The sequence below is a fragment of the Dunckerocampus dactyliophorus genome, chromosome 1 (assembly GCF_027744805.1).
Source record: "Dunckerocampus dactyliophorus isolate RoL2022-P2 chromosome 1, RoL_Ddac_1.1, whole genome shotgun sequence".
NCBI classification, from domain to species: domain Eukaryota; kingdom Metazoa; phylum Chordata; class Actinopteri; order Syngnathiformes; family Syngnathidae; genus Dunckerocampus; species Dunckerocampus dactyliophorus.
The window spans coordinates 41,206,679-41,309,990 of NC_072819.1; the positions used below are offsets into that span (position 1 = coordinate 41,206,679).

The 103,312-nt window shown below is 40.7% G+C and overlaps 5 protein-coding genes across 11 annotated transcripts; 2 read left to right on the forward strand and 3 right to left on the reverse strand.

The window, feature by feature from the left end:
- Window positions 1-5,397: 5,397 nt before the first annotated feature.
- Window positions 5,398-10,977, forward strand: hmga1a (high mobility group AT-hook 1a). 2 transcript variants are annotated; one of them, XM_054769577.1, is made up of 5 exons: window positions 5,398-5,546; window positions 6,344-6,442; window positions 7,246-7,326; window positions 8,139-8,192; window positions 8,942-10,977. In XM_054769577.1, exons 2-5 carry the CDS (start codon window positions 6,359-6,361, stop codon window positions 9,020-9,022), a joined length of 300 nt encoding a protein of 99 aa, XP_054625552.1. In that variant the 5' UTR covers window positions 5,398-5,546; window positions 6,344-6,358; the 3' UTR covers window positions 9,023-10,977. The 2 variants fall into 2 exon arrangements, with proteins under 2 accessions (XP_054625552.1, XP_054625559.1); XM_054769584.1 differs by lacking the exon at window positions 5,398-5,546 and adding an exon at window positions 5,614-5,777.
- Window positions 10,924-15,322, reverse strand: smim29 (small integral membrane protein 29). Of its 5 annotated transcripts, none has more exons than XM_054769599.1 (5): window positions 15,247-15,322; window positions 14,402-14,680; window positions 14,299-14,324; window positions 14,102-14,207; window positions 10,924-12,120 (listed from the first exon to the last, which is right to left on the reverse strand). In XM_054769599.1, the coding sequence occupies exons 2-5, from the start codon at window positions 14,504-14,506 to the stop codon at window positions 12,058-12,060; spliced, it is 300 nt and encodes a 99-aa protein (XP_054625574.1). In that variant the 5' UTR covers window positions 14,507-14,680; window positions 15,247-15,322; the 3' UTR covers window positions 10,924-12,057. The 5 variants fall into 5 exon arrangements, with proteins under 5 accessions (XP_054625574.1, XP_054625590.1, XP_054625608.1 ...); XM_054769615.1 differs by having other exon boundaries at window positions 15,155-15,276; XM_054769633.1 differs by lacking the exon at window positions 15,247-15,322 and adding an exon at window positions 14,941-15,240.
- An 8,127-nt stretch (window positions 15,323-23,449) lies between these two features.
- On the forward strand, window positions 23,450-67,276 carry LOC129177936 (protein kinase C and casein kinase substrate in neurons protein 1-like). Of its 2 annotated transcripts, none has more exons than XM_054769575.1 (10): window positions 23,450-23,840; window positions 51,092-51,221; window positions 55,583-55,739; window positions 55,821-56,056; window positions 57,670-57,825; window positions 59,027-59,202; window positions 62,385-62,505; window positions 62,605-62,711; window positions 62,863-63,059; window positions 64,708-67,276. In XM_054769575.1, the coding sequence occupies exons 2-10, from the start codon at window positions 51,162-51,164 to the stop codon at window positions 64,815-64,817; spliced, it is 1,320 nt and encodes a 439-aa protein (XP_054625550.1). In that variant the 5' UTR covers window positions 23,450-23,840; window positions 51,092-51,161; the 3' UTR covers window positions 64,818-67,276. The 2 variants fall into 2 exon arrangements, with proteins under 2 accessions (XP_054625550.1, XP_054625549.1); XM_054769574.1 differs by lacking the exon at window positions 23,450-23,840 and adding an exon at window positions 46,073-46,270.
- Window positions 67,277-68,794: 1,518 nt separating this feature from the next.
- On the reverse strand, window positions 68,795-83,281 carry LOC129177962 (SAM pointed domain-containing Ets transcription factor-like). Its single transcript, XM_054769576.1, has 6 exons — window positions 83,220-83,281; window positions 79,498-79,918; window positions 74,853-75,050; window positions 74,700-74,747; window positions 74,493-74,615; window positions 68,795-69,466 (listed from the first exon to the last, which is right to left on the reverse strand). The coding sequence occupies exons 2-6, from the start codon at window positions 79,898-79,900 to the stop codon at window positions 69,288-69,290; spliced, it is 951 nt and encodes a 316-aa protein (XP_054625551.1). The 5' UTR covers window positions 79,901-79,918; window positions 83,220-83,281; the 3' UTR covers window positions 68,795-69,287.
- Window positions 83,282-87,021: 3,740 nt separating this feature from the next.
- On the reverse strand, window positions 87,022-100,003 carry LOC129191472 (protein ILRUN-like). Its single transcript, XM_054794853.1, has 5 exons — window positions 99,736-100,003; window positions 97,648-97,802; window positions 95,316-95,513; window positions 92,288-92,610; window positions 87,022-88,898 (listed from the first exon to the last, which is right to left on the reverse strand). The coding sequence occupies exons 1-5, from the start codon at window positions 99,891-99,893 to the stop codon at window positions 88,863-88,865; spliced, it is 870 nt and encodes a 289-aa protein (XP_054650828.1). The 5' UTR covers window positions 99,894-100,003; the 3' UTR covers window positions 87,022-88,862.
- Window positions 100,004-103,312: the final 3,309 nt, after the last annotated feature.

Below are 103,312 nucleotides of genomic sequence, written 5' to 3' on the forward strand. Positions count from 1 at the left end.
ACTTAATCAATAAGAATATTTTTCAATTCATCATAAAATAATAGCAACAATAACAAGTAAGTGTAGAAAAAAACTGAATAGATTGTGACTTTGTTAAATTGGCACTTTATTTGGCACTAAACAGTGTTTATGACTGGTAAGGACTCTAAAATTCAAGCTTATGACTTCGCAATTGACTTGTCTTGACTTGGACTTGCACATCTTTACTTGAGAATTGACTCAAAACTTGAAATTAAAGACTTCAGACTTACAAAACACTGATTTGCTCGCACCTCTCGTATGTTCTACCACTAACGAATGATGATGGCTAATGAATCAGAGTCATGGTGTAGCATTTAGCCCGGCCATCAGACTAGAGCTATAACCCCGATTTTTGTTGTTGCGGGGCCGCCGCCTCCAAGCGGCCTCTCAAGTGGCTAAAAACCAGAATCCACCCTGCTTGCCTGTGAAATTGCAGCAACAACTTACCATCATTTATGAGTGTCTATAACTTACTTCACTGCTTTACAAGTTTTAAGGAGGAGGAGGAAGAAGAAGGAGTATGAACATTGACTGTAGAAGCAGGGCCGCTGGAATCGAAATCCAGCTATTCGTAGTCCATTTTAAAACTGTTTTGAGCATTATGTAAAAGATTCAGGCACATAAGAAGCACACTGGAATTCGCACATTTTTGAAAATCATGCTTAAAATATGCGAAAGGCCAGTCATGTTGGCAGGCTGAGACTGTCGCTACCAAATGAATATCAAATATAACTCTCTTCTCACCCTTAAAAATGTCAGACGCTTGAGTCACAGGGTGAGTGATGCTCCCATAAGTCCAAAACTCTCAGGATGTGGGGATGTATAGTTGACTCATAGACATACAGAAATAAAATGAGGTGCTTTTTACTCCAATTATTGTCTGCATACAGGACCTTTGCATAAATACAGCACTGTGTTCACTAAACAAGCTGCACGTGCTACATCCTGTGTTTGTGTGACTCAGATACTACTCATGAACGGCCCCATCCCCCGCCCACGAACCTCCATCCGCCCCCTCTCACAAGGAGAAAAGACGCCCACACACACACATTTGTGTCTCCTCCCACCTTGCCTTTCAACTACTCCCACACTTTCCTCCCTCCCCCCTCCCAATGGATGTGCACTCTCATTCCCTCCTTTGTGTTTTCTTCCTCCTCTCTTTTGGAGGATGAGAAGGAGGATGTGAGTGGTGTGCAAACACGTGTGTTAGTCATGTTCGGCCTCATCCAGGACCAGGGACGACCCAATCTGGGGAGGGGAAACCCAAGCAGGAATAGATGGTTGTGTCCTCATCTGTTAGCTGGTTTGGTGGTTGCAGCCATTGCAGTTTACACACTGAGCCTTAAAATGGATTGCTAGAGTGTGCGTGCTGGAGGGCAAGATGGATGAGCATATGGGAAGAGGGAAAAGGGCAAGAGGACATAGGTGGGGGATGGGTGAGCACGCAGAAGTGGGCTAAGACCCCCCCCCCCCATCCCAACCTTCCCTCCCACCAGGATGCTTAATAGGATTCTGTCTGCCTTGAGCTGCTGAACTGCTCAAGATCCGGAGGATGACTCTGATGAGCGACTCCTTTGCCTCTTATGAGATTTGATTAGCGTTTCAATTGCTGGTGGTGCAAATTTGATCTCCAACATCGTTGCACAGAATAATGGTAATGTTCAACCACGCAAAATGAAAGAAAAAATGGGCCTCCTTGATTACAATACATGGGAAGCGCAATTTCACCTTTACCTGCAGAATGATTCTAAATTCATTTTATACCGTTTATTCAGTTCGGGGTCACAAGTGAGCTTACCCAACATGCACGTTTGTGGACTGTACGATAAAACCAGCATATGCAGAGTAAAATCACATAAGCACAGGGAGGAGAAGATGTAAACTCCACACACAGAGAGCGATTTGAACCCGAAACCATATGGATCAGCATTCTCCACCGTGCTGTGACAATAACAATAAAATCATCAAAATGGTGACAGGATCTATGGGAATGTTAATGCAAACTGTTGTCTTCCATACATGTAACATTTGTTCGGCTTATTGCACATCAGCCTCCAGTCCCCTTGTTGGTCTCCAGGTGGTGCCAGTGGCTGACAAGGACGACCTTTCCCCACAGCAACACACACACACACACACACACACACACACACACGCACCAGGACCTATTTCCTCCTCTCCATCCACATTCTGAGAGGCTGGTATGGCAGAGATGTGTGAGGATGTGGGGGATGGGGTTGAAGTAGTTGGGGAAGATAGCGAGGAAGGAAGTGAATAGAGTAAGAAACGGGGAATGAAGGGGGTGGCATGCAAGGCTCGCACATGCTGAGCAGAACATTGGCCTCATTGAGAAAAACACCCTCCCAATTCATGCCTCATCCCACCCACTCCTCCATAATCAACCTCGTCACGCATGTACAGTACATGAAATATTTCATATCGGACTATAGCAAGTATCCCATGTCCACAGCATACAGTACAGCTTTCAACGACAAATGTTTTCAACGGTTTTGAACTTGCATGCAGGGGAGATGCAGATGGGCACGTCGTTTACATTAGAAGAAACCCTGGCGTGAAAGTAGCAGCAGGGGCTTTGATTGGAACACTGTCTGCCCTGCATCTACCACACCCATGCAACACTCCTAAGATGTTTATCTTCTTAAATGCAAAACACTACCACCAACAACACTCTTTAAAAGTGACAACACATACAGTATACTGATTTTTAGTTTGTTAGATGAGGTGCTGCAATATGAATTTATGATGAATGAAAAGTTAGTTTGCATTGGTAATTGTCCTTCCAGGTCAGTATGATGGAAATACAAGTGAGATTTAAATTTATATACAGATAGGCCTACTGCAGTCCGCACCAGAGCCTGGGTCATGCTTTCCAATATCAAATACATGGAAATGTGCAATATCTGTTTTGTACACAGCACATGGGAATATTTCAATAACAACACTAAAAGCATGCACAGTTTTTATTTTTGATAATAAGTGGTCTAGCTTTAAAATAAACCAAATATGTACAGCTCTAGCAAAATAGTACAGTTTGAGGTGAACACTAGGTGTATGTAGGTCTAATGTACATATGTCATATTTAGAATACAATCCCGATACGATAAGCACTACATTTGACACTGAGTACAAGTACAATATTTCACATACTACTGGTATTTACTATACTTCATTAAAATAATGATATCAATATACTGTACTGTATATTAGGGTTGCAACTAATGATTATTTTCTTAGTCGATTAATCTGAAGCTTGTTGTTTTGATTACTTGAGTAATCGATAAGGAACTACACCAGAGAACGGCAACCTTCACCTTTACTCTTGTACTAAAGAAATATAGTCTGGAACCACGAACAGAAAACAAGTTTTAAGCCCTGTCCACACTGGAACGTTGAAAAACACACACTGTGCCGCATTAGTAAGTAGTTGCATCCAGACGGGAACGGATCACTTGGTGAAAACCATGCAATACACAAAGAACACCTATGTGTAGCTCTGTAAACAAACACGCAGGCGGAACCACGTGACAGACAATACTACAGAAGAAGAAGTCCGTTGTCTTCCAGTTTCCAAGGCTAATCTACAAAGTGGAATTACTTCTGTGATTCATTTTGGAGAAGAAGACAACAAAATATCAGGAGAATGTCGACAGGGGTGAGTCATGTCCGTCGAAATATTCAGATTATGTGTTGGCTTGTCGTCAAAGCTCACTTCTGGTTACGTGACGGCGACGGGTCTGTGACGTCATTGTTTCTGTAAAACCATGGTTTTATCGTTTCAGCCTGAAACGGCATTTTTTAAAAACGGCTTCCAGTGTGGGAATATCTGAAAACGCCGGCTCGTCCTTTCCGTATAGATGAGCAATCTGCTGCTTTTTGAAAATGATGACATCACCAACTCATCACCGTAAGGTGACCTTAAGTGAGCTTTGGCAACATAATATCTGAATATTTAATGTATATTTAATATATTCCAGCACAGTGTGGACGCAAATTTTTGTCAAACCGCCAAAACAAAAAATCAGGAGCGTTCCCGTGTGGACAGGGACTTAGAATTTTTTACCCGTTATTACAACAGAACACAACAAACAGAAATGCCGTTTGCGAGGCCTTTTTGAGTGCTTTCTGTATTAATTTGTGTAAAATTTCAATAAAACCAAGCCCCCTTTAACACAGAAACCATATAGTTTCAGCTTGGCAGTTTTAAAAAAGTAAATTTAGGAACATTTCTTGACAAGTCTTTTTCAGTTTAGTGCAGTAAGATGTGATTTATCTCGTCACACAGGACTGTAGGATCTCATTTGTGACCAATATAAATTTTTTTGTTTGTTTTTGAGGTATTCATGAAGCAAAACTTACCATTCAAAAAACCCTTTTCTTTGTCCATTTCTGCTCAATATTTGTTCTCACTTGTGGCTCAACATCAATTGAAACGCTGCTGCAATAAAACTACAGTATGGGCCGAGGGTCATACTGGACGTGCACACGTTAATCGTCTCTAAAAAAATAGTGTCGTCAAAGGGAATTTCTGTTAACTAGTTATTATCGCGTTAACTTTGACAGCCCTAGTTTAAAATGAAGAATGCAATTCCATAACAAGAGTGGGTGTTTGGAGCTCGCTCAAAAATACATTTTTAGAAGTATAAACCAAAAAATATAGGAAGACCACCACCAGCTACAATGTTACCATTAGTGGTTTAAAAGAACAGGTTGCACAAAAATATGCGTATATTTTTCACAATTAAATAGTCTAAAAATTGTTGTCCAAGCCAAATAAGATGACTGGCGCTGATGGCTGTCACTCATGGCGGTCTGGTTATGTGTGCACGCACATACACAAAATCAGATTCAGAGAAGTGACCATCAATTTACAGTCATACTGCTGTTATGATACATATATATTCAATAATAGCTAACGTTAGTAGCCATTATTAGCTGACAACTATCATATTTAATGCATGTGTGTGTGTTGTAGCTCACATGCTTGGAGCAGGAAGAGGAAAGAGTATGATGCATGTTTAAAAGTTGGCGCCCTCTAGGGAGCCGCTTAACAGTTGCAAAACCGTCCCTATAACATCAAACCTCCGGTGGCAAATGGTGAACGTCTGTAAAACCTATATCTACTGTTAAATTTGTAATATGCAAAAATGAAATATTCCCTTCAATCACTGTATATATATTGATTAGCAAATGAAATGTGCACATTTGGGAGTGTTTTAAGACGTTTCTCTGTTGTATTCAAATACTTTCTCCACAGTAGTTAGTATTGTGGCGTGCACCTACATTTTATTGTGTAGCCGAGCCAGAAGGGGAGAGGGGGTTGAGCCCATGCAGGACTGTTGGTGGCCTATTTATCATATCTCCGCCCCCCCAGTCCTCCTGCTCCCATGAGGGCGGCTCTTTATATTGCCCCAAAACTCCTCCTGACTGGCGCCTTTTTCCTTTATCTGCAGGAGAAGACTCACATGCTATTAATAGGACCACGTTGGAATAAACCGCTTAACCTGCTGGTAAGAAAGACGCTACCTATCTGAAAAAAACCAGCCTCTTCCTCAATGCGGAGTTGTGTTTAGCGCTGCGTGAGCTTGGATTTAAAGGGGGTGGGCTGTGTGATTGTGTGTCGACTAAAAGCGGCGCTTTGTAGGTCGGTGCAGGGCTCTTTAACCGGGCATAAGCAGCAGGGCTTAAAGGGGCGATTTCGCTGTATAATTCAGCCTGGAGGTTAAACTTGAGCGGCAGAGGTGAGTAGCAAATTTCGCTTCAAGCTCAAACCTTTTTTTGCGGAATTTTCATAGCGCTAGCTCCGGGGAGAGGAGGCTGCATGCTTTCAATGAGAAGCCGCCTATTGTTGCTTTTGGCCCACCGCAAAGCACGACGCGCTCCACGTTGGCTCGGTCGCACACTCTGTGTTTATAATTTTATTTTTTTATTACATCTGTGCACACGCATAAGGGGTATGTTCTATTGAAACACATCGAATTGTGTATGTGGTCCTTTGGCGGCGAGGTGCAAGCATGCATGGGCCTCTGGATGCGGTCGGCACATGAACGCAACGCGGCTTGGTGAGGCCTAAGGCTCATGGCTGCACTGTGCACCCTGCAAACCAGTTTGACTAAGATTCTAGTGGCGGTGTGGGGAGCACGTATGAGACCGAAATAGAGCCGCAAGGAAGCGCTGATTTTAGAACAGGATGCGTCACAGATTTACGCCAATTTTGCACCCACCCCCTACCAAAAGCCTCCCCCCATATAGTGAGCTCAGCGTTGTGTTACAAACAAGTCTGACAAGGTGTGGTTTTGTTTCCCAGGTGTGAGAAATAAACATGAGCGACAAGGGGACAGTGTCATCCAAGGAGAAGGAGGAGACGGAGAAGAGGGGGCGTGGAAGACCCCGTAAGCAGCCCCAGGTAAAAAAAAAAAAACAGTATCTCTCAGGTGCACACTTTATGGAACATCTATGAAGTCTGACTCATCTGTTCAGGGAATGCGACATTATTTTAGACTTCCACAACCGACATAGGTTGCCAATGCAGTTGTGCCCTTGCGCAAGGCACTACATTATTCCTTAGCTCTACTTCCAACTTTACCACTGTCACAATATACTGCAAATGAAACTTTTTCAAGTAATTAATTTCAATAAAAGTCTAATAACTCTTTAGATAAGTGCCCCAATAGCATGCAGGCCTCTTTACTGCCATTTGCTTAGCCATGATTGATGGCGGCGTAGACACCCCCCCATTAACAAACTTCCTGTGTTTGTCAGGAACTTGTAATCCAACACCCTTAAACTAGTTTTAACCCTCTCAGACCCACCTCAGGTCTTATGTAATGGCTGACATGGCAAGGTTGAGTCTGGCTCATATGGTCGCCGCGTTGCACCGCGTATTGAATTGCTTTGGTTGCTATGAGCCGCGGTAGTAAACAAGCTAGAAATTCAGTCAGCGATGAGTCTGTGACCTTGTTCACTACTACAGGTTGTCATAAGAACACTCAAGCAGCGTCAAAGTTCTTTATGATCCTTTTCAGATTATATCTATTGTTCAATACCTTTCACTGGCATGTTTTAGACTCCTTTGCAGTGTAGGAATGTTAAGGTGCGTCTGCATTTCACTGGCATTTGCTGAGCGCCTGGCAGTTGCATTGAGCAGGAAATGCGATCATTCATATGCTGTAATTTCTGTTTTGCTAACATCTGTATCTTAATTGTCAGGAGCCCAGCGGGTCCCCGACTCCAAAGAGGCCCAGAGGACGGCCCAAGGGCAGCAAAAACAAGACAACCAGCAAGGGCAAAGTAAGTCCATGATGTCTGCCTGACTTGATCATGTCAAAACCAGAACACGAAAGGCCCGCCAACCACAAGTTTCTGAATATTTCACGGCATATAACCTCTCGGTCAAGGAGGTCCCGAAGTTCCTTGTGGACTGATCTGTTGCTGCGGCTGTGCCGATTTCCCCTTTCTGTCAAAAAAAAAAGTTACGCAAGGCTTTCCTATTGTAAATGCAGTTTTCTTGACGGGAAGTAGCAAATGATGCTCGCTGTGTACTTCCTGTCCTGTCCAGCATCCTGCAGCTTGTCATGCACAGGGAGATGCAGAGGCTACAAGAGTGTTTCCACGCTGACACTAAACACCCCGCTGCCCCCACCCTGCACACAGTCCTAGTTCTTCTCGGCCTGTTGTCTCCATAGCAACAGCTGATTTTCTTCCTCGCCCCAAACCCACCAACTCCCCAGTGCACACTGTCCTCACTGCTACTGTATTTGTGCGGGAAGGAAAATGTTTGTGCACGTTTGATATAGGTTTAGCGGCGAAGGCCAAGTGGCCGAGGGTTTATGTCTATGCTCACTTCCACCAGCTGTCTCTGAGCCACGGACCAGGTGGCCAGCGAACTGGAGTGCCCTGTGTGCAGTTCCTGTTGGCCTTCCAGATAATAGCCAATGAACCCAATGCCCCCCTTCCTATCTGTTTGCAGAGGATCTGCTGCCACCTACAGGCAGCCAGAAGCAGCAATTGAGAGAAATGTCCTGTCATACACACCCTTTTTTTTTTTTTTTTTTTTTTTTTAACATTGTCACTGATGTATTCATTCACTTTTCTTTTCAAAGGCAAAAGCAGAACCTGCTCCTGGTGCAAAACGCAGAGGAAGACCCAAGAAGGAGGTAAGAATCAATCAGACTGAACTGAATTACATTTGATATATGGTGGTTGCAAGACCAGAATTTTTCCACACATGCCTGCCAAAGTCCTTCAAGATGAGTCAGTTTTTGCTCATCGCAAGTATTTTGATACTTGTGTTCATTATTGCTGCGACTTGGCCTCTTTTTAATTTACTTTTTATTGATCAAAAATGGTTGTTTTGTTAGTTTACACTCTTGGTGATGTTTCAGTTTTCCTCACTTTGTATGAAATGTACTTTTGTACAAATGCAATCTAGTCAACACCTCAATTACACCAGGTACATGTGCTCATTCCGAATAAGTTGATTTTATTCATAAGAGTAGCGTTGCTGTTCGCAGCATCTATGTCAAAGTTGACTACTGTTCTTTCATGCAGGAAGAACTTGTGGTTTTGTAGTAAGTCTGCTATGCACGGGAGTAATTCAGGGCGTTCTCAGACGGACGCCTGGATCACATTAGTCACATGAAGCAACAGTCCATAGTTACCCCGCCACTTATTTTTATGAATGAACACAGCCAGTTGGAAGTGTGTGAAGGAAGCCGGATGCCTGATTCTGACTCATCACTCCAGCATGAGTCACCCACCGCTCCCCTGGCTGCCTTCATGCCACAGTGGTTCATCAAGATTTAGGATAACATTGATCCTCTCATGTCAAAGACAGACACGCTGAGGCTTGAATCAGCACTTCTGTTGAATCCCCACTGAGTTTTTTGGGGGGGTTTTTTTGCAGGAAAAGGAAGAGAAGGCATCACAGGAATCATCTGAGCAGGAGGAGGAAGAAGAGGAGGAGGAGGAGGAGGAAGACCAGTAATCCACAACGCATGCTACCTCACTCAACATACTGACTTACTGTTAACCAGACCTGGGCTGTATCTAAAAACACCAGTGCCACTTTCATGACCACTGTTCCTGACAGGGCCCTCGGCCCACACGAGGGCCAACACAGTACATTTCTCATGCAACAGCACTGGATAGAACGCTGGACCTTGCTCAAGCATAGATCTAAGTATCACCTGACAGACAGCCCTTTTCTCTGTCATGATATCACAAGTCTTTTATACTGGACAAAAGTGGGCTCTTAGGGGCTGTGTGTGCGTGCGTGCGTGCGTGTGTGTGTGTGCGCGCGTGTGTGTGTATGTGTTTTATTTTTCACCTGAAGATCGTTTGTAGGTTGTTTTTTTTTTTTTCTTTATTTTTACTCTGTGTTACTTATTGGTTGTACCTGCATCTGAGATGGTAGGCAGTGTAGAATTTTTCCATGTTTTGTACTGGACAAAGGTGACTTTTACCAATACTTGCTGTGTTTGTTGTGGTTTAACCTATCCTTTGCATCGTATGCTAGATGGTGTTGAGCTTCAGTGTTTAGTATGAGAATAGGTCACTGGTGAAAATGTTTTTTTTTTCTTCTTTTTTTGTGGGGGGGGGGGGGTCTTCCCAGTGTCACCCCACTCAAGTAGTCCTATAGGACGTTTTTAGATTTTAGCTTCTCAATCATCATCCTCTGTCCTGTGCGTGTTGGGGGGGAGGCAAGTTGTCTCTTACTATTTTGTTTTTGTTACTTTCCGGTTTCATACCATTTTAAAATCCTGATTCTGCTGCTTCTTTTTCAAGTGTGGTTTTCATTTGAAAGTATCGGGTTCCAGGTTGAGAGCATCAGTGTCGTTACTACAGGGAGCTTTTACAGACTGTTTTTGCCTGCACTCACCCAGTCAACAGAAAGGCAAGCTGTACTTAGTCATATCGGGGGTCTAATAATAAAATCAGAAGTTGTTGGTACTTTTTTCTTCTTTGTGCCACCGAGCTCCACTTTCACCTGTGTACCTCCTTGTCCTAATAAGGCTCTTTTAAAAATGTTTTCTGTCCGCTACAAGAAAAGAAAGTTTGTGTCAGGGAACCATCGGTCTTCTTCCACACACCTCAGCTGCTACAAACCCGGAAAACTGCAAACGGGCAACACAACGCCTGGAGTTTCATACCTCACTCAACTGCTTATCATTGCTTTTAACTTTTTGTGTTACTGTGTGCTTTAGCGTGCGTCGGACAGGTGTCTTTATAAATTGTTTTTTTTTATATATATATATATATACCTGGTTGAAACAGGCTTAAACTTGCTCATAACCGCTCGCAGACACCGCTTTTTTCATGTGTGAAGCAAGTCAGGGAGACTTGTCAGCTTGACAATTGTGTTTGCTGACTGTGGTAGTTTAGCACATTTTTATTTTTATTACGGTGCACTGAAATCTTGATTCGGATTTTCAAGGACAAAAATGCCAAGGCTGGACGCTTGGCCAGCTTGCGCCATGAGGTGGCAATTTTGTCCAACTTCCACAAAAATCAGATATCACAACTGACATCCAGATCTGTTCATTTATATACTGTAAACTGTTGAGGATGGGATCATTCTTTTTAATGTACACCGTATATAAATGTACAATGTCTATATTTCTATGGTGCCCTACAATTTGTATGAGATAAAATGGTCAATAAAGATAATTTTCTGTCCTTTGTCTTTTTTTAAATTCAATTTTGATGCAACATTGCTTTTAATTTTCATATTTATATTTCTGTACACCAGACACAATATACATGTTTGGGATTTGTCTCTGCAAACTATTTGTTTTGAATGTGCACGGTTAACAGGTATGTTTTGTCAGCACTCGTCCAATGTCACTGGGTAATGTACGATGGTGTTGCAGAGGTTATGCTATCATCTTCCATTCAGAAGTTAGTTTCTGCTTTTATTGAAATAAACATTTTCATAAGCAACCTTTCACAACTCAAAGCAGACAAACAGTGCACTGCAGACAAATTTTCATCAGTAGTTTTCTATTCAAGTTCAGGCAGCAATCAGAGGCTCAGTAACAAGTACCTCATGGTATGATTGTACAGTTAAAATAAATTTTCTGAGGAAAACAAACCTCAAAAACTTAAGGTCACTGAGTGATGACAGTAACCTCACATATCTCCAAACAAACCAATAAGTCCACATTTCCTCAACCACAGTGCATGACTTTTTAAAATTAAACTGTTAAATTATATTTTGTGTTTGCAAGAACAGGCTAACAGTCTAGAATTGCTTCAAGAGGTAAAGGAGAAAGGGGCGGGGGTTATCTGGGTCTCTTGTGCACAGTCAGAACGATGGCATTCATTTCTGGCTGGATATGAATCCTTCCTGGTGCCATGTCTTGTGCACAGGACATATTTGTAGCAGGAGTCATTCAGAAGAAAACTGTATCGTGTTTACTTCCACATTGAGCTCTTCATGCCTTCCATACGACTCACAGGATTTGGCAAAACCACACAAAAATCCAGATCAGAGGGCATGGCAGTTCACCACATTTTGTGTCAATGAAAACCAAACCAGAGTGATTCATTCATTGAGTAAAATAAAAACCGAAAGTGACCTGAACTAGGCATTCATAAAATACCCCACTTATTTTAACTCATTTTTGAATGTAGATATGTCCTAATATGCTGCATACACAGATGTCCATGTTCAGTAAGTCTCCCAGCCAGAGAGACGGTTTTAACTTGCTCTACAGTAAACATAACAGCAACAGTCCCATGTTCCACACAGTAGCATGGGTCTGATGCAAATAAAGTACATTTATAGGCTCCTGCAACTTGCATGTCTTAAAACGGAGCTCTTTCAATGCAGAATGAAAGGTCATGAATGATTACTCAACAATAAATAAGTTGAAGGTTCAGAATGTGGTATCAACATACCACCACGGTGTTGCTTGTCGTAGGTTCATGGATTGGGCAAAAAGTTAACACATTCAAAATAACTAGCCTGTGGTCAGTACAGCTACTCTGCGTCTGCGGAGCTGCCGTGGTTTCGAAGCCTCAAGCATCTTTGGACAGAAGAGGGCGCCGCTGTTGGTAACTTCGTGCCCAACCTTGAACAACCTGGCAAAAGTGAAAACACATTATTTCAGCATTTCATTTAAAACAAAACTCAAAACCAGTCAGTAAAACTCCTGAATGCAATACAAATACATAATGAATAGCATAGCAGTGTTTTTGTTTTCTTGGGGTTCGGCCAGTACTAGGGAACACGAGTGGTCCTCAATATCTTCAAGCTGATCTGAGTGCATTATAATGTAGCCCCAAATACAGTATTTTGCCATCACCAACCTACTATTGAATAAAAGATATCATTAAGTGTTAGTGACTAATAATGTTTGGGTTTAAGAATATAGTGACGTGATGAGCATCCTAAAGTCATCCTTCTGAACACACTGGGTAGGTTTGTGCACGTTCTCGAATACGGCAGCACTGGAGGATAATGTGCTGCTGGTAGCTTCACTTCTCAAGCTACTCCTCTGTCTTCTCTTTTGGAGTCAATTTGCATCTTTATTTCTGATATCCTGATGATTCCGATGGTCTCGTCTTAATAGTTGAGCTATTTCAAAAGTGTTGGATCAATCTGAAAGGCGCTTTAGTGGGAAGACCCGACTGTCCACTGCCAACAAGCTGCACCATTGTCCTTGCAGACTGCTGTGGTTCAAACATGAATACCCCCACCCTCCACCCCCACCTGCAGTACTAGAGAGGATCTTTTTTTGTTTTTTTGATGAAAGTTAAAATACAGGAATTTTACGGGAATGAAGGACCAAATGCAAATTGTGGGAGGACAGGTATAATCAGGACTGTATTCTGCCTTTTTAGGAAAGAAAGAAAGTCGGTGCACGGTCAACACTGCCATCTACTGTTCATAAGCACCACGTGCAGAACTTGGACTGGAATGAAAGTAGACCAGTAATTTTATAAACACACAGCCATATTTGTGTCGCAACACTTCTTCTCGCATAATTTGAACACGGTTTTATCTGGTTTTTACACGGCTGCATCATGACAGTCATTTCGTTGACACCAAAGTTGATTTCTACCTGACAGCTAATTAAAAAGGTGCTATCCCTCTCTCTATCCCAAATTTCACTTTTTTCCAACCAAAAAATATAACACCACCACCACCATCGGCTAGCAGACGTCACCAATAGTGGTTTAAAAGAACCGATTGAACAAATCAATGTCAATATTTGTCACAATTCAAAGTTAAACTTTGTCAAAATTTTGTTCAGTCCTCAATAAAATGATTAGTGTCCATGTCCATCACATGCACCTACACAACAGCAGCCTCTCAGAGAAGCGACCATCGATTTGAAGTCATTGTGTGGTGATGGTAGCCTATACAGTCAATGATAGCCAATGCTAGAAACTACCCATCCATTCATCCATCTTCTATGCCGCTTAATCCTCATTAGGGTCGCGAGGGGGGGATGTTGATGTTATTAACTAAACTTTGTTAAATCGCTATCATTAGATGACAACAAACGTAAGAAGTGCGTGTGTGTTATTTGGGCGTGGCTTGCAATGTCGGAGCAGGAAGAGGGTGGAATATACACATTCGAAAGTTAGCGTTCCCCATGCAGTCCCTAACCAAGGAAGACTTGAACCAGGGATTTCCCTTCTACACAAAAAACAAATGTTGAGGAGACTGGTATTCAACTCCTACCAGCCAGTAGATGGCACTAAAGCAACCACCTTTACAACTTAATTAGGTGTTCATATTTAAATAACAGAGTTAAGATAAGTCAACACTGCTGTCTGGGACTGTGAAAAATCTGGTCCTGAAACCTTCATTGTATTTTCTTCTCTCAACTTTTTGCTGCGTTTTTGATTGCACATAAGAGGAACTCGGAGGTGAGAAAGTAACAAGAGGAACGACAGAGAGAATGATGCAAAAAAGGAAAACCACAGATAAAAAAAAATGCACAAAATATTCTTTTGTGCAGGTGTTCAAGTATGACATGATAACAACCCAACACGCGAGACATGCATTCAGCCATTTCGCAGTCTAGAAGTGCAGATCTGTTTCATTCCTTACCCTAGTGTCCTCTTCTCTCCACAGCATCTCTTGCTCAGCTTCATTCACCTCCTCTGAGGGGTCATATGAATATATTGGTAGCAGCTGATGGCGGAGTCTGTCAATTCTGGGAGGAACAACATAAAAGGGCAACAAACATTAAGAAGTTATAATAACATAGCAAGTTGATCTCGAATTGAAGCAAAATGCAACTTTACCTCCTTTTCTTACGAATGTACAATATCTGAAACAGAAGATGGAAATGCAAATAAGTGTGCCATTGGGGCAACATGTTTTTCTTTCCGTCATGAGCCAACTTACCACAGCTACAGCTATTCCAAATATGGTGATGAGAAAAAATGGCACCAACACATAGCTGACTGCCACATCCCCATTGATTGTGGGGGACGGAGTGGTACTGTTCATTGCATATATTCACAAACGGGGCCACACGCTGGGTGCTTATGTAGGACCTTTACAAGTAGCAAAACTCCTCCCCGGGAGACACACTGTTCAGTGGCACTCTCCTAAAGATGCCTCCTTGTTGATCAGGCCTCATCCTCTCATTCATGTGACTCCCACATGGTATCACTGCTCCTCCTACTTGGCACAAACCACATAGAGAATTACTACAGAGTGACTGATTATTATTATGTTAAACGTTTTACAGGACATCAGAACAATGTAAAAAATAATGCACGTGTTAATAAGACTAACAAATAGATAGACAAAAGCACAGTTTGGCTGCTTAAAAAACCTATATGTTTAAGGGCTTCCAAAAATGAGAGTAGAGTTTTCAATTTAATTCAATATATTTTCTTTCATTAACGAACGTACCGCAGTGTCTTGTTCTCGCCTACCTGCTTGACATGTCCTCAATGCAGCAGTGACAGTTTACGAGTAGGAAGCGCAGTCGACAACGCACTTCCGTTTTCAAAAAGCTCTGCATTTTCACGCGCGTACAAATGTGTTAACTGCAAGCTAACTTAGCTTAGCCAACAGCTGTCTTGGCCGTCAGCTGCGCAAGCTAACACGACAGATAAGTTGTTTCTATTCTCACAGATGAGCTCTCACCTTGAAGATAATGTTCGCCTCTATAATGCTCTGTAAGGCTACATCGAGCGTATTGGTGCGGGGCGGTGAAACAAGTTAAATTTCCCACTCACGTCAAATTTGTGTCGTTTCCAGAAGCAGCTAATCCATTGCAAGCTACCTACAGCGACAACAACAGTAGTACTTCCTCCTTCAAAATAAGGTACCGCGATCGATGCAAAAGTTAATATCTACATCAGGGGTCACCAACGTTTTTCCTTGTGAGAGCTACTTTTACAAAATGAAAATGGCCAAGAGCTATTCATTTTTGTAACATTTATTTTCAGAGCTTATTTTAAACCCAAACAAAGCGAATATGCTTGTTTTACCAGAACATTAACAAAATGCTGGTGTCCACAACTCACATTTTGTATTTCAGAATGCATTTCTTTCTACTGTTCTGTCATTATTAATTGAAAACCTGAATGAAAAGCAGGCTTGCGGGCACCTCATGTGGTCGTGGGGTGCTACCTGGTGCCCGCGGGCACCACGTTGGTGACCCCTGATCTACATGAAAAGCACATATTCTTGAATTAAACTAGTCTAATTCAACCAGACGCGTAAACACGACATAGTGATACCTATCACTATGTCATGTGTACGCGCCTGGTTGCTTGGACAGTGTGTGTTTTAGTTAAATTTCCAATGTTTATTTGGAGTTAGATGTTTATTTGAATTATTTGTATTGTCTAAAAAATCTGATATGTGTCTCCATATAATCTTGTTTTTGTTTGTTTGCAGGACAGTGCATACACTACAGGCCACAGTTCAGGTAAGAATCTTGTCATAAGTGAGTGGATCATCTGGGATTGTGACTGAGGGTCATCGCCAACATTTAAACAGACTGGTTAATCATTCATAAAATCTCATGTTGGTACATTTGTCATGGTTCAAGAGACCTCATTTTATCAGAGCATTGTAAATGGTATCTTTGAAACAGCTGCCATCAACAACATGACTTTTTTTTTTATAGTGAATCAACTGTTACTGTATTTCCCAGACTGATAGTACCGTAGCTCATTTCCTTCTTATTGCTCAACAAGGCCCAAGATTCTATGAGTCAGCAAAACATAAGGTTTCACTAAATTAATAAACAGGGAGACACTTTGAAACATTATACACTCATGCATTTTTCCATCATGTCTCGGTAAAAACATAGTTTAACAATCTACCCTGAAATTTAAACGTCAGAATCTATAAAATTCTACACTGTAGGCTTTTATATACAGTCAGAGCTGGCTGGCCCATAAGGCAATATAGGCAAATGCTAAGGGAAGAGTGGCTTTCAGGGAGTGCCAAAAATTCTGGGGGGGAAAAAAATCACCTTCAATGTAAATAATATTAAAACTAATATTATTACATGTACCTTTTGCATGTTAAGGGGGTTCCAAGTAGAGCTTCAAAAAGAAGAAATGGAATGAGACCATTTTTTTTTGAGTAAGTAATTTATTGCAAACAAGCATTAAAGTGAAATAGGCTGTTCATCAGCTGATCAAAAGTTTAAGACCATAGTTGAACAAAAATGAAACCCCCCTAAAATAGAAAAAAAAGACTCGGGAATGAGTAGCTGTGCCATTCTTGTTAATCACCTCAAAAATGTATTTGGGCATGCTTGATGCAAGTTTTTCCTGGAGGCTAGTGGGAATGTTGCTAAAGGTGGTGAAGATGGCTTCACGGAGGGCATCCATTGTCTGGAACTGATGTCCATTTTTGTAAATTTCCCTTGCTATCCATTCCCAAATGTTCTCAATTGATCAGGGGAACACGCACGATGATCCAAAAGAGAGCGGTTATTCCTCGGGAAGACGTTCTTTGTCAGGCGGGCATTATGAACTGCAGTGTTGTCCTGTTGAAAAACCCAGTCATTACACAAAGACGAGGGCCTTCAGTCATGAGGCATTTCTTCTCCCTCTAGCCAACTACCGTTTGACGCCCCTGCACAATCTGAAGCTATATTGTTCCATTGAAGGAAAAAGCACCTCAGATCATTATCTCCTCGTCAGGCCAGTAACACTGGAAGCCATTAGGACTGTCAAGGTTCTATTTTTTATCATCGGAGAATAAAACTTTCCTCCACCTTTCAATGTCCCGTGTTTGGTGCTCTCGTGCAAATTCCAAATGGGCAACTTTGTGGCGTTGAAGAAGATTAGGCTTTTGAAGGTGTGTTTTTGTTGTAAATGTACATTGTTCTAAGGTACAATGAAAAAATATGACTGAACAAACTTTTTTATTGAACCGAGTCACAAAACAGTGCAGGTGCGTTTGAAATGTTTATTGTCCCACAAATTAACGTTAAACAATATTGTCAAATGTTTTGAGACCAAACAAAAACTGTTATAATAATAATAGTAATAATAAAAATATATATATATATATATATATTAATAATGGAATATTTCCTTTAATATGTCATCTTTCACTTTGTAAAGTTGCGGAATTGGCGTTTGTGACATGTATTTTCTCTCAGACAATTTGTAGTGTCTGTCAAATGTTTGCAGAATTTCTTGAAATGCTTGCTTTTCAATAAGGGTGTCAGCATTAATAGTTCCATCTTATAGTTGAACAGTGCCAGCTCATTGTTTTTGTCTTATCTACTTGTCTTTGTCTATTTATGTCAGGGCTGTCCAGCTGTCCTTTGATAGTTATAATAATAAAAGTTATACAAATATTTAAATACATTTTTGTGTTTTTATTAGTTATTAGTATAAACATTTGAGCTTTTTCGAGTTACATCATGACTTTTTGCTATATTTTTCCACATTTGCTAGGTTTTTGTTTATTTTATTTCTGCAATGATCTGCATCCACAGAAGGCCCTTGCACCACACTTTGGATACCCATGCATGTTTCGCCTGGAAGGTGAGGCGTTGTCAGACGACGAAAGAGTGTGTCCTTCTTGCCTTCTTGGCTCTTTTGCTAGTCAGGGGTTGGGTTGCATTGTGGAGGGGTTTATGCAGCTTTCAGACTTGCATTGCATGGCGGTACAGAGGTGGAGATACACTCCTGCTTGCCTGCGCTGATGATTTTTCGAATTTGTCAACTGTCCATCCATCTTCTACCGCTATTTGAGCTCGGGTCACATGGGTAGTAGTCTAAGCAGGGACGCCCAGCCTGGCCCCTCTCCTCTGCCACTTCGTCCAGCTTCTCCCGGTGGATCCCGAGGCATTCTCAGGCCAGTTGAGAGACATAGTCTCTCCAACATGTCCTGGGTCTTCCCTGAGGCCTTCTACTGGTTGAACGTACCCTGAACACCTCCCCCCGGAGGCGAACACCTCCCAAGGAAGTGTTCAGGAAGTATCCTGACCAGATGCCCGAGCCACCTCATCTGGCTCCTTTCAATGCGGAGGAGCAGCAGTTCTACTAGTGCTTCTCACCTTATCGCTAAGGGAGAGCTTGCACTCGCGATCTTGTCCTTTCGGTCACCACCCAAAACTCATGACCATTATGGGTGAGGAAAGGAAAGTAGCGCGGCCAGTAAATTGAGAGATTTGCCTTTCAGCTCAACTCTTCACCACAATGACGATGCAGGGTCCGCATCACTGTAGACGCTGCACCAATCCGCCTGTCGATATCACGTTCCATCCTACCCTCAGTCGTAAACAAGACCCTGAGGCACTTAAACTCCTCCACTTGGGGCAGGATTTTATCCTCGATCCAGAGATGGGACTCCACCCTTTTCCAAACGAGAACCATGGACTTGGACTAGGATTCTCATCCCAGTCGCTTCACACTCGGCTGCAAACCATTCCAGTAAGAGCTGAATATCACAGCTCGATGAAGCCAGCAGGACCACGTCATTTGCAAAAGCAGAGACCCAATCCTACAGCCACTAAACCGGATCCCCTCAACGCCCTGCCTGCGCCTAGAAATGTTGTCTATAAAAGTAATTAACAGAATCAGACAAAGGGAAACCCTGGCGGAGTACAACCCTCACTGGAAATGAGTCTGACTTATTGCCGACAAGGTCTGACACTGGTCATACAGGGAGCGAACTGCCTGAATTAGGTGGTCCGGTACCCCATACTCCCGGAGTACTCTCCACAGGATTCCTTGACGAACACGGTCAAATGCTTTCTCCAAGTCCACAAAACATATGTTTTGTGATGATGTCCACCAATGGGTTCTGGGATTACCGGCACAACAGGTACCGACCACCTTACAGCCCAAGCTCTCGTCAGCAACTTCGACAATGGAGGCATGGAACATGGCTCACTCAGACTCAATGTCCGCTGCCTTCCTCAGAACATAGTCGAAGCTCTCACGGAGGTGAGAGTTGAAACTCCTTCTGACAGGGGACTCTGCCAGACATTCCCAGCAGACCCTCACAATGCTTTTGGGTCTGCCAGGTGTGATGGAAATATACTTAATAATATTTTTGCATTAAGCCAATTGATTTGAGAAAATACAGTATTTCTGCTAATATACATTAATGCCAGACTGATTTGCGAGAACAAACTATGCTTTGTTGTGAATTTTTGATGGTGGCATGAGCCCCTTTGTCTCCAAAAACAAGTTTCAACAGTGGCGTGTCCACGTCCACAGGTTCTGATTAACCCAGATTACACCCTTGCACCTGATAAAGTCCTGATTTGTATAACTATGCTTCTGTCCTGTCCTTCGGGGGGACACTCTGGTTCAACTGTCTTCCCCTTCTGCGGAATAAATATGATAAAAAAACAAATCTGTCATTGAGCAGTTTATTTCTACTCTCCACCATTGGTGATTTTCCACCACAGTTTGCCATCACGAACAGGATCGCTTGTGGGTCCACAGCTATCCGGTGGGGACGCTGGGGGAGACACTCTGGAACCTGTTTCCACCTCTACCTTGACCAAAATTGCTGGAGACGAGAGGACCAACATGCTGTGGGATTGGAATGGGACTCTGCTGCAATCTACGAAAAAAAAAAATATCCAGTGCCTGGAGAGAGTTGACTTTTCGATCTCAATTCTTATGTTGTAACCGGTTATTTGTGGGTTAAATGATTGTGGACACAAGATCGTAATGATCCAACACCAATTGGCTTCGGGGGCAAAAGATAAGGAAAAAGGTTAATTAGGAAAATTGTGATGAGTTTCGATTTTTTGTTTTGTTTTGTCATGTGGTACAAGACAGATGGTGGGCTTGATTATGCGGGTTTTGATGAAAGAAAGATAAAGAAATGAAAGTCTTAATCGTAGCATTTGGGACAAAAGAGAGCAAAAGTCTTGATTATTTTCTGATGCCACGAGGAATGTGGGCCATCAGCGAAAGAAAGATAAATAAACGTCTTGATCGTTGAATGTGCACCGTAGACCGCCGGGCAGGGACTAACAAAAAAGAAAGGACTCAGGAGAAGAGAAGAAAACAGTGTTTAACTTTGATTCTGCTGTAGAAATTAAATCCAAGACTGGTAGTGACAACTGTGTTTTAGCTGTATAGCGGATGCATGTGCGTGCGCTCTTTCCTGTCACAAGGATGGGCAACGGTTCCAGGTTTGGGCATGTGCCTAAAGAACAGCTGTCCGGTCCTGTGGTGGAACTCATGACGTCAAAATATGGATTAGAATTTGTTGGGTGCCTACAAACTTGGGTAAATGATTTTGGAGCTTACTGAGGGTGGTTCTTTGAATGTCAAACATATGTAGGATTAGAGGGTCAGAGAATGTTGGAAAGAGCACAAAAAAAAAGAACATACATTCACACGTGTGCTTTTGTGTATCCCTCATTCACTGGCTGTGGCGGCCCTCTCCTCGGTACGATGATGCCACTACCTATACACACTCCTTCCATCAGCCCAACAAGCGGTGACTGCGCTCATTGCCAACGTTACACCATAGAGGTCATCAACCGAGTTAAAGGGATAGTTCGGATTTTTTGGCATGAAGTTGTATGAAATCCCCATCAGCAGTGTAGTACATAAACGATGACTTACTCCCCACCCCCAAATTGGTCCTGTGAGTCCAGTTCTGGTCGGATTTACGTGATGAGGAACCTAGTTCCGCTTAGTTGCTGGGGCCACTTAAGTAAAGAGTTTGGCTTCTCAAAACAATATGCGTTCAAAAGAGTAATACTTTGTCACCACAAAAATGCCTCCTCGATAAAAATCAGACCTCACAAATAGCTCTGCGTTATATGTGTCTCCCCCCATATCCCTGCGGACTGTCGCCTCTCCATTCTTGTGTATGTGATGAAGACACTCGCATCTTCTTCCGAACTATCGTTTTAAAAACAGCCACTGGCTCTGCCCAGGTTGCAGACACTGCAACTGCTGATCAGTGTGGCTTCCAGCGTCTCAGAGGTCAGGGTCAATCAAGGCAAGTTTATTTATAGAGCACAATTCATACACACGGTAATTCAAAGTACTTTACAGAAAAGAAGGGTAAAATCACTTCATAAAATCATTCCATAAAAACATCAAATCATTCTTAAATCAGTACATAAAATTCTATCAATCATTCCATTATTTTCAGTTGTCATGTGCATAGTTGAATAGAAGTGTTTTCAGCCTGGATTTGAACTTTGCCAAAGTTGAGGATCGTCGCACATCTTCTGGAAGACTGTTCCATATTTTGGCAGCATAAAACTGAAACGCAGCCTCACCGTGTTTAGTCCTGACACTGGGCACCCGCAAGAGACCCCTTCCTGAGCTTCTAGGAGCCCAAGATTGTTTATGTGGCTCTAACATGTCAGAGATGTACTTTGGCGCAAGACCATGAAAAGACTGTACACAAGCAGAGATGTTTTAAAGTCTGTTCTCTGAGAGACAGTAGGCTAGTGCAGAGACCTGAGTGCTGGACTAATATGGTCATTTTTCCTGGTTCTAGTCAGGACTCAAGCAGCAGCATTTTGGATGTACTTCAGCTGTTTTACAGCTTGTTTGGACAGCCTTGTGAGAAGGCCGTTGCAGTAGCCTGCTGGAGACAAAGGCATGGATTAGTCTCTCTCAATCTGGTCTCAATCACTATTCCCTTGATTTTGGCAATGTTTTTAAGGCGGTAAAAAGCTGATGATGTGATTGATTTAATGTGACTGTTAAAGTTCAGATCTGAGTCTATTATTACCCCTGCATTTCTAACCTGTTGATTAGGTTTTAGAGAAAGTGTCTCAAGGTGGCTAATTACACTTTCTCTATGTTTCTGTGGGCCCAAGACAATTATTTCAAGTTTTGTCTGAGTTTAGCTGCATAAAGTTCTTTTGTATCCACACACTGATATGTTTGATGCAGTGACAAAGTAAATCTACAGGACCATGTTCACATAGATCTGAGTGTTGTCTGCATTGTTGTGGTAGGACACATTACAGCTGCGTATTAGCTGGCCCCAGAGGTAGCATGTCCTGATTGAACAATAAGGGTCTCAGGATTGACCCCACTGTATAATCATTCATAGTAGCGATGCCATAGGTCACAGTCTGATTGGCTTCTGGCTGCCCTGTTCTCGCAAGACAGCTTTTATCCAAATGAGAAATCTCGCCACGTTTTAATCTTACCAGATCTCATGACACTCCTAATTGTTTGCAACAAACTGCTTTTACAGTGTAAAATGTAAATTCTTGGAATTTTTACATTTTTCGACTGGTCTCTAAAATTTTGATCAGGCATGTACCAGTATAAAAACCCTTCACCGTTCTAGTTTAGCCGTTTATTTCAATTGCCGCTAGGTGTCACCAAACAACAGGATTTGCCTTACATGTCTTGTACGGGTAGTACAGTACTAGTCAGATACAGTATATACTTAGTTATAGTTATAGTTTGGATTAAAATAAGTCGTAAACTAAATCTGGGAATTTCAAATGACATAGATTAAGTAAAAATAGATGATAAATTCCCGCAGGGTGAAGTTTAAGGGATCAAGCTATTGTGTGTATACAGTATATCACGCAAGCACTGGCTCCTATGAAGGTTGCAGTAACATAAAACATGTTTTGCTCCAGATTTCCTGCGCCTCTGTGGGACGCCGGGGATAGAATGTCATATAGGTTATTTTTATGCTACAGTAATCCATACATGTTAGGGGAAGTGTAATTATAGTATATTTTACTGTAACAGTGCAGCCAACTTCAAAGATTAAAAAAAGTCTCTGTTTCTGCTAAAACTCAAAATATAGCAAGTGCCTAGAGAGAACCCCACACGCCGCCTCCAACATCACTACCTCAGCTTGCAGTACTGTGGATGTGGACATGATTGACAGGCACGTAGGTGACGCCCCCTCTTCGCATCCGCTTTTCTATTGGTTTTGAAAGTGGAAGTCACATTTGGGGCTCTCCTCATGGAAACTCGCATTCTATCTATACAGTAAATTACGAAAAATCCACTAAATCAACATAAGAATGATTTAAAAAGCTAAAATAAAGGGGCCCCAGCCACACTTCCGGTTAAATCCGTACAAACAAACGATTATTCGGAACTGAATGTGGTTGTTTTCTTTTTTTTTTTCATAATTTGATGCGTCCTCTTAGCTTCCACCCCTGCCACCAATTTGTGTGGTCCATTGAACGGAAACCGAGAGGCCATCCTCCTACGTCGCGCCTGTGCGGTGGAGCCCCCCCTTGCTGCGTGCATCGTGATCAGGCTGCAGAGTCTTGCGGAGGACGCAGGGTCACCTTCTGTCACCGCAAGGGGAAATACTGAATCATTCGCAGCCAAGGCTAGGCAGGACGCTGGTGCACCTCGGCTGCAGCGTGTATCTGGTAAGTAAGTGCGCCACTTTCTGCTCTGTTGTGATGCACATTGGCGCACAGCAGTGGCTGGATTAGCATCCTTTCAAAGCAAAGGGCGACGCTTGAATAGAGGAATCTCATCGCATCATTTGCCAAAGCCATGCCTTCACAGCTGTGCTGCAGCCATAATACACTTTAACTGATGCACTGTAGCTTCTAAATTATGCATGCGTCATTTTATACGGTGTTGTTTTCAGTAGAAGTATCGTGCGTCATCTCGGGTTATTGTTGCAGGATTTGCTCGTTTAGTGAAAATGAATTGTTTTAGCATGCCGTCATTTAATGTTACGCCAGTCTCAGGAAAGGGAATACACTATAGTAGTATTGTTTTAGTGATGCGCAGATGAGCATATTGGACCACACTGCAACAGCAGTGTAGCCAAAAGCATAACTAGTGGATCAGTACCGTTCTCAAAGATTGTTGCCATGTTATTGTCGTAGATGGAGATGGTGGCCATGTCTGTAAAGGAAGTGCATTTCTACTGAATGCATTAAATGGGGAAAACAAGGTGAAACATAGGCCAAGTAAAGCTCTTATCACCATCAGTGTGGTTTAATAGTAGTCTCGTCGCTCTCTGCCATATTTTAGTGGATTTCTCAGTGTGTGCCGTTATGTAATTGGGTGTCACAGCTCAGTGAAGAGCCATCACTCGCGTCACTATGTTTTTCTTTTTGCCTCCTAGGCCAACCGGCAGCACCATAGAGGAGGCACATTTTGCATTTGTGGTGCATGTGGTTTCTCAAATGCACCCATGCTTATAACTCATTTGAATACCGACATACAACCACATGTATTCCTTTGGTAGAAAATATGTTATGATGCTGTGTTTCAAGGGCTGGCGTAGATCACCAGCTCACCATGGTGCCTGCACGTCATGCACAGTCTGCTAGGAAGAGGCATAGCAGGCCCGAGGGGGTTCATGTGTGTTGTTTCCCATCAACACCAGTCGTTTGTCAAAGGGTGATGCAGTGGATGACAGACAGGTTGCCTGCTACGGAGCTGTCCGATGTGCTGAATGCTCTGTTTGCCTGAGTGGGTGTCTGCCAAGAGCCAAGGTGCCCCCAAAAGGGAGGGGATGAAGATGATGACACCATCAGGGAGGGTAATTCAATTTTATTGCAGCAGAAAGAATGATTGAGCACTTGCTATTTATTAGCAATCCCTTTACCCTTTACTCGATCTATCTATCTATCTATCTATCTATCTATCTATCTATCTATCTATCTATCTATCTATCTATCTATCTATCTATCTATCTATCTATCTATCTATCTATCTATCTATCTATCTATCTATCTGTCTATCTATCTATCTATCTATCTATCTAGAATACCTTCTTTACATGGTGTTGGGATGTTGTTGACATGCTTGGCTTACAGCAGCGTTTACCTGTGTTCTTCCTTTAATTCTAGTTAAAATCTACAATACCTTCTTATTGCCATAGTGTTGGGATGTTGTTTACATGCTTTGCTTACAGCAGCGTTTACCTATCAATGAGATCAACCTTTTATCACCAATGAATGAATGAATGAATAAATAAATAAATAGAGTTATGAGTGTGTGCGTGTGTTGCGTGCGGCGTGTGTGAGTGCATTGTTGAAAAGCCTGATGGCCTGTGGGTAAAAGCTGTTCTCCAGTCTTGTATAACATCTTGTATCTTATATAACATATGTATAAAATCTTACCGGTAAAATTGAGGGTTTTACCGAGGATTGTTTGAAGTTGTAGTGGTGGTGGGCTGCCTGGGAGTGGGGACTGTCGCCGCTGTGACGTGCCGCTGCTGTGACGTGCCACTGCTGTAACGTGCCACTGCTGTGACGTGCCACTGCTGTATGGCACACCTCATACACCCTTGATTGACACAAGCTGGAATCAGTTAAATTCCAACGCATAATTACATATCGATCCACTTAGGAAGGAGTAACGCCCCTGTGTGGGTGGGACTCAAGGGTAGAATATTAGAGTAGCCACTTCCCGGTTTTGGGACTTCCTGTTATGAGTGGGGGTTCGGCATGCTGTGCTTTGTGACTTCTTCCAGGCAATTTTATCACTAAAAGATTGAAAAGACAGAAAAGTGTGTCTGCCTGATCTCTTCTTGGGAACAACTAATAATGTAGCAATTTAAATATTTTTGATATTGAAATCTGTTTGCATAAACAGTATAATTTCAGAGTCCAGGGTTATGAGACATAAAAGAAGGGAGAGGTGAGCTATTTATGTTTTATGTGACTGCCAACATTTAAATTGCACTTTATTTGCAAACACACATCTTCACTCAGTGTGCTTATTTGTCATTAAATACAGGCATCATATTTGAATAGAACACTTAAAATACTAAGAGATGAAGCAGCTATTCTTTGGTGAACTACTCAGTTGTGGAGCTACTGCTAGCATACGAGCTACCTGTTGGAGACCCCTGTGATAGCATCACTTTCTTAAAGCTGGACACACTATGTGTTTATGTTGAACAACTTCGACGCACAACTAGTGTTTTGAAGACAAGCCCTAACTATTATAATGATAATGTTAGAGTTGATAGAAATAGATAAAGTAGTATTGTGGAGTTATTCTGGGGTTGCACTGCACCTGCTCTCGCTTCTGTGCAGTCAGGCTGTCTGAAGGCCTCTCTGTGCAGGGGTGGGGGTGAGGCCAATGGGGCACACAGGTTGCCCGGCAACCTTATCACATTTGCTGTTTCCACACTAGTTTGCAGCCACGCACCCTTGATTGACACAAGCTCAAACCATTAAATATCTCCACATAAATTATATACTGACCCACTCAGGAAGGAGTACACACCTCTGCGTAGGCGTGTCTCAAGCTTAGCGTTTAGCCTAGCATGCTGTACTTGTGTCATTTTCCAGACATTTTTCACAAAAAGATTTAAAAGACTGAAAAGTGTGTCTGCCTGATCTCTTCTTGGGAAAACCAACCCGGACTTTTCAATAACAAGAGAGCAAGATTGTTAAGTGACATTTAAAAAAAAAGTTAGCATGTACCCCATGAATGTGATGGCCACTTGTAGCTCGCCCGTGGGACAAAAACAAGCTAGCTAGCTGCCGCCAGAGAGGCAGTGAGAGCCAGGCAAAATGTGTAAACAAAGATACCGGAAAGTGGAATGAGATTGAAACGTGAGCGATCACACACGCTGCCGTAGATAGGCTCCGCCTGTGACAAGCTGTTGTCAATTGACTACCCATTTTACGGACTGTTTTTTATTCTCTCCGTAATTAAAGAACAAAGTGAACGTCATCACAAGACAGGTTACGTACTTTTATCTGGTTACACATGCGCAAGTGCCATCAGGGCCGACAGGCGATTCCGGTGCATGTTTATCAAAATAAAGCGCAGTGAAACATTTTTATGATATTTAATTTTTTTTAACTAATTGTGGTCAATATGTGCCTAAAGAATAAGCTATATATGTATCGCTATAGCATATATATCCAGTCATACAATACTTTACTTAACACTATTTTCACATTAGAAAAAAAAATCCCAAATTTTTAAGGTGTGGCAGCTTTTATTTTGTTGCGGTGGTGCGCCACGATCTACTATAAACTACTACTACTATAAACTAGAAACTACTATACTAAATACTGCTAAGAGTTTCACATTCATAGTTTTATAGTTTAAAGGTCATCAAAATAGTTAATAATTCACAATTCAATTCAGTTTAGTAGTAAAGATAATTACACATAATTACACATTAGTTCTGTATATAACCTGGGTAGTATGTCAGTCAAAATGGCTACATAGTGTTCATTATACATAGTTCATGTGTTACGTTCCAAAATAGCATTTGCTATCAAACGTTGCAGGTATACAAGTAATGAATATGATGATGGAAAAGACAGCTGAAGTCGATGCAACATCTTAAAAAGGTTTCAGCAATGGGACTTTTTCCAATTAATCATAAAATCATAATTTCACAAATGAAAGGGTAGAAAAGGCACCTTTCTATAGTGGAGTTGAGGACACGAAGCAGAGCCATCAAACAATTTACTTTTTTTTCCTACATAATAGCCACTAGAAGTGAACAGATAACGTTTGTTATACAGTAGATATAGGTGTCTTACCGCTGAGTTAGTTTATCCGTAATTGCAATAATAAAGATGAAAGTTGCATTTCTGTGTGTCGCTTGTGAACGTCTGTTCACCATTTATTTTTGCTGTGGAGGCACAACAGCGAATCAAGGGGAACTGTCAACTGATTGATGTCATATGACATCTACAAAGTGACGTTTATGACGTTGGTGACACATGCGATCAACCCACGCTACCGGTTGATCGTGATTAATGTAATGGGCACCCCTGTGTTACACCCACTGGTTTGATTTGTGTAATTATGTTTTTTTCATCCACAAAGCAATTTCCACTGCAGCTCATGAAGCTCACACATGGTCGCCACTCTGATTTAGGTGCTTTGTTTTTTAATCCCCCTCCACGGCTTTCTTTACTGGCCATAATAACTGATGGGGGGATTAACAGAATCATTTCAAGTTACTGTCATTTAGTTGCTTGTTTTAGTCTTTAATGCAGAGAGAGATTGTTATCAGCTCCTTGAGAGCTGAAACTAGGATTGATGATCTAATTCAGCACATGCGCTTGGAAATAATCACCATCCGAATGGCTTTCCATCAGATATCTGTGTAGGTCACGTGGAAGAACATATCGCTACCTGGTGACCAGTGACATGCAGTGAGGTTCATGGCTGGTGAGGCACTGGCTCTTTTGTAAGCTATTTTTTTTACGTTAACATGAAATTGTTTCAAGTCCAATTTATTTTATTTTTATCAAGTGGAGAACATTTGTGTTCTTACCTTTTATTTGTATATGAAGTACATGCAGCCTTTCCTTCTCCAGAATACGATACTTCGTTGCAAAAGCCTAAGCTTGGGTATATCATCCTCCATCCTGGCAGTGAAATTCATTCATTCATTCAGCAAAGCATAAAAATATATTCAATACGTTTGACTTTACGCTAGCTAGTGCTGCTGCTGTCAAAAAAACAAACAAACAAAAAAAAAGGCTTTTCCTCTATGGAAGAACGGCAGTGACAAGCACCTTCCAGCTCACGCACGCCTGACCCCATCGAGATGCATGTAACGGAATTGCCTCCTTTATGACATTTCTATGTATCTTATTGTCCAGTTAGCATGAATAATGATGTCACACTTACATTCAAGATATTACACGGGCTGTAGAAAGTCATGGTGTCAATGTTTCTGCAACAATATATTATTAGTGACATGCTGACAAACACAAACTGTCAGACGCCATGATCCATCTCAGTGTGGAGTGTGACCGTAGGCAGGCACGTTCGCATCAGCCTCAATTGATCAGGAAATGTGCAAATTCAGTTGTTTTTTTAAGAAAATGTTAAAAATGGTCTGATTCAATGGCCAAACATGAATATTTATTTTATGTTATCATTATTCTTTGTTGTTTTTTTTTTTTCATCACGTGCCTCCCAACTGCACGTCACTGCTGGTGACCTTTATGTTGTCGGTTCCCTGTGTGTGGGCCAGACAGGACAACGTGACAAAGTGTGTTTTTTTTTTTTTCCTACCCCAAATCCCCTGCAATATAAAGATTTGACAAGTGCGGCTCCCCTGTTAGAGGTGGCGATAGCGGCGTCTGACAGGGTCTGAAAAAAGAGGCGATGTAAGAAAGGAGAACACACACGGGAGAATTCGCCGCCCTTGGTGGAAGATTTATGACACTGGAGATGATCAAAAGCACCCACATTAAATATTTTTTTACAGCTATGCGTTTCATACCCAGAGCTTGTGAAATAAACATAGGAGTAGGTTTGAATATCACATTTATAGTGCCCTGCAGAAGTATTGAAACAGCGGGGCCAATTCTTTTATTTTTGCTGTAGAGTGAAAACATTTGGGTTTGACATCAAAAGGTGAATATGAGACCCGAGAGCAACATTTCAGTTTTTATTTCCAGGTATTTGCAGCTGAATCGGATGCACAACTCAGAAGATAGCACCTTTATTTTGAACCCACCATTTCTTTATGTGAACAAAAGTATTGGAACATGTGACTGACAGGTGTGTTTTGTTGCCCACGTGTGTCTTACTACATTGCTTATTCAATCAATAAATATCACGGAATGGCTATGCTCAGTTTCAGACTGGGTAGGAGTGGTTTGCCTGTGTAGATTGCATTTAGAGGTGAAAACAACATGAAAATCAGATGGTTGAAAACCAAGAATATTGAATCTGAGAGAAGAAGGAAAATCAATCAAAAACCATTGCACAAACATTGGTCAAAGCCAGGACAACCATTTGTAATGTCCTGAAGAAGAAATGAACTACTACTATGACATCAAACAGGTAGATCAAGGAAAACATCAGCCGCTGATGACAGAAACATTGTGAGAGCTATAAAGATATACCCTAAAACAACTGCTCTCAAGCGCAGGTTTGTTTGTTTGTTTGTTTGTGTTCAAAATAACTTGAAAAGTTCTGAATGGATTTGGATAAAATAAAAGGAATTTTCGGAAATGGGATATGGAAGAACTGATTAAATTTTGGGGGTGATCCAGATCACTGTCTGGATCCAGGAATTTTTCAAAGGATTCTTTAACATTGTGAGATAGGACAATTTCCGCCATTTGTGCATATAACGGCACCAAAATTTTTCAAAGCACTTGGAAAAAAAATACAGCACAAGTCTCTAACAGGTTCTACAAAATATCAAAGACTGATCTAGATAATGGAATCATTCCAGATACTATGATCCAGAATATGAAAAAATAGGGAACCTTTGGAATTTTCATCATAGGAAGACAACAAATGAAGCTATAAAAACATGCAACAAACACCATTATAAATAGCCAAGACACTGTGGAATCTGGAGTGTCCAATTGCTAATGGTATGTTTTCCTGGTCAAGGAATCTAAATATGTAGAACAAATATATGTAGGACTAATAATTATGGTGTAATTCACAATATGAATAGGATAACTACGGCGCTTGGTCGAGGTATGCGCTCTCCGAGTGGTTTTCTAGTTAATTAATAAATGGCCGCTGTTTTGTGGTTAACTGTGGACTACAATTACTCAGAAATATTGAAAGACGAGTTATATGTAGTATTCTGGTCACTAGGCGTCAGTAATGTTACATTGATGAGAAATGACATTAGGTTAGATTACCTTCACACTGCATGGAGTCAGCCATGGCATGTGCGACATAATGTACTGACAAGAAATTCTCCTCCCATTCCCTGTGGAAGTGGTAAATTTTTGGCTTCTTACTTTGTTCTTCTTTCCCACTCCGTTTGAAACCCTTTCTTAAGTTTAGAATAAAAAAACTGGAGGCTAACTAGTTAGCTCGGTAGCATGCTATGTTAAAAGCAGCGGCTGTCTCTTGTGTTCCTGCAGTGACCCGTAGCCTGCGCATTACAGTAGAGCAATGTGTTGCAAACAAAGAATAACAGGAATGTAACGGTGACTATAGGGGTGTTATTTCATGTCTACAGGGCTCTAATGATGTTAAAATCTGTATTTAGAAAGTCATAAACAGGGTTTCTATGCTGTAAGTACGAAAATATTCAATTTATTGATATTGACTCCTACTTCACATACTTTAAATTCACTTATCAGAGTCAGGTTTGGAACCAATTAACCGCAATAAATGAGGGACAACTTTAAATGTCAGTCATATTTGTAATCATACATTGCTTGTCTGCACAATGCTGAAATGTCATGATCCAAGCTCGATATAAAGTTGTCTTCTCCATCAAGTAGTTGCGTCATTCATTGCGTCTCATGTCCATTGCCTTACTATCAGCAGGAGTGAAGGTATCACTATTTACTGATCATCAAAGACTTCATGAACAAAAGTACAATTGCTACAGTAGAAGATGCAAACCAATCATTAACCAGAAGAATAGGAAGGCCAGTCTGGAATTTGCCAAAAGGTACAGAGATTATCATCAAAATAATGTTATGTGGTTGGAAAGGTGAGGTAATTGTTTATCTGCATTAAGATGTTAAATAGGTGACCATATTTTAAGCAGATTTCTACACCAAACAGCATTCTTTATTTAAGATGCTTCAATAAATAACACTAGCGGTGTAAAGTGACTCACCATTTTAAGATGCATGTGTGCCAGAATTAGTTAGATGTACCTCTCAGATGTTGACCTATGCTCAGGCCGAGTCAGTTTCATTGCCTGAAAGTCATTCGGTCTGTCCATCTTTTACCTTTGCTTCTCATCAGCATAAGGCATTTGCCCCAGTGGTTTTACTGCAGCGAGATTACGGCCACGACATTAGCCTGTGTTATTATTGTGATAATTATTGTCATGATTATTATGTTACTATTATTCTGCCTGTGTCCTGTTGTGAGATAATTCAAACCTGCAATAAAAGCCTGTTGTTCGGGCGGTTTGAACATTACAGTAGCATTACTGACACCTAGTGACCAGCGTATAATACAACATACCACAATTTGAATGCATCTTTTAAATTGCTTATATTTGTATTTTAGTTGATTTAGCAATTTTTATACTTGAAAATGCTTAGTCTAGAGAAAAAATATGTAAAATGTGCTTTTTATTTACTAATCGTAGGCCATATTTAACCAGTAAATAGTGTGATTTATTGTGAGTGAAGTCGCAAAATTCGAAGCGCAAAGTGTCGAGGGATGACTGTAATGGTTATATTTTTTGGCTTTTAAGAGAGCCTTTTTTATGAGTTCACCAAGACCCACTTTTGTTGACACACTTAGTCTTGAGGGTCTTTTCCTTCATATTCATGGTTGGTGATTTTTGTTGAAAGCAATGGCCTGCCTCAACGGTCTTATCTTTGCTTTCCAAGATGGAGTAAGTGATGAAGCTATGGGTCTCCAGAATAATACTGATTTATTGTAATGCTGATTATAATAAGTGCATCAAGGAATTTTAATTCGTTTACCCAGTATAAGTCACCAATTAGTATTGTAAAGCACTTCTCTAATCCCAGGGCAGTAAAACTACTTGAAATTATGGCCAAAGTACTTTTAATTCAGTCAGTATCCCCTTTTCCACTGACAGTATCCGGGCCAAAAAACATTTTCCTCAATTTTCCCTGATAAAAATACCTAGTCGTACATTTTCTGGAACTTTGAGATGCGGTGGAACTGCAAAACCACACAGATTTCCAGGAATTCTTTTACCCATTTAAATACATTAGTGGAAATCTTGGTGGAAAAGGGGTTATGGCCTATATTTGCCATGTCAGTATTTCCTAATTGTTATTGTATTGCTCCACAGTCTAGTCTAGAAAATCACATGCATACAGCTGGTCCACTGCCACCTATGTAGATGAGAAAGGACGTTGTAGATATGTATATGACTTGCCCGTTGTATACATCAATTTTATTTTGATGCCTCATTTCTCCTCAGCTCGTGGCTTGTTTACACCTTCTGACTTATTTGCTGGGTTTCCATTCTATTACTCACCAGGCACCTGCAATATTTTGGCTCATACCCATGCTTCTTTCTCCATACCAAATTATGAATGGCTGAAATCAATTGATAGACCAGGTAATATTTGGACAGTTCTTCCTCTTCTCGCTACCATTGTACTGGGACACATCTGATGAGGACTTGTCTTTAATGATTTTTATTGAATGTTAAGTCAAGCGAGAAGAATTACTGGATGTTTTAATACATTTAAGTCGATCTTTAAGTGACAGATGCCATACAGTGCCTGGAGTATTATTTCTAGTATGGGAAACCAGAGATATGTGATAAGATAAAGGTGATTATATGATGAATGGACTTAAGATTGAATCAAGATGGCCAGAGGTTTAAATCATCAGTCAAGTTGTGTTTCAGTTGGGACAGTGATTCTCAAAGGTTGATTTGAGGCAACTGGACTCTTCTTGTTTGTTGAATACGTTTCACCTTTTGTCCAAAAAGCCTCTTCATTTCTAAAATTTTTGGTATGGAGTTTTCCTGTTTATGTCCCTTGTGGGTATTTTCCCTTGGGGGTGCTCACAGTAGGGTTGCTGTTGTCCTGTAAACTGGAGTCCTTTTTCAGACCTTCAAACAATTCCAGTCTGCAGGACAGAACCAGGATCACTACAGACCAGGCGCACGATTTACTTCAACTGACACTCCCTGATGCCGTAAGAGCCGCGCTGGACAAGGAGTTGACAGCCCAGGGCTTTTAGCTTTTTGGCTAGCGCTGCTCAACTTAACTCTTATTTAGCAGGGATGTGTGAATTCAAGGTTAGGCAGAGCGCAGGGCTGAATCGCATTATGCCTAACATCTCTCCCCCAAATATTGGTGTGCCACCAGGCAGGCGAATGACGGATTGTCATGTACTGTAGGACTGTTGTTCACTAGCCACACGGGGCCACAATAACAACAACCCAACTGTGACCACCCCCAAGGGACACACCCACCAGCGGCATAAATAGGGCACCTTCGCACCTACAATTTTAGAACTGAAGAAGCCTTCAACAAACAAGAAGAGACCAGTTGCCCGATTCTACATTTCTGGTTTACCATGACCTGGATGACTGAGAAGCTACACAAGGCAGTTGGAACATTGATTTCTATAATTAGATCAGTAAATAAGGTCACTAATTGTGTGTGAGTTGTTCCTAATGTTGTCTCTCCTTGTTAGCAGCATTGTTATAAGGATACAAATACATGTGTCAGTAATCACTATAGGAACATCTGACATTCATTCAAATGTATTTCGCCATTGTTGTTTATTATTTTATTCCACTTTTGATTAAAATTGTTTTTAGTGCCTCTAATATCCTTAATGTATTTTGATATCAGGAGAATGTGCATTGTAAATGTATTTCAAATTCAACCAAGAGACTGAATTACTCACAATTTGCATAAAAACATTTAAATCTCAGAATGCAACCAAATCATATAAATTAAAATCGGCAATGTACTAAGTCCACCTCCCACACTTCACTCCTCTAAAATCTCAATTTTCGCAGTAAAGCAGCGTACTTGGAGCCACAAAATCAGAAGTCAGTGCAGCACCGGGTGGCTTCATGACAAGAATACAAAGAGCTGATATATTTGAAGAGCTATACGTTCACAAACCGTGTTGCTTTGTTTGTTTATTCGCAAAGCTACTCCACCTGTGGCCCCATCGGTGTACTTTTCTCTTGCACCACAGCTCATTCCTTCATCAGCCCGCTATCACATTTTACTTTCACCCTGCTCTCCTGTCCGTCTCTATTTGCCGCCATGCTGTCTCCCCCACTCCTCTTCGCCTCCCCACGCTGTCACTAGGAGGCTGGTGGCAAAAGGCTTGATTGTTACATAAGCACTGCAGCATCATGCGGGATGCTGGGTGCAATCATAACAGAGTTGCAGTTGTGTGTGGATAGTTAACCAAAACCGCCTATTGATAATGTATCAAAAGAAAAAGGGTGGATGAGGGCGGATGCTCGGTACTGATGTTCAACGCCTGTACTGTAATGTGTTTTCTGTTTACAATCTGTCTGCTTGGACATGCAGAAGACACGTTGGGATTTAAAGATGTCACACAAGACAGACAGGTCGCATAGTCCAATATTAACATGCGCAACCATCTTTAGGTTTGTCAGAACAACAACCCTATCAATTTTAAGGGAACTGACCTATGTTGTTTGAGGTCAAAGGTCAGCCTGAGTGGATACATGAAAATTTCCAGTATTAGGAAACTTTTAGGGGTTATCATCCAATACCAAAGAACCCTCTAGACATGTTCCCTATCACAATGTTTTTATAAATCTTCTTTAAAATAATTTACTGTCAGAGTAACAAGTTCTTGAAAGGTGTGTGATTTATTTTTTATTTTCTGCCTCTGTTGACTGGAAAGGACGTCCATGGCAAGAGCTCTGCTGTTGATACTTTTGTGGTGCTTTCCTGACTACACTTTGAGAACACAAGTTCAGAACAGATTGCTGACACCCTCAACTTGAACTCAGGACAGGCGAGAGGTACAGTTCTTTTAAATAAGAGTTACAAGTGCTGACAGCTGCTAGCAAGCCAAGCGGTTCAAAGCGGTTGCCTAGCAACAATGCCAAACAAAAAGCGAAATGATTTTCAATGTCCTGAAAATCTGCATCCAAAATCATAAACGGGACCATTCTGGCTGACCGATGAGGAGGATTTGACATTAGATGGCGCCTTGAAATCTAGGTAAATGTGGGTTCAACGTCATGCTTATTTCTAGATGACAAACACTGGAAGTTATTTCACGCCTTGAGGGCAGAGATGTGCTACAGTTACAATCTATAGCACAATTGAGGCTAGATCTAAGAGACCTGCTAATACAGATTGGAAACGTACAATCGCAAAATCCTCAAGAAGAGTTTCTTGGAGATCTATGACGTCATAAACATTCAGGAGGAAAATAAAGAACTCTGCAAGGATACCAAGGCACTACGAGATGATATCAAGGTACTAAAAAAATTATAATACTGCCTTGCGTGCTGCTCCTAAGGAGGTTGAAAACCCTACAGAGGAAAACAGAGCACTACGCAATGATATCAAGGTATTACAGTATGATATAAAAGTACTACTGGATGATAACGCTGTCTTGCGCACCACTCTCAAGTAAGATAAAGCAAAGGAAAATATCACTGAGCAAATGATAAATACAATTGATGACATGGATCAGAATGCACGAATGACGACGTGATCCTCACGAGGCTCTGAATCACACCCTGGACAAATGCCAGGGCAGTCCAGAACAGAGAACCAGATGAAATGATGTTGCTTCAACAAAGCAACAAATTGCCAATTTCCTAAAATCAAAGGAGGTGGATGTAGATGTTGACACCATTGATACTTGCATCCCACTGTATGGCAGAAACAACACCGCATCCGTCATTATCGTTAAATTCACCAATAAGGCAGGTCTGTGCAAAATTCAATGGATGAACTGGAATTTGAATTGACTCCACCCCACATGATTTTGTATTGAATTTGAAGTACAGGAAGTGGAATTGAATTCAATGCAGTTCAGAGAAATTTATTCTCATCACATATCAGTGAGAATGAGATAGTTTTAACATATTTTTTTCTTCCAAATGGAAGTAGAGACACTAACATTAAGCATACTCTTTAATGTTGGAAAGTTTAGCAATTTATCTTCATTTCAAAGTGATCAAATGAAACAATTTTTTGATAAATGCAGTAATCATTCAAGTACTTTACAGGGTAACGATTACATTAAAGATCCATAAATCCATAAACTTACCTGGAGGTGCCGCATGAAATTTAAGATAGCCTTTATGGTACCGCAGATTGAAGCACTGCAGTAATTGCATATTGCGCTGTGGTTTCCATTTGTTGTGGGAATTGGTTCACCAAAATGAACAAGGCCAGATGTCCTTTTACCTGTGGTATCATTTTGCATATTACTGTTATTACAAACGTCAAAGTATAAACCAGCTCTGACCTTCAATTGTTTATAATAATCATCAGTTTATTTCGCTAGTGTACTCGAAACAAAATGCCATTTTAAAGACTTGGATAAAGCCAGGTATTCTGGGAGATGAAGTCCTGTTCTATCCTACTATCCAACAATTTGAAAGTTTTTACAATTTTAATGATCTGTTTTATCTGAGTAGGTTTTCAATATTCATATGTGATTTAAAAAACAATTATTATACTTAACTATCTACTATAATATAGCAAAGTGCACATAAAGTCCATATAATAATATTTTAATAAAGATGTATTTTTTGAATATATACTGTAAAGCTTCATTGTTACATACACCTTAATTGTGCATCATGAATTTCTTTGAATTTCATTGGATTTCAGTTCTCCTTCCTGCAATTCAAATTTGAATTGCAATTCTGCTTCTTGTTTGCAACCGCAATTGAAATTCCAATTCCAGAATTGAATTAAAATTTTGAGGTCATTCTCAATTCAATTCTGAAGTTTGTACAACCCAGCGATAGGTAATTCAACACCGCACTGCTGAAACAGGTAAAGAAGCTGAAAGGTAAAAACGTCTACATGAACGAGCATCTGACAAAACGCAAGGCTGACATCGCTAAGAAAGCACGAGACTTGAAGAAGATAGGAAGATACGAAGTACTTGGAGCACCAACGGCAAAATCTACATCAAGCTAAATGGAGGACCAGCATAGGCAAGAGTGCTTGTTGTCAAAGATGTGAATGATTTGGATAAATATTGAAAATCACATCACCATGAGTACTGGAATTAGTAACCCATGGATCTACATTCAACGATACTCACAGTACAACACAAAAGACGGAAGGGCAGGAAGACCTGGAAGTGCAAACCTTTAGCTATCTAGACCACAAACGATTGGATTGGAGAATGGTATAGATCCAGGGGAAAAAAACATGGCTTTGTTTGTTTGTTTTTGTTGACAAACAACTGCTTTTATTGTATGAAAAATAATGTAAATAGTGCATGTTGAACAAATGCAAAATGTATTAGCAGTTGATGTGTAACGGAGAGGGGGTAGGATTACATAATTGCTTCTTCGTACTCCCTTTTGGACATGTGGAATTATGAATTGTAACATGAAGCATTTCAAAGCAAACTGTTTGCATGTTTGAAATAAATTAAAGCATTACCATTACCAAAATGTTGGAGGTAGTGGAGATCAAAGGTTAGGTTGTGCCAATTTTCCAACAATTTCCAGGCATTATTTTGTATTAATAGAGAAAAACCCATGATTTTGAATGATTCAAGGTACTTGACGTAACTGCAATGGAATTACAATGGAATACAATAAAATAGACTTTATTGTCCTTTTTGCCAAACAATGAAAATCATGTTAGCTGGTTTTGTTTAGCATGACATAAAAAGTAAGAGCAAACAGCAAAGCTACTGTATTTACAACAAGGTGCTGAGAGTCAGTGGTAACATCAAAAAACCTGCTGTGAGCTTGTAATAGTGCACTCAGAATGCAAACAGTGACAAATAGTGCAGTAATAAGTATACTAGAAATAAAATTTGAATAAAAGCTGCCAGCGTTAAACGGGCCCTCGCACCCCCACGTAACTTGGGATTCATGTGAGTAGGCGAGCACACAGACGCAGGGCTCATAGCCAGTATCCCTACTTTGAATGAAATTGGGGTGTCTCGAGCAGAATTTTAACATGCATAATATTTATCCAGGAGGAGGTGTCATCTCAGGTGACAAATACACGTCACGGACCGGAGGGTGACCTAACCCACCATAAAAAACTTCCGGACAATCTGACCAAGTGAAAGGGAGTTATGACAGTTAGAATGTTCAACCAGGAGGGGGCGACACTGGTGCCACAGTGGCCATGTGGTCATGTCATGTCCTGTCCGATGCCCCAACCAACCGTGAACAACTTTCGGGATGATTGGACCATGTAGAAGGGAATTATAGCAGTTGTACATTTCCACCAGTTGGTGGCGCCATTGGAGTCAATATCAAAATGTAGTCATGATCAGACCCCAACCCTTAACCCCCATATCCATTTTGAAAATCTAGTGATATGAAGTGAAGTTATGACTGTCTGTTGGTTAATGGCGAGGAGCAGTCTTCACCACCAGGCTCCACCCACTACATGTAATGAAACATCGTGCTTCATATCATCAATTTGTTTAACGTGCCCTGTATAAATATGAAAGCGATTCAGTAAATTAACTCAGAGGAGTGGGTTTTTGTATAAGGCACGTGTTTAGTTGTCACTTCCTGTCGCTACAAGGAGGCACCGTTACCAATTGAGGAAGTGACATATGGGTCTCTTCAGGGTGTCATTTACGTCATACAGGCCAATTATTGCAGAAGTCTGACCTTCTGGAGTCAAGTTATTTGAGTTTCGTGTTGCTTGGCGAGTCTCCAAGGCTCCACTCACATTCTATGGCGTAGGCTAAATTGGTTCGCAATATATAATTGCCCATTTGTCTAGTATCTGTGGTTTTCATGTGGATGTGGCCTCGTTTGCCCTAAGTCCCGAAGAGGAGTTTGTCAAAGTACGACCCCTGGTTTTCGTCCAAAATTCCTGTTAGTTTTTGGACATGGGATCTTGAGACTCGTTTCATGAGTGATGTCTCTACCAAATTTCACAAAGATCTGTGAAACGGGTGGCGGGGGCTAGTTTTTTCTAAATTTATAGGGAGCACTAGCCAGTCAATTTGTGGTGGTCTCATTTGGGAGCTCCACCATATTGTTCAGGCTTGGATTCTTACGTTTTTAAGTTTTCAACCACATGTGAGAATCTGAAGTCAAATTATGACACTTTGATGGTCAGTGGCGAAGGTAGAAACTTTGCCTCCATGTCACACCCACACCGTGTGCTTTACATCAATATAGTTCACAATTTAAGGTCATCGGTCTGTCCGTCAATATGCAATTTAACTTCGCCCATCCCTCTAGTATCCGCTGATTTTCATTTGGGCTGATTTGGTCAAAGTTCGTCAAAATGCAACCCCTGGTTTTTGCCCCAAAATCACTGCCGCAGATGGCCGACTTCCTGTGTTCTTGAGACTTTTTTGTGCACCAAATTTTTCTCCACCAGTTTCATGACGATCCATGAAACTGGTTGCAGGGTTATTTTTTTTTAAGGGGCTGCTACTGAGTGAGTTTTTGGAGTTTATGTCTTTTTTTTTCCGAACCGGATTCGCTTGCAAATTTTGGTGAGTTTTCATGCATGTTAAGGCCCTCAAAAATGTGAGGAAAACTGTGGCATAATAATAATAAACATAGCAGTCAAAAGTCCATCGCCACATTACACTGCAAATTTCATGGCTTCACCCTATTACGATTTTTCAAAAATAAATTAATAAATCATCCTGTTTCTTGGTTGAATACAGCCTCTTCATAGACAAAAAATATGCATACTCAAGCAAATGCTGCATATTTTATGCCTAAATTAAGCATTTTTAAGCATAAAAATGGCTAAATTAACTAAAATATACAATACAAATACAAATATAAGGCATTCAAAAGACACATTTAAAGACATTGATGATATGTAGTATTGTACATTAGTCACTCTGTGTCAGTAATGTTACATGTCAGTAGTGCGGAAATTCATATATCACGGTCAGGTCTGGAACCAATTAACCGCAACACAAACAAGGGATTACTGTAAATGTAAATAGACCAAAGTATACGACTCTTGGTAGATAATAAATACAATTGGGTACAGTTACAGTGCAGTGCTGCAGGTTACCTAATCAGATTTTCTTCATTGTTGATATGTCTGACATTGTCTTTGTGAAACATCTAAAAAGCCAGATGTGTCACATTGTTTACCGTGTCATCAAAATGGATCATTTTGTCAAGACTTACCTCACCTTTCTAATTATTGAGACAAAATTGACCACAGTATCTCTGGACAGCACCAACTCTCCAACCAAGATCTGTTTTGGGTGTGTGAACCAAGATGGCTGAATAAACAAGCAATGCTATCAACGTACCAAAGGGTAAAATAGAACAGTTTTCTACGCCCATTGTTGTACGATAACTGAGACAGAGTATGAGAACCCAGGTAAAATTTTTGCAAAAGTTTTAATCGAAAATCATACGAAAACAGGGGCGTTTGAAAATACCATGGTTTGCCTGTATTTTGTCTTCACATACAAATGTCTAATATTTTAGTTGTGGCTGACTCAGACAGGAAAAAGGTTAAAACACTACTGATTTAACAAGCACAAGACGTGAGGAAAATCCCTCCCAGGGAACAAAGAATGATGCAGAACCTTGACTCTGCTGCAGCATCACTGGGGGCGTTCAGGATAAGGTAGCTGAGTCATCCTTTTATGTTTTTGTTTCAGCCATCACTCGCAACACAAGGCCTCTATTGGCTTTGTTGCTACGTAACACAGGAAAGAGGCTTTTGAATGAAAGCAATGTCATCCGATACTTAGATATACCTAGATTTACTTCTAGGAACACATCAGTGGCATTGACGTCATCAACCAGAAGCTGCCAATATTAGGTATTTGCGGTGATAACTAGTAAGCATGCCAACATGCTAAACAGCTTATGCAGCAAAATCAAATTGTTGCAGACACAAAAATTAGCATGGGGTGGTTCCAGTGTTGTATTTAGCTAATTTAGGAGGGAGAGCTTCATATTCTGCTGCAGACACCCCTCGTCTGCATGAGCACGTCACTTCACATTTGGATCCCGTGCCTAGCGCACAAGCAGCACCAAAGCTAACTCTCCCTTCTTTCTCTCTGTGTTGTTTGTTAACATCCCTCTGTTATTGCACTGTTGTAGATTTTTATTAGTGCATCCCTCATTTGCTTTATGATGCTCTCGTGTATTCTTGTATGCAGATAAATGTGTGGGGGTGATGACATTGCTTTACACAGACCGCCATCTTAGTGTGCAGAGCTATAATGTGTGAAGCCACAGTTTTCCTCTCCATACTGATACTGTGTTAGACTGTGCCTGCTTTTAATGATTGTCCATGGAAATGTTCCTTTCTTGTAAACATGTTTCTGAGATAAGACACATGAATAATGAACAATGATGTAAAAATGCAGGTTTTTGTCTTTTTTGTCAAATGTGTTAAGATCATTTAATTCAAACAACAGTGCCTTCCAGAAGTATTGGAACAGTGAGACCAAATTCATTTATTTTTCTGGAGACTGAAAACATTTGGGTTTGACGTCAAAAGATGAAGACAAGCTTTTATTTCCACAATCAATAAATTGCACTGGATGTCCACGCTCAGTTTCAGATGGTGTAGGTTAAGTTTTGCTTGTGCAGACTGCATTTAGAGCTGAAAACAACATGAAAACCAGAGAATCTTGAGAAAAGATGGAAAATCAATCAGAACCGTTGCACAAACATTGCTCGTAGCCTGCAACCATTTGGAATGCCCTGAAGAAGAAATAAACCACTGGTGTACTAAATAGCAGACATCAAACAGGTAGACCAAGGAAAACATCAGAAATTGATGACAGAAACATTGTGAGAGCTGTCAAGAAAGACCCGAAAACAACTGTTGGTGACATCAGCAACAACCTGCAGAGGACACAAGTGAAGAAATCACTACATACTGTTCATAGAAAACTTTAGGAGAAAAGTACAATGGCTACACCAGAAGATGACAAGCACTCATTAAAAAGAATAATAACCAGGCTGGAATTTGCCAAAAAGTACAACAATGAGCCTCAAAAATTCATCAGTCAATAAAACTTTGGTTTCCAAATTTTTTTGTCCTCACATCCTGAGGGCTTTCACACGAGAAACATCTGAGATCATAGATATAACAGCGTATGCCTGAACTAAAAGACGTATCCTCACTCATGATCACATACAGCTACGAAAATACACAAACGTATCTATCAGGTGTAGACCCTCATTTGGTTTATTTTGGTGTGTTTCTGTGGGTGGCGTCAGGTTACAAATACGTCGTCTCATGCCGATAAAAGCAGTGTGTTTTATGTCGTAAAACCGAAATTTCTAAAACCAGTTTCACACCTGACTAAAAATACGATGTGATGGCGTAAAATGACAACTGTTAAAAATGGCAACTTCTAAAGCACTGCCAAATGCTACATAAACTAAAATGCACAAATTGCTGGCATAAAAATTTTGGTGTGGATATGATTGGAAATCAAGAGAGTTTGAAGAAGATTGGTGGAGAATTGACCCGTCACATCAGCGACGTTGGCGTTGTACATGCATCCATTTTCCCTACCGCTTGTTCTCACTAGGGTTGCGGGTATGCTGGAGCCCATCCCAGCTGTCTTCAGGCAAGAGGCAGGGTACACTAATCGCAGGGCACATATAGACAAACAACCATTTACACTCACATCAACACCAATGGAAACCAATCAGCCTAGCATGCATATTTTTTGAATATGGGAGGAAGCCGGAGTACCCACGGAGAACCCACGCACGGGGAGAACAGGCACACAGAGATGTTCCAATGGAGATACGAACCAGAACATCTCAAGCTACTATATATTTAACAGACTGTGGTTCAATTCCGTCATGATGAGGACAATACCCTCTGTTCAGTGGTTGTGTTTTGCAGTGGTGTTCTCTTCACCCCAATCCTTTATTCTAACAATCTAATTTAACAATTGTACAGTTCACAAAAATTGAGCTTTCAGTATTGATTCAAATAAAAGTATGATAGACCATGGTCGCATGCTCTGCTTAATGATAGAAAAATCTGCACCAGGTAGCTCTGTTTCCTGGAAACAACCATGAGACGAATCCCATCGTTGTCTTCTTGCCCATCTGGCCACGTCCACATCCTCCCTGAGTTTTCTGCAGCTTCGCTCGCGTCCCCTGATGTCGCCCACCTCTATGTCAGTCTTTCCGTCTTGTCACCACCCAGACGCTGCTGTCGCACACTGTTTGTCTCGGTCACTCTCCCTGAGCCCATGTCTCAATGAAAGACCTCCCGCTGTCTCTCCCCTTGTGTGTCCTGTTTGAGCCGTCGGTGGAGGTGCAGGGCGTGCTGCGCCGATCAGACACCACTCACACAGTGCAAACCAAACATGATTAACAGTATAATTTTGCATACTACCCCATCTGAGCTCTTAATTGCTGTTGTCGAACCAGTCAAGGGTATTAATGTGCAGAAGGTTAAAGTTAGTTCATCTCTATGAAATCTTCTTACTCTAACAAGCTTACTTGTTTGTGGTTTCCATTGAGTGCTGTAAGAGGCTCCTTGCGAGACACTCAGAATGTGTCAGGTACATGTCAGCTGGTGCAAATGTTCTCTGGCTTCCTCCCACAGTCCAAAAACATGCATGTTCGGTAGACTTCAATTTGCAAGTATTGCTTCTTATGCACTGAAACCTTGGTTAGTGGCATTAATCCGTTCCAGAAGAGCTGACTCTAACCGAAATGGATGCTAACCGAATAAGATATAATATAAGTCCAATTAATCTATTCCAAAAAGTAAAAAATGTTCACACAAAACACGATTTTATAGTTTTGCAATTACAGTTTTGCATGCATAAACCATGCGAAATGCATATAAATACTGTACATATAAATGATGAACGGGATAACATTTTAGATCACTTTTACATTCACTGAAGGCGTGACTCTTCACACGACTGCTCCCAAAGACACGATGTGGAAATATAAAAAACAGCCAGTTTAGACTTTACGCTTCTTCTGAAACTGTCATGATTTTCAATCAACACCTGTGTGAGCATTTTCATTTTTGTAAAGGCAGAATTTGTAGTTGTACCTTGTAGCAAGGTATTCTGGGAGATGAAGAGCTGTTCTATCCTCCTATCCAACAATTTGAAGGTTTTTACAAGTTCAGTGATCTGTTTTATCTGAGCAGGTTTTCAATGTTAATTTGTGACAAAAAAAAACAAACAATTACTATACTTCACTATCTGCTGTAATCAAGTATTGTGCACATAAAGTCCATAGAATAATATTTTTATAAAATTCATGTTTTAAATATACACTGTACAGTATAGCTTCGTCGTTACATACATCTTAATTATGCATCATCAATTTCTTTGAATTTCGTGGAATTTCAATTCTACTCCCTGCAATTCGAATTTGAATTGCAATTTTGGTTCCTGTTTGCAACCGCAATTCAAATTCAAGAATTGAAATGGAATTTAGAGGCCATTCTCTATTCAATTCAGAATTTTGCGCTGCTCTGATGACATCATAGACGAGCGACGCAGCTGGCTTTTGGTTCCTGTTTCCATGCAGTGGTAAGCTAATAGGACGCATCGTTAGCGTCCTATTAGTGATTAAGAGCACAGTTGGACTGGCAGTGTAGTCACAACACAACAAGATGCGCACCATATTGTACGTTAACCAAAGAGTGTGCGCAAACCGAAGTTCGACTGAAGGCCTACTAATCATAAACTGTGTACTGTCAGCCCAGTGACATGATAAATCCCACCTTTCACCCAAGGTAGGATAGGTTCAGGTCATCCCGGATGGTAAGTTGGTGTGCCACCACATTAGAACATTATCAGGTCTGTGTACCTCCTAGTAATAACGTCATCTATTACATTTAAAGAAACAAGAAAAAACAAAAGCCATTAGCACACAATGTTGCGTTTGTGCTGTCAGCGCCACATTTACCATTTCCAAATGAAGTTGCCTTGGCGACTCTGCCCTGTTGCTGTGGTCATTGCTAATTTGCATGTTGACCTTCCATTTCTGTTTTGTCTCTCGCGTCCTATCCGCCCCTTTGCTCTTCTTCCCTCCGGGTTCCCTCCCCCTTCTAAAGCTATTCAAGTGCAACACTGCAGGATTATCCCTCAGCCTCTGAGACACGCTCGTTTGGTCGCAGTCGCCGTCCTCGCCGGGTTCACTTTGGCAACAGGAGGCCGCACCATAAATACTTGTTTACCTTTCAAACCACCCAGCATTTGGACTACACATTCACACATCCATCTTTATTTCTCAGTAACTGTTTTTGTTTTCCTGTTTTTTCAAATGGAGCCAACGATGGTAAGTGAATGTGCAGAAAATGAATGGTTACACATAAACACATATGCAATACTGTGCCTGGCTTTTTTAGTGTTTGACATTATGATGTCTCACTTATATGAGATTGTTGTGGTGAATACTGAGTGGAATCTGTGGCCACTTTGGCCAGTCTCTTAGCAGTAAACACCCTGTGGGATTTGTGGTGTGTTCACAGGGCTACAGGTGGCTCGACCTCAATAACTACAGTGTAAGAACCTTTTTGATACACTTACAGCGCACCCCCCACTATTGTTTTCATCTCTTGGGACACACTCCCAGCAGTGTCTTGCCTCTGTGCATTGCGACGTTTTGAGCCACCTTGTATGGATGTCTGCACTTGGCATTGTTGAAATTGTGCATTGTTGAACGTCTAGCTTCGAGCCACTTTGGTTTTGCTTGGGGATTGCGGCATCATTTTAGGGCTTAACTGACTTCGACATTACCAGGTGTTGTCATCACGAAGGCGGGAGCTGATTGGATGGCTGAATTGATGGACAGACTGTTTGACCATCACCTTGGGATGGTTGCAGAGATTACAGATGATTAACTGCTTTAGTCTTCCTTGTCATAACAAGATGTGACACGATAACAGTAATTATGTCTCTGGGCTTGCAGTTATCTTTTCTTCAGATCCTTTATGAGACATTTTTTAAAAGGTTTTTGAGGCCAGCCAAAATACTTGGCTAGAACTTGGACCCTTTCCATGTTTGTAACTAAAGCATGTTTGAACTCAGTGGAGGGCTTTAGACTAATCTCAACTTGTTTCTTTTTTCTATTGAACTGTAAATATGCATCTATTGCTCATTTAATACAGTGGCACCATGGCTTTTGTTATTAATTTGTTCCATACTAATCTTTTATATTTGCATTGTATTTTTTATAATCCTTTTAATGTTGTTTTAGGGAGGCAATTTTTGACATATGTCCAGGGACAGCAGATGAAAAATAGCCTTTTGGCAAATTCTGGTGCATTTGCAGCAATGTTTTTTAATGTACACTGTCCCTGTCAAATAAATCAATAAAATAAAAAATAAAAAGGTCAAAACAGGGCGCTTTTTACCATAGGAAATAATGTAAATCCAATTAATCCATTTTATACACCAAAAACATGACCAAAAAATACATTTTATAGAGAGTAATTATAGTTTTACATGCAGAAAACAATGCAAAAATAATTACAGAAAATTATGAATTTGTGGAACTTATTGTTGATGCAGACTTTGTGTGCATTCCGGCAAGATCAAATTTAATAATGTTTCTCACCTTCTGTATGAAATTGCTGGCACTCGCAACTTTCTTTGGCTCCATGGCGGGTTATTTAGCAGGAGCAATAAAAAACACGTGACAGTGTGTCAGCAACGCATTGGGTACTTTATTTGGGCATTCGATTTCATGGGATGAAAGCGCAAATGGACTAGGACTAGCAACAGAGCAATCTATATTTTCACCGATAATTTAGTTGTAAAATGCATATTCACACAACTACCTGTGCAACATGCCACGATATTTAGCTTAGCTTAGCTTAGCTTTTTTAGCTTAGCTTTTTAGCTTTTTCTTGTTTTTTTCATATGCATATATTATGTGCACTAAATTTGATATATAATGATAAATGTTTCGTAGCAAAATCATCTCTATTTTTGTCAATGAGCATTGAATAGAAACATGTTTGAAAAGCATTTCACAACTAGGATCCCAATGAAAGGCAACTCGTGCCTTTCATTGGGATCCTAGTTGTGAAATGTCTTCTGTTCAGTTGTGTTCCATAAAAGCCTCGACTGACTGCTGATTACAAGACTCTCGTAGGCCAAATCAGTGAAACTGGGACCAGTCACACAGGCACACCACTTCCCTGATACATTTTTGATGAAAGGCCATGATAGTAAAAGCACAGAGGGAGCCGTCTAAACGGCACAATTTCATCTCCACCTTTCAAAGATGCTATTTGTTAGGAAATAGAGGTCAGGAAAATATTTTCTCATGACTCACTGTATCCGAGGTGGAAGGATACTCCAGAAAAGAATTCCACTTGGCTGTAGAATAGGCTTGGACGTTGCTTCAATTCGACCGATCCGGTTAGGATTCTGATTCCTCGTTTCGATTTCGGTTCCTAACGATTCTCGGTACCGACGCTTTTAAGAGGCAGGGTCATAAAAGTTTGTGTGGCTTAAATGAGAACCAGAGTTCTCTTTGGATGAAATGTCTGAACTCCTCCAGGGTTTTTTTCATGATATGAACTTTTTATCAACTTCACTATGAATTTCTCACAGGGTTATGTTCAACCAGTACATAAATATCAAACTATTCAACTTGAATATAAATGTTATGAAGTTTCTTCCTACAGGAGTACACTTTCACAAAACATGTTTACGTTTGAAAAGCTCAAACACATTTCCACATATGCTGTTGGTGATGTGTTAGTCAGTGTGTGATGCTGCACGCACTGAAACGTGCACTAACCTGGGTGCAGGATATAAAATAAACAACTTGTAAATAAGATTTAGTCTATGAAAAGTACGGGGGCGAATGTTAGCTGGATGAGTGGAGCCACCATATCAGCACTAGTCTAGCAAACGGTACTTTGTCTGCTCCCTCAAACAAAGTCACATGAAAGAGGGGGCGGAGAACAGTAAGGGGGGCCGTGAGAGGCAGGAAGGACTTTCAGTATCAGTGCAACATACCTGCCAACATGTATGAATTTGTCGTGGTCAGCATGCAATTTGACCCTCAAATACGCTTGTATGCTTCACTGCTCTCCATTTTGTTGCATTTCGCCGGTTTCAGTTTCGAGACAGTCTGTACAGTACAGGTAAATAAATAGACATGAGCAGTTTCTAAATAGTATTTCAAATCAGGCGGGTGTGAAAACATTTCTATCCCCCAGTGGGGGCATGACAGAAAATAATTGAGAAGTACTTCACTAAACTGACCGCTCTTTTTTTTCTTTTTAATGAAGTTAATCCAAACTTTTTAGGCTCTTCTTTTTCTTGGCACTCGCCGGCTTTTTCTTCGCGGTGTTGTCAACTTGGCAAATTTATCGCTTAATCTGATGACAAGTTTTCTGGTATTTGGGGAGCAGCAGCGGGTGGTGCTGAGAGGTCCGCCCCGCCCCAAAGCAGTTACAAGCCATCAGTGCACTGTCAGCTTCCGCGGCACACTGGGAGCGCTACGAATCCATGAATCACGCATGCGCGAGGCACGATGCCACCGCGTGATCTCGCCCTGTTTTACAGAGTGGGATCGAAAACATAAAAATGTTTCTTAATCTTCATTAAATGACTTACCTGTCATTGTGTCAGAACGTGTGATGGAAGAACATTGTGTGATAAATGAAACATGTAGTCCAAACTGCGAGATAAAAGGTGGACGCTGGAGGCGAGTCTGGATGTAATTATGACGCTGTCTTGACTTTGAGAGACGCTGGCCGATATTAGAATGATTTTACTTTGATGAAGTGATGACCAATTTTAAATTAACAAACCAAGAATCAAATTTATTTATAGTTCTAAGTGTAATTAACGTGTTTTTACTCACTTTTTTGTCTCTCCTACGAGGTTAGCTTTTTTCCTACAGCATTTATTACGTCATCCATCCAGCTATCCATCCATCCATCCATCCATCCATCCATCCATCCATCTATTTTCACCCGCTTATCCAGGTCTGGGTCGTGGGGGCAGCAGTCTCAGTAGGGAAGTCCAGACTTCTCAGTCCCCGCTACCTCTTCAGGAGGACACCAAGGCGTTGTTACGTCATATGCAAAAAATATGCAAATTAGCAAATGACATCATCTAGCGACTTCGAGGACAGCCAGTAGCTACTGTACTTTTCTTACTGTGGAGTTGGCAACAGGGCTTCTTTGTTGGCGTTCGTGGCATTTTCTTCCGGTCAGTGAAGTGAGTATCAAAATTAGGAATCGAAATTTAAAAAATGACAGTCGCAATGTTAGTCCCGGTTTCCATCGATGTTTGAGATGAAATGCCCAGCCCTACTGTTAAAAGAGGATGACGGGTCCACCATTGAGGTTACTGCCCGTGTTTGAACGAGATCTCCCTCATGATGTAGCAGCAGCATGAGCGCAGGTGCCGACTCATCTTTTAATCTGAAAAGCCTTGAGTCACCCTTCATCTGTTTGTCACAGAAATGTAAACACACTACGCTAACTTGAGCTCTGAGTGCAAGGAAACCGTTATTGCTTTTCATCCGTCATTTCATTTTGTATTAAGGTTGAGCTAAACATCATTAACCACATTTAACAGAAAAGCGAAACCAGTGCAAGAGCCTTGTCTGCAAAGTGCCTTTATAAAGCACATATTGAATGACATTGCACTGCCATTCAATGAATGCAGTGATGATCTCTTCTGAATGAAAAACATCACTCAAGAAAGCAAAATGGGTTTTGCTTCATCACAGTTCGGCAGGGCTTCTTGTGCTTTAACCTTGGTGGTATGATATCAGTAACACCTCAAAAAAAACATCCACCTGTAAGGAAACCACTCTCTTTATGGAAATATGGAATAATGGGCAAAATGGGGTAGAGTTTGCAGTGTGTGGGTCATGCATGTGTAATGGCAGTCAGTCCTTTCTAGGACACGCTGATACGAGATGGCCATTCCTGCTCCTTGGGGCACTGAGCTGGATGCATGGCTGAGGAAGCTATTTTTATCTAATTATTATGAACATCTCACTGAGAAAGTTCCCTTCACTAATTGCCACAATGTAACGCAAGGCCTGCTTTGTTGCTTTTAGGGCTAATAATTGTATATGAGCTTCCTGCATGTTGCGTAACCATCTCCTATTGTCTTCCAGTGTACGAGGAACCAAGCATCACTGCAGAGGACAGGTTTGGTCGAGAGAGGGCTTTGTAACATCCAGGAAAATGTCTGGCTCGTACGATGAATGTGCAGGTGCTGACGACACCATGGACAGCTTCTGGGAGGTACAAACACACAAGCTTCACTGTCACACTGTTGCCCTCATAAACAAAAAATGATTTGATAATAACAGTATGAGGGTTGACTCACACTTGGCCAATCGGTAGGTGAGCGATGGTCGCATCCTGATCGCATACACATGCACAATCCAGCCAAGTTATAGAATGACCAGTTAACCGACATAATTCATAGCAGAAACAACCACGGTATAGTCGTCATCCGTGAGAACAGTTGTGTGTATATAATGTTTCATTTAATAAATGCAATCACTCTTCTTGCAAGTAATTAATGACAGCCGCCACCTACCACAATATAAATAATCAGAATTACTCAAAAATAATCCACTGGAAATAATCCACAAAATCATTGTCATATGTGAGCTAGTGGGGGGTCAAATGGAAGGCACTATTTGGCTGCTGCAACCAACAAAGGCGCTATTGAGCCTGTCTCAGTGAGCAAACTTGATTTGATTAAAACAATATCTATTACTCGATTAATCCATTGATAATTTTCCCAATTAATCGATCAAGGAAATATCCCTGCAGGAAACCTATGTTAATATGGAAACTAAATCTTAATCGCACAGACTGTGCTAGATAGACAAAGGCATGTTTCGGTCATTTTTTTATTGTGAACATTGTGAAATATTTTCACATGTTAACATTATGGTCCATCTTTCTTGTGAATAATACCTTGCAGAAGAGGTGGAAATAAGAGCTATAATGAACCACATTGAACACTTATCCTCTGCCCCTCGCCCAAAGTCAGCTGGAATATGTTCCAGCTTATGCATGACCCTTAATCGGATAAGCAGCAGAGAGTAACTGAATGTAAAACATCTAATCAAAAAATGAGTAAATAAATATCATATACTATATGAAGTTAGTGATTCATTCATATATGTATCACACATATTTCTATGGGTATACTCTCAACATTGATCAAAATTGATCAAAATTTAAAACCCGGCAGAAAAATTGCAATAATTTACATTTTGCACTGTTGGATCTTAAGGAGGAATAAGAAGAAATAGGAGTGAGCAAAAACATTCAAAACAGCAAAACAGTCAGCAATTTATTGCAAACAACCATTAAACTGAAATAGGCTGTTCATCAGGTGATTAAAAGTTTAAGACCATAACTCAAAAAATAAATAAAAATACAATTTTCAAAAAAGGACTCAGTATTGAGTGGCTCAATACCTCAAAAATTTCCAGAAGGCTAATGGTAATGTTACTCAAGGTGGTAAAGATGACTTCACGGACCGAAACTGATATCCATTTTTGTAAACGTCCCTAGCCATCCATCTCCAAATGTTCTCAGTTTGATTCAGATCAGGGGGACATGCAGGATGGTCCAAAAGAGTGACGCTATTCCTCTGGGAGAAGTCTTTCATCAGGCGGGCATTGTGAAATTCAGCGTTGACCTGTTGAAAAACCCAGTCATTACCACACAGATGAGGGGCCTTCAGTCATGAGGGATGCCCCCTGCATCATCTCCACATAGCCAACTGCCGTTTGACGCCCCGGCACAACCTGAAGCTCTATTCCATTGAACGAAAAAGCACCCAGATCATGATGGCGCCCCCTCCACTGTGCCGTCTGGACAGCATTTCAGGTGCCAATAATGTTGGAAGCCATCGGGACCATGAAGGTTACATTTTTCCTATCAGAGAATAAAACTTTCTTCCACCTTTCAATGTCCCATGTTCGGTGCTCTCGTGCAAAGTCCAAACGGGCGATTTTGTGATGCTGAAGGAGACGAGGCCTTTGAAGACATTTTTGTTCTTAAAACCCTTTTCTCGCAGATGCAGTCTGATGGGTATTGGACTGCACTTGGCACCAGTAACAACCTTCATTCGGGCAGAGGATCATCCCGTGTATTGATGAACAGCCACTCGGATCCTCTGGCTTAGGGCCGGTGACATTTTTTTGGTCTAGCAGTTGACTTTTTTGTTCCATAACCCTCATGATCTTTTAACAAGTTTAAAATGACTTACTGCGTCCAACCTCAGCAGCAGTGGCGCGCTGCAAGCCCAAAAAAAGCCCAACAGGCCACCCACCACATTGAGGCTGCTTGTTATCGCTATAAATATATACATTTATTGTTGCATTATGCGTAAGCAACACCAAAATGATACTAAAAACAATTACCATAAAAACTTTTCATGACTTAAATTCTTTGAGTAGCTTAAAACTAGAAGATGCAAACTTAAAAAAACATGCATTTTGTGTATTGCAGTCTGTGAAAAACTTTAAAACTGGGCATCTCCAATATCACTCATGAGGTCATGCATGGGGCAATTGCATGATTAAGTAATGCAGTGCATTTCGTACAGTGTATTTTGACTGTGAGGTAGCGCCAATAACGTCACCAAGATGATCCACAGCACTGGTTGATGTGTGACAGGCCACGTAAGTGGCTATTATTAGCCCAGCATTCACACGTAGAATTTGTCTTATCTTGTTGTCCTTAAGGGCTGTGAAACCCATGTCTGTTAGCCACATGAAAGAGAAAGATGCACAACTTTTTTGTGCTTCCCGGTATTAGTGTGCTGAATTAAATCTGCACGGTGAGCAGGTATCTCACACTTGCAGCATCTGCAGAATGCCTTCAGGACATCTCCCACCTGAGGATGAATCCAATCCTTCAGTGCTCTCGTTCTCCCACTCTTTATTACTTTTTCTTGTGTTTTCCCCACTTACTGCCATTTATTCTCACTCTGTCTCGTCACTCGCGTCTCTGCCACTCTGGGCTGAGCTGTAGTTGTGCATGCTCTCTGTGCGTAAATGTGTTTGGGGGCGTGGAGACTCAACTCGGGTGGCTCAGCCGTTTTCTTCTACTGCTGTTCTATTGTGATGCATATGCCTCGCTGTTGTCCCCTGCAGAGCGGTGGAAGTACTGCATGAACGAGCACATCTCTTGTTCGTCTGAATGGTTTACATTACTTGGGTGATGTTTTTAGCGTGCCAAATGAAAAGCTTTGGCGGGCCAGACGTGGCCCGTGGGCCGCCTATTGAGGACCCCTGCTCTAGCACATCGTGCAAAACCTAATCATTCTTAAGTGTGGTGAGATGCATTGCGTGTGTGAGAAAGCACTTTAAAACCCGGCAAATTAGTGTTAATAAATTCCCTCGGTACAGAGTCTTCTTTGTGTCAGAGCAGCACAAAGAACCTCAGTCATCATGACTCTGAGGAGGTCTTTTGTCATGTGCACCTGCTGGTTCTATCTGTAGACAAGTGGTGTGAAAACACTTTAGCCTCAGTGTTTAGAAGTACAGGGTTCACCTGCATGTTGTTGTTTGTAACACACAGGGGCACACACCTGTTTCACGCACTACTGCTTCACGCACTACTGCAGGTCTTTCCGCTCAAACCATGATGGCACATGCATGCCGACACCAGAGCCAATCACAGTACAGCTCTGTCGTCCGTCAATGCATTAGGCTGCCTCTTCATGAGGCATGGATGTGACTTGATGCATTTCACACACGCACACACACACGCACGCACACACACACGCACACACACGGTCTGCGTTCTCTATGCATTTCTGCCTCTTCTTTATCGTCTATCCCTTCAAATCTGTCTGCCTGATCTACACCACTCAGAGGGATTAGTGTGCGCACGCGTGCCCAGTAACGCACACACGCTAACACAAGCCCATGTCATTGCATAACTACACATGCAAAGGCACGAGCTTCCCCTCCCTTCACTATCCCCCCCCCATCCTGCTGCATGAGCTCACACCCCCCTGCAGGCACGGAGGAGGAGGAGCAACGCCGCCTGCTCCAGCTTAGGGTGCAATGTTTGAATAAAAATGGAGGCTGTGTACAGTATTAAGAAGTATAATAGTAATGTTTGCATGGTTGGAGGGTTCACGGTAGCTGATGCTTAATCATACAAGGAATATTAGCTGGCAGATAATGTATCATACATTGTAAATTATTTTCATTGCCACAGTTGTTAGAATCATACATTATCATACCAATAATACATCAATCACCTGTATGTTTTTACGTGAAAGAATAATGAAAATAAAACCTTTTTTAAAAGCTTTTGATGAGCTTGTATTCAGAATACTTGTCCTACTACAACTATAGTACTATTATACCATTATAGTTATAGTATGCTCTACTACTACTACTATAGTACTAGTAATAGTGGTGGTAGTAGTAGTAATAGTAGTCTGCTGTGTCCTCAAATGACCAGGAATGGTATCCCATGGCCAAGGGAAAATGGAGCAGAAAGACACAATGTGATGCATAACAACACATAATAAGGGGTATTAATGAGTATCATTATATAGATGCCCATGCAGCATGTGATAAATGTTTTGTTGGACTTCCCTGTAACTTTTTTCTTAGGTGGGGAACTACAAACGTGCTGTCAAGAGATTTGATGATGGCCATCGACTGTGCAATGACCTCATGGGCTGCCTTCAGGAACGGGCCAAGATAGAAAAAGCTTATGGTGATCAGCTAACCGCCTGGTCAAAGAGATGGAGACAACTCATTGAGAAAGGTCAAATTTCATTCAACAACAAACTTGGATGGTGGGTGTGTTTTAGTCTAAATTGATTAAAGTGCATGTACATTGTGCCAGGCCCCCAGTACGGCTCCGTGGAGAGAGCCTGGCTGGCTGTAATGACTGAGGCAGAAAAGGTGAGCGAGCTCCATCAAGATGTCAAGAACAACCTGCTGAATGAGGATGTGGAGAAAGTGAAGAACTGGCAGAAGGAGGCCTATCACAAACAAATGATTGGAGGCTTCAAGGAGGCAAAGGAGGCAGAAGAAGGATTTAAGAAGGCTCAGAAACCCTGGGCCAAAAAGCTCAAGGAGGTGAGGGGATATATTATTAGGATGTGCATATTTGGCTTAACCTGACAGATGAGATGTATTATGTCGCGTTCACATTCGTCTGGGGATAAAAACTGTTTGGCAGGCACTTAAAAAAAGCTTGGAAAGTGACTGGATGAACTCTTTTCTATCATATCCATTAGCGCCATATGAGATCAGAAGTACAACAGTAAACAACATAGTGCTAGCCTGACAGGCAGCCAGTGTATGAAGCATTCCATCAACATCTTGTCAACATCCACGCTAATATCTTGGAGCCTTAGTTTGTAATCACCTCTCATTTCACCACATCCAAACCCCGCCCAAAGCTGCCACAGATGTCTCTTGAAAAGGATGCTGATTGTTCTTTCGGTCTATTTTCTATCTTCTTAGGCAGCATGGTGGTGTATGCTTTTAGCACGTCTGCCTCACAGTCTGGTTCTGGTTGAATTTGTATGTTCTCCCCGTGCTTGTGTGGGTTTTCTCCAGTTACTCTGGTTCCCATCCATCCATCCGTTTTCTATGCCACTTGTCCTCACTAGGGTCGCGGGGGTATGCTGGAGCCTATCCCAGCTGACTTTGGGCGAGAGGCAGGGTATGTCCTGGACTGGTCACCAGCCAATCGCAGGGCACATATAGACAAACAACCATTCACACTCACATTCATACCTATGGACAATTTATAGTCTCCAATTAACCTAACATGCATGTTTTTGGAATGTGGGAGGAAACCGCAGTACCCGCTTACAAGATGCGTTCAAGAATTTTATTACACATTTTGCAATAAATTTTGCCGCATTTTGTAAAAACTTTTGCAGTATGTAGTAAGTTAAATTCTTGAACGCATTTTGTGATAAATGTTGCCACATTTTGTCATAACTTATTCCATATTGCAAAAGCTATGACAAAATGCAGCAAACTTTATTACAAAATGCATTCAAGAATTTTATTACAAAATGCGGCGTAATGATGTGAGGATTTATTACATTATTACGTGTTGCACCATTGTTACAGTACATAATACGGCTCTACATTGCTGCACGGTGGCCTTGCGGTTTCCCCCCCACATTCCAAAAATATGCATGTTAGCAAGTTAATAGGCAAGTTAAATTCTTGAACGCACTTTGTCATAAATTTTTCTTCATTTTGTAATAGCTTATTACATATTGAAAAGTTATTACAAAATGCAGCAAAATTTATGACAAAATGCGTTCAAGAATTTAACTTATTACATATTGCAAAAGTTATTATAAAATGCGGCAATAAATTGTAAATTCAAATTCTTACAAAATTAATAATTATTATTATTATTACAAAATGTGCTTTTACATAATGACTTGAAAATGTATTATATTATTACATATTGCACCATTATTACATAAATGCTGCTCTACAGGCTCACTCTAGTTTCCAACCATGCATGCTAATGTTAATTGGAGACTCTAAATTGTCCATGACCTTGAATGTGACTGTGAATAGTTGTTTGTTTACATGTGTACTGAGACTTACTTGCGACAAGTCCCGTGTGTATCCCGCATCTCCTGCCTCTCCTGTATCCTGCCCTCTTATCAGATTGTGTATGCAATTGTGACAAAAGCCTCTGTTTGGACTTGCAGATGGAGACCGCTAAGAAAGCATACCATATGGCATGCAAGGAGGAAAAACTGGCTGCCACACGAGAGGCCAACGGCAAGACCGAGGCTTCTGTGACACCAGACCAGCAGAAGAAACTTCATGAGAAAGTGGACAAATGCAAACAGGATGTACAGAAGGTGGGGAAAAATAAGGGAAAATGTACGACTACTGTATTTGGTCTTACAGAACCACATTTCACAAGAAATGAGTTTCCATCAGGGCCATCAAAGCCCTCTCTGCTGGCCTAAACACTATCAGAAGCACTGACCTGCACTTTACAACTTAAATAGTATTAGTCCCATGAAATTGTGTTAATTCATTCACAGCACTTATCTTCATTTCGTAGCATATTTCTTGGCTGCACTGCTTCCAGTCGTGTATGCGTGTGTTAGATGTTTTTGTCCAATCAGATTTCAGGTTTTATGTGTTGCCATACAGATTGGAGGGTCACGAGACACTTCACCAGACGAAACGATGCACGAGATGGGGTCTGTGAGAACGAGACGAGATTTTAGCATTACGTTTAAGAAAAGTACAAAGAAAAAATATAAAAATGTATGACAATACAGTACATTGCAATCTACTAATTTAATACTACGTTACACCCTTCTGCATTCTGTGTGTAGGCTACCCACCCCCCGTCCACCCACCGAGACAAAGAGAGTGTATGACTGACAAAAAGGCTCATTTCGTTCACGCCGTTGTTCTCTGGAACAATTCACGGAGTGAACCCTTCTTCCTGGAGGCGAGAGACGAGGAAAACAGACACGCATGCACGTGGCATTTATTGTGTGATTAATTCATTATTTAATTATTGTCCCAGGCTTAGTGCCCACCAGGCTTTTTTTTTTCCTGAATGAGAAATCTTGTCAAGTATTAATCTCGTGAAATCTTGCGACACGAGATCTTGTGACACCCCGACATATCAATACAATCTGAATCGTCATCACGTGAACAGAATAGCAAATTGTATTTATTTTTTTAATGTTTGTTACTAGATGAATATTGATTCTGAACTGCTCCAGGTTATGTTGTAGTGTAGAGGTTTGCGGTCGTTTAGAGGCGATATATTCGAAGATAATGGGTTAACTGGGTTTCTTGCTTTAGTAATAACGGTATTCATCCCCAATGCCGTAACGCCACACATTGTTGTATTGTGATTACTGATGATTTGTATAATTGTTACGTGATAGTGGTGGTTTTAAGAGGTGTATTGGGGTGCTTCACTGAAGGCCCAGGGACGAAATGATTACTTATAGTGCTTACTGATGACTTATAATGCCCTTACTTCTGTTTGTCCACAGAAGCTTGACGTGTGTGTTGGCATTTCTCTTTCAGGCTAAAGAAAAGTATGAGAAGTCTCTGGAGGAGCTCAACAAATGTGCGCCCCCCTACATGGAGAGCATGGAGCAGGTGTTTGACCAGTGCCAGCAGCACGAGGTCAAGAGGCTGACCTTCTTGAAGGAGGCTTTGCTGGACATCAAACGCCACCTCAATCTCACTGAGAACCAAAGGTGAGTCATGTCAAAATTCTTACAAGAGACCGGCGTACTGCAAAAGACTGCCAGGAGGCTGAAACAACTCTTCTTCTCTTCCCACGTTATAAATAGGTTGCTCCAAATTGTTGTGTGCAGAGGTGGAAATTAGGACCCACTTACCTCATTTAAGGTCTTGCATGTAGTTCAGTTCATTAAGATAGTTACCTTAATGTTTCTTTCTCACTACAATTTCAATTCTGACCACAATGTGAACACTAGGAAAAAGCGTGTCCCAGTTTGATCTTGAACATCAGCTACAGATTCTTCGATATAGAACAAACTTTTTCCACCACATTTTCAGCAACACTGAAAATCAAAGGAGGCAGGGGGCCACGTATGCGTATTTTGATTTTTTTAACTTTGGAAAAGGCTAAAAAAAACTTCATATACTGTATATTTGAAACCAAGCTTTGTTTTATTATTAGTTATTAGTATCAACATTTCAGCTTCTTTTCTTTACATTTTGCTATTTTGCTCTATTTTCCCCATTTTTTTGGTCTAATTTTAGTTGCGCAATGTGCCGTGGGCCAATAAAAAAACAAGCTGTGGGTCTCAAATGGCCCCCGTCCGCACTTTGGACACCCCTGATATAGAACAATCATAACAAAGAACATAGAAAAGAAAAGAGGATACGGTAACTGGTATTTATTAAACCTCAAATAACATTAGGTTTCCAAAAACAAGCAAAACGGGACTAGGGCTTTTTCCTGTGGTGTAGCACCAATATGCAATGGGTGTCAAAGTCAATTTTTCGGCTTTGGTAGCAGTATCAGAGTTGTAACAGAGGCAGGACGCCATCTGTGTGAAAGGGCGGTAAAGGGTGGAAAGCCCGTACCAGGCTGGGAAGTTCCACAGAATCACTTCTCCAGTGTGCATGAAAGCAGTTGCTATTGCTAACGTCGTCTCGCATGGAATTGTCAGATTGCTAAATGGTGAGTCACTGTGTGAAAGCGACAGGTGAAGAAAATGCCGGATCTACTGATACAGCCCTGATGTGGCAATTTTGCTGGATCTCTTCTCTGGAAGAGGGCTAAATCGACAAAAAAACATTCCCACTCACATTCAGACCAATCGGTATTTTAGTCTCCACTGACCAAACACTACACAGATTCAAACCCAACATGTGTTGCTTGCGCAAGAACAATTCATCAGATTCAAATTGCATAGCAAAGTGTCGTCCATAAATGAGTGACTGTATTTTTATCATTTCACTCTCACTAATTAATGAATGAGCCAGCCAATGAAGTCTCTGCCACGCAACAACACAATATTGAGCCATGAGGGAGTGACTTTTAGCCTGATATAAATGATGTTCATCAATTATTTATTCCCATTTGGATTATTATTGTAGTCTAATGGATTTCATATTTAATCGTCATTACAATTAATTTTCAAGATTTCTGTTTGTGCAAGAGTGTAATAGCTTTTGTGTTTTGTGGTAAAAATTAAGTGCCGTAAGTTTGCTTGATAAAAAAACCGTCAAACAAATCTTGCGTAGTATTTACCTAACATGAGTCTCGTGAATCGTACCGGGATCCAATTTAGAATCATCTGTTCTACCTTTTATTTCCTGGTGTTTAACTGGTGAAACGCGGTTATTGTGAAGCGCAAACACATCCTTCATTAGCCACTTAGAGTGGAGATTTAGAAGTGGTTGAGGTCATTTGTGACCGTGTGCCTCAATTTAAACACATAGACTCTCAATACCAGTGATCCAACTGTACACCATAGTCACGGTTTGGTCCGTACCTCGGGTTTAAAGTCATGGTTTGGTTCATTTTCAATACAGTAATAGAACAAAATGCAAAACATAAACCTGCTAAGCTTTTGTATAAACAGCTTTAATGATGTTTAAAATTAAAAAACAAACTGCCCATCGCTGGCAGGAAATTTCCCAATGAATACAATTCTCAAATAAACATAGTATAATATATAGTATAAATATATCCTGCAGGAACAACATGGCTTGAAAAACCACTTGGCAAAACTCTGTTAGCAGCCTTACAGGTTGACTTAATATTCACTGTCGGGATATAAAATGAAGTTGGCGTAACACCCAACCCGTTTTAAATGGTATTCAATGATGATCCAATCATGTTGGTGGTTGTCACCTGATATATAAGAAGCTGACACAAATTGCGCTTCACTTTCTGGAGTCAATATTCAAAAGACTTCCACACTTTTGAATGATTTTTTCTAGCTATTATGAGCCAATAAGTCCGATGTCAACGGTCTTCCTAGCGTTGGAAGCTAGCGCTAACCTCAGCTCCTTTGGATTGTGCCACTGAAGTGGGGGATTTTATTAACACGTGGTAAGTATAGGTCTTCTGTGAAACACGCACGTCATTTTTAGTTCTTTATTAGCACAAATTAGGCTGTTTTTGTCTCAAAATAGGCTATTTACAACAAAAACAAAGACATTGTTTGTAGAAATGTACTGTATGCTCAGCCGTGGCCATCCCTCCATGTAGTCAGAATGGTGCAATCTTGATCACATGACATTTTTATATGATTCAACGACGAGATTGATAGTCGAATCAGACTACGCTGAATCGAATCGTCGAATAGTCGGCTATTTTAAGACACCCCTAATATATATTCTCAAATATGAAATCTGTGTTAGAGAGCACTTCTCCTTTATTGAGACAATGAATCCACCTCATGTGTGACATATCAAGATACTGATTAGACAGCACGATTAGTCGGCATGATTATTGCACAGGTGTGCCTTAGGCTGGCCACTTCAAAATGTGCAGTTTTACTGTATTCTGGCCCTTGGACAAATGTAATTCAGGACCCCTGACATAGAATATACCTTTAAGATTATAACGTAAAAGCTGAAATAATACTTATTTGAATGTAGAAAAGATTGAAAAAGTACTGAAAACGAGATACAGAGGTTAATCTTGTATTTTTAGGTGCTATGGTTAAACAGTAGAAAACTACCAAAGTTATTTCCTGGTTAGAGGCATTTCTATTCAGGCCAAATAAGCTATTTAAACTTCAGTTCAGCGTTGCCATGACCCAACATCGGAGCTCTCACAGCCCCAGAACTTGAATTAAACTGTTGGTTCTGTTGCCAAACGAGACAGCATCATCGTCCAGTCCCCTCTGGTGCATTCTTCGTGTCAATTTGTTCCGTTTTTCTCTCTCCTCAGCTATGCCACAATATACAGAGAACTGGAGCGCACCATCCTGGCAGCGAACACACAAGAGGATCTGAAGTGGTTCAGCAACAACCACGGGCCTGGAATGCACATGAACTGGCCCGCATTTGAGGTAGCTTACGGCTTCAAACGCATCCTTATATGGCTCCAGCATGAGGAACTCTTAAATTATATTCTGCTTTTTGGATACATTCGAATGTGTTTTGAACAGGAATACAACCCAGACCAGGCAAGTGCTCCCCCAAAGAAGAAGAAACCAGATGGAGCCCCGCCCACTCCAAGCACTGACCATGTGGCTCCCCCTGGTGACCGGAGCAGGTTAGTTCCTTTAGACTTTGGAAAAACCACACAGAATTTGTTAAGTAAAATAGAATATGTGCTGTCAAAACGTTCATTCATTAACGTTTTGTTGTAGTGTCACCCTTAAAATTGGACGTTCATTAAATGTTTATATTTTTTCTTGCTCCAGCGTGAGCAGCTATGATAAGAACCAAGCGTACTCGACTGAGTGGTCTGATGATGAGCAGCCCGCTGCTTACTCTGGAAACGAAAACGGCGGTAACGGGAACTCATTCGAAGATGATTCCAGCACTGGTAAAGGCGTCCGTGTGCGAGCTCTCTATGATTACGATGGCCAGGAGCAGGATGAGCTCTCCTTCAAAGCAGGTACGCACATTTAAAGATGTTAACTTTCAATGCTTTTGTTCCAGATGCTTCTTTTACAGCAGGATTGTGGTTATAGAAACTGCCACAGGTGGTCAAAGACTCCTAACATTGTTTTCATCTCCATTCTAATGTGTCTTTCACTTGAGATAAGGACTGAAATTAGTCAACAATGGCCACAAATTACAATGCAGGCACCTGCTCCCAATTAGAACTTGCTCCTAAAAGCCCCTCGTAAGTTTTTTTGCTGTGTAAGAACTGGTGGACAGCTTCAGCTCAGGGATGCGTGGGAATGACCTCCCGGCCTCCATCTTTTACTTTTACCGAGTTGGTGGATGAAAGCTACTATTCATTTCAAACACACCAAATATTATCATTTAATTATATTATGTCTTCTCAAGAGAAATATCTTAGACTTGTCAGTGCAACTTGGAAAGCAGTATAGGTTTACTGTCCTCTGAAAATATGACAACACACAGCCATTATTGCCTAAATAGCTGGCAACACAAGTGAGTACACTCGTCATGATACATGTATGTGCCGTTCAGAAGTGCAAATGCACGTGTCCTGTTTGTGTCCATGTGTTGTCCAGCTGTATAGATGTGGATTAGAGCTGTTAAAGTTGGTGTTTTGGGTCCAGTTCTCTCATGCAGGCCGCTGGATGTTCAACATGCACTTCATGGCAGGCAACTCTATTAGGAATGGAGAAATAGAATTATCCTCTTGAAATAGTATTGACCCTTGAGAGTATCTGACTTTTGGAAGATACAGTACACTTTCCGGTATATTCCTGACTTTCTTCCTTTATGATTCTAAAATCACGATATATAAACCCTAAAAGGCTGTTCTTTTGTTTACCACCAGTTATCCAATAATGTAGCAGATGAGAGTATTGTTACATATTTGTGGAAATCTGATTAATTCCTAATTGCATTTTTTTCAGGGATTACACACTGTTGTCACTTCGTCATTTGGAGATTTAGAAAATAGTGGTAATTATGGTGCAGTCATGAAATGAACTCATCCTTTTGTCTTTTCTAGTTGCAGGCATGACTTAAATAATCATCGTAGTTTGTGTAGCAACAAACCAGGAAATTGCCAGTGACGTGCAGTCAGGGGAGGCAGGTGAGGTTCTGCCTTACCTGCCATGATGAAAAATGAACACAAATATTGATGAAAATGAAGTAAATATTAATTATTTGCCCATTGAACTGTGTTTTAAATGTATTTTCTGTATAGTTCAAGTTGTTTTTAACATTTTCTTAGCACATCTTGGATTATATACCCAAGTTTACCAGGAGGTGATCAGACTTTTACAACAAAGTATCAGAACTTTTCTTGGAGAAGGATAGGGCGCATGTACAGATAAAATATACAGATATAAGGTAAGAGCGTGAGCGTTTTTCAGTTTTCAGAAGTATTTGAAAACAATTTGACAACATTTTTTAAAGAACGGGAATTATTCTCTTTCTTTTGTTGTTATACCCTTAACATAAAAAGTACTCCAAAGGAGTCAGTGCCTCACCGGCCATGATCCTCACCGCACTTCACTGGTAATGAATAAGAGTAATATTAAATCTAGAACATTGCAAATATGAAGCGTGGCGTCTTGTTTTCACCATCTGACACCATCCTGCCTATGACCTGACAGGCGATGAGCTGACCAAGACCGAGGACGAAGATGAGCAAGGCTGGTGTCGAGGTCGTTTGGACAACGGCCGGGAGGGACTGTACCCGGCCAATTACGTTGAGCCAATCTAGGCCAGTGGCTGGACATGGACATGCTCCTGGAGGCAGCTTGAACAGTCTTGTCCAATTGCACCACACATAGCCAGAGACTTAAGAGCGACACATCCTTTGCCCAACAGATGCGCCAAGCAGTCATCAAAACTTAGTAACCTAAAAGACAGTACATCGCTATAGTATATTTTATCCCGCTCCCCCGGGTGGGTGGACATTTCAAAACAAGAGCGGCAGTTATCCCAGTATATACACAGTCAACTATAACACATACAGTGCAGGCACATGTGGCTTCTCTGTGTAGCTGTACTTAACCTACGATACAGCTTATTTACTGCAGTCGGTTGTGCAAATGGGAAGCAAATATAATCAGTTATACCCATTCGACAGCGACAGGCTTCTCTAACCTGCATTGTGTATATACAGTGTAATGCCATTTTTGTGTAGCTTTTTTAACGCTGTGCGTGGTCAGTCACCCTTCATACATCGGGAATGCTGTGTAGTGTTAAAAGTACCACAAACAGTATCCTTTGTTTTGTTTTGTTTTTTTAGTTGAGTGCTCTGGTCCGACCTTTAATCCCGTGTGTGCAGTGTTATGTGTTTTAAGTGTTTCTGAGCGTGCATAGCAGCATGTGCTATGCAACAACTATCATTCCCTGGTTCCTACAGTCTTGTTGGGGCCACAACTTGATGCAACGCTACAACTACAAAATGCAAAAGTCACTTTTAAAGCATCGCATGCATCTGTTCTCATGAGGGGAAGCTTGCTAACGACAAGCTTGATTTTATGTTTGATTTCTTATCATGCAGTTCATTGAAAAGAGAAAAACCTTCCTTCTTAGCCACATCCACTAACATGAATGACAAGCAAAGTGGCATCAGAGCTTCTTTTTGCAGTATAAGTGGAGGGTTTGGAACAATGCCTATGCCAGCATTTTCTACCAGAGAGGGCCAATGGGGGCATGTTGATGAGCTCCACATCGCTGTGCGGAGAACAAAGCCTCGTGAACAGGACATGAATGTACTAGCGTTCAGGCGAGAAGAGGCAGTGTTGTGCTAACAAAATGCCGTCCTCGAATAAAAAACACTAGTAGCTCGTTTCTATGCTGAGCCAAAGAATGATCCAGTACCATCAACTGCGTTTTCCCTCCATGCAATAACCTCACATGTCTCCAGACAAGATCAACTTGTAGCTGCCTCCCAGTCCACCAAAATGGTATTTGTCCTCACACCACTGGGAATGACACAGGGAATATATTTACAGTCACCAGTAATGCACTGCATGTAAGGTGTTTGCAGTGTATTATGCGCTGAGATCACCTTGCTTTTTAGAAGTGAAAATCATATCAATATTTGCATTCAGCAAATTGATTTGTGTGTTATCATGCCATGGGTTGCTCCTAAATTTGTTAAAATGATGATCGGATGGGGATGATGCCTTTTCGAAGTGCTGGAGTTTAGGACTAACAGATGTGTTCAGCTCTGTGTCTGGATTTGACAGGTTTAGGCGTCCATGTGAGGAAACACATCACCAGCTCACAAGTTGTGTCTTAAGCGTATAGTTGTCCAGCAAAGCAAAAAGGACTTGTATCATCCAAATATCCAAATGGGCGCATACACACACAGCGGTCAAACACACACAAAGACACACATGACCTGGTTACATTGTCATTTTAGTGGGGGAAGCATCATCATTCAGTGTGTATGCGTTGATTGTCATTTTAGTGGGGGAAGCATCATCATTCAGTGTGTATGCGTTGTATAAATGTTACAGGAAAAAATGCTTAAAAAATGCAAATGATTGACTACTAAGACAAAATGTAGTGTTATATATGTAAATGTATGTCATTCAAATAACAGCAATTGAAAACATGACTAGACATCATATTGTATGAATTCTATGGCGATGGTCAGTGTATCATAAAAGCGTTACAACACGCGGTCAAATTTGTATATGAAGATGTAATTTAAAGATTATATTATTCTGTTGTAACTGTACAACTGTGTTGAGTTGGAAACCAGACCTAACCATGTTGAAGCAGTAAAGAGGTGTACATGTAAATGCTTTTTTTAAATGTTGATGATCTCTTCCTTATGCACACAGGGGACTGCAGCTGATGTTGTGGAAACCCTATATTAGTGGTCTATGATGTATGTTCATAGTTAGTGATGTACTTTTATCTCCTAACTGGTGTAGTGCCTGTTCATCTTGATGTAACAAGACGTTCATTTAAATATGCATAAAGATGATTATGATCACAGATAAAAATGACGATAGTGATGATAAACCCAAATCGGATTTGTTGTGATGGTGTCAGCGTTGCAAAATTGGTTTGAGAGGAAAACAAGTGTTTGGAAAAAGTGTGGTCTGTGTGTGTTTTGTGTTGTGTGTATGGTTGTGTACCATCTTTTCTAGGTTTGAAGAGAAAAATTGGTAGCACCTACATACTCAAGATACAATTAAATATTAATTTAACTCATTTGACTGGGGAGTGTAATTTTAAAAAACCTAGAATTTTGAAATTGATTTTGAAATATGCTCGTTCATCTCTAACTTGGTGATTGTGGAAAACAGCAGGAAGTGGCATGGAAAGTCAAGAGTAGAAGAAGAAATAACCGGAAATGACTGGAGGAGGCGTGAGTAGTTTAGATAAAGTCATAAAAGAAATGAAAGAAACTAGTCTCCGTTGGCAGATGGATTAAAAACAACAACAATGTAATGAGAAACGAGGGTATTCCTTTTTATGACGACGTGGGTAACATTCTCAGCTATTAGGTGGCCATTCCCAGCAATACGTGGAAGGACAGCATGTCCACAAAATTGGTGAGTACTATGTGAAGGAATATATGAGTCATATATTTGCATGCTACCGTATAATACACTTGATAACATGAATATATTGATTTTCCCCCACCATATTTCTGTACTATTGTGTCGGACACATAGAATACAATTGTAACTGAGTTAATTGTTCGCCTTTAATAGTTAACCCAGAGCTCATATGGTCACGCAACACAGGCAACCAGAACACTAGAATGTTAAGAGGTATTTATGAGCGGGAAACACCAGATGCCATGAGGCGTTGCCATGGCAACGGAACCAAAAGGGAATATCAAAGGAAAACCTGTCCAAAAAGAAGCTAACGTCACGTGAGCGATGACGTCAAGACATTGTACAGTAGATCTACCTTGAGTATTGGTCTTAAAATGTAGTGGACATTTTGCTAAAATATATGTAGTATTGATTTTTTGGGTTTACCTTTCGTAGCCTAGAATGTATATTAGACAATATGACTTGAACCTCTTTGAAAGATGTCAGTCGATGAAAAACGACAACCATGGCGTTCCGCACCTAAGAAGGAATATTCAAAACCAAAAACATGAAGAAAAAAGTATCAACTTTAATTTTTCTTTTTCGCCATCTTGTTTATCACAAGAGAAGAGGAGCTCCTTTGTTTGGACAGTCCGGTCCGATCTTCAGGATTGGGATCGGCTGTCGATCCGCTATATTTTGAAGGTCGGATAAAATTGGCGTCCACCACAAGATCGGGCCGATCTGGTTGTATAACGCTTGTAACTGAGGGCCACACTCCAAACATGGTAGGTGCTGTAATGCGCCTAGAAACTCCTGCCACTCCTGCCACCCGCAAGAAGAAAACGCAACACCACCATGCAGACATGTCTGCGCTGTACCATGGTGCAGTTAGTTTCACATTGGATGTTGGATGTTCGGCTCCATAGCTACAGCGGTAGTTCCCCCTCACTGTGCCCGGACTGCTGTGTCATGGTGTGGGGAGCTCGCACTGGAAGTGCTGCTCAACCGCTGGTTGTGTAATAAAAATGTAAAGTCAGTAATACTTTGGATTATTTTTAATGCTTTGAAGAGCTATTTTAATAACCATATTCAATTCCACAAATGTAACAAAAGATTACCGGTATTTAAAATAAAAATAAAAAGATCGGTACCGGATCAGATGGATCGAATCGGCAGACTATAAAAAAAATCGGATCGGATCAGAAGCCAAAAAATGTGGATCGGGACATCCCTAATATGAAGTGACATTGTTGCCAGACAACCAGTGGCGATGTAACTTATACTTGGAAAAGTCAAAATCAGTTCTGCATGACGATTCAGTGCAGCACAATGTAGCAGGGAACCAAGAACAAAGCAAACAACCGCTAGTACCTTTCATTGGACCAAAGGTAACTTGATTGTTAATACATATAATATTTCCCTTCCCTCAACAAAATAATTTTTAAAAGATGAAGGCACAATTTACATGTATGAAGACACGATTATAAAATGAAATAATCTTTTATCTGAGATTCTAATAGGCAGAAGTGCACATTTTGGTAGGCAGTCTTTACAATTGAAATAAAGATCAAATACATGAGGAGCTTCCAGGTTCTTCTGTTTACTCTGTGTATGTCCAGCATATATTCATTTTTATCCTTCAGCTTGTTGCCGTCTGCCAGGCCACATCAACTTGCTCATATTGGGTTAACAAACTGGTAGACCAGTCTGCGGGACACGTCAGGCTTTCGAATGATGCCCTTCTTGTAGTACTGACGAATAGAGCGACTCAGTTTATCATAGTTCATTGCTGGACGGTTCTTCCTGATGCCCCATAGCCTGGCCACATGGGCCGAGTCTTCAATTTTGAAAATTCCTGTGGACAGAAAGCAGACCTTCTTACCTAACGGCACAAGTCATCACACTCAATCACTTTTTTATGTTACATTTCATCCAATACCACCTGATGGATCTAAAAGCATGCAATATCACCATATTTAAAGTCATAAATGTCATTGCTCAGCATGGTGCCAGTTTGGATGTGACGGAATAGGTGAACTGGAAAACACCTACCTAGAATTACAACAATTCATTGATTAAATTGATTAATTTGATTACTAAAAAGCTCCAATTTGTACTCTGTGTCGATGATTGCTTTAATGAGTGTAACTAATAAAAATTACTAAAATCCGGAACGCACGGAGTGACTGCAACATAAAATCCGCACTGCCGCTGCAATAGAGCACACATGCGACCTGTGGTGTGATGCTGTGGTCTGTGTTGCGGGCAACAGCAGAGAGTGGCAATGGCAAAAGGGGGGTCAAAGGAAAACTGCAACCAGGTGGAAAGAGAGGAAGGGGCATCATTTCAAACTTAAAAAGAGCAATGTTTGCACTGTCAAATGGAGCCAGCTGCAGCACATTACCAGAAAGCACCCTGTGTATTTACAGAGGTAAAAGTCTATTTATTTGTTGCCTGGTTTTACTTATATTTTTCATTACTAATCCTCTTATGTTAGAAGTGCAATATCAATGTTGATGATGTTTATTTATAAGAAAGAAGAATAAAGGTTATGGTAAGCAGATTTTTTTGCAAAACTATTTTCCCTAAAATACACATTGAGGCTATAAAGCAAAGGGCCTCAATAGGTAGCCCGCCGGCCATATCGGGTCTTCAAAGCTTTTGGTCCACCAAACATCACCCAAAGAGTGTTAAACATTCAGTCTAACCGGAAAAGTGCCAATTCATGCAGTACTTCCTCTGCTCTGCAGGGGACAACAGCAAGGCCTGGGCGTCAAGGAAGCAGCAGTAGAAAAAGACAGCTCACATTTAAACAAATTTGGCGGTATCATATAATATGACTATTGACACTGACAAAGGTAAAAAAAATACTATATATATATATATATCATAATTTCCGGTGTATAAGCCGCAACTTTTTTCTTAAATTTTGAACGCTGTGGCTTATGCAGCGCTGCGGCTAATTTATGGCCACGTTCCAATCTTGTGACATCTCCTTTAGTTCAGAACTACTACTAATTGTGTAAATACTGTGCCGCTCGTGAGTCCGTGAGGAACCAGTAGGCCTCTCACGATAATCAATAATTTGATTAATCGAATGATAAATAAAAACAAAGTAGATTATTTTACAGGCCTCGATAAATTGACATGTGCATGTGTGTTTGTTTTCCTCTCTATCCTGTCTCTTTACCACACAGGCTGGATGACAAGAGGGTTCACTCTGCATCTTTCTGGGCGTGTTGGTTCTATATTGGAGAAAACGGAGAGAGTGAACCCTCCTCTCATCCATTCAGCCTCTTTGTCCCAGTAGGTGGAGGCGGGGCTGCTAGTGAGTTGATACACAGAGAAGTCCGCCAGGTTAGAGCTAGCACAAGTTAGTGTCGTGAGCTAACTTGAATATGAATGTTCCTTATTTATTCAAGCTCAATTTTGTTTGTAGAGTCTTGATACTCCATTTTATTAATTGCATTTATTGTTGTGTGTGCTTTTTAATGCAGTGTTTGTTTTTTTTTGTCGTAACAGCGACACATCGTTGTGAGCTTTCTCATAGTTCATGATTGGCTCCAGTCAAATAAAGAGTGACCTAGTCCTCATAGACTTGTGTGCGACACAATATGCCATATTATGACGTGGACATGTGCGGCCTATAGTCCAGTGCGGCTATATATGTACAATCTGTTTTTCTCTCTTAATTACGTATCTTTATTTTTTTTTACAATGCCATTTGGGTCTCGCAGTGTCTGCCAAGAAAAATTCTGGCCCCTGGACAAATGTAATTGATGACCCCTGGTAGAGAGTGCGTTTTATCTTTACTTGATTATTCATTCATTCATTTTCTATGCCACTTGTGCTGATTCCTCAATCATGTCCTGATCATGATGGACCCCCTCCACTGTGCCGGGTAGAAAACATCTCAGGTGGGATCTCCTTGTCATGTCAGTATCGTTGGAAGCACATCGGGACCGTCAGGGTTACATTTTTTTCCTCATCAGAGAATAAAACTTTTTTCCACCTTTCAATGTCCCATGTTTGATGCTCCCTGACAAAGTCTAAACGGGCAGTTTTGTGGCATTGAAGGAGACGAGATCTTTGAATTTGTTTTTTGTTTTTTAAACCCTTTTCCCGCAGATGCCGTCTGATGGTTGTCGCGCTGCAGTCGGCACCAGTAAGGGCCTTAATTTGGGTGGAAGACCGCCCTGTGTCTTGATGGACAGCCAATCGGATCCTCCGGCTCAGCGCAGGTGTGATTTTTTTGGGTCTACCATTTGACTTTTTTGTTCCATAATGCTCAGGATCTTTAAAAAAAATGTAGAATGATTGATTTACTGCACCCAACCTCAGCAGCAATGGCATGCTGCGAGAGGCCTTGCTTATGCAGCTCCACAATCCGACCACGTTCAAAAAGAGAAAGCTTCTTAGCTTTAGCCATCAAGAGGGCATGACAGTGTGAATGCCTGACAGAAAATAAACATTTTGAGCAGATTTTTGCTTTTATAGGCTGTGGTCTTGTTGTTTTCCATAAATTACTTTTTCAAAATGCTTGTTGTCTCACTCCGCCTTCTGGTTTTTGCATATTGTAGCTCTACTTAAAACCTCATTAAGATCCAAATGTGCAAAATGCAAATTATAGCAATTTTTCAACTGGTCTTAAGATTTTGATCAGGAGTGTATGTTCTACGAAATTGAATAGTCTATAGTGATATTAACTATGGCTGGCAGTATCTCATCTGTTTGCTTTTAAATGTACTGCTTGATTGCTTGTTATTCAGAAACATTCCTGAATAGCACAAAAATATTGCAACACTATTTGGCAAATATGGTGTCAGAAATGCAACAAAAGTCAGGAGGTGCAAAAACCTATCTACAAGCAGATTGTTTCAAGTCACACGAGTAGAATAATCTTTACACACACTTTGTATGTCTTATGCACACAGATTTAATGACCACGAGCTCTACATAGTGCCACATAGTACATATTACACATGTGTGGTGCTTTCCCACGCATGGAGGTCCAATTCTGCAGGCGTTTGAAAACTGACTTTTGGCAGTTTGGAGGCTGGACCCAGCGAAGCACAGTCACGTATTTATATGTAGTGGAATAAAATAGTCTACAATTTCACAAACACCTGACACAGGCTCTGAAATGAATGTAATGTAGACAATGTTAGTTTGAGCATTTTAGCTAAGCTAACGTTAGCTTCTGCGACAGGAGTTTCCACCACATATACAGGTACATGACTGTAGTTAGGGTTGTGCATCGAGTCTCCAGCATTGAGTAATAGCTGCCAACAAAGAAGAAGCCGAATAGAATAAATGAATAAATGACGTCTGTCTCATGTCAATGTACCCGAGGGTTTCAGGATGCTCCCTGATGTATAAGTGTGGTGCAAATAAAGGACGGGAGCTGCGGCTAGGCAAGTTTATCACTTGCACAGTCCGTCTCTGTTAGCAACAGTCAAGGGACCTTCTCAACTCCCACAACACACTTCTGGCCTTCAAAATAAGAGCGGTATTCTGTTTACTTGTGTTAACATATAAGAGTGTCATAAAAAATAGCTTAAACCAACATTGTGGCAGCAAACAAAGTATAATAGTTTTCAAAAGAAAACATCTTTCATGAAAGCGTACTCCTGTAAAAAGAAATATAACGTTTATATTCATGTTTATATACTGGTTAAAAATAGCCTGTAAGAAATTCATAGTAAAGCTGATAAAAAGTTCATATCATTAAACAATTAATTGAGAAGTTCAGACAAAAAGATCTCTGGTTAGCACCCTCATTTCAACCATGCAAACGATGACGCTGCCTTTTACAAGCATCGTAATCAAGACGAGGAATCTGAATTGGAGCCAGAATCGTTCAAATTCAAACGATGCCCAACCCTAACTGAAGTCCTTACATTCATGATATATTTACGATAAATGCACTTACCCGCTCAACAATGGAGCAGGTAGCTAGCTGTCAATCAAGTGAGAGACGCTGTCACCGGGACGGGATTTTCCTGGAAAGCAACCAATCACAGGCAGCTCTGTGCTTCTGGTAGGTCCCGCCTCCAAACTGCCAAAAGTCAGTTTTCAGATGCCCACAGAATTGGCATCCATAACTATGTAGAGCTTGTGGTTGAATCTCATTGAATCTGCGCGTGTGAGACATACAAAGTGCACGTGGAAAGTATTCTACTCACATGTGAATTGAAACAATCTGCTTGTAGATGTTTTTTTTGCGCCTTGACTTTTGAACATTTCTTACTTTCACAAAATTGAAACAAACTGTTTTTTTTTATAGGTTTTTAGTTTTGCATACAAATGCAGTTGCTGAAAAGACTTTGCCATAGTTTGCTGCCAGAAGGTGTATTTTGTCCAAATAATCTATTTAACATTTGTTCTGTCCTTTAACACCTGGCCAAATAAATTAAAAAGCAAACAAAATGTGCTACACACTGTGTGTATGCTACCAATCACTACCAATCAGTGGTACTGCTATAATGACTGATGTCTGTTTATCTATTAATGTTTATCAATAGTCCATGAAAAGCCAGACTTCAGCAGACACCCATGTCACAGCAATATGTGCCGACTGAATTAATGGAATCACTGAAGATTTTAAAATCCTGGTGGGACACAGTGGAAAATGTGAAAAACTACATTTGAAAAACAGTCATACCTCAAGCAAACTGTTTGGTTCCAGAATACTGGGCTTTGAGCTCTAAATAACAATTCAGCTGGAGAATGATGGACCTTCCCGTGTTAGTTCAATCAGACTGTGTATCAAATCTTCATTTAAAAAAAAACTTAATTTACAATGACTCACCAAATTAGATCCCAGAGCAGCTCATTTGTAAAGTGTTTCTGTTTTTCTTCCGTTTTTTTTTTTTTTTTACCTTTTTCTTTGTTGAGCCAGCGGATAGAGTGGCTGTAGTTATGTGGCTTGAGGAGCAGGTCTCGAAGAAACTGCCACAAGTGGATGGGCTGACTAGGGTAGTTGCACCAGGAATTGTCACTTGCTATAAAGAAAAGTGGAAGACATTTAGGAGCCACATGCCTGGCGTTGTCTTTTTAGTGATACGTTGTTGTTAAAAATGCATTACATTTACTAGACTCTGCTTCTGATGGGCCCTGCTCCTTCATTGCTGCAGCTAAAAGAAACAGTCAAAAAACAATCCCGCAATTATAGCAAATATCTTTCTTTTCACTGTGTTTGTCCCAGAACATCACAATTGTTCGGTTCTCACAGTTCTTACCTGATCTCCAGATGTCAAGATGAGCATACAGCATGTCTCCATACTGCGAGGAACGTTGTCTGAAGTCGGCCTCTGTCAAAGAGCACAACTCCCTCCCATTGAGCTCTTTGAAGAGCAGGCTGATCTGTGGCAGTTTGTACAGGTGCTCGGTCCACAGCAGCCACTTGTAAACGTGTATGCAGCTCCAATCTAAAGGGTCTGCGGCAGTACAGGACAACATGGACAAAAGTCCATTGTTAGAGCTTGTGATTCCCACAGAAATTAAATGTGAATGCTGATTCTATCACTGAGCTAAAAGAAATTAGTAGAATTATAATACCGGTTAATATACTATACCGTATTACAATACTGTATGTAGCAATCCCCAGATACTGTACCATGGCAATATGCGTCAGGAGTCTAAACTAATGAGACTGGATCCATAGTCTGTGCTTTGATCTCATTAATATAAAATTCATCATGTTATGACAGAAGGTCTGCTAAAGTGGACACGGGAGATTAAATATTAGCGCACATTTTTGGCATTGTTGACAGGAGGTACGCATGCATTTATGGTGTTATTACAGAATTGCAGGATTGCCATTAGTTAGAAAACAAATTTGAACTCTAGGATTTTATGTTTTGGACGATTGTTAGGCTACAATGGAGTGGTCCCTCTGCCTGCCAAAAATGGTCGTTTCGGTGGTATCACCCTCGTTAGTAGGGATGTAATGATTCATCGACTACATCAATGTATCGATTTATATTCCTATGATTCAACTACATCGATCTGTGTCCGGCAGGTTTTCATTATGCACGACATACATCGATTAAACATGGTTTAAAAAGGTAATCAATCGATTGCATCGGTATTAGGAAGTAAAGCATTGGATTTAAGCACAGCAGGCTTTATGTGGATGTGTGTGTTTAGCACTCGATTGAGTCTGCCTGTCTGCGTCATCGCCACGCACCCGTCTGTGAGGTCAGCGCCAGGCGCCATCAGACAGTGAAACATAGCATGGCCGATGGTGGAGGACAACCTGGCGATCAAGAAATAATTAATTGCCAATTAATCCACAATTGCGGTCCAGTGTGTGGAAACACTTTGGCTTTTGTAAAGATGTTCTAAATAAGCCGCTCACTGTTTGTAGGATATGTAAAGGTCAAGTGAAATACCACGGCAACACAACATATCTCTCCACCCACCTACTAAGGCATCAAGGGATTTCACACAACGCTGACTGTCCAGGCACCACCTGCGGTGTTCCTGTGGCAGTAGCGCAAGGTAACGTCAGCTCTGCAGAAGCCTCAGGTCTCACCAGCATGTTCAGGCAGAGACTAAGCCAAAACTGTAATTGTTGATTACGTGTTTGTTTATATCCATAATGAACTTATACCTCATTCCCTTACAAGAAACAACAGGAATCTAGGAAACTTCAACTGAACAGCTACTTATTTCACAGTCACACTGGTTGAATTTTTGGTTAAAAAGTTACTGAATTGAATTAAAGTCACTGAATCGTTTCGGATCGTATCGTTCTAAATGAACCAATCATATCAACCATGAATCGTCATACGAATGGAATCATTATTAAAACAAATCGCTACACCCCTATTCGTTAGCATCCCATTCAGATGTAATGATGGTCATGGACCCACCTGAAACCAAGGTGGCTGTGCCCAGTATCCTCACGATAGTCATTTGACACCACTGAAGAGCCAACCATTCCTTCCTGGACCTTTAGAGGATAAATAGATCGGATCTTGTGCCAAGCTCTCAGACTAGAGCTGTCTTATCTAGTCTGACTGGTCCATGCCCCACCTAGTCTTTGAGCATGAATTGATGAAGCCTGCTCGAATGAGAGGCGAAACGTCTTCTAAGACAACCTAAACAGTCCAGTTGCGATCGATTGAATGCTGTGAGAATACAGTGACCTGGATGAGTTACAATATTCACGAGCATACTTTTGTTAAATACTCAGCCTGTATCTGGGTTGAGATTTTGAGTTATGCTCCAATGTGTGGGCTAAAGTAAATGTATACTTCACTGGCGAAGTATTAAGCTCATTATAGCTCATGAGTGGCACACAACAGCTACCCTGCTCTCCACCACTTGTATGTAGGGATGGGTACCGAAACTCTGTATTATACTGGCACTGGTGCAAAGATAAATGGAAGTTACCAGACTGAAAAACTAAGTAGCTATCGGTGGCTTATTTCTGTGTTACATTGATGCAGACTCAGCCGCCCATAGCAAGTGCCTGAAGGTGCAAGTAATGTCTTCTAAGTATGCAGCGTCCCGACAGAGACACACGTATTTGCTCTTTTTAAACTTTATTGCTGACCTTCACACGCCAACAGCAGTGCTAAGTTCCAAACTCGCACACATTTCTCCATCGTTCTCCACACTTTGCAACACTCTCCAAACTTTGTCATTATCCACCAATCACAATCAAGGAGAACGTGGTGCATTCATGAGCATCGGAATTCTGAACATCAACTACAAATTACTACACAAGCAGGTGGTGACACTAACTTCATTTTGCTCAATTACTACACGACTCCTACAGGTGTGATTAACTAACAAATGACATTGTAACAGCAGTCTAACATCGGCAGAATTGTGTATCAGTGATCAAATTCTGCTTGAATTGTGCGGAATGTATGCACTGTAAAATCTTGCAAATGTTTTTGCACATTGTCTGTGTTCTGTGTGGCTGTTGGTTTTGCTATTGCTAATTATAACAATTTGTTGTGGATTTTATTTCATATTGGTGAGTGGATTACTTGAAGTATTTAAATCTTCTGTTCAACATGCATGTCACAAAATTCTCTAAAAATCAAAAGGCATTTTTTTGTACGGTTTCCTTTTTTAGTACCAGTTTGGGCACCGTTTAAGCACCGGAACTATTTTAATAGTACTGATATGGCATTGGTATTGGACATCATGTAAACGATACCCAACCCTACTTATACTGTATAATAATGTGACATACTTGTACATGTGCAGTTTCAAAGCAAGTGTTCTGTCGAATTTGGTTTATTTGAGAATATATTGTTAAAATATATGACATGCATTATGTTATGCTAGGTGGTTGTACAGAGTAAATAATTGGCAAATTTAGTGGACAATGAAGAGACTACTTAAATGATAGTAATGAGAGGAGACCAGAAAGACCACTGGCATGTAACGACTATTGTTGCTTCAAGATACAACTGATTAGTCTGAGAAGCAATTTGATGCTATTCCTCTTTGATTCAAAGGCTATCAACCTAACCTGACAAGCTCCTATAAATCGGTGATGTGTGAAATAAAACTCCAGAAAATCTATTGGAGTTGATAAAGCGTCCTCGACGAACTTCTCAGCCTTTTCAAGTGCAGGCTGGTTTAAGTCCCAAAGAACTTGACAGTTGATACCCACGGAACAATTGATAACCACAGAGCAGTTGGTAACCACGGACCAGTTGTTTGATGGAAAAGAAATTCCTTAAATGAAACAGACCCATTAAAATGGAGGTTCAATTACCAGAACAAATGGATCTTAAAAAGCAGCGGGCTACCGCTAAAAGCTTACACAGAACCACACAAAAAGTAAACGGTTGAAGGTACACGAGATTGGTGGAGGTGGAGATTCCGGTTCCTAACAATTTTTGATGCCAATACTTTTAAGAGGCAGGGTCATACAAGTTTGCATGGTATAAATGAGGGCGTTCTTTTTGGATGAAATGTCTGGATTTCGCCATGAATTTTTTGATATGAACTTTTTAGCAACCTTACTATGAATTTGTCACAGATCTATTTTCACCGGGGTACACTTTCACAAAAGATGTTGACTTTTGAAAAGCTCATGAAAAATAATTTCCACATATGCTGTTATTTATGTGTTAGTGTGATTCTGCAGACACTTAAACATGCACTAACTTGGGCGCAGAATATCAAACAGCTTGTGAAAGGTTTGTCTATGTGCTTTGAGTCTTGCGCTACCATATTAGCACTAATATACTTTGCTGCCTCAATGTTGGTGTCAGCTATTTTTTATGACACCCTCATTGTCTTACCGCAATAAACAAGATGTAGTGCTCTTACTTTGAAGGCCAAAGTGTTGTGTGGGTTCTTCTTTGATTCAAAGGTTATCAACCTAACCTGACAAACTCCTGTGAATAGTTGAAGTGTCAAAACTCAAGAAAATCTACTGGACTTGAGTTGATAAAACGTCCCAAGCGATCTTCTCAGCCTTTTCAAGTGCAGGCTGGCTTAAGTCCAAAAGAACTTGACAACAACGGAACAATAATGCTGTTTTGGAAAAAGTTCAACTTTGACACCAGCTATATCTTTTCATCTCCAAAATATGGGCGTTGCATTAACAAGCAGTCAAAACGATAGTGTATCCATTTTAATTCAGACTTGTCTCGTGTAAACTCCCCTTAATTCATGTGTTTGCTTTTACACAACAGGGCAAACAATCAGCGGCACAGTGAAGGTTTCCAAGGCTGAGTAAAAAAAAAAAAAAAAAGTGATGTGGCTCTTCTGTCAACACAAGAGTTTACACAAGGTGGGTAGGTCCCTAGAGGCTCATCAGACCTGTGTGCGTGTTGATAGCAATAGCAGAGCAGTGTTTGAAGCCAGCAGTTATTTCATTTGTTATTAATGAATAAGCTGGTGTACCTGGTGCAATGTTGAGCAGCTTGCAAGCTTTGTTGACATCACTCAGCACCTCGCCCACCACCATAGACTGGACCTGCTCCAGACAGTGTTCCTCCGCTTCAACCTGAATGACAGGGGGAGTGTTCTGAGCTGGAATGAGCATGGGTGGGCTTGCCCCTGGAGTCCCCAGTGTAGGTTCCGGGGGGGCGGTGGCCTCTGTCATCCTTGGTGCTTCATTAGATAATCTGTTGTAGCAGGGAGGGTAGACTCCTGGCCAGCTGACTTCCGGGAGTCCCAACATGCTGCGGATAGGTTTGTTGTCCTCTGTCTCCTCCAACCAGGCCATCCCAGTGTCAGATGGGGAATTAATGCAGAGAGATGGACGTACTGTGGAGCCCATGTGATCATAACCTGAACTCCCCATTCTCAACTTCCTGCAAATCTGCAAAAGAAGTGCAGTTTTTGTCTTTATGATCAACTTTACTTTCATATTTAGCACTGGTAGGCATTGATGCCGCGCCAAATGCTCAATATTGAAACAGCAGCAATCCCAACGTCAACTTGGAATTTTTTGTGGTATTTACTTTGCTATGACTTACACTGGCAAAACATATGAGTGTTGCATTTAGATTTGTTTATCTTTTGGTGTCAGGTTTCACTGTTATTACCATGAATGTACTATTTTGACATACCAAGCAAAATCTCTGACTGGGCAAAATTTGTGAGCTGAATAAGCTGAAATGCAAAGATGATAACAGTAAGTCCATGATATGAGACTTTTAACATTAATTTTAAGAAAGGTACAATGAAAAAATATGACTTAGTCCAACTTTATTTACTTAAATATACTACTACTGCTAAACTTTTGTATTGAACCGAATCACAAAACAATGCAGGTGCGTATCGAAGTTGACGCTAAACTATACTATAAAACATTTACAAATAAACAACTGTTATGATGATGTATAGTCATAATAAATAATATCATAATAATGCAGTATATCCTGTAATATGTCATTTTTCACTCTGTAAAGTTGTGGAATTGGCATTCATGTGTATCTTCTCGCAGGCAATTTGTACTGTCTGTGAGACGTTTGCAGCACTTCTCGAAATGCTGCCTTTTCAACAGGGGTGACAGCATAAATAGTTCCAGCTTGTAGTTGAACAATGCCACCTCACTTTTTTCGTCTTACTCATCTTTGTCTGTTTACATCAGTGCTGTCCAGCTGTCCTTTGATATTTAGAATTGAAAAAAAAAAAATCTGAAAAAATCTAATAAAATAACATTTAATGTTGAGCAGCAGTGGCTCAGGAGGTAGAGCAGAAACCACAAGGTTGGAGCTTTGCTCCCGCTACCCAGTCGTTGTTGTGTCCCTGCCCACCTTGCCTCCAGTGCTGCCAACACGGGTGTGTAAATGTGAATGAATGTTTGGTGGTGGTGGGAGAGCCTCTAGGTGCGACTTGGCAGTCTTAACAGTCATGTTTCCATCAGTCTACCCCAGGGCAGCTACAGATGTAGATTACCACCACCAGTGTGTGACTGAAGAGAGAATGAATAATGGGTTCACTTCATTGTGAAGCGCTTTGGTTACCTTGAAAAGCGATATATAAAATCTAATCCATTATTATTATTGTTATACATATATTTAAAGACAAATCTTTGATTTTACTAGTTATTGGTATCAACATTTTAGTTTTTCTAGTTGCAATATTTCTTTTTGCTCTATTTTCCACATTTGCTGGGTTTTTGTTTATTTTATTTCTGCAATGAGCCTGCGAGTTTCGCCAGGAGGTCCAGGTGTTGCCATGCGAGGAGTGAGTCCAAGCGCTCCCTTCTTGGCTCCGCTGCTGGTCAGAGGTTTGGTTGGATGCATGATGCAAGAAGCACTTCCTGTTTTTCACTTTGAATGTGCACCCCTACTTGCTAAATATAGCCATCATTGCTAAATTGTCAACGAGGTCTCTTCTACTGTACATATGGGGTGTGTTATGAGTTTGGTGCACAGCATATTGTAACAAGCTTAAATAGGACCGCTCGGTGATTAAAAGTGCAGAAAAGTCCGAAAATCTTTATGTTTTAATCTGACAAATCTTAAGTAACTTTGATCAAATGTAGAATTACTACAGTTTCTGCTTGGACTTTAGGATTGCAGTAGCTGTTCAACTCTGATGGAAAAACAGTCACTGACAACACCAAGGGAGGCTGGATTGCAAGGTGTCCGTAAAACACTTAATGAGCAGTTGCAATAATGGCTCACGTACTTGCCACTTCCATATTAAGTGTATTATCGTTCACAGTAGCGATGCCATAGTTCACAGTCTGATTGGCTTCTGGCTGTCCTGTTCTCACGAGACAGCTTTTCTCCAAATAAGAAATCTCTCACTTTTTTATCTTGTGACACCCCTAGTAGTTAGTGTTTGTACATTGGGGGGGACGACGATGCGTCATTAAATTACCCTGGACCTGCCTCTCACCCTGCAGTTTAGAAGTTTGGTTGTGGTGAAAACTTGCTCTTCAAGATATTTGTCTTGCCAAGATGAATAATGTTTGTGTGTGTGGGTGTGTGTGTGTCATCATTTAGCATACCTGTCAACATTTGCATTTGAGAATAGGGACCTTTTTCAGAAAATTATGGAAAATAAGGAAAATTGTGTCTTTTAATCTGAATTTCATCCAAAGGTGCCCAGCTATTATTTTCTCTGTTGATTAATCTGAAGCTTGTTTCGATTAATTGAGTAATCGGTTAAGCCTTAGATGGACCAAATCAATATCAACCAAACACAGTTAATGGTTTGGTCCGCAACGTATCAGAAAAGAGGCAAACATGTCGATCGCTGTTTTGCAAAGTCAAAGCTGATGTGTGTGAATATCTTTTTTTTTCCCCAAAAAAACACAAACATAATAAGGTCTGCTTTCATAGATGACAAAGGAAATTAAAAATATTCACATCTGAGAGGCTGAAATCAGGATATTTGCATTTTTAAATCAAAAAACGATTAATCGAATATCAAAATGGTTGATTAATTGGATAATCAATTAATTGGCGATTCACAAATGAATTGTTGCACCTCTAGTCCCCGTATGACAATTTCTCTGACGATAACTCTGATTTGTGACAAATATTGGCATTTATTTATCTGTTCTTTTAAACCACTATTGGTGACATATGCTAGCCAATGGTGTTCTCATATTTTTTGGTTTAAAAAAAAGTGTAATTTGGAGCTAAAGAGGGACTGCACATTAATAAGAGTCTAGATGTTGATATTGTCTACTTTGAGCAGAACAGTTGAGATAACAGTGGTATGTTAACATCCTATGGGTGCAATACAAGCATAGACACAGCAGAAGTCTAAAATAAACACAACACAATCATAAAAACAACTTGACAAAGGACTAAGTTGTCGCTGTGGTAACATCAGTAACATACTTTAATGGAAACAAATGAGGTCTGTACTTTTTGTGTTGTAGAATTAAAGCAAAAATGATCGTTCCATAGAACACGGAAGTTCTAATAGGCTACCCTGTTGTATCATTTATCAATGAATACTGTTTCGGTTCAATTCACATTAAAGATCATGCATTTTTACTCCAAGTTTAAATTCTGAATGTGTGACATTGCACCTTCAGTAGCTGAAATACATTAAATTGCAGCAGCTGCCTGATGTCTGGCAGAGCCGTCAGTAGAGGCTGTTATTATGTAACACTATTATACTTGAAGTTGTTTTTCCAATTTTAATCTTACCTTGTCTCTTTCTCAAAGTGTCAGTTCAGTTTCCAGCCTCGATGTGTCTACTCCACTTTGCCTGACTTCTTCCCATGAAATGGTTTAGTTGCTTGTCTGTAGTTCTCAAACTCACTTTGCCCCCGAGGCAAAGATGTGCTGCACTTGTGTCAAACGTTGTAGTGCCGTTGTGCTTCTGTCCACTATGACCTCTCAGGCACCTTGTTTGATACCTGGCCATGATTTCATTTTGTGACATCTCTGTGATGGAAAGCAAGGGTGTAAAAATGTATGTAAATCAATGTGAAACGTTCTTGAAGTAAAGACGGTGTAAATTGTACCTAGAGACATGCGATTCGAAGTATAATAATCAGATGATGTAAGCATAAAACTAATTTCATAACCAAAATATGGCTGAACTTGATAAGTTTCATGTGAGACAGGTAAGAAACGCATGGTAGGCAGTTGTTATCAATTTTCAATTTCACATTGACACTGTTCTTTTATTTTGCATTTTTAATTTGTATATAAAAAAGCTCTGCACTTCCTGTGACAACCCCAAGGTGCATACATGAAAAGCAAAGGAAATTTTGTATCATGGTAAAGACACAACCTCAAATAATATGTACAGCATGAATTTTGTACCGTTGATTTGTAGTTGTAGTCCTTGCATATGTCTTTTAAACAGTGTTGACAAATCAAAAATCCTGCTTAACATTCTCTGTGCAGTAAAAAGTGTTGCATAACTTAGTCCCATTGTCTAGCACAAACATGGATCAGAATGTTTGAGTATACGTGTGTCGCATAATCGCGTAAGTGTGTGAATACAAATGTGAAATGTCCTCCCGTGGAGTTTAAAGAGAGATAAAGTATGTTCTATGTAGCCAGCCTCTGTATTTTGAGTTACCGATCTTTACTTAACATTGTTGGTAGAACTTGAAAGAAAGAAACTACATTTACAATCCTGATGAGTTTGTTTTGAAAAGTTGGAGACTTTCATTGGAAAGTCAAATAGCAAGGGTGAGTGCGTATTGGATGAGCTTAGGACAAACGAAGTGTCAATGTTTGCTTTAACTAAACAGTGCTGAATTATTCTAATAAGCTCTTGCATGTGTTTCTATCCTCATAAATCATCTTAACTATCATGCATGAGGATGGTCGGATCTGGTTCACACATGGAAACAAAAAGAGAGTTTTCTGTTCGTCTGCTGTATCGACCTTCATAATTGCCTCCTGCTGCAGAGATACATTCCAGCAAAGCAAACAAATGGCAAACGTTTCCTCGGGTAGTTCAGTGCTGCTGGTCAGGAGGGGAGCCGTTGAGAGGAGCCGTATGCAGACCAGTATGCCTCCAGGCGAGCATGTAACCTGACTCCTCATCCTCATAAATATGGGAAAAAAGAGATCAGATAACAAGTTGAGGTCTTCCTCTGGAGTTTGAAGTCATATGCAAAGCTTTCTCTCTCAGTGATGCATCATAAAACCGTTTCTCAGGGTAGTGCTGTCATTAGGCGTATTTTAGGAGGCTGAAGAGAAAGCGCTATCAATCTGTCAATCCTTTCCGTGTGCAGGCCGGGTAAAGTGTTTTATTTTTAAACGATTATATATATATACAGACCTCCAGTTAAACTCAGACAAAACTGAAATAATTGGCTTTGGCCCACAGAAACAAACATCTTATTAGCCACCTTGAGACTCTTTCTCTAAAACCTAATCATCAGGTTAGAAATCCAGGGGTAATACTTGACTCAGGCCTGAACTTTAACAGCCACATTAAATCAATAACATCATCGGCTTTTTACCAGCTAAAAAACATTGCCAAAATCAATGGCATAGTGTCTAAGACAGATTTAGAGAGACTAATTCATGCCATTGTCTCCAGCAGGCTGGACTACAGGGTACACCCTGGACTGGTTGCCAGCCAATCACAGCAAGAGTTGAGGTCATGACAGTATTTTCTAATCAGAGTGCAAAAGCCATTGCTATGCTAACCCGCTGGGGGGAGACAGCCACCGCTAGCACAGCAACTAGTTAGCCTCTACAATTGACTTATTCTAAACTCTAGAAAGCGTTTCGGCAAACAGAGTGAAAGTAAGAAGCCAAAATCTTTCCGTGTTGAAGGAGACGAGGTCTTTGAATTAGTTTTTTGTTTTTTAAACCCTTCTCAGATGCCGTCTGACCAGTAAGGGCCTTAATGTGGGTGGAAAACCGCCCTGTGTCTTGATGGACAGCCAATCGGATCCTCCGGCTCAGCGCAGGTGTGATTTTTTTGGGTCTACCACTTGACTTTTTTGTTCCATAATGCTCAGGACCTTTAAAAAAAAAAACTTGTGAATGACTGTCTTACTGCTCCCAACCTCAGCAGCAATGGCACGCTGCAAGAGGCCTTGCTTATGCAGCTCGACAAGCCGACCACGTTCAAAAAGAGAAAGTTTCTTAGCTTTAGCCATCAGGAGGGCATGACAGTGTGAATGCCTGACAGAAAATGAACATTTTGAGCAGATTTTGGCTTTTATAGGCTGTGGTCTTAGACTTTTGATCAGCTGATAAACAGCCTATTTCAGTTTAATTGTTGTTTTCAATAAATTACTTCTTCAAAATGCTTTTTGTCTCACTCCTCTTCTTGTTTTTGTATATTGTAGCTCTACTTAAAACCTCATTAAGATCCAAATGTGCAAAATGCAAATTTGAGCAATTTTTCAACTGTTCTTAAGATTTTGATCAGGAGTGTTCTGTACCAGTGACTTGGTGATGTTCCCTTTTAAGGAGTTCACAGCCCTCCTTTGCACGTCCTCCATGTAGAGATTGGCCACGCCACGGGATACTGGTGACCCCATAGCACAGCCGTGCTTTTGTCTGTAAAAAGTTCCCATGAATTGAAAATATGTTGTATTGAGGCAAAGTTCCAGCACATGACATATTTGTTCTGTGTTGAGAGCGGATCTATCTTGGAGGGTGTGGTCAAGGTGTAATCGTTGCCTCCGTTTTTAAGGACGAAAACCTTTGTTTGCATGTGGATGAGAGGCCAAAATGAACAGATAAATATTAGTGTGGACATCAGAGAGAACATTGACATATTGCTGCTGCTGCATATTGTCCTTGTTTAATTGCCTCCATGACAATCATTATGCAGGACAAAGCAGGTATATACAGTATAAGAGGGAAGCTTTCAATGTGCGGGCGATGCAGCTCAGTCAAACGCAATCACGAGCTTCTTGCCATGCTAACATTCCCACGCTGTTCTTCCAAAATAAAAACACACTTGTGAAAGTTTTCAAGTGGCAGCGCACCTTCAGCAGCACCCTCCTCATGATCAAACTCTATGGCACCACCATCTGACTCTCATTTGCTCCTCTTCTTCCTTTCTGGCCCTCTCATCTTCCGCGGCCCGTTTCTGTTAGGCCGGTTGGCTCTGGGGCTTTAGGTAATCAGAGGGACTGCGTCACTGCATCTCCGAGAAACTTTGATACAAAGTAGAGTGTTTGTTTACAAAGCAGTGCGAGCCTGACACAAACGAACAGAGATCCAAACTTTCTATGAAAAAGTTCTGCCACGTTGTCACGTTTTTTGCTTGACTGCAAAATATTCATGTACATTCTGGCCGTCTTATTAAAAACCTGTAACATTCAGTTCTGTTTTTTGAGTTGCTGTTATTATACCCAGGTATAGCACTTTTAGTATGCAATAATGCAAAACAACTGCCAGAGGTTTAAAGTCGTCTTTAAAAATAGCGACCCAAGTACATACAGCAGTCCCAACCTAAAATGACATCAGTGTTGCAACGTAAGCATGACAAAAGCCCCCCGTTTTTTGTTATAATTTATTCATACAATTTATTCATACAAACATTCGTCAAACATACAAGAGAAAAGCTTTCAATAGTTAGCACTCCCTCACTCCCAAACATGCTGTATGATTCATTCTGCAATCTGACCATAGGAAACATTCTGAGATTAACACACTGTCACCATTGAGTCTAGTGTGTACTAGCTGTGCTCTCTGACCTTTTAGGAGTTTTTTTTGTTTTCATTGTGAATGTGTTAGCTGGTATTGTCAAACTTCACCCTCCCTCAGGACTTGGTTACAGCTGCGTTGATATTTACCTGTCAAGGTACTCTAAGCTGGCTATGACTGACAGACTCACTCAGTCAATTAGCCCTTTGGGACTCAACTGTGGGAGGAAAGAACATGTGCATACACACACACACACCTTGGAGGCCATATTATTTAGTGCATAGATCAGCCAGTGCTACTATATATGCAGTAACATAAAATGAGGACACTAATGCGCTAGTCCTCAAGCAATATTACAGGATTGGTGAGGTTTGCATTTGACCAAAGAAAAACTGAAGACGCAGAATAGTAGACAACACAAATACAATGCAGTCTTTGGGAATTTTTTTTTTCCTCCTTTACATTCATCAATTACATTCAAATTAAAATAAAAGATGGTGTGAAACTGCTTTAAGATGAAATGGACATGACATCTAATTCGATTTTTACATTTCTTTGTAGCATCTCGTAATAACTCAACTGAGGTTCTGCGGTACAGCGTGAATCAGTTGCCATATTGCAATTTTGGCTCCAACAGCATGAATTAAAATAGGTCCAGCATGATAAATCACAAAACTGCTGATGATTCGACAGACACGACTGGGATAGTGTTGACTTTTAAACAGCATAAATTGTAAAGAAAATATACTTGCCATTGGATATAAAAGCTGTAGTTTTAATTTCAGAAATATTTGCTCTCTTAACCTTTAATAGTGCATTTTAGTATACTGTATTAATATTCCTATGACATCTAATTGAAGTATATACTGTACTCCAAAACAGCGTTGTTCATATTCATGTTTTTTCTTCCAGTTTAGGGTTTCTGAAATGTAAATGTAATGAAAAGCATGAGGAATCATAAAAGACTAGAATATCGAATTACTGTACAATAATGTAGCCAACGTGGCAGAGAATGAGTTGAAGTGAACAACTCAATAAACACTGTATGTGAGTGAAGGTGATACCCTCCAGTGGATGACAATTGTAGTGCACTTTATTTTAAGTGTATTATGTCGGTGAATATTACTGATATGAGTGAATCATGGTTGAGAATGAAAAGTGTACAACCTGACTTTAGTTACGCATATTTTCTGTAAGATACTATTTCTCTTATAAGCTGTGTATTATAAAAAAATAGGACATGTATTTTTCCACACTATTCAACTTTCTTAAAGGGAACTTGTCCAGAACCCCAATCAATTGGTGAATTGGGGAAATCAGAGCAGAAACTGGAGAATACATTGGCAAAATAAATGGCTTTTCCTCCAAAGTTTCTTTCAGCTTGCACGCACTCACATGTATACACACATACAAGTTCTTGAATACACACACCTCTGCACTCTTGACAACTAAAAACAGTAAAAAAAAAAAAAAAAAAATCACTCAAAAGACTCATAGCACTAATTTTTAACTTAGCATTCACACGTGCACACAACGGCCGTGGGATGTTGGCTGAGCCAACATCTGAAGCCTCTGCTGCTGCCTCTGCGAGTAGAGCTGCTTTGCATAAAGTGATTCCAGACTCTCCTGATAAAGCCTCTTCCTTCTCTTATTGATGTGGTCGGCTCCAGAGTGCTTATTACTGCAGCTTCTCTAAAACAAGTCCCAGGATTAAGAGTGCCCAAAAGGGGAGGGCTCCTGTAAACCCTGGAAGAAAGGGAAACAGTTGGAAAACAAAGTGTGCAGAGCAAGGATTTAAATGTACACTTAATGTTTTGTGTAAGTTAGCGTCCTATATACAGACCCTTTCCAAAAAATTAGAATGTCATGGAAAAGTTGTTTAATTTCCATAATTCCATTCAAAAAGTTAAACTTTCATAGATTATAGATTCAGGGCCCACAATTTAAACGATTTCAAGTGTTTATTTGTTTATTTTTAAGTAATTTGGGCTTCCAGCTCATTAAACCCACGAAAACAGGAATTAAAAAAATTTGAATACTGTGAAGAAATCACCATTTACTTCTCAGTTTTTGCAGGAAAAAAAGAAAGAAATTAGGATCCCATCAAATCAATCAAAATATGGTACTTTCAAAACGATATGTCAATCTTCAACACTTGGTTGGGAATCCCTTTGCCTTAATCACTGCCTTGATGCCACGTGGCATTGAAGCAATCATCCTGTGGCATTGCCTGGGAGTTATGGAAGCCCAGATTTCCTTGATGCTTGCTGTCAGCTCTTCTTTGTTGTTGGGTCTGGTGCCCCTCATTTTCCTCTTGAGAAAACCCCATAGATTCTCAATGGGGTTTAGGTCCGCTGAGTTGGCTGGCCAGTCAAGCACTGTGATGGCATGGGCATCAAACCAGGTTTTGGTGCTTCTGGCGGTATGGGCAGGGGCTAGGTCCTGCTGGAAGATGAAATCTGCATCTCCATACAGATCCTCAGCAGAAGGAATCATGAAGTCCTCTAAAACATTCTGGTAGACTGTTGCGGTGACCTTGGATTTAAGAAAGCAGAGTTTACCAACACCTGCACCGGACATTGCACCCCAAATCATGACGGACTGTGGATATTTCACACTGGACCTCAGGCAGCTTGGGTTCTGTTCCTCACCCATCTTCCTCCAAACCCTTGGACCTTGATTCCCAAATGAAAGGCACACTTTACTTTCATGGGAAAAGAGGACCTTGGACCACTGGCCAACAGTCCAGTCCTTCTTCTCCTTGGCCCAGTGGAGACGCTTCCTACGTTGGCTCAGGTTCAGAAGTGGCTTGACCCGAGGAACCCAACAGTTGTAGCCCATCTCCCGGATGCGTCTGAATGTGGTGGTTTTTGAAGCTGTGACTCCCGCCTCATTCCACTCTTTCTGGATCTCTGCCAGATTCTTGAATCTTCCCTGTTTGATAATCCGCCGAAGCCCACGGTCATCTCTTTTGCTGGTGCATCTTCTCCTGCCACATTTTGCCCTTCCTCTAGACTTTCCATTGATATGCTTGGACACAGCACTCTGAACAACCAGCCTATGTGGCTTACCCATCCTATGGAGGGTATCAATGATGGTCTTCTGGCCAGTTGTCATGTCTGCAGTCTTCCCCATATTGAACCCAACTGAGACAATTCAACCAAACTGAAGCAATTTAATGACACCTGGGGAAGCCTGTGCAGGTGATTTGACTTTAGTAGATGATTAGTGTGTGACACTCAGTTTAAAACATTCATGCCCTGCAAAATTTGGGCTGATTTCTTCACAGTATTCAAATTTTTTGAATTCCTGTTTTCGTGGGTTTTATGAGCTGGAAGCCCAAATTATGTAAAAATAAACAAATAAATACTTGAAATCGTTTAAATTGTGGGCCCTGAATCTATAATCTATGAAAGTTTAACTTTTTGAATGGAATTATGGAAATTAAACAACTTTTCCATGACATTCTAATTTTTTGGAAAGAGTCTGTAGATGCCTTCTATTAACGTAGTTACAGTCATGGCCAAAAATGACACAAATATAAATTTCCATGAAGTGTGCTGCCTCAGTTTTTATGATGGCAATTTGCGCATACTCGTTATGAAGTGTGATAAGATGAATGGCAATTCTTTGGAAAGTCCCTCTTTGTCATGAAAATGAAATTAATCCCAGAAAACATTTCCACTGCATTTCAGCCCTGCTACAAAAAGAGCAGTGGACATCATGTTGGTGGTTCTCTGATTGACAGAGGTGATGGTGTTGACAAGAACAAAGGCTGAAAATGACTCTGTCAGCCTGACTGAGTGAGAATAACAGACTGGAAGCTTTAAAAGGAGGGTCGTGCTTGGTATCTTTGTTGTTCTTCTGTTAACCATGATTACCTGCAAAGAAACATGTGCAGTCATCATTGCTTAGCACAAAAAGGGCTTCACAGGCGAGGATATTGCTGCTAGTAAGATTGCGCCTCAATCAACCATTTATCGCATCATCAAGAACTTCAAGGAGAGAGGTTCAATTGTTAAGAAGAAGGCTTCAGGGCGCCCAAAAGAGTCCAGCAAGCATCAGCACTGTCTCCAAAAGTTGATTTAGCTGCAGGATCGGGGCACCACCAATGCGGCGCTTGCTAAGGAATGGTAGCAGGCAGGCATAAGTGCATCTGCACCCACAGTTAGGTGAAGACTTTTGGAAGATGGCCTGGTGTTAAGAAGGGCGCAAAGGAGCCACTTCTCTCCTGGTATTGGCAAAAAGATGTAGGTATTGGACTACTGAAGACTAGAGTAAAACCATGTTCTCTGTTGAATCCCCTCTCTGATTGTTCGGGGAATCCAGAAAAAAGCTTGTCCAGAGAAGAAAAGGTGAGCGCTACCATCAGTCCTCTGTCATGCCAACAGTAAATCATCCTGAAATCATTCAAGTGTGGCCTTGCTTCTCAGCCAAGGGAGTGGGCTCACCCACAATGTGGCCTAAGAACACAGGTATATATAAAGAATGGTACAAAAACATCCTCTGCGAGCACAGTCTCCCAGCCATCCAAGAACACTTTGGTGACAAACAATGCTTTTTCCAGCATGATGAAGCACCTTGTCGGAGGGAAAAGTGATACTAACTCGCTTGGGGAACAAAACTTTGGCTCCATGGCCAGGAAACCTTCTTCCCTTTGAATCCTTTCAATCCTCAAGAGACGGGTGGCCAAACAAAAACCTTCAAATTCTGACAACTCCAGGCATTGATGATGCAATAATGAGCTGCCTAAGTCAGGATGTGGCCCAGAAGTGAATTGGCAGCATGCCATGGTGAATTCAAAAAGGGTCAACACTGGAAATATTGACTCTTATATGAAATATAAAGCCTGTGAACCATATGAAATGCTTGTAATTATACTTCAGTATACAACAGTAACATTTGACAACAAATATCTGAAAACACTGAAGCAGCAAACTTTGTGAAAACCAGTACTTGTGTCATTCTCAAAACTTTGGGCCATGACTGTACAGTATATTCCAAATGTAGGGTTCATTTCCTCATTTAAAATAGAAGAAGCATGTTCCTTTGCTAGACAAGTCTGGGGAATGTTTTATGGTGCCCAAACTAGATTCACCCATTGACCTTATTCTGTGGGCCACGTCACACCTTACCTGGTTATAAGAGACTATTGACAGATTGCTTTGTAGGCTGTTTGCTACTATGTCCACAGAGTTGTGTGAAAGTCCATTCTGATCTTGCTGCTGCTGGTCCGGGCTTCCTTGCCAGTGTTCCTCTGAGACTTTATGACCACTGTCATGGTGGAGGCTGGTGTTGCTGTTGGGCCACTTGTTTCTCTCTGGTGAGGCAAAGGGGTTGTAGTTTCCCTCCAGATTGCGGTGAGGCTGGGTGTTAAACTCTGCCTGGAAAGACGAAAGCTGCTGTGTGACACCAAGGAGGCCCCCGACCTCCACACTCAGGATCACCCAAATTATATCTGTTAAAATAAAAGTATGGATTATAAAACTTAATTATAACGTGAGCTAGAACTATACGTGCTTGGTTAAAAGGTTGGAATAGCCAGAAGATACAACATAAAAGCTGATAAAACAGCCTCGCTGCTTAACTCATAAGACAACTATGAAATTATCATGAAGCTACTTAAATTAAATATTGATAGGGAGTCACTTTGCTGCTGAATTAATGGGTCTTGAGATCTGGGGCTGTTTCATGTCATAATTCATTATAAGCCAAGAATTGCACAGAGATCAGTCAAATCTTATACCAGCACTTTGGCACTGTACCATAATGAAGCCATAAATCAATAATCATTTTTAAATAGGTGATAATAAAGCATAAAATGGACAGCACACATGTGCAATGTAACTTGGGTGCAAAATGGCGGTGCCCTGTTGGCAATGGAAGCACGAGCCAGTCAAGTAGATTCAACAATACGGCCTTAAAACTTGAAGCGAGGTAAACAAGTGAATATATTATAAGTCATTACTGGAATTACAACAAGCAAGCAATGTGGATTATGTAGACAAGGCTTGACGAAACACCTTTCACATGCCGCTTTAGATGGAGATGGCGGCAGGGCCATAGCAAACGGAAGCGCAGTCATAGTGCTAGCCTGGTGACCAGGCTAAAGGCCAGACTGTGACTCCAATTCCATCTGTTCTATCAATTATCTTCGCTTACCATTCGTTAGTGGTGAGTACCTATACACTTGATGCTTTAAAATGTGTTTAAAAAGTCTGTGAGGCACATTATAGGGCTTAAACTTGGATTGTATTTCTATGCATTTAGTATTTTAGCTTTTTTTTGGCTCAAGCAAACAATGGCAATTCCATAGCAACAGAGGATTTTGGAACTGGATCTAATTTAATCATTACAATAGTCATTTTTATTAACGCCAACCTAGCTGGAGGGTTTGGAGGGGGAGGTGTGGGCCGTTATAGCGTACGGTTACGCCTCGATTCAGCATTATAATCCAGACCTTATTAGACATTTTTAAAAGCACCTCAATTACAGTACTGGCGTTTATTTGCTATTCGCAGGTGGTCTCAGAACATAACTCCCCCAAATAGCGATTATCTATTGTACACAGGCTGATTAGTGCCTTGAGGTAACAACTAACGTCTAAGGCTGCAGTTACACTACATGATTCACGTGGCACAATGCGGATATGTGTCATGGCAGCATAAAGAGGAAAAAACACATAATTGGATATCCTTCAACCGGAATCAGGACATATGGGTGACAATCATATATGAATCTGATAATTGATACTGCCGCTGCATCATGAATGGACAGATTAAAAATACAGTGGTCTGAAAACGTGTTTGCCCCCTACCTGATTTATTTTTTTTTTTTGCATGTTCGTCAACCTTACATGTTTCAGATCATCAATCAAATTTAAATGTTAGTCGATGACAACCCAACTAAACACAATGCAGTTTTGAAATGAAACTTTTTATTATTAAGGGAGAAAAAAAAAACTACATGGCCCTGTGTGGAAAAAGTGATTGCCGTTAAAAGATAATTTAACTGAGATTGAGATCTACAAGTCTAGAAAAGGTAATAAGCCATTTCTAAGTGTGCCAGGGTGTGTGCCCCATTACATTTGGCCTAAAAATAACGCTGAATTTCAAAAAAAAGAACATCATACCAACAGTAAAACATGATGGTGGTAGTGTGATGGGGCTGTTTTGCTGCTTCAGAATCTGAAAGACTTGCTGTGATAAATGGAACCATGAATTCTCTTGTCTACCAAAAAATCCTGAAGGAGAATGTCCGGCCATCTGTTTGTGACCTCAAGCTGAAACCAACTTGGCTTCTTCATCAGGACAATGATCCAAAACACACCAGCAAGTCCACCTCTGAATGGCTGAAGAAAAACAAAAGGAAGATTTTGGAGTGGCCCAGTCAAAGTCCTGACCTGAATCCTATTGAGATGCTGTGGCATGACCTTAAAAAGGGGCTTCATGCTGGAAAACCCTCCAATGTGGCTGAATTACAACAATCCTGTGCTGTAAGAGACTCACTGCAAGTTATCGCAAACGCTTGATTGAATTGTTGCTGCTAAGGGTGGCCCAGCCAGTTATTAGGTTTAAGGAGCAATCACTTTTTCCACACAGGGCCATGAAGGTTTGGATTTTTTTCCTGCCTTAATAATAAAAAGTTTCATTTAAAAACTGCATTTTGTGTTCAGTTGTGTTGTCATTGACTAATATTTATATTTGTTTGATCATCTGAAACATTTAAGTGTGACAAACATGCAAAAATATAAGAAATCAGGAAGGGGGCAAACATTTTTTCACCACTGTATATGAATGTAAGCTTGATGTAGGTAATGAAAATATGCCTATATACATGCAACATGACGCCTGTGGGAAAGCCAAAACTACGGCAAATGCATAGATCAATAAATATGATGTAAATGTGGTATATTAGAGGTGCACAGAAAACAGTTGCTGATGGTGGCCAGTAGAGTAACGCATTTTGGGCTTGTGTGGCTGCGCATTGTTTCAGGTGTTCAGTAAATGTCAACACAATAGAGGATATCGGCACTAAATCAAGACTGGACACATCCACCCTAAGAATATTTGTTTGCAGTCCACTTCAAAACTAATATATTAGAAAACAGTAATAGAATATGGCTTAGAAGAGTTGTTTTGGTGGATGGTTTGCTGCTCCTACCTCCATAGTAAAGTCCAGTGGCTGTACACATTCTCCACTGGCCCTGGTACATCCCAGGAGAGACAGGGCTCTGCATAGGCACACTCACATCCGTCATTTCCTGAGGGGCTAGAGACCGTACCGTTACCATGTTGACGTGCCCAAACTGATCTCCTCCGACATACTTCAAGCAAACGCCTGGAGGCCACGACTCTGCACCTGGAAGACAGTTAAATAGCGTGTGGAGTCTAATGTGTGCTAGTTACAGGTCCTATTACAATATTTTATTGTATCTTTTTATGGGATAACACTGAAAAAAATACACTCCAACACAATGTAAAGTAGTCAGTGTACAGCTTGTTTAGCGGTGTAAATTTACTTTCCCTTCAAAATAACTAAACACACATTAATGTCTAATGACTGCTGGCAACTATTTTTTCGTGTTTATGCTTCACTGATGGTGTTTTTTGTGCAGTGTTGAGATTCACCACTTTGTTCGGTGGTCCTTGAACGCACCATAGTTGTCATGAGACACAAACATGAAACTTAATGCAGCCTCAGAACTGGCAGCAAGGTGAACACAAGTTAATATATGATGGGATTCGTGATTGGAATTACGAAAAAGGTAGCAAAATCCTTATGCAGCTTTGTCCCATTCGTACTACTTGTATAAAAGCCAAAGTGAGTCCACACTTTTGATTTAAACCTTTCCGGCACATCTTGGTGCTGTCGTTTGCATTTTATTCTTCTGTGATTTCCTCCCAATTTCCCACCAATCTCGCCAGGAGCACACCATGGATGACATGTAAAATGGTGAACGAAGTTGATAGCGAGATAGCGTTAAAAAAACGATACGTGGCGATAGCGTATTGATAATCGTAAAGATGCCTTATAAAACGTGACCAAGTCAGCTGTGGTATGTGTGGCTCGTGTGGCTGTGCCATAGAACTGTAATGCCCCGCATGTTGTCAAGGAAAGACTGATGTACTTCTAATCGCTTTATTACTACGCTGTAACACGAGACAGAGTCTGCACAATCATCGAAGAGCTGCTATTGGCCATAATTCCTACCCAGTCAATCACACACAGAACGCAAACCTGAGCTAACACTGCCAACTTCCCTCTCGCTGATGTCCCACGTCACTAACCTGGCACACACTCACAGTATATACTGTACAGGCCTAAAGTTTGGACACACAACACAAATGATGATCCCAACCCCATTAATAAGGCAAGAAATTCCACCAAGTAACCCTGACAAGGCACACCTGTGAAGCCAAAAGCATTTCAGGTGACTACCTCATGAAGCTCATTGAGAGAAAAGCAAGGTTTTACAGCGTGATCAAAAAAGCAAAGGGTGACTATTTCGAGGAATCGAAAATACAGTATACCACCCATAGGGTGGCTGGGCTCTCCCTTAGAGATAAGGTGAGAAGCACTGTCATCCGGGAGAGACTCAGAGTAGAACCGCTACTCCTCCGCATTGAGAGGAGCCAGATGAGGTGGTTTGGGCATCTAGTCAGGATGCCTCCCAGACGCCTCCCTGGGGAGGTGTTCAGGGCAAGTCCGACCGGTAGAAGGCCTCAGGGAAGACCCAGGACACGGAGAGACTATGTCTCCCAACTGGCCTGAGAACACCTCGGGATACGCCGGGAGGAGCTGGATGGAGCGGCCGGGGAGAGGAAAATCTAGGGCTCCTTGATTAGGCTGCTGCTCCCACGACCCAATCTCGAATAAGCGGTAGAAGATGGATGGATGGTTGGATGGATAAAATATATGACATATTTAGAGTTATTTCACACTTTTTTGTTAAGCTCATAATTCCACGTGTTCATTCATAGTTCATTCATACCTCCAGTGAGACTCTACAATGTAAATAATCATGAAAATAAAGAAAACACAGTGTGTCCGAACTTTTGGCCTGTACTGTATTTATTAGAGTACGCTGTGTAGATCTCACAACAGCCCAGCCTTTGGTTCAGGGTACAGGGCTGGTGCAGTGGCGAGTACACAATTACTTGTTTTTAGGGTTTAAAATGAACATACATTCAGTTATTTTATCATCATTTCTAATCAGTTAAGAATGTAAAATTGTGACATTGCCTGTGCAGTTACTAAACATTTTATCATGGTGACAGCTGGACACTGGAACTGCTTAATGCTAATTCCATTATTCCCCACTAAAAATATCTTAATTCTAAACAAATCTGAAGTCTACCAGCATCCTAGAAGGGAGTGTGATAGACTCTTGTTCTACTGCATGTCTATCACACACTAAATGCTAACACAAATAAAATAAATTGTAACCAGTTGTAACCATTCTGTGGTGGACAAATGATAATGTAAGCTCTACCTGTGTTCTGTATCCTCCAGGTCTTCGTGAAACGTGTGTCAGGTGGAACTGATTCACCCTCACCAATCGTCACATCCTTCACTAAGGACATGCATGGTGCGCTGATATTGGGACTCTCAAAGTCATAATAGGCTCCAATGGCTGCTTGTAAATTCCTACAAAAACAGACAGGGTACAGGAAGTAATTAGATATGGCTTGCGGAAAAAAGAACTCAATGATTAACATCGTCTCTGTCCAAATGAAAAACAATGAACTCAAACCACAACAGAAGCATTTTCTTGGACTTGCTTTTCATAAACAGTGACAATATGCAAGTCGTTCATACTATGCATAACATTATTTTTCATAGTACCCAGTTGGATCCCAGGTTAATAAGATACCTGTTCCATGTTTACCAATTTCAGAGGACAAAATAGAATTGTTTTTCTTGTTTTTGTTACATCTTGTGATGTTGACGACAGGGTTTCACAGCCTGGTGGAAGTTGGACTGCCGTTTACAGCTGCAAAAATGAATCGATGAATCGATGATTAATCAATTATCCAACATATCGACAACTATTTTGGTATTCGATTAATCGTTTTTGATTTAAACATGTAAATATTACGTGATTTCAGCCTCTCAAATGTGAATATTATTTAGTTTCCTTAGTCATCCATGAAAGCAACCCTATTATCTTTGTGTTGTAAGCAAAACAAGATATTCACACACATCAACATTTTTGCCTCTTTTCTCGACCAAACCACCAGCTGTTTGTGCTTGATTCATACTGATTTCGTCCTTCAAAGGCCTAACTGACTACTCGATTAATCGAAACACGCTTCAGATTAATCAACCAAGAAAATAATCATTAGTTGCAGCCTTACTGTCGTTTGTACAGAGCTAGCAATATAATGACAAATCTTACAAACCAGTACATGGTGTGAATATGGTAGTAAAACCCAGAACACATCCAATGACAAAAAAATCCATATTCACAGGACTAGTAAATCTGAAATGAGTGCAACACCAAACGTTTGCAATACACGACAGGCTCTTAATGGGCGTTTCCTTTAACATGCTTGTCAGTTATAAAGCAGCAGGATTTATTTTTAGCAAGCTGGTTACAGAGGAGCGCTTCAACAGCAGTGTTGCCAAATGGGAAATGACACGAGACAAGAAGCTTCAAATTATCGTATTTTGAGGGAAATGATCATACATACCCAATGGACCATCTAATACACTCAAACATTACCACAGACCATGACCAGTATAGCCTATAATGCAGCTTTACCTTTAAATAAACTAACAGCACTGTCGGGAAAAAGCTGCCACTGGCAGAACAGCGCCCCCATCTGGCAGTAAAGAGGCACGTGACACAATGCCTAACATCTGGTGCAGCGCAGGATGCATGTTGTTTGTTTGCCAATAGACATGGATTGAAGGAGTCAAATTAGCACACAATATAGGAGAGTTTGAATCATTGCTTGTACACCGTACATAGAGTGAAATTGTACATATACAATAATTATAGTACGTCTGGCAACACTACTCACCAGCCTGCTCCCTATGTCACAACTCAGCATTGGCTTTACGGATCATAGGTAGAATGGACTCACTTCGTAGTGGAATGTAAAATTCTTCCTTTCACATTATGTAAACTGATTACATAATACGTACGGACAAAATTCGACCTCTTGGGGGAACACTATAACGTTATAATACAGACTTCGACGGGTAGTTTACTCAGTGGTGGTTTGCGTAAAAACCTTGTAAGCATAAAAAACAAGACTGGAAAATACTGAAAGAATCCTATGTCCTTTCAGTTATGTTAATGCTGCCCGCTGCCGTTATATGCTATCCAATCATCGGAACTAATGTACAGTACTTAAATTCCCTGCTAACGTTAGCGTATCGTGTGCTCTGAGCTTAAACTCACAAAAACTGTAACACCAGTCTTTAAACTCGCGCAAACGCCACACTCACATGATACACTAAAAATGTGTATACGTGTATTTTCTTCTACGAAAGCGACGATAGAGTGAGCTAGCAATCGTACAATGGCTAACATGAACCAAGAACTACAGGCCAGTCGAGTCCTCGAGCTCACCAGTTGGTCATATCCAGAAAGAAGGCGCATCCGGCGGGGTTAAGCTGAAAGCCGAGGAGCCTCTGGAACTCTGATATCAGGATATCTTTATCTGTGGTGCCCATGCAGCTAAATTTCTGCATGAGCTCCTGGTCCACGTCCAGGTCCATACCCTCCATCGTGACTTCGCCTCAAGTGAAGAAAAGAAACTCTCGATTGGATCCAAGGCCTAGTCTTGTCATAACAAACTGTGAACAACAGCGCCCAGTACGCATGTCAAGATGGCACCTCTCACCTCTGACACCTCCGAGGTCACGTGACTACCACTACGTCACTTCCACCTGACTCAAGACAAAAGAAACATTCTACCAAAAAATATAACACCACCACCGGTTAGAATATTGTTACTAATTGTTTGAAAAAACAGATTGTATAAAAAAAATCGATATTTTTCACAATTACGCATTAAACCTTAGAAAAATTAAACAAAATTGTCCTTCAACCCGAATAAGATTGATTACTTACCTCTTCCGTTGCGCGTCCACACACATAATAGCAGTCTCAGAGAGGCAATCAACACTTTGCAGTTATGCTGTTTTTATGACAGGCTAATTTTAGTAGCTAAACTTTGCCAAATCGTTATCATTAGCTGACAAAAAACTGAACTAGTAAGCGTGTTACGTTGGCGCAGCTTTACAAACTCAAAGCAGGAAAAGGACACATAATGCTTGCCGTATGTTTGAATGTTGGCACCCTTTAGGCAGCTGGGGAACTCTCTGCATCCAGTCCCTTTCACACAGTGGTCCTTTTTTCAGCATCCCGGGGTACTGGGTATTTTGGGTCTTACAGTACATCACACACCCTCACCCAGGTGGCCCAGCCGGGGGTGATCAGGCCCTGACTTGTGTCCAAGTAGCACACTACGCTACGCTGCTTCCTCCATCCGGTCCAAGCGACCGGATTATTTAAGTAAAACTAAAATAATGCTATTTGGAAATAGCAGAAAGGATACGTACGACCAAAGACAAATAGACGGAGTGGATATTGAAAGACTGAAAGAAAGTAAATTTCTGGGGATCATAATAGACGAAAAAATGAGATGGAAAGCTCATTTCAAAAATATACAACAAAAGGTGGCGAGAAATACTTCAATATTGAATAAAGTTTGTTCTTGATCAAAAATCACTCCACACTCTTTACTGTTCTTTGGTATTACCATATCTAACTTATTGTGTGGAGGTGTGGGGCAATAATTATAAAAGCAATCTTCACTCATTCAATGTACTGCAAAAACGATCGGTGAGGATAATTCATAATGCCGCGTATAGAGAACATACAAACCCTTTATTATTAAAATCACAGATATTAAAATGTGCTGATTTTGTACATTTTCAAACTGCTAAAATAATGCATAACATTAACAATAACTTGTTACCCAAAAACGTCATACAGTATTTCTCTCTAAGAGAGGAGAAATATCATCTGACAGGAAATTCAAACTTGAAACACTTATAAGCGAGAACAACGCTGAAAACCCAAGGCATATCAGCATGTGGAATTATGGAACGGATTGAGTGAGGAACTCAAACAATGCACCAAGATGAGCAAATTCAAAACACAATACAAGCAGTTGATGTTTGCTAAATACAAGGCATAAGAGTTTTGATCATTAGACTGATTTTTTAATTTTTTATTATTTATTAGTTATTATTACACTGATTATTATGTGGAATATATGTAGAATGGATGGGGGGTTGGATTAAATAAGCTTTGCTTCTTCCTACTCCTTTTGGCCATGTGGAACTGTGAAATGATCATTTTTAAAATATCCATATTCATTCATGTAGACATAGCCTTATTTTCTAAAAATCTATATTTCTTTGTATGTTATTTTTCAAATAAAATAAAATGCCATTATTTCCAAAATTGATATGCATTCAGATTATATTTGATATTGCTTTAAAATCATGGCTTCTGTAGGGTTTCCTCTCAGTGGTAGGGGGTCCCTGGTTTAATATTTTGTTGACACTGACAGAGGTGTATTTATACAACGAATGCAGTCAAGCAAAAAACGGGGTAATGCTGAACATTTTAACCTTGCCTACTATCGCCATTTTTAACATTTAATTTAAAAAAAACATAGTTTGTCTCAATTGGATCAGATAAGCTAATACTTTTCTCCTTGCTTTTGCTTTCAAAGTAAAGTTTTAATATCCAATCATGTTCTATTAACCCTGATCATTGAGTATTGTTCTAATAGTCCTCAAAAAAGTATGTATAATTTAAAAAAAAAAAATTCTGGCAGAGTGATCACATTGTTTACAACAAATGTTAGCAGTGCTATTTTCATCTGTTACATTCATTATGTCTTCGCCTTGTTTTAAACTATTTCATGTCTTTATGCAACAGACCATACATACTCAATGCACAAAGATACTGAGTGTGTACAGTATGTCGTTGTATTGAAATGTTCCCAACACTGGAATTGCACGAACTGCCTCTTGGCATTAATTTTCTATGCCCCTTGTCCTCACTAGGGTCGCGGGGTTATGCTGGCTTTGGGCAAGAGGCGGAGTACACTCAGTCCACTCGCAGGGCACAAAAAAACATTCACAAGTAATCATCCACTTAAGTTTAAGTGCAGACATGGTTTAAGTTTGCATATTAATGTAATACCAAATTGAAGGGGAAATACAGTGGCCGAGAAGCGCAAAAGAAATTACATTTACACCACCCAGAAGGGTAATGTACCAAATCCCAGAGTTATAGGAAGTGATAACGTTTGGACCAAGAAGCTCTGGGAAGTGGGTACATTCCTTTTGGTATACATTTGGTACAATCCCCGTATGGGTGGTGTAATTGTAATTTCCATCCATTTTCTATGCCGCCTCTCCTCATTAGGGTCGCGGGGGCATGTTGGAGCCGATTCCATCTGTCTTCGGCTGACAGGCAGGGTACACACTGGACTGGTCGCCAGCCAATCGCAGGGCATATATAAAAAAAAGTAAAACAAATAACATTTGTGGCCGTATGGTGGTCTAGTGGTTGGCATGTTGGCCACACAGTCTGGCCTGGGTTTGATTCTCCCCTGGGCATTTGTGTGTGGAGTTTGCATCTTCTCCCCGTGCATAGGTTTTCTGTGGGTACTCCGGTTTCTTCCCACATTCCAAAAACATGCATGTTAGGTTAACTCTCTAAATTGTCTATAGGTGTGAATGTAAGTGTAAATGGTTGTTTGTCTATATATGTGCCCTGCAATTGGCTGGCGACCAGTCCAGGGTGTACCCCGCCTCTCGCCAGAAGTCAGCTGGGATAGGCTCCAGCCCACCAGTGACCCTAATGAGGACAAGCAGTATAGAAAATGGACAAATGATTGTAGCACGTTTCTTTAAGCAAACTTAATATCACTGTAAAGATAAAATATATTTTAGTGATTTTGCATATGAAACCTTCAACCACCCATTCCACTAGATAATCATGTGTCATCTTAAAAAGTCATCTTTTAATACTCGCATCAATGAATAATCCACTTTGATAATAAAACCAAATTGTTGATTTTTCTATTAAAAAACAGAAAACTGCATTTTCATTTTTTTAT

Excerpts from the sequence above, each read along its gene's own strand:
- hmga1a (XM_054769577.1), top strand. The coding sequence starts at position 6,359 with ATGAGCGACAAGGGGACAGTGTCATCCAAGGAGAAGGAGGAGACGGAG. Across the intron at positions 6,443-7,245 it reads GACCCCGTAAGCAGCCCCAG|GAGCCCAGCGGGTCCCCGAC; the intron begins GTAAAAAAAAAA and ends CTTAATTGTCAG. Across the intron at positions 7,327-8,138 it reads AGACAACCAGCAAGGGCAAA|GCAAAAGCAGAACCTGCTCC; the intron begins GTAAGTCCATGA and ends TTCTTTTCAAAG.
- smim29 (XM_054769599.1), bottom strand. The coding sequence starts at position 14,506 with ATGAACAGTACCACTCCGTCCCCCACAATCAATGGGGATGTGGCAGTC. Across the intron at positions 14,325-14,401 it reads TTGGAATAGCTGTAGCTGTG|ATATTGTACATTCGTAAGAA; the intron begins GTAAGTTGGCTC and ends CTTCTGTTTCAG. Across the intron at positions 12,121-14,101 it reads GGAGAGAAGAGGACACTAGG|GTTGTTCAAGGTTGGGCACG; the intron begins GTAAGGAATGAA and ends CACTTTTGCCAG.
- LOC129177936 (XM_054769575.1), top strand. The coding sequence starts at position 51,162 with ATGTCTGGCTCGTACGATGAATGTGCAGGTGCTGACGACACCATGGAC. Across the intron at positions 59,203-62,384 it reads AATCTCACTGAGAACCAAAG|CTATGCCACAATATACAGAG; the intron begins GTGAGTCATGTC and ends CTCTCTCCTCAG. Across the intron at positions 62,712-62,862 it reads CCCCCTGGTGACCGGAGCAG|CGTGAGCAGCTATGATAAGA; the intron begins GTTAGTTCCTTT and ends TTCTTGCTCCAG.
- LOC129177962 (XM_054769576.1), bottom strand. The coding sequence starts at position 79,900 with ATGGGGAGTTCAGGTTATGATCACATGGGCTCCACAGTACGTCCATCT. Across the intron at positions 74,616-74,699 it reads AGAAGCAGAGTCTAGTAAAT|CAAGTGACAATTCCTGGTGC; the intron begins GTAATGCATTTT and ends TTTTCTTTATAG. Across the intron at positions 69,467-74,492 it reads CTGGCTCAACAAAGAAAAAG|GAATTTTCAAAATTGAAGAC; the intron begins GTAAAAAAAAAA and ends TTCTGTCCACAG.
- LOC129191472 (XM_054794853.1), bottom strand. The coding sequence starts at position 99,893 with ATGGAGGGTATGGACCTGGACGTGGACCAGGAGCTCATGCAGAAATTT. Across the intron at positions 95,514-97,647 it reads CTGGAGGATACAGAACACAG|GTGCAGAGTCGTGGCCTCCA; the intron begins GTAGAGCTTACA and ends ACTGTCTTCCAG. Across the intron at positions 88,899-92,287 it reads CAATAGTCTCTTATAACCAG|GGTTTACAGGAGCCCTCCCC; the intron begins GTAAGGTGTGAC and ends CCTTTCTTCCAG.